Here is a 144179-nt window from a genome sequence, read left to right as displayed (position 1 = left end):
TTACCTGGGTCTATGATGGGAGGGGGATCCCCAGTGGATGGACCGTGCACCTACCGTCTCCTTCGGGGGGCGGGAATCCTTTCCCAACACCTAACCCGCCTGTGCCTCCCTGGGGAGAGCCTTACCATCTTGACCTAGAAACCCAAAATTAAAGGGAGAAAGAAAGGAAAAAGGAGGAAGGAAAGGAGGTGAAAGGAGGATAGACGACGGATAGGAAGAGAGGGAAAGGACAAGGAATAGAGAAATGGGTACAGAAAAAATGCAAGGCCACTTAAAATTTTGCCATAGAGCCCAAAGAGGGATGGCAGGGAGCCCAAAATGCGTGCCCCAATAATTATGTCCGGCAGCCCAAGATGCGTGCTAGCCAAAAATGGACCAAGCCCAAATTCGGAGTATTTGTGACCTTGTAAAGTATGGACCCTACCTCTAAATCCAAATCCGACTCTCTGGCCCTAATCCTAAACCTAATCCTAACCCTAACCTCATTCCCAACCCTAAATCCAGAATAGAACCCTAAGTTGGCCTAATCCTAAACCTAGGGACTTTGGAACCCTAAAGCGGACGTATAACAGTAATTTAAAAATCCAAAATGTGATTAATTAAATCTTTAACATGATCAAAAAATTATAATGGGCCATCAATAATTTATCCTAAACCTAAGGACTCTAAAAACATAATATAACCTAATTTAAGGAATTGAAAGGAAGAAAACACATCACAGATTAAGAATATCCTTTATTTCATATATATATAATAATAACAATCAGTTGGAGGGGTACCAATTGTCAAAAGCAGGTATACAAGAAGGAGAGCTCCACTGGCTCCGCCCCCCTGGAGTATAAAAGGATGAAGCTCAGAGCAAGAGCTCATTCAGACATGGGACCTGCCAAGGGGAAACAGCCCACAGGGAAACCATGCAAAATAGAGTGTGCAGTCCTGATGAAGGCCGAAAAGAGCCGAAACGTCGACACAGGCATACTCTAAAAATCCAAAATGATCATAAATAATTTTTTGAAGAGGACGAAAGTCCTCTAAAAATACCAAACCTCAACAAAGGTAATAAACCTAAATCCAGGGACACAAAACCCAAACAAGGGCACCAATCCAAATTCGGAAACTATACATATGTGAAATAAAGGGAAATAAAACAAAGGAAAAATACTTACCTGGGTCTATGATGGGAGGGGGATCCCCAGTGGATGGACCGTGCACCTACCGTCTCCTTCGGGGGGCGGGAATCCTTTCCCAACACCTAACCCGCCTGTGCCTCCCTGGGGAGAGCCTTACCATCTTGACCTAGAAACCCAAAATTAAAGGGAGAAAGAAAGGAAAAAGGAGGAAGGAAAGGAGGTGAAAGGAGGATAGACGACGGATAGGAAGAGAGGGAAAGGACAAGGAATAGAGAAATGGGTACAGAAAAAATGCAAGGCCACTTAAAATTTTGCCATAGAGCCCAAAGAGGGATGGCAGGGAGCCCAAAATGCGTGCCCCAATAATTATGTCCGGCAGCCCAAGATGCGTGCTAGCCAAAAATGGACCAAGCCCAAATTCGGAGTATTTGTGACCTTGTAAAGTATGGACCCTACCTCTAAATCCAAATCCGACTCTCTGGCCCTAATCCTAAACCTAATCCTAACCCTAACCTCATTCCCAACCCTAAATCCAGAATAGAACCCTAAGTTGGCCTAATCCTAAACCTAGGGACTTTGGAACCCTAAAGCGGACGTATAACAGTAATTTAAAAATCCAAAATGTGATTAATTAAATCTTTAACATGATCAAAAAATTATAATGGGCCATCAATAATTTATCCTAAACCTAAGGACTCTAAAAACATAATATAACCTAATTTAAGGAATTGAAAGGAAGAAAACACATCACAGATTAAGAATATCCTTTATTTCATATATATATAATAATAACAATCAGTTGGAGGGGTACCAATTGTCAAAAGCAGGTATACAAGAAGGAGAGCTCCACTGGCTCCGCCCCCCTGGAGTATAAAAGGATGAAGCTCAGAGCAAGAGCTCATTCAGACATGGGACCTGCCAAGGGGAAACAGCCCACAGGGAAACCATGCAAAATAGAGTGTGCAGTCCTGATGAAGGCCGAAAAGAGCCGAAACGTCGACACAGGCATACTCTAAAAATCCAAAATGATCATAAATAATTTTTTGAAGAGGACGAAAGTCCTCTAAAAATACCAAACCTCAACAAAGGTAATAAACCTAAATCCAGGGACACAAAACCCAAACAAGGGCACCAATCCAAATTCGGAAACTATACATATGTGAAATAAAGGGAAATAAAACAAAGGAAAAATACTTACCTGGGTCTATGATGGGAGGGGGATCCCCAGTGGATGGACCGTGCACCTACCGTCTCCTTCGGGGGGCGGGAATCCTTTCCCAACACCTAACCCGCCTGTGCCTCCCTGGGGAGAGCCTTACCATCTTGACCTAGAAACCCAAAATTAAAGGGAGAAAGAAAGGAAAAAGGAGGAAGGAAAGGAGGTGAAAGGAGGATAGACGACGGATAGGAAGAGAGGGAAAGGACAAGGAATAGAGAAATGGGTACAGAAAAAATGCAAGGCCACTTAAAATTTTGCCATAGAGCCCAAAGAGGGATGGCAGGGAGCCCAAAATGCGTGCCCCAATAATTATGTCCGGCAGCCCAAGATGCGTGCTAGCCAAAAATGGACCAAGCCCAAATTCGGAGTATTTGTGACCTTGTAAAGTATGGACCCTACCTCTAAATCCAAATCCGACTCTCTGGCCCTAATCCTAAACCTAATCCTAACCCTAACCTCATTCCCAACCCTAAATCCAGAATAGAACCCTAAGTTGGCCTAATCCTAAACCTAGGGACTTTGGAACCCTAAAGCGGACGTATAACAGTAATTTAAAAATCCAAAATGTGATTAATTAAATCTTTAACATGATCAAAAAATTATAATGGGCCATCAATAATTTATCCTAAACCTAAGGACTCTAAAAACATAATATAACCTAATTTAAGGAATTGAAAGGAAGAAAACACATCACAGATTAAGAATATCCTTTATTTCATATATATATAATAATAACAATCAGTTGGAGGGGTACCAATTGTCAAAAGCAGGTATACAAGAAGGAGAGCTCCACTGGCTCCGCCCCCCTGGAGTATAAAAGGATGAAGCTCAGAGCAAGAGCTCATTCAGACATGGGACCTGCCAAGGGGAAACAGCCCACAGGGAAACCATGCAAAATAGAGTGTGCAGTCCTGATGAAGGCCGAAAAGAGCCGAAACGTCGACACAGGCATACTCTAAAAATCCAAAATGATCATAAATAATTTTTTGAAGAGGACGAAAGTCCTCTAAAAATACCAAACCTCAACAAAGGTAATAAACCTAAATCCAGGGACACAAAACCCAAACAAGGGCACCAATCCAAATTCGGAAACTATACATATGTGAAATAAAGGGAAATAAAACAAAGGAAAAATACTTACCTGGGTCTATGATGGGAGGGGGATCCCCAGTGGATGGACCGTGCACCTACCGTCTCCTTCGGGGGGCGGGAATCCTTTCCCAACACCTAACCCGCCTGTGCCTCCCTGGGGAGAGCCTTACCATCTTGACCTAGAAACCCAAAATTAAAGGGAGAAAGAAAGGAAAAAGGAGGAAGGAAAGGAGGTGAAAGGAGGATAGACGACGGATAGGAAGAGAGGGAAAGGACAAGGAATAGAGAAATGGGTACAGAAAAAATGCAAGGCCACTTAAAATTTTGCCATAGAGCCCAAAGAGGGATGGCAGGGAGCCCAAAATGCGTGCCCCAATAATTATGTCCGGCAGCCCAAGATGCGTGCTAGCCAAAAATGGACCAAGCCCAAATTCGGAGTATTTGTGACCTTGTAAAGTATGGACCCTACCTCTAAATCCAAATCCGACTCTCTGGCCCTAATCCTAAACCTAATCCTAACCCTAACCTCATTCCCAACCCTAAATCCAGAATAGAACCCTAAGTTGGCCTAATCCTAAACCTAGGGACTTTGGAACCCTAAAGCGGACGTATAACAGTAATTTAAAAATCCAAAATGTGATTAATTAAATCTTTAACATGATCAAAAAATTATAATGGGCCATCAATAATTTATCCTAAACCTAAGGACTCTAAAAACATAATATAACCTAATTTAAGGAATTGAAAGGAAGAAAACACATCACAGATTAAGAATATCCTTTATTTCATATATATATAATAATAACAATCAGTTGGAGGGGTACCAATTGTCAAAAGCAGGTATACAAGAAGGAGAGCTCCACTGGCTCCGCCCCCCTGGAGTATAAAAGGATGAAGCTCAGAGCAAGAGCTCATTCAGACATGGGACCTGCCAAGGGGAAACAGCCCACAGGGAAACCATGCAAAATAGAGTGTGCAGTCCTGATGAAGGCCGAAAAGAGCCGAAACGTCGACACAGGCATACTCTAAAAATCCAAAATGATCATAAATAATTTTTTGAAGAGGACGAAAGTCCTCTAAAAATACCAAACCTCAACAAAGGTAATAAACCTAAATCCAGGGACACAAAACCCAAACAAGGGCACCAATCCAAATTCGGAAACTATACATATGTGAAATAAAGGGAAATAAAACAAAGGAAAAATACTTACCTGGGTCTATGATGGGAGGGGGATCCCCAGTGGATGGACCGTGCACCTACCGTCTCCTTCGGGGGGCGGGAATCCTTTCCCAACACCTAACCCGCCTGTGCCTCCCTGGGGAGAGCCTTACCATCTTGACCTAGAAACCCAAAATTAAAGGGAGAAAGAAAGGAAAAAGGAGGAAGGAAAGGAGGTGAAAGGAGGATAGACGACGGATAGGAAGAGAGGGAAAGGACAAGGAATAGAGAAATGGGTACAGAAAAAATGCAAGGCCACTTAAAATTTTGCCATAGAGCCCAAAGAGGGATGGCAGGGAGCCCAAAATGCGTGCCCCAATAATTATGTCCGGCAGCCCAAGATGCGTGCTAGCCAAAAATGGACCAAGCCCAAATTCGGAGTATTTGTGACCTTGTAAAGTATGGACCCTACCTCTAAATCCAAATCCGACTCTCTGGCCCTAATCCTAAACCTAATCCTAACCCTAACCTCATTCCCAACCCTAAATCCAGAATAGAACCCTAAGTTGGCCTAATCCTAAACCTAGGGACTTTGGAACCCTAAAGCGGACGTATAACAGTAATTTAAAAATCCAAAATGTGATTAATTAAATCTTTAACATGATCAAAAAATTATAATGGGCCATCAATAATTTATCCTAAACCTAAGGACTCTAAAAACATAATATAACCTAATTTAAGGAATTGAAAGGAAGAAAACACATCACAGATTAAGAATATCCTTTATTTCATATATATATAATAATAACAATCAGTTGGAGGGGTACCAATTGTCAAAAGCAGGTATACAAGAAGGAGAGCTCCACTGGCTCCGCCCCCCTGGAGTATAAAAGGATGAAGCTCAGAGCAAGAGCTCATTCAGACATGGGACCTGCCAAGGGGAAACAGCCCACAGGGAAACCATGCAAAATAGAGTGTGCAGTCCTGATGAAGGCCGAAAAGAGCCGAAACGTCGACACAGGCATACTCTAAAAATCCAAAATGATCATAAATAATTTTTTGAAGAGGACGAAAGTCCTCTAAAAATACCAAACCTCAACAAAGGTAATAAACCTAAATCCAGGGACACAAAACCCAAACAAGGGCACCAATCCAAATTCGGAAACTATACATATGTGAAATAAAGGGAAATAAAACAAAGGAAAAATACTTACCTGGGTCTATGATGGGAGGGGGATCCCCAGTGGATGGACCGTGCACCTACCGTCTCCTTCGGGGGGCGGGAATCCTTTCCCAACACCTAACCCGCCTGTGCCTCCCTGGGGAGAGCCTTACCATCTTGACCTAGAAACCCAAAATTAAAGGGAGAAAGAAAGGAAAAAGGAGGAAGGAAAGGAGGTGAAAGGAGGATAGACGACGGATAGGAAGAGAGGGAAAGGACAAGGAATAGAGAAATGGGTACAGAAAAAATGCAAGGCCACTTAAAATTTTGCCATAGAGCCCAAAGAGGGATGGCAGGGAGCCCAAAATGCGTGCCCCAATAATTATGTCCGGCAGCCCAAGATGCGTGCTAGCCAAAAATGGACCAAGCCCAAATTCGGAGTATTTGTGACCTTGTAAAGTATGGACCCTACCTCTAAATCCAAATCCGACTCTCTGGCCCTAATCCTAAACCTAATCCTAACCCTAACCTCATTCCCAACCCTAAATCCAGAATAGAACCCTAAGTTGGCCTAATCCTAAACCTAGGGACTTTGGAACCCTAAAGCGGACGTATAACAGTAATTTAAAAATCCAAAATGTGATTAATTAAATCTTTAACATGATCAAAAAATTATAATGGGCCATCAATAATTTATCCTAAACCTAAGGACTCTAAAAACATAATATAACCTAATTTAAGGAATTGAAAGGAAGAAAACACATCACAGATTAAGAATATCCTTTATTTCATATATATATAATAATAACAATCAGTTGGAGGGGTACCAATTGTCAAAAGCAGGTATACAAGAAGGAGAGCTCCACTGGCTCCGCCCCCCTGGAGTATAAAAGGATGAAGCTCAGAGCAAGAGCTCATTCAGACATGGGACCTGCCAAGGGGAAACAGCCCACAGGGAAACCATGCAAAATAGAGTGTGCAGTCCTGATGAAGGCCGAAAAGAGCCGAAACGTCGACACAGGCATACTCTAAAAATCCAAAATGATCATAAATAATTTTTTGAAGAGGACGAAAGTCCTCTAAAAATACCAAACCTCAACAAAGGTAATAAACCTAAATCCAGGGACACAAAACCCAAACAAGGGCACCAATCCAAATTCGGAAACTATACATATGTGAAATAAAGGGAAATAAAACAAAGGAAAAATACTTACCTGGGTCTATGATGGGAGGGGGATCCCCAGTGGATGGACCGTGCACCTACCGTCTCCTTCGGGGGGCGGGAATCCTTTCCCAACACCTAACCCGCCTGTGCCTCCCTGGGGAGAGCCTTACCATCTTGACCTAGAAACCCAAAATTAAAGGGAGAAAGAAAGGAAAAAGGAGGAAGGAAAGGAGGTGAAAGGAGGATAGACGACGGATAGGAAGAGAGGGAAAGGACAAGGAATAGAGAAATGGGTACAGAAAAAATGCAAGGCCACTTAAAATTTTGCCATAGAGCCCAAAGAGGGATGGCAGGGAGCCCAAAATGCGTGCCCCAATAATTATGTCCGGCAGCCCAAGATGCGTGCTAGCCAAAAATGGACCAAGCCCAAATTCGGAGTATTTGTGACCTTGTAAAGTATGGACCCTACCTCTAAATCCAAATCCGACTCTCTGGCCCTAATCCTAAACCTAATCCTAACCCTAACCTCATTCCCAACCCTAAATCCAGAATAGAACCCTAAGTTGGCCTAATCCTAAACCTAGGGACTTTGGAACCCTAAAGCGGACGTATAACAGTAATTTAAAAATCCAAAATGTGATTAATTAAATCTTTAACATGATCAAAAAATTATAATGGGCCATCAATAATTTATCCTAAACCTAAGGACTCTAAAAACATAATATAACCTAATTTAAGGAATTGAAAGGAAGAAAACACATCACAGATTAAGAATATCCTTTATTTCATATATATATAATAATAACAATCAGTTGGAGGGGTACCAATTGTCAAAAGCAGGTATACAAGAAGGAGAGCTCCACTGGCTCCGCCCCCCTGGAGTATAAAAGGATGAAGCTCAGAGCAAGAGCTCATTCAGACATGGGACCTGCCAAGGGGAAACAGCCCACAGGGAAACCATGCAAAATAGAGTGTGCAGTCCTGATGAAGGCCGAAAAGAGCCGAAACGTCGACACAGGCATACTCTAAAAATCCAAAATGATCATAAATAATTTTTTGAAGAGGACGAAAGTCCTCTAAAAATACCAAACCTCAACAAAGGTAATAAACCTAAATCCAGGGACACAAAACCCAAACAAGGGCACCAATCCAAATTCGGAAACTATACATATGTGAAATAAAGGGAAATAAAACAAAGGAAAAATACTTACCTGGGTCTATGATGGGAGGGGGATCCCCAGTGGATGGACCGTGCACCTACCGTCTCCTTCGGGGGGCGGGAATCCTTTCCCAACACCTAACCCGCCTGTGCCTCCCTGGGGAGAGCCTTACCATCTTGACCTAGAAACCCAAAATTAAAGGGAGAAAGAAAGGAAAAAGGAGGAAGGAAAGGAGGTGAAAGGAGGATAGACGACGGATAGGAAGAGAGGGAAAGGACAAGGAATAGAGAAATGGGTACAGAAAAAATGCAAGGCCACTTAAAATTTTGCCATAGAGCCCAAAGAGGGATGGCAGGGAGCCCAAAATGCGTGCCCCAATAATTATGTCCGGCAGCCCAAGATGCGTGCTAGCCAAAAATGGACCAAGCCCAAATTCGGAGTATTTGTGACCTTGTAAAGTATGGACCCTACCTCTAAATCCAAATCCGACTCTCTGGCCCTAATCCTAAACCTAATCCTAACCCTAACCTCATTCCCAACCCTAAATCCAGAATAGAACCCTAAGTTGGCCTAATCCTAAACCTAGGGACTTTGGAACCCTAAAGCGGACGTATAACAGTAATTTAAAAATCCAAAATGTGATTAATTAAATCTTTAACATGATCAAAAAATTATAATGGGCCATCAATAATTTATCCTAAACCTAAGGACTCTAAAAACATAATATAACCTAATTTAAGGAATTGAAAGGAAGAAAACACATCACAGATTAAGAATATCCTTTATTTCATATATATATAATAATAACAATCAGTTGGAGGGGTACCAATTGTCAAAAGCAGGTATACAAGAAGGAGAGCTCCACTGGCTCCGCCCCCCTGGAGTATAAAAGGATGAAGCTCAGAGCAAGAGCTCATTCAGACATGGGACCTGCCAAGGGGAAACAGCCCACAGGGAAACCATGCAAAATAGAGTGTGCAGTCCTGATGAAGGCCGAAAAGAGCCGAAACGTCGACACAGGCATACTCTAAAAATCCAAAATGATCATAAATAATTTTTTGAAGAGGACGAAAGTCCTCTAAAAATACCAAACCTCAACAAAGGTAATAAACCTAAATCCAGGGACACAAAACCCAAACAAGGGCACCAATCCAAATTCGGAAACTATACATATGTGAAATAAAGGGAAATAAAACAAAGGAAAAATACTTACCTGGGTCTATGATGGGAGGGGGATCCCCAGTGGATGGACCGTGCACCTACCGTCTCCTTCGGGGGGCGGGAATCCTTTCCCAACACCTAACCCGCCTGTGCCTCCCTGGGGAGAGCCTTACCATCTTGACCTAGAAACCCAAAATTAAAGGGAGAAAGAAAGGAAAAAGGAGGAAGGAAAGGAGGTGAAAGGAGGATAGACGACGGATAGGAAGAGAGGGAAAGGACAAGGAATAGAGAAATGGGTACAGAAAAAATGCAAGGCCACTTAAAATTTTGCCATAGAGCCCAAAGAGGGATGGCAGGGAGCCCAAAATGCGTGCCCCAATAATTATGTCCGGCAGCCCAAGATGCGTGCTAGCCAAAAATGGACCAAGCCCAAATTCGGAGTATTTGTGACCTTGTAAAGTATGGACCCTACCTCTAAATCCAAATCCGACTCTCTGGCCCTAATCCTAAACCTAATCCTAACCCTAACCTCATTCCCAACCCTAAATCCAGAATAGAACCCTAAGTTGGCCTAATCCTAAACCTAGGGACTTTGGAACCCTAAAGCGGACGTATAACAGTAATTTAAAAATCCAAAATGTGATTAATTAAATCTTTAACATGATCAAAAAATTATAATGGGCCATCAATAATTTATCCTAAACCTAAGGACTCTAAAAACATAATATAACCTAATTTAAGGAATTGAAAGGAAGAAAACACATCACAGATTAAGAATATCCTTTATTTCATATATATATAATAATAACAATCAGTTGGAGGGGTACCAATTGTCAAAAGCAGGTATACAAGAAGGAGAGCTCCACTGGCTCCGCCCCCCTGGAGTATAAAAGGATGAAGCTCAGAGCAAGAGCTCATTCAGACATGGGACCTGCCAAGGGGAAACAGCCCACAGGGAAACCATGCAAAATAGAGTGTGCAGTCCTGATGAAGGCCGAAAAGAGCCGAAACGTCGACACAGGCATACTCTAAAAATCCAAAATGATCATAAATAATTTTTTGAAGAGGACGAAAGTCCTCTAAAAATACCAAACCTCAACAAAGGTAATAAACCTAAATCCAGGGACACAAAACCCAAACAAGGGCACCAATCCAAATTCGGAAACTATACATATGTGAAATAAAGGGAAATAAAACAAAGGAAAAATACTTACCTGGGTCTATGATGGGAGGGGGATCCCCAGTGGATGGACCGTGCACCTACCGTCTCCTTCGGGGGGCGGGAATCCTTTCCCAACACCTAACCCGCCTGTGCCTCCCTGGGGAGAGCCTTACCATCTTGACCTAGAAACCCAAAATTAAAGGGAGAAAGAAAGGAAAAAGGAGGAAGGAAAGGAGGTGAAAGGAGGATAGACGACGGATAGGAAGAGAGGGAAAGGACAAGGAATAGAGAAATGGGTACAGAAAAAATGCAAGGCCACTTAAAATTTTGCCATAGAGCCCAAAGAGGGATGGCAGGGAGCCCAAAATGCGTGCCCCAATAATTATGTCCGGCAGCCCAAGATGCGTGCTAGCCAAAAATGGACCAAGCCCAAATTCGGAGTATTTGTGACCTTGTAAAGTATGGACCCTACCTCTAAATCCAAATCCGACTCTCTGGCCCTAATCCTAAACCTAATCCTAACCCTAACCTCATTCCCAACCCTAAATCCAGAATAGAACCCTAAGTTGGCCTAATCCTAAACCTAGGGACTTTGGAACCCTAAAGCGGACGTATAACAGTAATTTAAAAATCCAAAATGTGATTAATTAAATCTTTAACATGATCAAAAAATTATAATGGGCCATCAATAATTTATCCTAAACCTAAGGACTCTAAAAACATAATATAACCTAATTTAAGGAATTGAAAGGAAGAAAACACATCACAGATTAAGAATATCCTTTATTTCATATATATATAATAATAACAATCAGTTGGAGGGGTACCAATTGTCAAAAGCAGGTATACAAGAAGGAGAGCTCCACTGGCTCCGCCCCCCTGGAGTATAAAAGGATGAAGCTCAGAGCAAGAGCTCATTCAGACATGGGACCTGCCAAGGGGAAACAGCCCACAGGGAAACCATGCAAAATAGAGTGTGCAGTCCTGATGAAGGCCGAAAAGAGCCGAAACGTCGACACAGGCATACTCTAAAAATCCAAAATGATCATAAATAATTTTTTGAAGAGGACGAAAGTCCTCTAAAAATACCAAACCTCAACAAAGGTAATAAACCTAAATCCAGGGACACAAAACCCAAACAAGGGCACCAATCCAAATTCGGAAACTATACATATGTGAAATAAAGGGAAATAAAACAAAGGAAAAATACTTACCTGGGTCTATGATGGGAGGGGGATCCCCAGTGGATGGACCGTGCACCTACCGTCTCCTTCGGGGGGCGGGAATCCTTTCCCAACACCTAACCCGCCTGTGCCTCCCTGGGGAGAGCCTTACCATCTTGACCTAGAAACCCAAAATTAAAGGGAGAAAGAAAGGAAAAAGGAGGAAGGAAAGGAGGTGAAAGGAGGATAGACGACGGATAGGAAGAGAGGGAAAGGACAAGGAATAGAGAAATGGGTACAGAAAAAATGCAAGGCCACTTAAAATTTTGCCATAGAGCCCAAAGAGGGATGGCAGGGAGCCCAAAATGCGTGCCCCAATAATTATGTCCGGCAGCCCAAGATGCGTGCTAGCCAAAAATGGACCAAGCCCAAATTCGGAGTATTTGTGACCTTGTAAAGTATGGACCCTACCTCTAAATCCAAATCCGACTCTCTGGCCCTAATCCTAAACCTAATCCTAACCCTAACCTCATTCCCAACCCTAAATCCAGAATAGAACCCTAAGTTGGCCTAATCCTAAACCTAGGGACTTTGGAACCCTAAAGCGGACGTATAACAGTAATTTAAAAATCCAAAATGTGATTAATTAAATCTTTAACATGATCAAAAAATTATAATGGGCCATCAATAATTTATCCTAAACCTAAGGACTCTAAAAACATAATATAACCTAATTTAAGGAATTGAAAGGAAGAAAACACATCACAGATTAAGAATATCCTTTATTTCATATATATATAATAATAACAATCAGTTGGAGGGGTACCAATTGTCAAAAGCAGGTATACAAGAAGGAGAGCTCCACTGGCTCCGCCCCCCTGGAGTATAAAAGGATGAAGCTCAGAGCAAGAGCTCATTCAGACATGGGACCTGCCAAGGGGAAACAGCCCACAGGGAAACCATGCAAAATAGAGTGTGCAGTCCTGATGAAGGCCGAAAAGAGCCGAAACGTCGACACAGGCATACTCTAAAAATCCAAAATGATCATAAATAATTTTTTGAAGAGGACGAAAGTCCTCTAAAAATACCAAACCTCAACAAAGGTAATAAACCTAAATCCAGGGACACAAAACCCAAACAAGGGCACCAATCCAAATTCGGAAACTATACATATGTGAAATAAAGGGAAATAAAACAAAGGAAAAATACTTACCTGGGTCTATGATGGGAGGGGGATCCCCAGTGGATGGACCGTGCACCTACCGTCTCCTTCGGGGGGCGGGAATCCTTTCCCAACACCTAACCCGCCTGTGCCTCCCTGGGGAGAGCCTTACCATCTTGACCTAGAAACCCAAAATTAAAGGGAGAAAGAAAGGAAAAAGGAGGAAGGAAAGGAGGTGAAAGGAGGATAGACGACGGATAGGAAGAGAGGGAAAGGACAAGGAATAGAGAAATGGGTACAGAAAAAATGCAAGGCCACTTAAAATTTTGCCATAGAGCCCAAAGAGGGATGGCAGGGAGCCCAAAATGCGTGCCCCAATAATTATGTCCGGCAGCCCAAGATGCGTGCTAGCCAAAAATGGACCAAGCCCAAATTCGGAGTATTTGTGACCTTGTAAAGTATGGACCCTACCTCTAAATCCAAATCCGACTCTCTGGCCCTAATCCTAAACCTAATCCTAACCCTAACCTCATTCCCAACCCTAAATCCAGAATAGAACCCTAAGTTGGCCTAATCCTAAACCTAGGGACTTTGGAACCCTAAAGCGGACGTATAACAGTAATTTAAAAATCCAAAATGTGATTAATTAAATCTTTAACATGATCAAAAAATTATAATGGGCCATCAATAATTTATCCTAAACCTAAGGACTCTAAAAACATAATATAACCTAATTTAAGGAATTGAAAGGAAGAAAACACATCACAGATTAAGAATATCCTTTATTTCATATATATATAATAATAACAATCAGTTGGAGGGGTACCAATTGTCAAAAGCAGGTATACAAGAAGGAGAGCTCCACTGGCTCCGCCCCCCTGGAGTATAAAAGGATGAAGCTCAGAGCAAGAGCTCATTCAGACATGGGACCTGCCAAGGGGAAACAGCCCACAGGGAAACCATGCAAAATAGAGTGTGCAGTCCTGATGAAGGCCGAAAAGAGCCGAAACGTCGACACAGGCATACTCTAAAAATCCAAAATGATCATAAATAATTTTTTGAAGAGGACGAAAGTCCTCTAAAAATACCAAACCTCAACAAAGGTAATAAACCTAAATCCAGGGACACAAAACCCAAACAAGGGCACCAATCCAAATTCGGAAACTATACATATGTGAAATAAAGGGAAATAAAACAAAGGAAAAATACTTACCTGGGTCTATGATGGGAGGGGGATCCCCAGTGGATGGACCGTGCACCTACCGTCTCCTTCGGGGGGCGGGAATCCTTTCCCAACACCTAACCCGCCTGTGCCTCCCTGGGGAGAGCCTTACCATCTTGACCTAGAAACCCAAAATTAAAGGGAGAAAGAAAGGAAAAAGGAGGAAGGAAAGGAGGTGAAAGGAGGATAGACGACGGATAGGAAGAGAGGGAAAGGACAAGGAATAGAGAAATGGGTACAGAAAAAATGCAAGGCCACTTAAAATTTTGCCATAGAGCCCAAAGAGGGATGGCAGGGAGCCCAAAATGCGTGCCCCAATAATTATGTCCGGCAGCCCAAGATGCGTGCTAGCCAAAAATGGACCAAGCCCAAATTCGGAGTATTTGTGACCTTGTAAAGTATGGACCCTACCTCTAAATCCAAATCCGACTCTCTGGCCCTAATCCTAAACCTAATCCTAACCCTAACCTCATTCCCAACCCTAAATCCAGAATAGAACCCTAAGTTGGCCTAATCCTAAACCTAGGGACTTTGGAACCCTAAAGCGGACGTATAACAGTAATTTAAAAATCCAAAATGTGATTAATTAAATCTTTAACATGATCAAAAAATTATAATGGGCCATCAATAATTTATCCTAAACCTAAGGACTCTAAAAACATAATATAACCTAATTTAAGGAATTGAAAGGAAGAAAACACATCACAGATTAAGAATATCCTTTATTTCATATATATATAATAATAACAATCAGTTGGAGGGGTACCAATTGTCAAAAGCAGGTATACAAGAAGGAGAGCTCCACTGGCTCCGCCCCCCTGGAGTATAAAAGGATGAAGCTCAGAGCAAGAGCTCATTCAGACATGGGACCTGCCAAGGGGAAACAGCCCACAGGGAAACCATGCAAAATAGAGTGTGCAGTCCTGATGAAGGCCGAAAAGAGCCGAAACGTCGACACAGGCATACTCTAAAAATCCAAAATGATCATAAATAATTTTTTGAAGAGGACGAAAGTCCTCTAAAAATACCAAACCTCAACAAAGGTAATAAACCTAAATCCAGGGACACAAAACCCAAACAAGGGCACCAATCCAAATTCGGAAACTATACATATGTGAAATAAAGGGAAATAAAACAAAGGAAAAATACTTACCTGGGTCTATGATGGGAGGGGGATCCCCAGTGGATGGACCGTGCACCTACCGTCTCCTTCGGGGGGCGGGAATCCTTTCCCAACACCTAACCCGCCTGTGCCTCCCTGGGGAGAGCCTTACCATCTTGACCTAGAAACCCAAAATTAAAGGGAGAAAGAAAGGAAAAAGGAGGAAGGAAAGGAGGTGAAAGGAGGATAGACGACGGATAGGAAGAGAGGGAAAGGACAAGGAATAGAGAAATGGGTACAGAAAAAATGCAAGGCCACTTAAAATTTTGCCATAGAGCCCAAAGAGGGATGGCAGGGAGCCCAAAATGCGTGCCCCAATAATTATGTCCGGCAGCCCAAGATGCGTGCTAGCCAAAAATGGACCAAGCCCAAATTCGGAGTATTTGTGACCTTGTAAAGTATGGACCCTACCTCTAAATCCAAATCCGACTCTCTGGCCCTAATCCTAAACCTAATCCTAACCCTAACCTCATTCCCAACCCTAAATCCAGAATAGAACCCTAAGTTGGCCTAATCCTAAACCTAGGGACTTTGGAACCCTAAAGCGGACGTATAACAGTAATTTAAAAATCCAAAATGTGATTAATTAAATCTTTAACATGATCAAAAAATTATAATGGGCCATCAATAATTTATCCTAAACCTAAGGACTCTAAAAACATAATATAACCTAATTTAAGGAATTGAAAGGAAGAAAACACATCACAGATTAAGAATATCCTTTATTTCATATATATATAATAATAACAATCAGTTGGAGGGGTACCAATTGTCAAAAGCAGGTATACAAGAAGGAGAGCTCCACTGGCTCCGCCCCCCTGGAGTATAAAAGGATGAAGCTCAGAGCAAGAGCTCATTCAGACATGGGACCTGCCAAGGGGAAACAGCCCACAGGGAAACCATGCAAAATAGAGTGTGCAGTCCTGATGAAGGCCGAAAAGAGCCGAAACGTCGACACAGGCATACTCTAAAAATCCAAAATGATCATAAATAATTTTTTGAAGAGGACGAAAGTCCTCTAAAAATACCAAACCTCAACAAAGGTAATAAACCTAAATCCAGGGACACAAAACCCAAACAAGGGCACCAATCCAAATTCGGAAACTATACATATGTGAAATAAAGGGAAATAAAACAAAGGAAAAATACTTACCTGGGTCTATGATGGGAGGGGGATCCCCAGTGGATGGACCGTGCACCTACCGTCTCCTTCGGGGGGCGGGAATCCTTTCCCAACACCTAACCCGCCTGTGCCTCCCTGGGGAGAGCCTTACCATCTTGACCTAGAAACCCAAAATTAAAGGGAGAAAGAAAGGAAAAAGGAGGAAGGAAAGGAGGTGAAAGGAGGATAGACGACGGATAGGAAGAGAGGGAAAGGACAAGGAATAGAGAAATGGGTACAGAAAAAATGCAAGGCCACTTAAAATTTTGCCATAGAGCCCAAAGAGGGATGGCAGGGAGCCCAAAATGCGTGCCCCAATAATTATGTCCGGCAGCCCAAGATGCGTGCTAGCCAAAAATGGACCAAGCCCAAATTCGGAGTATTTGTGACCTTGTAAAGTATGGACCCTACCTCTAAATCCAAATCCGACTCTCTGGCCCTAATCCTAAACCTAATCCTAACCCTAACCTCATTCCCAACCCTAAATCCAGAATAGAACCCTAAGTTGGCCTAATCCTAAACCTAGGGACTTTGGAACCCTAAAGCGGACGTATAACAGTAATTTAAAAATCCAAAATGTGATTAATTAAATCTTTAACATGATCAAAAAATTATAATGGGCCATCAATAATTTATCCTAAACCTAAGGACTCTAAAAACATAATATAACCTAATTTAAGGAATTGAAAGGAAGAAAACACATCACAGATTAAGAATATCCTTTATTTCATATATATATAATAATAACAATCAGTTGGAGGGGTACCAATTGTCAAAAGCAGGTATACAAGAAGGAGAGCTCCACTGGCTCCGCCCCCCTGGAGTATAAAAGGATGAAGCTCAGAGCAAGAGCTCATTCAGACATGGGACCTGCCAAGGGGAAACAGCCCACAGGGAAACCATGCAAAATAGAGTGTGCAGTCCTGATGAAGGCCGAAAAGAGCCGAAACGTCGACACAGGCATACTCTAAAAATCCAAAATGATCATAAATAATTTTTTGAAGAGGACGAAAGTCCTCTAAAAATACCAAACCTCAACAAAGGTAATAAACCTAAATCCAGGGACACAAAACCCAAACAAGGGCACCAATCCAAATTCGGAAACTATACATATGTGAAATAAAGGGAAATAAAACAAAGGAAAAATACTTACCTGGGTCTATGATGGGAGGGGGATCCCCAGTGGATGGACCGTGCACCTACCGTCTCCTTCGGGGGGCGGGAATCCTTTCCCAACACCTAACCCGCCTGTGCCTCCCTGGGGAGAGCCTTACCATCTTGACCTAGAAACCCAAAATTAAAGGGAGAAAGAAAGGAAAAAGGAGGAAGGAAAGGAGGTGAAAGGAGGATAGACGACGGATAGGAAGAGAGGGAAAGGACAAGGAATAGAGAAATGGGTACAGAAAAAATGCAAGGCCACTTAAAATTTTGCCATAGAGCCCAAAGAGGGATGGCAGGGAGCCCAAAATGCGTGCCCCAATAATTATGTCCGGCAGCCCAAGATGCGTGCTAGCCAAAAATGGACCAAGCCCAAATTCGGAGTATTTGTGACCTTGTAAAGTATGGACCCTACCTCTAAATCCAAATCCGACTCTCTGGCCCTAATCCTAAACCTAATCCTAACCCTAACCTCATTCCCAACCCTAAATCCAGAATAGAACCCTAAGTTGGCCTAATCCTAAACCTAGGGACTTTGGAACCCTAAAGCGGACGTATAACAGTAATTTAAAAATCCAAAATGTGATTAATTAAATCTTTAACATGATCAAAAAATTATAATGGGCCATCAATAATTTATCCTAAACCTAAGGACTCTAAAAACATAATATAACCTAATTTAAGGAATTGAAAGGAAGAAAACACATCACAGATTAAGAATATCCTTTATTTCATATATATATAATAATAACAATCAGTTGGAGGGGTACCAATTGTCAAAAGCAGGTATACAAGAAGGAGAGCTCCACTGGCTCCGCCCCCCTGGAGTATAAAAGGATGAAGCTCAGAGCAAGAGCTCATTCAGACATGGGACCTGCCAAGGGGAAACAGCCCACAGGGAAACCATGCAAAATAGAGTGTGCAGTCCTGATGAAGGCCGAAAAGAGCCGAAACGTCGACACAGGCATACTCTAAAAATCCAAAATGATCATAAATAATTTTTTGAAGAGGACGAAAGTCCTCTAAAAATACCAAACCTCAACAAAGGTAATAAACCTAAATCCAGGGACACAAAACCCAAACAAGGGCACCAATCCAAATTCGGAAACTATACATATGTGAAATAAAGGGAAATAAAACAAAGGAAAAATACTTACCTGGGTCTATGATGGGAGGGGGATCCCCAGTGGATGGACCGTGCACCTACCGTCTCCTTCGGGGGGCGGGAATCCTTTCCCAACACCTAACCCTAACCCTAACCCTAACCCTAACCCTAACCCTAACCCTAACCCTAACCCTAACCCTAACCCTAACCCTAACCCTAACCTAACCCTAACCCTAACCCTAACCTAACCCTAACCCTAACCCTAACCCTAACCCTAACCCTAACCCTAACCCTAACCCTAACCCTAACCCTAACCCTAACCCTAACCCTAACCCTAACCCTAGCTCGAACAAAGGCACCAGAATATTATGAAAATATTAAATACATAAGAAATCACACCAATAAAACAATATATACGGTCCCACAGAGACTAAACGCACAAACCAAAAATTGTATATATATAATATTCTGTGCGAGGTGTGATAAACAATATATAGGAGAAACTAGTAATACTATAGCCACAAGGATGTGGCAACATATATATAATATAAAGCATAAGAAGGAGACACACACACCATTAATAGAACATTTTATTTTACACGGTTTAAAATCTGTACGGGCTTGTGGACTACAAAGCAGTGTGGCATGGACGGACAAGGAGAGGAAGGCCATGGAGAGGAGGTGGATTTATTTATTAAAAACAATTGAGCCAAAGGGATTAAATAAGAAATATAATTAGAGGAAGTAGGGAATTAATTAGGAGGGAGGGGAATTTATTAATAAATAACGGGGCTATACAAAAATCAGCAAACTTCAACATTAATTCCAATTGCAATAAATAATTAAAAAATGTATAAATCTAACCCCGATCCAGAACCTTTTCTAACCCTAACCCCTTAACCCCAGACCTAATTTGAACCCTACGCCTAAACCTAACCTCTTAACCCTACGCCTAAACCTAACCTCTTAACCCTACGCCTAAACCTAACCTCTTAACCCTACGCCTAAACCTAACCTCTTAAACCTACGCCTAAACCTAACCTCTTAACCCTAGGCCTAACCCCAAACCTAATCCTAACCCTAACCCCTTAATCCCATGCCTAAACCTAACCCTATACCTAATCCTAACCCTAAACCTAATCCTAACCCTAACCTCTTAATCCTAACCCTAATCCCTTCACCATTCAGGGACATTGGAATTAATACCTAAACCTAAGGATTTTAAAGTAAATATGACTATAACAATTGGAAAGCATAAATTAATCCCTAAATTTAAACACTAAAAATATATAATTGACACTTTTGGATTCATAAAAAAATGCTTTAAATTTTAGGACACTTAAGGGATAACAACACAGGGTAAATATTATAAAATAGGGGTTTATTCATAGAAAAATATAGTTAAATAGGGTTTCAAAAAACATCCAGCATTTACAGGGTTAAATTTCCCTCCTCCCCTACACGCTCACACTCGCTCGGAGGAGCAGCCCCTCCCCTACCCATGCAGTCCCTTTAACTATCGTCACGTGTAGCAGCAAAACATTGCGACTCAGACGGACAGAGAGACCACTGCTGCTTGAGCCAGAGCCTTCATTTTAGAGTTGTTTTCACCTTTTTTCACCTTTTTCTTTTAAAAAAAACGTGCTAATCGTGCCTGAAGAAGACCCAGGAGGTCGAAACGTTGCACGGGGCACGTTTATTTGTTTTTTTTGCGACAACCCGAGTTGGGGAGCTTTTTCTTTTTTTCTTTTTTATTTTCATTTGCTTTGAAATAACCTAGTGGTTTAACGAACGCATAATTATATCAGACCAAGCACGGTTTTTATTTCTATACTATAACTAGACCTTTTTATAATATTGTGTATATACACACAATTCATAATTTTTTTTCTTTTCATTCATTTTCAAAAAAATATAATACAAAACAAAACGATTATTCCTTGTTTGTGAGGAGCTGTAAAAAATACAGTTTCCTCTCAAAATGGGAGACTATGGGGAGTGGACGACGGTCCGTTATGGGAGACGTAAAAACAGGGACCCTGGATGGAGGGACAATCGGGGCCCTGGTCCACAATATGGGCGGAGAAAGGATGGGTACCGAGGGAGGGATGGTACATACCCCCGGAGGATGGACAGAGCACCCCCTGACACCCGTGGATACGGGGGTCGGGGTTCATTCAGAAATCCTAACCGGCCAGCGCCTCCTCGGGGATATAAATCCTTCCCACGGCCCTATTTCCAGAGGCAGCCCCCACAGAGGTCATATGCTGCGGTGGCTCGAGCAGGGCAACAGAACCAAAGGCGGCAGTATAGCCCGGTCAGGCAGGCCCAACCCACCGACCCAAAGTTTTCTGCTCTGGCCAGGAAATTTCACATTATAATAAAAATGGTGCACCACCTTCAAAATGTGAACCCCAAACCAGGAAAACCAGAGCCCAAAATGATCACCAATATGGTGGACATACTGGCCACCATGATTAAACCGGCAGGCCCAACTCCAGAAACAGAGGATTTGATCATGGGGAATGCCAAAAATTGGGGATATAACACCCTGACCATCCTCCAGGACCATTATAAAAATGGACTGGAAAATTTACTGGAGAACCTGTCGGTAGATCTACCAGTAGATTGGATGGGGGCATTTGAGGTGGCCAAAAAATGGGCCCGGAGAAACCTGCCCCACATTAAGCAGGAGATCCTGGACCATGCAGAGGCCATGGTCACTGCTTGTCAGCGGGCCCCAGAGGGAAACAGGGCGGCAGCGAGGGAGCCAGACAACAATGTGGCTCCAGACCCACCAGGTCCAGATCCGCCAGCTCCAGAACCGCCAGGTCCAGCCCCCCCTCAGAAGAAAAAGAAAAAGAGGGACCCTACTCCTCCTCCCCCTCCTAAAAGGAATGCGGTGTCTACTATGACAGAGCCCATTAGATACCGTGTTCTTACTACAGAGGATTTAGAGGGAAATGGAGATTGGCCAGCAGCAAAACCGGTCCAGGCAGCGCGGCCTAAAGAGAGGAGGGAACCACGGGTGCGTCAGCCAGAGGCACTCCCGGAGGTGAATTTCATTCTGGGATGGGAGGAAGAACCGGAACAGGTGGAAAAGAGGGGGGAGGAAGATGAGGATGAGGAAGATCAGAGTGAGGATGGGGAGGATCAGAGTGAGGATGAGGAAGAAGAGGAGGAAAGGTCAAGGGTCAGGGCCTCCCTTATTGACTCATTGGTGGAATCAGAGGGGCCTCCAGATGGGACAGTCCCAATTATACTCACCCCACAGAGACTGGACAGTTCATGTTCCCTGGAATACCCCCCATCCACCCCTCCCAGTACTCAGAGAAGTACTCACCAGTCAGCCGGTCCATCTAGGAGTGTACAATTGAATACTCACCTGAATACAAACCTTAGTCCACTTCATCCACCAGAGGGCAGCAGAGGCTTGAATACTTACCAGTCGACTCCAATGCAATCAGCAGAGGGACACAGGGCACCTGAAAAGGAAAAAAGAACATACGGCATTAAAACACACATAAGAACAGCACAAAAAATAAGAGACTGGGGACTGTCAGTGTGGAAAAAATGGCTCTTTTTGGGAGATTCGAACTTGGCGAGGTTTCCCCCACACACATTGCCAGACCTACAGGTGGACAGTTACCCGGGAGCGACGTTCCGACACGCTGAATCAGTGATAACAAGGGCACTGATTCATGCAGATGTCGTTGAGCAGGTCGTTCTCTCATTTGGCATTAATAGCAGAGGCCAGAAGGCCAGGGAAACTGCTATTAAACAGATGTGTGGTGCTGTGAGGGTGGCAAAGAGACGGTTTCCTAATGCCGAGATCTGGGTCCCCCTTATTAATCATAATCTCGACCTGCCAGAACCAGAACTGGAAACATTGGACACTCTAAACGAATACATACGTAAAAACATAAAACACATCCCGTGGCTGACACACACAGAGTTCGACACAGAGGGGGATCTGATCCACTGGACACCAGAGACAGCGGCTCAGATGTTCCAGCACTGGGTGCAACATTTAAACTTAAATGCCCCTTAAGTCCGGATGAGGTAGGGGGTCAGGTAGCTGCCCATTTAAAAACCTCCAGGAATGTTATGATCCTGACCAAAAACTTTATTCCCTCACCTGAACAATTAGAACTGCTGGAAAAGGGAATGACATTCATTCCGACCTTTGACCTGGCAAAGGATCAAAAGATACAATTACAATTGGACATACAAAATTATCATCGAAAAATTAAATTAGCAACCTTCTTTAAGGAAAAGAACCGTAAACCACCACCTTTCACCCCGGCATCTCTCTGGACTCCACCGGATGAGAAAGTCCCGGAAGAAATTCATCTGTTAATAGAGAAAGACAATATAGATTTCAAAAAACATTTTCAAATTCACCAGGAAAAATCAAACATAACTTATGATCAAATAATAGAGCTTAAACAATTAATCAAGAATAAACATATTGTAATAAAACCAGCAGACAAAGGAAGTGTGGTGGTGATTATGGGACGGGATCAATACCTGAAAGAAGCATATAGACAATTAAATAACACAACATATTATAAAAAATTAGACGGGCCAATATATTTAGACACAATACCTATGATACAACAAATTATAAACACAATGTGTACACAAAAATTTATTAATAAAAAACAAGGGAAATATTTGATGGGGGACATGCAGCCGAGGGAAAGGCGATTTTACATCCTGCCAAAAATTCATAAAAAGCCAGAATTATGGACCATACCACATCAAATTCCCCCAGGTCGACCTATTGTATCTGACTGCAATAGTGAGACCTATCGGACTGCAGAATTCATTGATTATCATATAAACCCCCTATCAAAAAAACACCCGTCATATATTAAAGACACATATCATTTCATTGAGTGTATAAAGAAAATAAAAATCCCCCCAAATGCATTATTCTTTACAATAGACATAGATAGTTTATACACAAACATTGACACTAAATCAGGACTGAGCGCAGTGGCAAATATCTTTAAGAAGTACCCGGATCAAAAAAGGCCCGATAAGGAGCTTCTACAATTATTAGAAATAAACCTAATTAGGAATGATTTTGAATTTAATTCGGAGACATATTTACAAATAAAGGGTACGGCGATGGGAAAGAAATTTGCCCCGGCATATGCCAATATTTTTATGGCCAATTGGGAGAAGGAAGCCCTAGACAAATGCCCAATAAAACCACAACATTATTATAGATATCTGGATGATATATTTGGCATTTGGATAAACTCACATGAAGCATTTGGGGAATTTATTACTATATTAAACAATCATGACCCGTCCATAAAAGTAAAACATATAATAAATAATCAATCCATAGATTTTCTGGACACTACAGTATACAAGGGAGCCAATTTTCATCAGGACCAGAAATTAAGCATAAAAGTATTTTTCAAAGAAACAGATACACATGCATTATTGTATAAAACGAGCTTTCATCCAAAACATACATTTAAAGGACTAATTAAATCACAATTGTTGAGATTTAACAGAATCTGCACTAGAGAAGAGGACTTTAAGGAAGCAGTGGAAATTCTGTTTAAATCATTACGTAAGAGGGGATATGGGAGGACATTTCTTAGAAATTGTTTAAAAACATTTAAACAACAAAAAGAAGAAAATCAGAAAGAAATGATCCCGTTAATAACCCAGTTCTCGACGACCAGTGGGGTCATTAATAACAAAATAAAAACAAATTATAGGACAATGATTGGAAACTGGGATCCCCTAAAAAATCACCAGGTAATATCAGCTTACAGAAAAAACAGAAATCTGGGGGATTTTCTGGTCAGAGCCAAATTAAAACCTTTGAATGAGATGGCTCGAACAAAGGCACCAGAATATTATGAAAATATTAAATACATAAGAAATCACACCAATAAAACAATATATACGGTCCCACAGAGACTAAACGCACAAACCAAAAATTGTATATATATAATATTCTGTGCGAGGTGTGATAAACAATATATAGGAGAAACTAGTAATACTATAGCCACAAGGATGTGGCAACATATATATAATATAAAGCATAAGAAGGAGACACACACACCATTAATAGAACATTTTATTTTACACGGTTTAAAATCTGTACGGGCTTGTGGACTACAAAGCAGTGTGGCATGGACGGACAAGGAGAGGAAGGCCATGGAGAGGAGGTGGATTTATTTATTAAAAACAATTGAGCCAAAGGGATTAAATAAGAAATATAATTAGAGGAAGTAGGGAATTAATTAGGAGGGAGGGGAATTTATTAATAAATAACGGGGCTATACAAAAATCAGCAAACTTCAACATTAATTCCAATTGCAATAAATAATTAAAAAATGTATAAATCTAACCCCGATCCAGAACCTTTTCTAACCCTAACCCCTTAACCCCAGACCTAATTTGAACCCTACGCCTAAACCTAACCTCTTAACCCTACGCCTAAACCTAACCTCTTAACCCTACGCCTAAACCTAACCTCTTAACCCTACGCCTAAACCTAACCTCTTAAACCTACGCCTAAACCTAACCTCTTAACCCTAGGCCTAACCCCAAACCTAATCCTAACCCTAACCCCTTAATCCCATGCCTAAACCTAACCCTATACCTAATCCTAACCCTAAACCTAATCCTAACCCTAACCTCTTAATCCTAACCCTAATCCCTTCACCATTCAGGGACATTGGAATTAATACCTAAACCTAAGGATTTTAAAGTAAATATGACTATAACAATTGGAAAGCATAAATTAATCCCTAAATTTAAACACTAAAAATATATAATTGACACTTTTGGATTCATAAAAAAATGCTTTAAATTTTAGGACACTTAAGGGATAACAACACAGGGTAAATATTATAAAATAGGGGTTTATTCATAGAAAAATATAGTTAAATAGGGTTTCAAAAAACATCCAGCATTTACAGGGTTAAATTTCCCTCCTCCCCTACACGCTCACACTCGCTCGGAGGAGCAGCCCCTCCCCTACCCATGCAGTCCCTTTAACTATCGTCACGTGTAGCAGCAAAACATTGCGACTCAGACGGACAGAGAGACCACTGCTGCTTGAGCCAGAGCCTTCATTTTAGAGTTGTTTTCACCTTTTTTCACCTTTTTCTTTTAAAAAAAACGTGCTAATCGTGCCTGAAGAAGACCCAGGAGGTCGAAACGTTGCACGGGGCACGTTTATTTGTTTTTTTTGCGACAACCCGAGTTGGGGAGCTTTTTCTTTTTTTCTTTTTTATTTTCATTTGCTTTGAAATAACCTAGTGGTTTAACGAACGCATAATTATATCAGACCAAGCACGGTTTTTATTTCTATACTATAACTAGACCTTTTTATAATATTGTGTATATACACACAATTCATAATTTTTTTTCTTTTCATTCATTTTCAAAAAAATATAATACAAAACAAAACGATTATTCCTTGTTTGTGAGGAGCTGTAAAAAATACAGTTTCCTCTCAAAATGGGAGACTATGGGGAGTGGACGACGGTCCGTTATGGGAGACGTAAAAACAGGGACCCTGGATGGAGGGACAATCGGGGCCCTGGTCCACAATATGGGCGGAGAAAGGATGGGTACCGAGGGAGGGATGGTACATACCCCCGGAGGATGGACAGAGCACCCCCTGACACCCGTGGATACGGGGGTCGGGGTTCATTCAGAAATCCTAACCGGCCAGCGCCTCCTCGGGGATATAAATCCTTCCCACGGCCCTATTTCCAGAGGCAGCCCCCACAGAGGTCATATGCTGCGGTGGCTCGAGCAGGGCAACAGAACCAAAGGCGGCAGTATAGCCCGGTCAGGCAGGCCCAACCCACCGACCCAAAGTTTTCTGCTCTGGCCAGGAAATTTCACATTATAATAAAAATGGTGCACCACCTTCAAAATGTGAACCCCAAACCAGGAAAACCAGAGCCCAAAATGATCACCAATATGGTGGACATACTGGCCACCATGATTAAACCGGCAGGCCCAACTCCAGAAACAGAGGATTTGATCATGGGGAATGCCAAAAATTGGGGATATAACACCCTGACCATCCTCCAGGACCATTATAAAAATGGACTGGAAAATTTACTGGAGAACCTGTCGGTAGATCTACCAGTAGATTGGATGGGGGCATTTGAGGTGGCCAAAAAATGGGCCCGGAGAAACCTGCCCCACATTAAGCAGGAGATCCTGGACCATGCAGAGGCCATGGTCACTGCTTGTCAGCGGGCCCCAGAGGGAAACAGGGCGGCAGCGAGGGAGCCAGACAACAATGTGGCTCCAGACCCACCAGGTCCAGATCCGCCAGCTCCAGAACCGCCAGGTCCAGCCCCCCCTCAGAAGAAAAAGAAAAAGAGGGACCCTACTCCTCCTCCCCCTCCTAAAAGGAATGCGGTGTCTACTATGACAGAGCCCATTAGATACCGTGTTCTTACTACAGAGGATTTAGAGGGAAATGGAGATTGGCCAGCAGCAAAACCGGTCCAGGCAGCGCGGCCTAAAGAGAGGAGGGAACCACGGGTGCGTCAGCCAGAGGCACTCCCGGAGGTGAATTTCATTCTGGGATGGGAGGAAGAACCGGAACAGGTGGAAAAGAGGGGGGAGGAAGATGAGGATGAGGAAGATCAGAGTGAGGATGGGGAGGATCAGAGTGAGGATGAGGAAGAAGAGGAGGAAAGGTCAAGGGTCAGGGCCTCCCTTATTGACTCATTGGTGGAATCAGAGGGGCCTCCAGATGGGACAGTCCCAATTATACTCACCCCACAGAGACTGGACAGTTCATGTTCCCTGGAATACCCCCCATCCACCCCTCCCAGTACTCAGAGAAGTACTCACCAGTCAGCCGGTCCATCTAGGAGTGTACAATTGAATACTCACCTGAATACAAACCTTAGTCCACTTCATCCACCAGAGGGCAGCAGAGGCTTGAATACTTACCAGTCGACTCCAATGCAATCAGCAGAGGGACACAGGGCACCTGAAAAGGAAAAAAGAACATACGGCATTAAAACACACATAAGAACAGCACAAAAAATAAGAGACTGGGGACTGTCAGTGTGGAAAAAATGGCTCTTTTTGGGAGATTCGAACTTGGCGAGGTTTCCCCCACACACATTGCCAGACCTACAGGTGGACAGTTACCCGGGAGCGACGTTCCGACACGCTGAATCAGTGATAACAAGGGCACTGATTCATGCAGATGTCGTTGAGCAGGTCGTTCTCTCATTTGGCATTAATAGCAGAGGCCAGAAGGCCAGGGAAACTGCTATTAAACAGATGTGTGGTGCTGTGAGGGTGGCAAAGAGACGGTTTCCTAATGCCGAGATCTGGGTCCCCCTTATTAATCATAATCTCGACCTGCCAGAACCAGAACTGGAAACATTGGACACTCTAAACGAATACATACGTAAAAACATAAAACACATCCCGTGGCTGACACACACAGAGTTCGACACAGAGGGGGATCTGATCCACTGGACACCAGAGACAGCGGCTCAGATGTTCCAGCACTGGGTGCAACATTTAAACTTAAATGCCCCTTAAGTCCGGATGAGGTAGGGGGTCAGGTAGCTGCCCATTTAAAAACCTCCAGGAATGTTATGATCCTGACCAAAAACTTTATTCCCTCACCTGAACAATTAGAACTGCTGGAAAAGGGAATGACATTCATTCCGACCTTTGACCTGGCAAAGGATCAAAAGATACAATTACAATTGGACATACAAAATTATCATCGAAAAATTAAATTAGCAACCTTCTTTAAGGAAAAGAACCGTAAACCACCACCTTTCACCCCGGCATCTCTCTGGACTCCACCGGATGAGAAAGTCCCGGAAGAAATTCATCTGTTAATAGAGAAAGACAATATAGATTTCAAAAAACATTTTCAAATTCACCAGGAAAAATCAAACATAACTTATGATCAAATAATAGAGCTTAAACAATTAATCAAGAATAAACATATTGTAATAAAACCAGCAGACAAAGGAAGTGTGGTGGTGATTATGGGACGGGATCAATACCTGAAAGAAGCATATAGACAATTAAATAACACAACATATTATAAAAAATTAGACGGGCCAATATATTTAGACACAATACCTATGATACAACAAATTATAAACACAATGTGTACACAAAAATTTATTAATAAAAAACAAGGGAAATATTTGATGGGGGACATGCAGCCGAGGGAAAGGCGATTTTACATCCTGCCAAAAATTCATAAAAAGCCAGAATTATGGACCATACCACATCAAATTCCCCCAGGTCGACCTATTGTATCTGACTGCAATAGTGAGACCTATCGGACTGCAGAATTCATTGATTATCATATAAACCCCCTATCAAAAAAACACCCGTCATATATTAAAGACACATATCATTTCATTGAGTGTATAAAGAAAATAAAAATCCCCCCAAATGCATTATTCTTTACAATAGACATAGATAGTTTATACACAAACATTGACACTAAATCAGGACTGAGCGCAGTGGCAAATATCTTTAAGAAGTACCCGGATCAAAAAAGGCCCGATAAGGAGCTTCTACAATTATTAGAAATAAACCTAATTAGGAATGATTTTGAATTTAATTCGGAGACATATTTACAAATAAAGGGTACGGCGATGGGAAAGAAATTTGCCCCGGCATATGCCAATATTTTTATGGCCAATTGGGAGAAGGAAGCCCTAGACAAATGCCCAATAAAACCACAACATTATTATAGATATCTGGATGATATATTTGGCATTTGGATAAACTCACATGAAGCATTTGGGGAATTTATTACTATATTAAACAATCATGACCCGTCCATAAAAGTAAAACATATAATAAATAATCAATCCATAGATTTTCTGGACACTACAGTATACAAGGGAGCCAATTTTCATCAGGACCAGAAATTAAGCATAAAAGTATTTTTCAAAGAAACAGATACACATGCATTATTGTATAAAACGAGCTTTCATCCAAAACATACATTTAAAGGACTAATTAAATCACAATTGTTGAGATTTAACAGAATCTGCACTAGAGAAGAGGACTTTAAGGAAGCAGTGGAAATTCTGTTTAAATCATTACGTAAGAGGGGATATGGGAGGACATTTCTTAGAAATTGTTTAAAAACATTTAAACAACAAAAAGAAGAAAATCAGAAAGAAATGATCCCGTTAATAACCCAGTTCTCGACGACCAGTGGGGTCATTAATAACAAAATAAAAACAAATTATAGGACAATGATTGGAAACTGGGATCCCCTAAAAAATCACCAGGTAATATCAGCTTACAGAAAAAACAGAAATCTGGGGGATTTTCTGGTCAGAGCCAAATTAAAACCTTTGAATGAGATGGCTCGAACAAAGGCACCAGAATATTATGAAAATATTAAATACATAAGAAATCACACCAATAAAACAATATATACGGTCCCACAGAGACTAAACGCACAAACCAAAAATTGTATATATATAATATTCTGTGCGAGGTGTGATAAACAATATATAGGAGAAACTAGTAATACTATAGCCACAAGGATGTGGCAACATATATATAATATAAAGCATAAGAAGGAGACACACACACCATTAATAGAACATTTTATTTTACACGGTTTAAAATCTGTACGGGCTTGTGGACTACAAAGCAGTGTGGCATGGACGGACAAGGAGAGGAAGGCCATGGAGAGGAGGTGGATTTATTTATTAAAAACAATTGAGCCAAAGGGATTAAATAAGAAATATAATTAGAGGAAGTAGGGAATTAATTAGGAGGGAGGGGAATTTATTAATAAATAACGGGGCTATACAAAAATCAGCAAACTTCAACATTAATTCCAATTGCAATAAATAATTAAAAAATGTATAAATCTAACCCCGATCCAGAACCTTTTCTAACCCTAACCCCTTAACCCCAGACCTAATTTGAACCCTACGCCTAAACCTAACCTCTTAACCCTACGCCTAAACCTAACCTCTTAACCCTACGCCTAAACCTAACCTCTTAACCCTACGCCTAAACCTAACCTCTTAAACCTACGCCTAAACCTAACCTCTTAACCCTAGGCCTAACCCCAAACCTAATCCTAACCCTAACCCCTTAATCCCATGCCTAAACCTAACCCTATACCTAATCCTAACCCTAAACCTAATCCTAACCCTAACCTCTTAATCCTAACCCTAATCCCTTCACCATTCAGGGACATTGGAATTAATACCTAAACCTAAGGATTTTAAAGTAAATATGACTATAACAATTGGAAAGCATAAATTAATCCCTAAATTTAAACACTAAAAATATATAATTGACACTTTTGGATTCATAAAAAAATGCTTTAAATTTTAGGACACTTAAGGGATAACAACACAGGGTAAATATTATAAAATAGGGGTTTATTCATAGAAAAATATAGTTAAATAGGGTTTCAAAAAACATCCAGCATTTACAGGGTTAAATTTCCCTCCTCCCCTACACGCTCACACTCGCTCGGAGGAGCAGCCCCTCCCCTACCCATGCAGTCCCTTTAACTATCGTCACGTGTAGCAGCAAAACATTGCGACTCAGACGGACAGAGAGACCACTGCTGCTTGAGCCAGAGCCTTCATTTTAGAGTTGTTTTCACCTTTTTTCACCTTTTTCTTTTAAAAAAAACGTGCTAATCGTGCCTGAAGAAGACCCAGGAGGTCGAAACGTTGCACGGGGCACGTTTATTTGTTTTTTTTGCGACAACCCGAGTTGGGGAGCTTTTTCTTTTTTTCTTTTTTATTTTCATTTGCTTTGAAATAACCTAGTGGTTTAACGAACGCATAATTATATCAGACCAAGCACGGTTTTTATTTCTATACTATAACTAGACCTTTTTATAATATTGTGTATATACACACAATTCATAATTTTTTTTCTTTTCATTCATTTTCAAAAAAATATAATACAAAACAAAACGATTATTCCTTGTTTGTGAGGAGCTGTAAAAAATACAGTTTCCTCTCAAAATGGGAGACTATGGGGAGTGGACGACGGTCCGTTATGGGAGACGTAAAAACAGGGACCCTGGATGGAGGGACAATCGGGGCCCTGGTCCACAATATGGGCGGAGAAAGGATGGGTACCGAGGGAGGGATGGTACATACCCCCGGAGGATGGACAGAGCACCCCCTGACACCCGTGGATACGGGGGTCGGGGTTCATTCAGAAATCCTAACCGGCCAGCGCCTCCTCGGGGATATAAATCCTTCCCACGGCCCTATTTCCAGAGGCAGCCCCCACAGAGGTCATATGCTGCGGTGGCTCGAGCAGGGCAACAGAACCAAAGGCGGCAGTATAGCCCGGTCAGGCAGGCCCAACCCACCGACCCAAAGTTTTCTGCTCTGGCCAGGAAATTTCACATTATAATAAAAATGGTGCACCACCTTCAAAATGTGAACCCCAAACCAGGAAAACCAGAGCCCAAAATGATCACCAATATGGTGGACATACTGGCCACCATGATTAAACCGGCAGGCCCAACTCCAGAAACAGAGGATTTGATCATGGGGAATGCCAAAAATTGGGGATATAACACCCTGACCATCCTCCAGGACCATTATAAAAATGGACTGGAAAATTTACTGGAGAACCTGTCGGTAGATCTACCAGTAGATTGGATGGGGGCATTTGAGGTGGCCAAAAAATGGGCCCGGAGAAACCTGCCCCACATTAAGCAGGAGATCCTGGACCATGCAGAGGCCATGGTCACTGCTTGTCAGCGGGCCCCAGAGGGAAACAGGGCGGCAGCGAGGGAGCCAGACAACAATGTGGCTCCAGACCCACCAGGTCCAGATCCGCCAGCTCCAGAACCGCCAGGTCCAGCCCCCCCTCAGAAGAAAAAGAAAAAGAGGGACCCTACTCCTCCTCCCCCTCCTAAAAGGAATGCGGTGTCTACTATGACAGAGCCCATTAGATACCGTGTTCTTACTACAGAGGATTTAGAGGGAAATGGAGATTGGCCAGCAGCAAAACCGGTCCAGGCAGCGCGGCCTAAAGAGAGGAGGGAACCACGGGTGCGTCAGCCAGAGGCACTCCCGGAGGTGAATTTCATTCTGGGATGGGAGGAAGAACCGGAACAGGTGGAAAAGAGGGGGGAGGAAGATGAGGATGAGGAAGATCAGAGTGAGGATGGGGAGGATCAGAGTGAGGATGAGGAAGAAGAGGAGGAAAGGTCAAGGGTCAGGGCCTCCCTTATTGACTCATTGGTGGAATCAGAGGGGCCTCCAGATGGGACAGTCCCAATTATACTCACCCCACAGAGACTGGACAGTTCATGTTCCCTGGAATACCCCCCATCCACCCCTCCCAGTACTCAGAGAAGTACTCACCAGTCAGCCGGTCCATCTAGGAGTGTACAATTGAATACTCACCTGAATACAAACCTTAGTCCACTTCATCCACCAGAGGGCAGCAGAGGCTTGAATACTTACCAGTCGACTCCAATGCAATCAGCAGAGGGACACAGGGCACCTGAAAAGGAAAAAAGAACATACGGCATTAAAACACACATAAGAACAGCACAAAAAATAAGAGACTGGGGACTGTCAGTGTGGAAAAAATGGCTCTTTTTGGGAGATTCGAACTTGGCGAGGTTTCCCCCACACACATTGCCAGACCTACAGGTGGACAGTTACCCGGGAGCGACGTTCCGACACGCTGAATCAGTGATAACAAGGGCACTGATTCATGCAGATGTCGTTGAGCAGGTCGTTCTCTCATTTGGCATTAATAGCAGAGGCCAGAAGGCCAGGGAAACTGCTATTAAACAGATGTGTGGTGCTGTGAGGGTGGCAAAGAGACGGTTTCCTAATGCCGAGATCTGGGTCCCCCTTATTAATCATAATCTCGACCTGCCAGAACCAGAACTGGAAACATTGGACACTCTAAACGAATACATACGTAAAAACATAAAACACATCCCGTGGCTGACACACACAGAGTTCGACACAGAGGGGGATCTGATCCACTGGACACCAGAGACAGCGGCTCAGATGTTCCAGCACTGGGTGCAACATTTAAACTTAAATGCCCCTTAAGTCCGGATGAGGTAGGGGGTCAGGTAGCTGCCCATTTAAAAACCTCCAGGAATGTTATGATCCTGACCAAAAACTTTATTCCCTCACCTGAACAATTAGAACTGCTGGAAAAGGGAATGACATTCATTCCGACCTTTGACCTGGCAAAGGATCAAAAGATACAATTACAATTGGACATACAAAATTATCATCGAAAAATTAAATTAGCAACCTTCTTTAAGGAAAAGAACCGTAAACCACCACCTTTCACCCCGGCATCTCTCTGGACTCCACCGGATGAGAAAGTCCCGGAAGAAATTCATCTGTTAATAGAGAAAGACAATATAGATTTCAAAAAACATTTTCAAATTCACCAGGAAAAATCAAACATAACTTATGATCAAATAATAGAGCTTAAACAATTAATCAAGAATAAACATATTGTAATAAAACCAGCAGACAAAGGAAGTGTGGTGGTGATTATGGGACGGGATCAATACCTGAAAGAAGCATATAGACAATTAAATAACACAACATATTATAAAAAATTAGACGGGCCAATATATTTAGACACAATACCTATGATACAACAAATTATAAACACAATGTGTACACAAAAATTTATTAATAAAAAACAAGGGAAATATTTGATGGGGGACATGCAGCCGAGGGAAAGGCGATTTTACATCCTGCCAAAAATTCATAAAAAGCCAGAATTATGGACCATACCACATCAAATTCCCCCAGGTCGACCTATTGTATCTGACTGCAATAGTGAGACCTATCGGACTGCAGAATTCATTGATTATCATATAAACCCCCTATCAAAAAAACACCCGTCATATATTAAAGACACATATCATTTCATTGAGTGTATAAAGAAAATAAAAATCCCCCCAAATGCATTATTCTTTACAATAGACATAGATAGTTTATACACAAACATTGACACTAAATCAGGACTGAGCGCAGTGGCAAATATCTTTAAGAAGTACCCGGATCAAAAAAGGCCCGATAAGGAGCTTCTACAATTATTAGAAATAAACCTAATTAGGAATGATTTTGAATTTAATTCGGAGACATATTTACAAATAAAGGGTACGGCGATGGGAAAGAAATTTGCCCCGGCATATGCCAATATTTTTATGGCCAATTGGGAGAAGGAAGCCCTAGACAAATGCCCAATAAAACCACAACATTATTATAGATATCTGGATGATATATTTGGCATTTGGATAAACTCACATGAAGCATTTGGGGAATTTATTACTATATTAAACAATCATGACCCGTCCATAAAAGTAAAACATATAATAAATAATCAATCCATAGATTTTCTGGACACTACAGTATACAAGGGAGCCAATTTTCATCAGGACCAGAAATTAAGCATAAAAGTATTTTTCAAAGAAACAGATACACATGCATTATTGTATAAAACGAGCTTTCATCCAAAACATACATTTAAAGGACTAATTAAATCACAATTGTTGAGATTTAACAGAATCTGCACTAGAGAAGAGGACTTTAAGGAAGCAGTGGAAATTCTGTTTAAATCATTACGTAAGAGGGGATATGGGAGGACATTTCTTAGAAATTGTTTAAAAACATTTAAACAACAAAAAGAAGAAAATCAGAAAGAAATGATCCCGTTAATAACCCAGTTCTCGACGACCAGTGGGGTCATTAATAACAAAATAAAAACAAATTATAGGACAATGATTGGAAACTGGGATCCCCTAAAAAATCACCAGGTAATATCAGCTTACAGAAAAAACAGAAATCTGGGGGATTTTCTGGTCAGAGCCAAATTAAAACCTTTGAATGAGATGGCTCGAACAAAGGCACCAGAATATTATGAAAATATTAAATACATAAGAAATCACACCAATAAAACAATATATACGGTCCCACAGAGACTAAACGCACAAACCAAAAATTGTATATATATAATATTCTGTGCGAGGTGTGATAAACAATATATAGGAGAAACTAGTAATACTATAGCCACAAGGATGTGGCAACATATATATAATATAAAGCATAAGAAGGAGACACACACACCATTAATAGAACATTTTATTTTACACGGTTTAAAATCTGTACGGGCTTGTGGACTACAAAGCAGTGTGGCATGGACGGACAAGGAGAGGAAGGCCATGGAGAGGAGGTGGATTTATTTATTAAAAACAATTGAGCCAAAGGGATTAAATAAGAAATATAATTAGAGGAAGTAGGGAATTAATTAGGAGGGAGGGGAATTTATTAATAAATAACGGGGCTATACAAAAATCAGCAAACTTCAACATTAATTCCAATTGCAATAAATAATTAAAAAATGTATAAATCTAACCCCGATCCAGAACCTTTTCTAACCCTAACCCCTTAACCCCAGACCTAATTTGAACCCTACGCCTAAACCTAACCTCTTAACCCTACGCCTAAACCTAACCTCTTAACCCTACGCCTAAACCTAACCTCTTAACCCTACGCCTAAACCTAACCTCTTAAACCTACGCCTAAACCTAACCTCTTAACCCTAGGCCTAACCCCAAACCTAATCCTAACCCTAACCCCTTAATCCCATGCCTAAACCTAACCCTATACCTAATCCTAACCCTAAACCTAATCCTAACCCTAACCTCTTAATCCTAACCCTAATCCCTTCACCATTCAGGGACATTGGAATTAATACCTAAACCTAAGGATTTTAAAGTAAATATGACTATAACAATTGGAAAGCATAAATTAATCCCTAAATTTAAACACTAAAAATATATAATTGACACTTTTGGATTCATAAAAAAATGCTTTAAATTTTAGGACACTTAAGGGATAACAACACAGGGTAAATATTATAAAATAGGGGTTTATTCATAGAAAAATATAGTTAAATAGGGTTTCAAAAAACATCCAGCATTTACAGGGTTAAATTTCCCTCCTCCCCTACACGCTCACACTCGCTCGGAGGAGCAGCCCCTCCCCTACCCATGCAGTCCCTTTAACTATCGTCACGTGTAGCAGCAAAACATTGCGACTCAGACGGACAGAGAGACCACTGCTGCTTGAGCCAGAGCCTTCATTTTAGAGTTGTTTTCACCTTTTTTCACCTTTTTCTTTTAAAAAAAACGTGCTAATCGTGCCTGAAGAAGACCCAGGAGGTCGAAACGTTGCACGGGGCACGTTTATTTGTTTTTTTTGCGACAACCCGAGTTGGGGAGCTTTTTCTTTTTTTCTTTTTTATTTTCATTTGCTTTGAAATAACCTAGTGGTTTAACGAACGCATAATTATATCAGACCAAGCACGGTTTTTATTTCTATACTATAACTAGACCTTTTTATAATATTGTGTATATACACACAATTCATAATTTTTTTTCTTTTCATTCATTTTCAAAAAAATATAATACAAAACAAAACGATTATTCCTTGTTTGTGAGGAGCTGTAAAAAATACAGTTTCCTCTCAAAATGGGAGACTATGGGGAGTGGACGACGGTCCGTTATGGGAGACGTAAAAACAGGGACCCTGGATGGAGGGACAATCGGGGCCCTGGTCCACAATATGGGCGGAGAAAGGATGGGTACCGAGGGAGGGATGGTACATACCCCCGGAGGATGGACAGAGCACCCCCTGACACCCGTGGATACGGGGGTCGGGGTTCATTCAGAAATCCTAACCGGCCAGCGCCTCCTCGGGGATATAAATCCTTCCCACGGCCCTATTTCCAGAGGCAGCCCCCACAGAGGTCATATGCTGCGGTGGCTCGAGCAGGGCAACAGAACCAAAGGCGGCAGTATAGCCCGGTCAGGCAGGCCCAACCCACCGACCCAAAGTTTTCTGCTCTGGCCAGGAAATTTCACATTATAATAAAAATGGTGCACCACCTTCAAAATGTGAACCCCAAACCAGGAAAACCAGAGCCCAAAATGATCACCAATATGGTGGACATACTGGCCACCATGATTAAACCGGCAGGCCCAACTCCAGAAACAGAGGATTTGATCATGGGGAATGCCAAAAATTGGGGATATAACACCCTGACCATCCTCCAGGACCATTATAAAAATGGACTGGAAAATTTACTGGAGAACCTGTCGGTAGATCTACCAGTAGATTGGATGGGGGCATTTGAGGTGGCCAAAAAATGGGCCCGGAGAAACCTGCCCCACATTAAGCAGGAGATCCTGGACCATGCAGAGGCCATGGTCACTGCTTGTCAGCGGGCCCCAGAGGGAAACAGGGCGGCAGCGAGGGAGCCAGACAACAATGTGGCTCCAGACCCACCAGGTCCAGATCCGCCAGCTCCAGAACCGCCAGGTCCAGCCCCCCCTCAGAAGAAAAAGAAAAAGAGGGACCCTACTCCTCCTCCCCCTCCTAAAAGGAATGCGGTGTCTACTATGACAGAGCCCATTAGATACCGTGTTCTTACTACAGAGGATTTAGAGGGAAATGGAGATTGGCCAGCAGCAAAACCGGTCCAGGCAGCGCGGCCTAAAGAGAGGAGGGAACCACGGGTGCGTCAGCCAGAGGCACTCCCGGAGGTGAATTTCATTCTGGGATGGGAGGAAGAACCGGAACAGGTGGAAAAGAGGGGGGAGGAAGATGAGGATGAGGAAGATCAGAGTGAGGATGGGGAGGATCAGAGTGAGGATGAGGAAGAAGAGGAGGAAAGGTCAAGGGTCAGGGCCTCCCTTATTGACTCATTGGTGGAATCAGAGGGGCCTCCAGATGGGACAGTCCCAATTATACTCACCCCACAGAGACTGGACAGTTCATGTTCCCTGGAATACCCCCCATCCACCCCTCCCAGTACTCAGAGAAGTACTCACCAGTCAGCCGGTCCATCTAGGAGTGTACAATTGAATACTCACCTGAATACAAACCTTAGTCCACTTCATCCACCAGAGGGCAGCAGAGGCTTGAATACTTACCAGTCGACTCCAATGCAATCAGCAGAGGGACACAGGGCACCTGAAAAGGAAAAAAGAACATACGGCATTAAAACACACATAAGAACAGCACAAAAAATAAGAGACTGGGGACTGTCAGTGTGGAAAAAATGGCTCTTTTTGGGAGATTCGAACTTGGCGAGGTTTCCCCCACACACATTGCCAGACCTACAGGTGGACAGTTACCCGGGAGCGACGTTCCGACACGCTGAATCAGTGATAACAAGGGCACTGATTCATGCAGATGTCGTTGAGCAGGTCGTTCTCTCATTTGGCATTAATAGCAGAGGCCAGAAGGCCAGGGAAACTGCTATTAAACAGATGTGTGGTGCTGTGAGGGTGGCAAAGAGACGGTTTCCTAATGCCGAGATCTGGGTCCCCCTTATTAATCATAATCTCGACCTGCCAGAACCAGAACTGGAAACATTGGACACTCTAAACGAATACATACGTAAAAACATAAAACACATCCCGTGGCTGACACACACAGAGTTCGACACAGAGGGGGATCTGATCCACTGGACACCAGAGACAGCGGCTCAGATGTTCCAGCACTGGGTGCAACATTTAAACTTAAATGCCCCTTAAGTCCGGATGAGGTAGGGGGTCAGGTAGCTGCCCATTTAAAAACCTCCAGGAATGTTATGATCCTGACCAAAAACTTTATTCCCTCACCTGAACAATTAGAACTGCTGGAAAAGGGAATGACATTCATTCCGACCTTTGACCTGGCAAAGGATCAAAAGATACAATTACAATTGGACATACAAAATTATCATCGAAAAATTAAATTAGCAACCTTCTTTAAGGAAAAGAACCGTAAACCACCACCTTTCACCCCGGCATCTCTCTGGACTCCACCGGATGAGAAAGTCCCGGAAGAAATTCATCTGTTAATAGAGAAAGACAATATAGATTTCAAAAAACATTTTCAAATTCACCAGGAAAAATCAAACATAACTTATGATCAAATAATAGAGCTTAAACAATTAATCAAGAATAAACATATTGTAATAAAACCAGCAGACAAAGGAAGTGTGGTGGTGATTATGGGACGGGATCAATACCTGAAAGAAGCATATAGACAATTAAATAACACAACATATTATAAAAAATTAGACGGGCCAATATATTTAGACACAATACCTATGATACAACAAATTATAAACACAATGTGTACACAAAAATTTATTAATAAAAAACAAGGGAAATATTTGATGGGGGACATGCAGCCGAGGGAAAGGCGATTTTACATCCTGCCAAAAATTCATAAAAAGCCAGAATTATGGACCATACCACATCAAATTCCCCCAGGTCGACCTATTGTATCTGACTGCAATAGTGAGACCTATCGGACTGCAGAATTCATTGATTATCATATAAACCCCCTATCAAAAAAACACCCGTCATATATTAAAGACACATATCATTTCATTGAGTGTATAAAGAAAATAAAAATCCCCCCAAATGCATTATTCTTTACAATAGACATAGATAGTTTATACACAAACATTGACACTAAATCAGGACTGAGCGCAGTGGCAAATATCTTTAAGAAGTACCCGGATCAAAAAAGGCCCGATAAGGAGCTTCTACAATTATTAGAAATAAACCTAATTAGGAATGATTTTGAATTTAATTCGGAGACATATTTACAAATAAAGGGTACGGCGATGGGAAAGAAATTTGCCCCGGCATATGCCAATATTTTTATGGCCAATTGGGAGAAGGAAGCCCTAGACAAATGCCCAATAAAACCACAACATTATTATAGATATCTGGATGATATATTTGGCATTTGGATAAACTCACATGAAGCATTTGGGGAATTTATTACTATATTAAACAATCATGACCCGTCCATAAAAGTAAAACATATAATAAATAATCAATCCATAGATTTTCTGGACACTACAGTATACAAGGGAGCCAATTTTCATCAGGACCAGAAATTAAGCATAAAAGTATTTTTCAAAGAAACAGATACACATGCATTATTGTATAAAACGAGCTTTCATCCAAAACATACATTTAAAGGACTAATTAAATCACAATTGTTGAGATTTAACAGAATCTGCACTAGAGAAGAGGACTTTAAGGAAGCAGTGGAAATTCTGTTTAAATCATTACGTAAGAGGGGATATGGGAGGACATTTCTTAGAAATTGTTTAAAAACATTTAAACAACAAAAAGAAGAAAATCAGAAAGAAATGATCCCGTTAATAACCCAGTTCTCGACGACCAGTGGGGTCATTAATAACAAAATAAAAACAAATTATAGGACAATGATTGGAAACTGGGATCCCCTAAAAAATCACCAGGTAATATCAGCTTACAGAAAAAACAGAAATCTGGGGGATTTTCTGGTCAGAGCCAAATTAAAACCTTTGAATGAGATGGCTCGAACAAAGGCACCAGAATATTATGAAAATATTAAATACATAAGAAATCACACCAATAAAACAATATATACGGTCCCACAGAGACTAAACGCACAAACCAAAAATTGTATATATATAATATTCTGTGCGAGGTGTGATAAACAATATATAGGAGAAACTAGTAATACTATAGCCACAAGGATGTGGCAACATATATATAATATAAAGCATAAGAAGGAGACACACACACCATTAATAGAACATTTTATTTTACACGGTTTAAAATCTGTACGGGCTTGTGGACTACAAAGCAGTGTGGCATGGACGGACAAGGAGAGGAAGGCCATGGAGAGGAGGTGGATTTATTTATTAAAAACAATTGAGCCAAAGGGATTAAATAAGAAATATAATTAGAGGAAGTAGGGAATTAATTAGGAGGGAGGGGAATTTATTAATAAATAACGGGGCTATACAAAAATCAGCAAACTTCAACATTAATTCCAATTGCAATAAATAATTAAAAAATGTATAAATCTAACCCCGATCCAGAACCTTTTCTAACCCTAACCCCTTAACCCCAGACCTAATTTGAACCCTACGCCTAAACCTAACCTCTTAACCCTACGCCTAAACCTAACCTCTTAACCCTACGCCTAAACCTAACCTCTTAACCCTACGCCTAAACCTAACCTCTTAAACCTACGCCTAAACCTAACCTCTTAACCCTAGGCCTAACCCCAAACCTAATCCTAACCCTAACCCCTTAATCCCATGCCTAAACCTAACCCTATACCTAATCCTAACCCTAAACCTAATCCTAACCCTAACCTCTTAATCCTAACCCTAATCCCTTCACCATTCAGGGACATTGGAATTAATACCTAAACCTAAGGATTTTAAAGTAAATATGACTATAACAATTGGAAAGCATAAATTAATCCCTAAATTTAAACACTAAAAATATATAATTGACACTTTTGGATTCATAAAAAAATGCTTTAAATTTTAGGACACTTAAGGGATAACAACACAGGGTAAATATTATAAAATAGGGGTTTATTCATAGAAAAATATAGTTAAATAGGGTTTCAAAAAACATCCAGCATTTACAGGGTTAAATTTCCCTCCTCCCCTACACGCTCACACTCGCTCGGAGGAGCAGCCCCTCCCCTACCCATGCAGTCCCTTTAACTATCGTCACGTGTAGCAGCAAAACATTGCGACTCAGACGGACAGAGAGACCACTGCTGCTTGAGCCAGAGCCTTCATTTTAGAGTTGTTTTCACCTTTTTTCACCTTTTTCTTTTAAAAAAAACGTGCTAATCGTGCCTGAAGAAGACCCAGGAGGTCGAAACGTTGCACGGGGCACGTTTATTTGTTTTTTTTGCGACAACCCGAGTTGGGGAGCTTTTTCTTTTTTTCTTTTTTATTTTCATTTGCTTTGAAATAACCTAGTGGTTTAACGAACGCATAATTATATCAGACCAAGCACGGTTTTTATTTCTATACTATAACTAGACCTTTTTATAATATTGTGTATATACACACAATTCATAATTTTTTTTCTTTTCATTCATTTTCAAAAAAATATAATACAAAACAAAACGATTATTCCTTGTTTGTGAGGAGCTGTAAAAAATACAGTTTCCTCTCAAAATGGGAGACTATGGGGAGTGGACGACGGTCCGTTATGGGAGACGTAAAAACAGGGACCCTGGATGGAGGGACAATCGGGGCCCTGGTCCACAATATGGGCGGAGAAAGGATGGGTACCGAGGGAGGGATGGTACATACCCCCGGAGGATGGACAGAGCACCCCCTGACACCCGTGGATACGGGGGTCGGGGTTCATTCAGAAATCCTAACCCTAACCCTAACCCTAACCCTAACCCTAGGACTTAACCCTAACCCTAACCCTAGGACTTAACCCTAACCCTAACCCTAGGACTTAACCCTAACCCTAACCCTAGGACTTAACCCTAACCCTAACCCTAGGACTTAACCCTAACCCTAACCCTAGGACTTAACCCTAACCCTAACCCTAGGACTTAACCCTAACCCTAACCCTAGGACTTAACCCTAACCCTAACCCTAGGACTTAACCCTAACCCTAACCCTAGGACTTAACCCTAACCCTAACCCTAGGACTTAACCCTAACCCTAACCCTAGGACTTAACCCTAACCCTAACCCTAGGACTTAACCCTAACCCTAACCCTAGGACTTAACCCTAACCCTAACCCTAGGACTTAACCCTAACCCTAACCCTAGGACTTAACCCTAACCCTAACCCTAGGACTTAACCCTAACCCTAACCCTAGGACTTAACCCTAACCCTAACCCTAGGACTTAACCCTAACCCTAACCCTAGGACTTAACCCTAACCCTAACCCTAGGACTTAACCCTAACCCTAACCCTAGGACTTAACCCTAACCCTAACCCTAGGACTTAACCCTAACCCTAACCCTAGGACTTAACCCTAACCCTAACCCTAGGACTTAACCCTAACCCTAACCCTAGGACTTAACCCTAACCCTAACCCTAGGACTTAACCCTAACCCTAACCCTAGGACTTAACCCTAACCCTAACCCTAGGACTTAACCCTAACCCTAACCCTAGGACTTAACCCTAACCCTAACCCTAGGACTTAACCCTAACCCTAACCCTAGGACTTAACCCTAACCCTAACCCTAGGACTTAACCCTAACCCTAACCCTAGGACTTAACCCTAACCCTAACCCTAGGACTTAACCCTAACCCTAACCCTAGGACTTAACCCTAACCCTAACCCTAGGACTTAACCCTAACCCTAACCCTAGGACTTAACCCTAACCCTAACCCTAGGACTTAACCCTAACCCTAACCCTAGGACTTAACCCTAACCCTAACCCTAGGACTTAACCCTAACCCTAACCCTAGGACTTAACCCTAACCCTAACCCTAGGACTTAACCCTAACCCTAACCCTAGGACTTAACCCTAACCCTAACCCTAGGACTTAACCCTAACCCTAACCCTAGGACTTAACCCTAACCCTAACCCTAGGACTTAACCCTAACCCTAACCCTAGGACTTAACCCTAACCCTAACCCTAGGACTTAACCCTAACCCTAACCCTAGGACTTAACCCTAACCCTAACCCTAGGACTTAACCCTAACCCTAACCCTAGGACTTAACCCTAACCCTAACCCTAGGACTTAACCCTAACCCTAACCCTAGGACTTAACCCTAACCCTAACCCTAGGACTTAACCCTAACCCTAACCCTAGGACTTAACCCTAACCCTAACCCTAGGACTTAACCCTAACCCTAACCCTAGGACTTAACCCTAACCCTAACCCTAGGACTTAACCCTAACCCTAACCCTAGGACTTAACCCTAACCCTAACCCTAGGACTTAACCCTAACCCTAACCCTAGGACTTAACCCTAACCCTAACCCTAGGACTTAACCCTAACCCTAACCCTAGGACTTAACCCTAACCCTAACCCTAGGACTTAACCCTAACCCTAACCCTAGGACTTAACCCTAACCCTAACCCTAGGACTTAACCCTAACCCTAACCCTAGGACTTAACCCTAACCCTAACCCTAGGACTTAACCCTAACCCTAACCCTAGGACTTAACCCTAACCCTAACCCTAGGACTTAACCCTAACCCTAACCCTAGGACTTAACCCTAACCCTAACCCTAGGACTTAACCCTAACCCTAACCCGCAAATATTTGTAATTTCAGAAGTTTGTGTTGATGCACCATCCAAGTAGCAACAACTTTTTGTTTCAAGAGTTTGTGTTCATGCACCGTCCAAGTAGCAACAATTTTTTGTTTCAAGAGTTTGTGTAAATGTCCCGGCAAGTCTGTGTCATTTCAGGAGTTTGTGTTGATGGAGAAATACTTGCCGGGCCATCAACACAAACTCCTGAAATGATAAAGACTTGCCGAGCCATTAAAACAAACTCCTGAAACCACAAATTGTTGCTACTTGGATGGTCCATCAACACAAACTCCTGAAATAAAAAATTGTTGCTACTTGGATGGTGCATCAACGCAAACTCCTGAAATCACAAATACTTGCCGGTCCATCAACACAAACTCCTGAAATTACTAATTGTTGCCACTTGGACGGTCCATCAACACCAACTTCTGAAATTGCAAATACTTGCCGGTCCATCAACACAAACTCCTGAAATAAAAAAATAGTTGCTACTTGGACTGTCCATCACCACAAACTTCTGAAATTACAAATACTTGCTGGTCCATCAACACAAACTCCTGAAATAAAAAATTGTTGTTGCTTGGATGGTGCATCAACACCAACTCCTGAAATCACAAAGACTTGCGGGGCCATCAACACAAACTCCTGAAATAAAAAATGGTTGCTACTTGGATGGTGCATCAACACAAACTCCTGAAATAAAAAAATTGTTGCTACTTGGATGGTGCATCAACACAAACTCCTGAAATAAAAAATTGTTGCTACTTGGACGGTCCCGCAACACAAACTCCTGAAATTACAAATACTTGACGGTTCATCAACCCTAGCTCCTGAAAGGACAAAGACTTGCCGGGCCATCAACACAAGCTCCTGAAAAGAGCTGTGGGAAGAGGGAGACAGTTTCTTTTGACAAAATGGGGGAACATGGAGAGTGGACAATGGTGCATTATGGAAGGCGCAAAAACAGGGACCCCGGATGGAGGGTCAACAGGGGCCCTGGTCAACAATATGGGTAAAAAATGATGGGTACCGAGAGAGGGATGGTACATATACCCGATGGATGGACTTACACCACCACCCCCCCCCTACCCCCTCAGAGAAAACAAAAAAAACAGAAATAATAAAACCCATTCAAACAATAAAACTGTTCAACCACCATGCATTTGAGCCCTATGTCAACCAACAGGTCAAAAGATTAGGGGATGGCATGTGAGATTGTCTAAACCCAACAGCGTGAAATGTACAGACAAGAAACACTTTGCAAAAACCTAAGTTATGTTTATTCTGCAAAAGTTTTTACCCTTTACTGACTACATTTCCCCCAACATGTTTGTACAGAGTTGTACCACAGATTTGACTAAACATGGGCGGCCGATCGTAGTTGAAAGCCCAGGCAGCATAAATTGCAGGCTTCAAGTGGGACACAAGACCTATTGGCACACAACACAGATGGAACATACATTAACACTACAAGAAACAATTCAACCACCATGCATTGGACATTTGTTCCCCATGTCAACCAACGAGTCAACATTAGGGGATGGAGTCTGAGATTGTCTAAACCCAACAGCATGCAATGTACAGACAAAAAACACTTTGCAATACCCTCATGTTTATTGTTCTGCCAAACGTTTTTACCCTTTACTGACTCTACATTTCCCCCCAACATGTTTGCACAGAGTTGTACCACAGATTTGACTAAACATGGGCGGCCGATCGTAGTTGAAAGCCCAGGCAGCATAAATTGCAGGCTTCAAGTGGGACACAAGACCTATTGGCACACAACACAGATGGAACATACATTAACACTACAAGAAACAATTCAACCACCATGCATTGGACATTTGTTCCCCATGTCAACCAACGAGTCAACATTAGGGGATGGAGTCTGAGATTGTCTAAACCCAACAGCATGCAATGTACAGACAAAAAACACTTTGCAATACCCTCATGTTTATTGTTCCGCCAAACGTTTTTACCCTTTACTGACTCTACATTTCCCCCCCCAACATGTTTGCACAGAGTTGTACCACAGATTTGACTAAACATGGGCGGCCGATCGTAGTTGAAAGCCCAGGCAGCAAAAATTGCAGGCTTCAAGTGGGACACAAGACCTATTGGCACACAACACAGATGGAACATACATTAACACTACAAGAAACAATTCAACCACCATGCGTTGGACATTTGTTCCCCATGTCAACCAACGAGTCAACATTAGGGGATGGAGTCTGAGATTGTCTAAACCCAACAGCATGCAATGTACAGACAAAAAACACTTTGCAATACCCTCATGTTTATTGTTCTGCCAAACGTTTTTACCCTTTACTGACTCTACATTTCCCCCCAACATGTTTGCACAGAGTTGTACCACAGATTTGACTAAACATGGGCGGCCGATCGTAGTTGAAAGCCCAGGCAGCATAAATTGCAGGCTTCAAGTGGGACACAAGACCTATTGGCACACAACACAGATGGAACATACATTAACACTACAAGAAACAATTCAACCACCATGCGTTGGACATTTGTTCCCCATGTCAACCAACGAGTCAACATTAGGGGATGGAGTCTGAGATTGTCTAAACCCAACAGCATGCAATGTACAGACAAAAAACACTTTGCAATACCCTCATGTTTATTGTTCTGCCAAACGTTTTTACCCTTTACTGACTCTACATTTCCCCCCAACATGTTTGCACAGAGTTGTACCACAGATTTGACTAAACATGGGCGGCCGATCGTAGTTGAAAGCCCAGGCAGCAAAAATTGCAGGCTTCAAGTGGGACACAAGACCTATTGGCACACAACACAGATGGAACATACATTAACACTACAAGAAACAATTCAACCACCATGCGTTGGACATTTGTTCCCCATGTCAACCAACGAGTCAACATTAGGGGATGGAGTCTGAGATTGTCTAAACCCAACAGCATGCAATGTACAGACAAAAAACACTTTGCAATACCCTCATGTTTATTGTTCTGCCAAACGTTTTTACCCTTTACTGACTCTACATTTCCCCCCAACATGTTTGCACAGAGTTGTACCACAGATTTGACTAAACATGGGCGGCCGATCGTAGTTGAAAGCCCAGGCAGCATAAATTGCAGGCTTCAAGTGGGACACAAGACCTATTGGCACACAACACAGATGGAACATACATTAACACTACAAGAAACAATTCAACCACCATGCGTTGGACATTTGTTCCCCATGTCAACCAACGAGTCAACATTAGGGGATGGAGTCTGAGATTGTCTAAACCCAACAGCATGCAATGTACAGACAAAAAACACTTTGCAATACCCTCATGTTTATTGTTCTGCCAAACGTTTTTACCCTTTACTGACTCTACATTTCCCCCCAACATGTTTGCACAGAGTTGTACCACAGATTTGACTAAACATGGGCGGCCGATCGTAGTTGAAAGCCCAGGCAGCATAAATTGCAGGCTTCAAGTGGGACACAAGACCTATTGGCACACAACACAGATGGAACATACATTAACACTACAAGAAACAATTCAACCACCATGCATTGGACATTTGTTCCCCATGTCAACCAACGAGTCAACATTAGGGGATGGAGTCTGAGATTGTCTCAACCCAACAGCATGCAATGTACAGACAAAAAAACACTTTGCAATATCCTCAAGTTATGTTTATCGTTCTGCAAAGGGTTTTACCCATTACTGTCTGTACATTTCCCACAACATATTTGCACAGAGTTGTACCACAGATTTAACTAAACATAGGTGACCGATCGTAGTTGAAAGCCCAGGCAGCATAAATTGCAGGCTTCAAGTGGGACACAAGTCCTACTTGGCACACAACACAGATGGAACATACATTAACACTACAAGAAACAATTCAACCCACTTTGTTCAACCACCATGCATTTAACATCTGTTCCCCATGTCAACCAACGAGTCAACAGATTAGGGGATGAGTCTGAGATTGTCTAAACCCAACAGCCTGCAAACCGATGCAAGGAACAAAAGATCTTAAAACTTCTTGGAATTTTCTAAAACAGTGTTTATTCAGCTCAAGTACATTTGAAGTCATTAAACTGACAGTGAAAAGTGACTGTCATCCTCAATTGTACCACAGATGTAACCAACATTTAAACATGGGTGGCCCAGCTTAGTTTAAAGCCCACTCACCACGGCAAGGTGTAGGCCTCGAGTGGGGACACAAGACAAGACATTTGACGCACACGACAAACTCAGAGGACAACACATCAAGACTACAAAGCAATCCCAATTCAAACAACTTTATATTTGTCATTTTCACAGTTTTTCAAAAAAAATGGATCAATCATTAACTTTTTAACCAACAACATACATGGAGACCACAAAACCAGTCACACAACCGTTTTTGTGGCTTTATGTTATGTATAACAATGGAACAATTAACATGAAATGCCTTAATTAGGAGAACCCGCGATGTTCAGAATTTTCCAATAGATCCAGATATTTCCACCAAGAGTCAGATGTTTCCATTGAGTCAAGGCTTTTCCATGAGATCCAGGGCTTTGTTTTAATTAAGTTGAGGTGCTGGATTTTACACATTCTCCATTTATTTGCCAGCATTGGAAAAACCATTATGTGCATCACCTTCAATGTTTGAAACCCATGGTTGCACCTCAGAAATGAATTCCTTGTTGACCATCATTGTTGCATTGAAACAAGTTTCAGGTTTCTTTTTAACCAGGTGACATGAAACCCAACCAACTCTCATGCATGCATTTGGCATCATTGCACACCTCGATGTCCATGTATTTCCACAGTGGAGTTGCTTTTGAGGTTCGAACAGATACCGTTTTACTTTTCCCCAAATAAGAGCTCATTGATTTTGAAGAGGATTGGGAAGAATGTCCAGCATCTGTGGCATTTCACGGATTTTGCAGTTTCAGGACATTTTGCTTCCAAGTCAAGAGGCCCTTCCTCAATTACTCTTCCAGATCCTCCAAAGCATGCTTTTCCTTTAAGACTCCAAGACAAGCAATGGATCCAGCCTTTTCTGCTTCGGCTCTTAATCCAACAAAAGATTGTGGATTTTATACTTTTACCCATTGATCATTTTCCAAAAACATTTCAAACACCATAATTGTCATGTGCGTCACCATTGTTTGAAACTCAGTTGCACTTCAAACACATTTTTTGTTGAACACCTTTTATTAAACAACTTTCAGGTTTATTCTTTATCAGGCAACATGAAACCCAGCAAACTTTCATGTAGGCATTCATCATTGCACAGCCAACCCAGCTCACACCACTTTTTTACAATTAATTTGTTGTTTGACATGAAACCTTGGATACTGGCTCTGAGGTTCAGCTTAGTTTGACAGTTCTCACCCTTTCACATTGAGCTACAAACCCCTCAGCAGTCAGTTGAATTGTTTTTTCAGTGTTTATTCCCAACCCATCGCAGTCAGCAGCGGATGCACCAGAGTCAATGGTAATGCCAGACATAGTGCAGCGTGTCTCCATGGTAACCAGTAAAGTTCAGTGTCAAAGTCAGCACAGTCAGTCAAAATAGTTCATTTGTGACTCACTACACCAACCAATGCACTGGGTTAGCAACTATAATTCAAAATACATGTGCACATGATTTTTATTTGGTCATCTATTGTGTGACGCGACACGCAATCCTACCTCCTTGCATTGGATGTGGTGCGTGCAGTGATTCTCAGGTCCAACCCTGCTCCAAGAATGGTCCAATACTGCTTCAACATGGCTCCACAAACCAGTCCTGTGTCATGTGGGAAGTAAGAGTTAAAATGACACTGCCACCATTGAAATGCACATTCAATAGAAACACTTACCTGGTTCCAAAACATTGGCTAAAAGGCTGATGTCATCTGTAGAACTGCAAACAATTCTAACAATCACCAAGTAGACAGACTCACCTGACTAAACAGTTTGGCCTCCACAGAGTAGAATCAGTCATCTGGCTCCAAACTGTTGGGCTGATGACATCTAGAGAACAGAGGAGGAAAAGTAAACATATTTTACCATTGAAATATAAATCCAGTAGAAACACTGACCTGGCTGCAAACTGTTGGCCAAAAGTCTGATGACACCTGGAGAAAAGAGGAACAGTTTTAAAACATGTTTTCACCATTGAAATATATATCCAGGAGATACTCACCACAACTGATGACTTCCCAAGGTTCACATTTCTTAGGTGTCTCTGTATCACTCAGATCAACCACTCCCTTGATGTGTGGGATTTGGATGTTTGATATATTGTAAGAAGCTTTAATTATTCACAAGACATTGATATAAACTTTTTCAAGGGTGTCCTGGTAGAAGTGCATACAATAAATTTACAGTGTCAGTAATACTAAAATGTTCAAAATAGCAAGACAATTACATGAAACATGAAAGTACAGCACAGAGTACATGAAAGATAAGGGTAAAAAAAACAAACTAAAATAAGTTGGGTAAAACAGTGACTTGTTTCCAACTGGTGTAAAGGGCCCCAAACTCTCCCTGTGAGACCAGCCCTGAGTTTAAAATCATTCTGTAAAGTATTCCATGAATATGGAGAACACATGAAGGCTTTTATGCCCAGTTCCATATGAATTGTTGGAATTGTGAGGACAAATAAGTCTTTATACCACAGACTGTAGTTATTTTAGTTTTTGCGTCATAACTGCAACGGTACAGAGGCAGCAAACCAAGAAGTGCTTTAGACAAAACCAAGCCAGTGAATGTGTCTGCATAGAGATCGAGCTGTTGTAGCAACTGCCCCCCCTCCTGGGGTTTCAGCAGATCAATGGTACCACAGATTTCACAAAACATTTGAACACAAGTGTCCCATCTTAGTTGAACGCAGCTCACCACAATAAGGTGCAGGCCTCAACTGGGGACAAGACATAATTTATGCACATGACAAACTCAGACAGAATATAAGACTACAAAAAATGATTCAAACAACTTTTTGTATTTGTTTCTTGGGGTTTCCGTAGTTTGTAAAAAAAAAAAAAAACATGACATTCCTTAATCAGGAGAATCAGAGGCAGGCTTTTCCTGAGACCCAGTTTTTTTTTAAACCACAACAGAAGAGGCATTAGATTTAATACTCATTTGCTCACAACATTGAAAACGCCACCATAATGTTCATCATGTGCTTCAACATCATTCGTTGATCCCAACTGACCCATCATTGGTTTCACAAATGCATTTCAACTGAACACAATTTCTGCTTTGAACCAAGCTTCAGGTTTTTCTTTATCAGCTGACATGAAACCCAACAAACTTTCATGTACACTTTTGCTGTCATTGCACACCCAAATCAGCCCATTTTGTACCCTTCATTGGTTGTTTGCCATGAAACCTTGGATGCGATCCCTTACACCTGCTGCTAGGTCAAGCTTAGCCTTCGAGTTTGTAGCCCCCACAACCATGACAAGGTGCCGGCCTCAAGTAAGGACAAGACATACTTTGCACACAAGACAAACCCAGACAGGACGATATACAGGAACAAGACTAACAAATGGTATTGCAGCTGTGAAATCTTGACAATTAAAATGTCAACCAATATGAAATAACTTAGGAGAATCTACTAAATCCAGGCTTTTCCATTGAATCAAGGTTTTTTTTCTTTACTACAATAAAAAGGTGCTGGATTTAACTCGTTTTCCCATTGATTTTCCAACAACATTGTAAACGCCACCATCATTTTCATAATGTGCATCACCATTGTTTGAAACTCAAAGTTGCATCTCAGAAATGCATTTCTTTTTGAACACCATTTTTACCTTGAAACAAGTTTCAGCCCTTTGTTTAATCAGCTGACATGAAACCCAACAAACTTTCATGTATGCATATGGCATCATTGCACACCTGAACCAGGTCTGTCAAACCATTTTGTACCACTGATTTGTTGTTCGGCATGAAACTTTGGATGTGATCTTATGGTGGCTGTAGGTCCAGCTTTGCATTTATGATCCTGGGATGAAAAACAGTTTGCCTGCTTTCCTTTTCCTCCTTGTGGTCTTGACTGGTTGGTTGAGAAAGATTCACTCCATTGGATATTTTCCTTCAGTCTCACATCCTCCTGTTCATTATGCGATGGTTTGAGTCCTCCATGTCCAGGCATTTCCAAGGTTGAGTTGCTGGATTTAAGGTTCCGACAGATGTCATTTTACTTTTCACAATAAGAGCTCATTGCTTTTTAAGAGGCTTGGGAACATCCAGTTTCTCTGGCATTTGACTGGTTGTTTTGCAGATGTTGCAGCAAGGTTTGCTTCCAGGTCAAGCAGCTCTTCCTCCGTTATTCTTTCTGCTCCTCCAAAGCATATCTTTCCTTTACAAATGCAGCCTTTTCAGCATCTGCTCTTACTGCAGTAGGAGAGGGGCTGGATTTTATACTTTTATCTATTGATTTGTCAACATTTGATCCACCACCATAATTATGTGCATCACCATTGTTTGCAACCCAGTTGCACCTCAGAAATACATTTCATGTTGAACACCATTTCTTTCAACAACTTTCAGGTTCCGTTTTTAAATCAGGGGAACTTTAAACCAAAGAAACCTTCATGTATGCATGTGACATTGCACAACCGAGCCAGCTCCGTCACCATTTTCTTTTTAACAATTTGTTGTTTGACATGAAACCTTGGATGCCATCCCCTATGCTGGCTGCTAGGTTAGGGTTAGCCTTTGACAGTTTTCAGCCCTTCACATTTAGCCACAAACCCCTCAGCAGTCAGTTGAATCATTTGTTTTGTTATTGTTTATTCCCACACCATCACTGCCATCAGCGGCAGACACCAGAGTCAATGGGGACATCAATCATAGCGCTGCATGCCTCCATGGTAACCGGGAAGTAAAAGTTCAGTGTCAAAAAGTCCTGCAACTTGCTACAGCAACCAATGCATTGGATTAACAACTATTCTTTAAAATACAAGTGCATATGATTTTTATTGAGACATGTATTGTGTGACGCTACATGGAAATCTACCTCCTTGCGTTGGGCGCCATGCATGCAGTGATTTTCAAGTCCAACGTGGCTCCAAGAACACTCCAACAGCTCCACACCAACTACAAAGCCCAGCATAGGATGAGAAGTAAAATATGTAAGCCAACATGCTGTCACCATTGAAATACTGATCTAGTAGAAACACTCACATGGCTCCAAACTGTTTGGCCTTGATGTCCATGAGAAACATCCATGTGGCTCTAAATCATTGGTCGTGGGGCTGATGTCACATAGAGAACAGAATAAATGTTTAGTTAATCATTGAAACAAACATCCAATAGAAACACTCACCTGACTCCAAAGCATTTAAGCTCGACATCAAGAACACCAACTTGAAATTGTAGGCCATTCGGTGACGACACCTGGAGAACAGAAGCAATCAAGTCAAAATATCACCATTGAAATAAACATCCAGTACAAACACTCACCTGGCTCCAGACCTCGATTTCTAAGAGAAACACCCACATGGCCATTAGGTTGAGGATCTAAAGACTTAGGAGAAACATTTTTTAAAACATTGTCACTGAAGTTCAAGTTATGACAATATGGATATGAATATCTGATACAATACGTTCAAAAATATGCAACCCCAATTCCCCTCCCTTCTCTACCACATAGGATAAAATAAAACATTCCAGTCAAGCCACAAGTGACATTGGCAAAAAGGCATTGCAGGATAGAGTTCCTACAGTCATCAAAATACACATCCAGGAGATGCACTCACACCTGATGACCTAAGGTTCCAATGCCTTAGGCATCTCTGCACCACTCAGCAGGACAACACCTGCCTTGATACATGGGATTTGAATCTTGGATATATTTGGCCATTTTGCCAGCCCATCTGGCGTCACCATGCTTTCAATGATAACCTGCATATTCTCCCGTTTCAGAACCTCTTGGACAGGACAGAAGTTCTTGCTGCCCAAACCAGCCATCTCCAAACCAGTTGAGCAGCCTGGAACGACTGCCTCCTACCCCATGGTTAAAAGGAAGATTTCACTCCAGTGATGTTCACCTTCTGCATTTGATGACCAGAGCAAAATGTGGACAAGCTTCCCGAGTCAGAGAAGGCAAAAGTTCCCATCATGACACTTCCAAGTTGTTTTCACTCTCATGGAAGAATGGATGGGATACACCAGTCCTCCAACTCCTTTATGTCCACATGCCTGGGGTGAAAATTGTTGGCCTGCTTTCATTTTCCGCCATGTGGTCATGAGATTCACTCCATTGGATATTTTCCTTCATTCTCACATCCTCCTGTGTGTGATAGTAGAGGCCTCCATGTCCAGGAACTTCCAAGGTTGAGTTGCTGGATTTAACGCTCTGACAGATGTCATTTTACTTGTTCAAGTTATAGCTCGTTACTTTTTAAGAGGCTTGGGAACATCCAGTATCTCGCATTTGACGGATAATTTTGCAGTAATGTTTGCTTCCAAGTCAAGCAGCTCATCCACCCTAGTTATTCTTCCTGCTCTTCCAAAGCAGACCTTTATTCAAAAATGCAGCACAAGAAATGCATGCAGCAGTGCTGCAGTTTACACTTTTGCCCATTGGTTGTCAACATTTGAAACACCATAATGTGCATCACCTTCATTGTTTGAAACCCAGTTGCACCTCAAATGCATTTCTCGTTGAACACTTTTGCTTTCAAACAATTTTCAGGGTTTTTTTTGTTTTAAATCGGGGGAAATGAAACCCAACAAACTTTCACATACGCATGCAGCATCATTGCACAAACAAACCAGCTCCGTCACCATTTTCTTTTTAATCATTTGTTGTTTGACATGAAACCTTGGCTGCTAGGTTCAGCTGAGCCTTTCACATTTAACCACAGACCTCAGCAGTCAGTTGACTTTTTTCAGTGTTTATTCCCACACCATCAGCGATGGACACACCAGAGTCAATAGGGACATTAGACATAGCGCTGCATGTCTCCATGATAACCAGGAAGTAAAAGTTCAGTGTCAGTCAGTCAAAAAGTCCTGCAACTTGCTACAGCAACCAATGCATTGGATTAACAACTACCCTTCAAAATACAAGTGCATATGATTTTTTATTTGTATTGTGTGATGCTACATGCAATTATACCTCCTTGCTTTGGACGCCATGCATGCATTGATTTTCCAGTCCAACACTACTCCAACATGACTCCACACTCCAACTCCAAAGCCCAGCATAGGAGGAGAAGTGAAAGATGTAAATCAAAATGCTATGACCATTTAAATACATATCTAGTAGATCAATTCACCTGGCTCCAAAGCATTTGGCCTCCACCACCAGTAGAACCATTCACCTGACTCCAAATCATTGGCCATTAGGCTGATGTCCCCTGAAGAACAAAAAGTAAAATTATTAACCATTTAAATGTATATCCAGTAGAACCATTCACCTGTCTCCAAACCATTGGCCATTAGACTGATGTCCCCTGAAGAACAAAAAGTAAAATTATTAACCATTTAAATGTATATCCAGTAGAACCATTCACCTGTCTCCAAACCATTGGCCATTAGACTGATGTCCCCTGAAGAACAAAAGGAAGTAAGTCAAATTCTTAACCATTTAAATGTATATCCAGTAGAAACACTCACCTGGCTCCAAACGGTTGGCCATTGGTCTGGTGACACCTGAAGAACAGAAAATAATGCAAGTTAAAATATCACCATTGAAATACACATCCAGGAGAAACACTCACCTGGCTCCGAAGTATTTGGCCGTGACATGCAGTATAAAAACACACCTGGAGCCTTTCAGCTGATGTCACCTGGAGAAAAGAAATTAAGTCAAATATCATTGAAACACCTCCAGTAGAAACACTCACCTGGCTCCAAACTGTTAGCCATTAGACTGATGTCACCTAGAGAACAGAATAAATGTTTAGTCAATCATTGAAATACACATCCAGTAGAAACACTCACCTGACTCCAAAGCATTTAAGCTCCATGTTTTAAACACCAACTCGAAATTGTTTTCCATTAGCATGACGACAAAAGGAATTGAGTCATAATATCACCATTGAAATGCATATCCAGTAGAAACCCTCACCTGGCTCAAAATCATTGGCTGACGACACCTGAAGAAAAGACTTGAGAGAGTTTTTACAACATTGTCACTGTCGCGACTTCTAACCAAAAAAAAAAAGCCACAGAGGCTGAAGTTGGAATTATGCACCGCTGACTCGTTCCACAGAACACCCCACTTGTGTTCTTTACAGTGTACAGGTTTATTTGGATTGTCAGGCAGAGAAGGAACAACATCTTTCTCACTAAAGTTTAAGTTATGGACAATATGGATATTTGAGTATACAATGATGCTGTATGGAGATACAATGATACATTCAACAAAAATACCCAATCCCAAGTCACCCTCCTCTACCTCTGCCACACAGGACAATATAAACCTTCCAATCAACCCACATCAGCAACACCCATGTGACATCAGCAGTAAAAAAAATATTGCATGATACAGTTCCTACAGTCACCATCAAAATACACATCGAGATACGGAACTGATGACCTCCCAAGATTCCAATTCCTTAGGTTTCACTGCACCACTCAGGAGGTCAACACCTGCCTTGATGCATGGAATTTGAATCTTTGATACATTTGACCATTTTGCTGGCTCCTCTGATGTCGCTATGCTTTCAGTATTGACCTGCATATTTCTCCTGTTTCAGAACCTCTTGAACAGGACAGAAGTTCTTGCTGCCCAAACCAGCCATCTCCAAACCAGTTGAGCAGCATGGAACGACTGCCTCCCACCCCATGGTTAAAATGAAGATTTGACTCCAGTGATGTTCCCCTTCTGCATTAGATGACCAGAGCAAAAGGTGAACTAAATTCCTTGGTCTGAGAAGGCAAAAGTTCCCATGATGTCACTTCCAAGTTGCCTTCACTCTCATGGAAGAATGGATGGGATACACCAGTCCTCTCCAACTCCTTTGTGTCCACATTCTTGGGGTGAAAATTGTTTGCTTGCTTTCCTTTTCCTCCATGTGGTTATGAGATTCATTCGATTGGATATTTTCCTTCATTCTCACATCCTCCCGTTTATGTGATAGTTTGAGTCCTCCATGTCCATGAATTTCCAAGGTTGAGTTATTGGATTTAAGGTTCCGACAGATGTCAGTTTACTTTTCAAAATAAGAGCTCATTGCTTTTTAAGAGGCTTAGGAACATCCAGTTTCTGTAGCATTTGACTGATGGTTTTGCAGTTGTTGCAGTAAGGTTTGCTTCCAAGTCAAGCAGCTCTTCCTCAGTTATTCCTCCTGCTCCTCCAAAGCAGACCTTTCATTTAAAAATGCAGCACAAGCAATGCATGCAGCCTTTTCAGCATCTGCCCTTACTGCAGTAGAAGAGGAGCTGGATTTTACACTTTTATCCATTGATTGGTCAACAACATTTGAACCACCACCATAATTATGTGCCTCACCTTCATTGTTTGCAACCCAGTTGCACCTCAGAAATACATTTGTTGAACACAGTTGTTACTTTCAAACATCTTTCAGGTTGTCTTTTTTAAATAAGGTAAAATTAAACCCAACAAACTTTCATGTATGCATGTAGCATCATCGCACAACCCAAGCAGCTCTGTCACCATTTTTGTTTTAACAAATCGTTCAACACAAAACCTTGGATGCCATCCCCCATGCTGGCTGCTAGGTTCAGTTTAGCCGTTGCTGAGGGGTTTGTGGCTAAATGTGAAAGGCTGACAACTGTCAGTGGAATAATTTGTTTATTCAGTGTTTGTTCCCACACCACAACTGCCATCAGCGGCAGACACACCAGAGTCAATGGGAACATCAATCATAGCGCTGCATGTCTCCATGGTACCCGGGAAGTAAAAGTACAGTGTCAAAAAGGTCTGCAACTTGCTGCAGCAACCAATGCATTGGATTAACAACTATCCTTCAAAATATAAGTGCATATGATTTTTATTTCGACGTATTGTGTGACGCTAAATGGAAATCTATCTCCTTTTGTTGGGCGCCGTGCATGCAGTGATTTTCAAGTCCAACGTGGCTCCAAGAACACTCCAACACGACGCCACACTCCAACGCCAAAGCCCAGCATAGGAAGAGAAGTGAAAAATGCAAAACATGGTGTGACCATTTAAATACATATCTAGTAGATCGACTCACCTGGATCCAAAGCATTTGGCCTCTACCGCCAGTAGAACCATTCACCTGACTCCAAATCATTGGCCATTAGACTGATGTCACCTGGAAAACAGAAAGGGAATTGGGTCAAATTGTTAACCATTGAAATGCATATCCAGTAGAAACGATCACCTGGCTCTGAAGCGTTTAGCCTCCACCTCCAGTAGAAGCACTCACCTGGCTCCAAACGGTCGGCCATTGTCTGGTGACACCTGGAGAACAGAAAATAATGCAAGTTAAAATACACCTCCGGGAGAAACACTCCCCTGGCTGCGAACTGTTGGCCATTAGGCTGATGTCACCTGGAGAACAGAAGAAGAGAAAAACATTTTTACAAAGATACCACCAGCATTGAAATGCACATCCAATTGAAACACTCACCTGGCTCCAAACGGTCGGCCATTGGTCTAGTGACACCTGGAGAACAGAAAACAATGCACGTTAAAATACACCTCCAGGAGAAACACACCTGGCTCCAAACGGTCGGCCATTGGTCTAGTGACACCTGGAGAACAGAAAACAATGCACGTTAAAATACACCTCCAGGAGAAACACTCACCTGGCTCCAAACTGTTGGCCATTAGGCTGATGTCACCTGGAGGACAGAGGAAGAGAAAAACATTTTTACAAAGATATCACCATTGAAATGCACATCTAATTGAGACACTCACCTGGCTCCAAACAGTTTGGCCTTGATGTCCAAGAGAATCACTTATGTGGTGCCAAATCATTGGCCATTAGGCTGATTTCACAGAAAAGACTTGAGAAACATTTTTCAAACAATCAAAATACACATCCAGGAGATGCACTCACAACTGATGACCTCCCAAGGTTCTAATTCCTTAGGCGTCTCTGCACCATTCAGCAGGTCAACACCTGCCTTATGTGTGGGATTTGAATCTTGGCTATATTTAATTGGCTCCTCTGTCACCATGCCTTCAGTGATAACCTGCATATTCTCCCGTTTCAGAACCTCCTGAACAGGACAGAAATGATTGTTGCCAAAACCAGCTAAGGAGCAGCCTGGACATGGTTCCTAAAAGGAAGCCAGCCACTCCAGTAATGTTCACCTTCTACACAAGATGGCAAGAGCAGAATGAGGGTGAGCTTCCCAGGTCCGAGAAGGCACAAGTTCCCATGACATTTCCCAAAGCTGCCTTCACTCACAGGAAGAATGGATGGGATACACCAGTCCTCTTGTTCCTGTAGGTCCACAAGCCTTCGGTGAAACCAGTTGGCCCGCTTTCATTTTCCTCCTGGTGGTCATGATTAGACAGTGGATCAGATTAAGGTTCAATCCATTCGACTCGCATCCGCCTGTTTGTTGTGTGAAAGATGCGAATCTTCCATGTCCACAGACTTTCAAGCTGAAGGTTCCAACAGGTGCCATTCTACTTTTCCAAATAGGAGCGCGTTGCATTTGAGGTGGATTGTGAGGAACGTCCAGCATTTGAGGCAAACAGATCATTTTGCAGTTTTTGCAGGAACTTTGTTTCCAAGTCAAGCTGCTTTTTCTTCTCAGTTCCTCCAAAGCATGCCTTTCCTTTAAGAAACGTATGACGCTTTTTCCGCTTTGTTGGAATCCTTTTCAGGTGCTTCATTGTTTGAAACCCACACTTTCCCCCTCAGAAATGTATTTCTTGTTTAACCAAGTTTCAGGTTTTGTTTTAATCAGGCAACATGAAACCTAACAATTTCTTGTACGCATTTGGCTTCACTGCACACGCAAATCATCTTTGTCAGAGCATTTTGTGCCATTGATTGATTGTTTGACATGAAACCTTTGATGTGTCCCTTATACTGGCTGCTCAGTCTTTCTGAAGTTGAGGTTTTTGCCTTTTGCCGCAAAACCCGAGTCAGTTGAATCACCCTTTTTTTTCCCTCCATCATTTATTCTGACACCATCACTGCTGTCAGCAGTGGACACATCAGAATCAGTGGCAGTGTCACACATGGCGCTGCATGCCTCCATGGTAACCAGGAAGTAAAAGTTCAGCGTCGAAAAGTCAGTGCAGTCAGTCAAATAGGTCAGTTTGGAACTCACTATAGCAACCAATGCATTGACTTTACAACCATCCTTCAAAACATATATGCACATTCTTTTTATTTGGCCATGTATTGTGTGACAATACTACTTCCTTTCATTGGGTGCTGTACATTCACAGGAGGAAAAGTAAAAACATTTTAAACATACAATCACCATTTAAATGCACATCCAGGAGAAACTCACCTGGCTTTACAGCATTTGGCTTTGACATCCAGTATCAAAACTCATGCTATGCAACCCCTGGTTAGCGTTGGCCTTTAAGCTGATGTCACCTGGAGAACAGAAAAAATGTTTAGTCAACATATTGCCATTGAAATATACATCCAGTAGAAACACTCACCGGAATTTAAAGTGTTTAAAGTCGTCGTCCAGAACACTGTTCTCCAGGTGGCATCAGTCTAATTGTCAGCAATTTGAGTCTGAGGAAGAGCAGAAACCATATTTAAACATACTTTCACCATTGAAATGCACATCCAGTAGAAACACTCACCTGGATCCAAACCATTTAGCCTCCAGGTCCAGGATAAACACCCCACTGAGCACGCTATGTCCATAGACGTCCAAGACACGTCTGTCCAGGCGTGATCTGGACATCAATTTTACAGCTAGAACTAGTTGAGAAATGATACAGAAATATGTATATTTAAGATACTCAGAATCGGTTGAAAGACTCCTCACAAGCTGTTAAGTTCAACTACTTGTATAATTATTGATTTGTCATTAAAATGAGGGAAGCTCATCATCATGACAGGCAAGAGGGGACAACATGTGAAGTTTAATGCAAGACGGCACAATGTCAGAGTTATGACCATTTTTTGCTTTGGTTGCAAGGCATTGAACTTTTAAGTCTCCACAGAGAAACTTGCCACTTTGATAATCTTTCATCTTGTGAACACAACTTTAACTATGCGAGTTCAAATCCAGTTGAGGTGTTTGAGGACTTTGCTTGTGTGTGCATGGGTTTAATCTAGGTACTCTGGATTCCTCCCACATTCCAAAAACACGCTTTTTAATTGGCAATTCTATGTGCAAGTCCATGTGTGTGTTCTGTGATAGATTGATGACCTGTCTTCATTCTTTTAAAACATGTTTTCATTGACATCCAAAGGGTTAATTGTGGGCCCTCTGAGGACGCCTTCAGGATGTATAGAGATGATGTCTTTAGGACCACTTTTTGTTCAATGGGATTCACCTGGCTCCAAACCGTTGGCCACTAGGTTGACGACACCTGGAGAGCAGACATAGGACTAACATTTTTATATCAATGTGTTGCCATTGTGTGACCTGGTAATACTAAACGCATGAAACCCAGAATAAACCCAAACCAGAGACTGCTGTAGAATAAGATATTTTATTAAAAGACTGAGAACAGCTTGCCTCCAATAAGCAAATTGCAATGAGTCAATAAAAATCTGATGAAACACATCAGGCAAGGAGTGCAATTAATCAATTGACTGGAACATAAAGGAACAATTAAAGGGAATAATGAATGTGGGGCTAGAATACTCGGGGTGCAATTAGAGAGATACCAATAAATGTGGTCTTGGTAAGCCTAAGCAACAATAACTAAAACACCACTTCACACATTAATTAAAACACTGAAGTTCTCCTATTCACAATAATCTACTGTGAATAATTAAAAAAAACCCAGGATATCCACTCTACATCACCCTCAAGTAAAACAGAAGTCAAAATAAATCAAATGGCCCATCTCAATCAATTAGGAGTTTGAGAAAAACAGCAATTGGCTACTCTAATACAGTCTTTACTTGTAAACTAAAAGAGAGCACATGAATATACAAAATAAAGCTTTGCAAAAAGAACATTTTACAAACACCATGTAAAGTAATGCATCAAAAATATACCTTGCCAGACTGAAAGCATCCTTCCCCCATTTGGAGACATGCAGGTGTTTGGGATTTGAATCAAGTCTAACATATTATACATTTTATAGATTTATCAAATCTAAAACCGAGCTGAAACACTTTACATCATACATTTTAAAATCATGCTTGGAACTATTTGAAAACGTTTTGTAAGTGAACTCACCTATTAAGCCACCAAACAATTGCTGGCCTCAGCTGCTCTCACTCAGGTGTCTCATTGCAGGAAGAATGGCTCAGGTGAGCTGCCCATCCCTTTTTATAGACTCCGCCCTCTTCCTGCTGACTTCCTTTCACCACCCTTTCACATCTGACTTCCTGTTACCACCCTGTCACACACAATTGCAGTAGAAACAATCAACTCATTCATCTCATGTTTACTTCTGCCTCCACCAGTGACTCAATTCTGATTATCCAATAGCTTAGTAAAAATTGATCCTGGACAAGCCCCATTTCTCTAGAGTGTCCCAGAGTGGAGAATTGACTAAGGAGACAACAACCAATTAATTAGATGAGTTAGAACAGGTGTGGCAAAGAAAAAGGTTTATTTAATAACAATTGAACAAGACTGGCGGAGGTTGAGACTTTGGGTTTGTGACAAACAAAACCATAAATACAATAAAACCAGAGTCACTGTTGCTTAACTGAAGAACCAAACTATATCACTTTCATCTGGAGATCAAGATTCTATGGAGTGCATTCGTGTTGAAATTATTCTTGAAGACTATAAAAATATTATTGTCACTGTCTATAGAACAGCTGGTTCCTGTCTGGTTACATTTAATTATGAAATGGGAAGGCTTTTAGACAATTTAAACAAGGTGCAGATAGTCAATGATAATTTCAACATAGATCTCCTGAATCCTCATGATAATATTAAACCATCAGATACAATCTCCTCCCTCTTATCCTCAAACTGAGCCCAATTATAATTAATACAGCGACAATAATAGATAATATAATCACTAATGAAATTGGAAGTCAAATAAGAGTTGGATTACTTATTAATGATATAATCATTATTACCTCCCTGTATTCTGCACCTTTCATCAAATCCTACAAAAAACCCAAACCCCAGAAAGTCTCTCAGCAGATGGGTTAGGGTGATGGGACACACCTGAAGTCTCTGCTACTGATGACCCGGACCAGGCTTATAATGCCTTTTTGTCCATCTTTGTTAAACTTTATGACAAGCACTGCTCACATAAAAGACTTAATGTTCAAAATTAAAATTCAGTGAATAAGCCATGGATTACAAGCGGCATAGCGAATGCATGCAAGAAGAAAAAAAAGTCATCTTTATAGATTATATACAAAACATAGAACTAAAATGGCAGAGCAGAGATATAAAACCTATAAAAACAAGTTAATAAGCATCATGAGAGTAAATTAAATAAAAATATTATCACAAATGATTGGAACAGCTTAAAAATAACATCCAAGGAACAAGGAAAATACGAAGTGGTATAATTAGAAATACAAATGAATTTCCAAATCATTTCATCAATTATAATCAGGAATTAACAAACACCAAGGAAATAGCAAACACCTTTAATGATTACTTTATAAAAGTAGAACCGGCACTAGTAAATGAAATTGTAGAATCCAAGGATGCAGACTTTGTAGCTTCACAAATCATCAACCAAAATTCCAACTCTCTTTTTCTAACTGGTGTGGAAGAAAATTAAATAATCACTGGACAGCAGATCAACAACTCGCTGGACATTTGCTATCACTCAGGCTGCAGTTTCAGCTCAAAATGACTTGAAATGATTCTTCCTGATGCCACAGGGACTTGAACTCTGCAGGACAATGTGCTAAGAAAAGCTCTGCTGAAGAGGCTGGAGAAAATACAGGACGTTATTGAATTAGTGATTCAACAGCTTTTTAGATGCAGGCAACATTTAACAAAACAAGTGACATGTTTTTGTCAAACTGTCACAAAGAAAGAAATGATCAAGAAAAGAACTTTAAAACAGCTTGTATGCGTGTTTGATTTATAAATGAGACATCAGCTCCAATACGTCTGACTGAACAGCCTCATAAAGCCGCTGCTTCCTTGCTTTTGTCCTGGATATTTCACAGCATGTCAGCAACAACTCAATCAAATCACAAGTGCTGATCCCATGAGACTTGTGTACTGCAGCGCCACTGAAAAGGTTGATCATCTACTGGGAGGTGGGCGGCCAAATAAATTAACATTTTCTAATTCATTTTTGTAAAAACCATCTCCTCCACCTGGAATTGAACCAGGATTTACCAATACACCTGCAGCACATTTAACCACTACATCAGTGTCTATATGTAGTGAAAGGAGTCACACAACATGTTTGACATGGAGACAATGTGAAAACTTCCACGAAGCTTTTGGCCTGAATTAAATGTTCCCTCCATTGAAGTACACCAGCCAAAAGTGTCAATCATGGCCAAGAAGTTAAATGTTGTGCTTTCTAGTGTCTTTAAACTAAGTCTTCATTCCTCTTCAGCTACACCTTTTTTCCAACGTTTCCGCTTGACAAGGACTGAATGTATGGGTGTGGCTTCTGAATTGACATGATTAAGCTTTAAACCTCCATCAGTAAACCTCCATCAGTCTGAACCTCCATCAATCTAAACCTCCATCAGTAACCTTCCATCAGTTAAACGTTTATTTGTGATCAAGTTAAAATGGCTCTTCTGGTCATCAGGCTGTCCCACACACACTCTCTTACATATGATGGTTTTACAGTCTGCTGTTCTCGTTGCTCTGGTGACAACCGATCCCACCTGACAGGTGACTTCACTCCAGGTCTGGTCTCATGCTGCTCATGTTCTCCTGCCAGCTCTGGTTACCTCCTCTCACCCGTCACACACACACACACACACACACACACACACACACACACACACACACACACACACACACACACACACACACACACACACACACACACACACACACACACACACACACACACACACACACACACACACACACACACACACACACACACACACACAGCACTTGCCTGCTGAAGCTCCTGTGTTGTGTGTGTTGGTCTGTGCAGGTGAGGATGGGCAGCGGAGCATCCGTCAGTGAGGACCCCCGGCCGGAGAGGCTGGAGGCCGGTGGAGAGCCAAGCAGAGCTTCTTCCCCTCCAGGGTGGAGCCATGCCACCCTGCAGGTGAGCTGCCGTCTTTCTCAGGACACGGACTAACCCTAACCCTATGTATTGGAGTACAGAAGTGACAATGTCTACAGAAAGGGAAGCAAAGATGTACAAAGTGTTTTGGGCAGCATTGGTGGCTTTCAAACATGTTTTGAATCTGATTAAGCTTCTTTGTTGAATTTGCAGTTTTTCAACAGTGGCAGGTCACAGCTGTCTCAGATTGATTTCCGTCCAGACTGATTACTTTTACACATGTCCAACCTAAACTTGGGCTTACCACAAGCTCTATTTCCCAGGATACCGTAGCAATCTTCACATTCCTAATTCTCCTTTTATTATGCTCAGTGCCTCCAGGACCAGGGGCAGCCATGCAGCCCTGTTCTACCTCTACCATGTCTCATTGTTTGTTCTCGCTTTGTTTTGGAGTCTTAAAAAGCTCATTCATGTGTCTCCAGAAAATTATTGAGGTTTATACATCCATGGCACACATGAAACCTAAAAAACAAAGATTGATGAATTGCTGACACTTGCTGCCTCCTTGCTTTCTTTCTAACATTTTACCATATTCACAAAGGCCTCATTTATATGCCAATGCTTCAAGTTGAAAACACAGTTTTTCTTTTAGAAAAGTTTCATGTTTGCACAGCAACATTATGAAAATGATGTCTATTCCCACCAAAACTACAGAAACCCTGAAAATGATGTGGTTTTCATGTTGGGCCACTAGTTGGTGCTGTTGTAAGTTTTTATAATGAATCTACACACATGAATCGGAGAACAATCCACTATAACCATTAAGACTGACAACACAGACATTCTAGTGGACAGACCAAGTTGGGTTGTTATTACGGCGACTGTCACAATAAAAGTACCAAGTCGTATTGTTATTATGGTGACTGTCAAAATATAAGTACCAAGTCCAGGAGAATTTGGACTTGGAGTCACGACACCATGGAGGAAACTTTGTTCTGATTGGCTCTACTGAGCATGTGCAGAAGAATTTAGTACAGTTGTGGTACTCGTGAGCAGGAGCACCATTTTGAGAAAGTGACGTGTTTCGATTTTTGATTTGATTTGAAATATGTGTGTCATCAGCAAATAATACACATTTCACCATTTCAGAAACTTTATAGATGTGGTTGATCTACAGTATAAACAGTTTTTACTCCATACTTCTCCAGTTTATTAATTAATATTTCATGATTTATGGTATCAAATGCTTTTTTTAAATCGATGAAAAGTCCAGCTGTGAGTTTTTTATTGTATATAGTAGTTGTAATCTTCTCAATGACTTCGGTTAGAGTGAGTGTTGTCATTTTCACCCACATGAAGAAAGAGTCTGACCAATTTTCAAAGTGTTCCAACTTGGAAAAGTTTGTGTTTTCAGTGACTCTGAGCACCATTGTTGTATAAACAGACCCACAAAACACAACAAAAGTTTTCTGTTTTCACTTGTAAATGTAAATGGGGCTTCCATTGGATGACTTTCCAAATCCATTTACTGACTTTATATTTGTCAAAAACCAAAAGAAATCCGTCTTTTTCTGGCTTTGTTTGATCCTTTATAGGTTTTCTGTAGAATCTGATGTGAAGCCATGCGTTGTGCCTCCTCCTCTGCCCCATCCATCCAGACTTCAAACTATTTGTGACTGAGCTAATCTGCCAGTCCCAGGCTGGGATAAAGGAGGATTCCATATAGATCAAATTTCACCGTACACACCAGTATTAGATTTGATAACAATACAGGAGAAAATGGGTATATGTGTTTCTTTTTGTGTGTGTTTGTTTTGCAGGATTGTGTAAGACAATGATTAACAATGTTACTGGTTGATTTGCATTTTTATTTTTGGTGTCAAAGTGAAGATTTAAAGTCACAGCTTTCAAACAAAAGCCATCAGAAGATGTTTATTTTAATGGATGATGAATTAATAATAACAAATTTAATGGGTGTGAGTGAAGATGTTGATCTGTTAATTGTCTATGTTTAGTCACATAGCAGTTTTTTCAATTGCTTTCCAGAGATAAATCAAATAATTCAGGCATCATTTTGTGTCTCCAGGCAGATGTGAAGTCAGTGGATCCCGACAGTCACACTGTGGACATTCAGTCTTTAAAGAGCCAAGAGATCAACATACAGAACCAAGAGAAGAAAGAAGAGACAGCAAACCAGCCCAGCTCAAACCAGAACCCCCCAAACCAGCCCAGCTCAAACCAGAACCCCCTAAACCAGCCAAGCTCAAACCAGAACCCCCCAAACCAGCCTCTCTCAAACCAGAATCCCCCAAACCAGCCCAGCTCAAACCAGAACCCCCCAAACCAGCCCAGCTCAAACCAGAACCCCCCAAACCAGCCCAGCTCAAACCAGAACCCCCCAAACCAGCCCCGCTCAAACCAGAACCCCCCAAACCAGCCCAGCTCAAACCCAACTGTCACTGTAAGCAGCTCATAAACACGTCACACCACCAATAATGGCCAATCATGTGATAATGACTGATGATGTAAGTGTTAGGGTGAACGATCAGGCTGTAATGAAATTAAGGATTTTAAACAGATTTGGTGGTCTGTGTTTCCCTCTAGCGGGCGCAGACTGCAACTGCATCATATTAAGCTGATCGTGTGACGACTGTATAGACAATTAGTTGTAACAAGGGCATGCGGCACGTATGGAGACCAAACTACACATAACATCAAAACAGACCTCAAGCACTCAGGAAAGACATAAAAAAAGGGTTTCCGCTTGCACATTAACTGATGACACTGTCACATGATCCTCATTCGCTTATGAACGATTCTCAAAAGTGCTCAAACTTGGAAATAAACACCAGATGGGCAAGGGGGGTTTAACTAAAACAATGCCGGGCAGTTATGAAGCACATTTACACATTTACACAGACCGTCACTTACTTTGGCTCAAGCACGCACACCTATGGCATCCATTCTGTACAAGGCATTCAGAGTACTGAAGAGACGCTGAGAAAGGAAGTGACATTGTACCTTAAATATTTTCATAATAAAATAACCAGCATAAAATACTTTCTGACAGTAATAATAAATAAATAGGGCTACTTTTCTTTAAAACAGAAGCTTTGTTTGGAGATTTTGTGCAGTTTGCTTATGAAAAACAGGTAAACGTATGGGAAGTATTATTGAGGATACACTTGCTTGCTCAATCACAGTTATAAGAAACCTTTACATTATTGGCAAGTTTTTACTTATATTACATTCAGAATGGCCAAAATTATTAGGTTATTGGTTATGACTACTGTAATCATGGAATAAGTTATTATATTATTGGCAAAATGCTGTTAATATTACAATGGATCCAGTTACTTTATTACGGCAAAGGCCAATATATCCCATTATTGTGTGGTATTCCATTATTGGTTATTACACACATACGTGTTGTATTATTCATGTGGAAAACAGTCTGTGCTGAGCCGTCCTTGTCCTTTGTGTCTTGAACTGTGTCAGGAAGAAGCAACAGAGGCTGAAGAAGTGTCTCTGGACTTTGAGAGTTTCCTGCACAACAATGGCATTCTTTACAGCTGCTTCAGCCATCACGGGAACCGAGTTTATGTTGACGAGTCACAGGTACAAACAACTGACTCCAAGCCAAAAAAATGTTTTTACAAACAGGGATCATATCATTTTACCGTTTGTACACATTGCACATGTTGAATATCAGCTGTGATCCATCACAGCATCACCGTGAAGGAGATGAGTTGGCTGCGATTAGGACACACTGATATTGATCCAGTATCAGGTAGTACAGCAGACACTGCACGGAGTACTCATACTCAGGAAGGATTCCCGATACCAGCCAGGGAGTACTACGTGATGTCGTCCGTCAGCAACATCAGCAGCAGGTTGAGCAGAGGACGAGCGACGTCTGGAGATTCTTTAATATTAATGAGAACAACAGTAAAACAGACTAGAAATTCTATTCTAACAAAATATAAAAAGGAGGAAGATAGTTTGTACAACACCAGCAACTTCAGAGTTAGCCTGATGTCTGTCAATAGTTTAACTGCTCAATGGATCAGGAGGATTTTTCTCCTTTCAGATCACACACCAGCAATGCTACATGCTACATGCTTAACAGATTAAAGTCTGAAGGATACACTCATTAACATCAAGTTGGGACCCTTAGTCTCCAGTCTACACCAACAGCACAGTGTAAAGACAGATACTACATACTGTGATATACATAGTGTAGGCACAGTCATATACTTTAGCCTTTAAAGCAGTTAGAGGCTTGCTCTAACCTTTACTTGAATCTACCATCAACCCAATGAATCCCATCCACACTGACCTGAGCTCAGATAGCTACTGTGGATTACCTGGTGTCCTACAAATATGTATAATCCTAATTTCTTCCAGAACCTGCAGCCATTTCCAAAAGAGTGGTACAACCAGGGCCACTTCCTCGCCACCATCAACCAGGTCTGTCTCATCCATTTCATCCCAAAGTAAATAAAGCTGTTGCCAAATCGGATACTGTAGTTTTATAGCATTCACCACAATTTGGGCTGGCCGTACATTCATTTTCACAATTAATTGAAAGACTTTACACATTTCCCCCCATGGATTAGTTTGTTAAAATCTCTAATTATTGCTCAAGTCATTTTCAAGTCCATTTGTCTATCCAACATGTATACACGCTGGTTTCACCATGAAGGACCAGCAGGAAGCTGGAGTCTATCCAATCACAATCGGAAGCTGCATTACTAACAGTTTAGCAGAAAGACACACAGAGAGATGGCGGACAGGAATAGTTAGTCTCGGGACCAGATGGACTCGGTGTAGAAGCACCATCAGGGCATCTTGTGGGGAGGCTGGGGTGTGAAGAGTGTTTGTCTCTGCTGTGTGAGGATGTTTTCCTTCTGGTCCAGACAAATGATGAAGGAGAACTGAGCCAGGATAAAGGTACAAGACATTCAGAACTGGCCTTTGAGGATCGACATCAGTTCGATATCTTTGTCTTCATTACACTGGAAATCACACAACTTAATAACGACATATTTTGTGCTGCCAGACATCTGACCAGCTGCAGACTCCAGGCAGCAACCAGTCAACTGTGGCGGAGGATGACCGAACTGGCAGCCTCTACATTCAGGGCAAAGGAACAGTCATGACCTACATGTTTGAGGTGAGTCATGACAGACTAACATTTATTTCTATGGTACTGTTCAGATACAAGGTAATCCATACTGCTTTACAGGGATATTAAGGAAATAAAATAGAGAAAGAAGATTGAAAAATACAAGGAAAGCAAAATAACGTTAAAACTGTATTTATATAAATGTCATATAATAGATAAAACATTGTTTAATGGAAAGCCTGAACATATTTTTTTTAAATCCATATTTAAAAGAAAAGTGAGCTTGTCAGCAGGAAGTCTTTTACTGAAATCTAGAAAATCATGTTACTGTCTAGATAGTGTTGCTCATGTTGGTTTAATCTAGAAAATCATGCTACTGTCTAGATAGAGCTGCTCATGTTGGTTTAATCTAGAAAATCATGTTACTGTCTAGAAAGAGCTGCTTAGGCTGGTTTAATCTAACAACAGGTAGAAAATATTTAGATCAGTGTGATAACTGTAAATAATATATGTAGCACTAACCAGAGTATTTTATGTTGTCCCCCATCCATCCCCCAACCCCCCACTCTCTCTCTCTCTCTCTCTCTCTTTGAGCACTCCCACCCGGTCGTGTACGGCAGCCACGCAAACTGCTAATAAAGCAGCTACATGGGGAGCCTCTTAGTCTTCTCCTGTTGCAAAAACAAAAACTGTTCTGACATTGGAAGACTCGCAATCTTAACATATTATTTATATGAGCTGTCAAAAAGGGCAAGGGGGAGAACCAAAGTAAAGGATATCAGCAAAGTTGTAGGAGTTAATTTCATGTTGTAAATATAATTGTATTCTATGCATTTCATTTCAAAGAGCCCTGATTGTTAGGGTAGATTTTCAGTCTGAGATTCTTAAGTTGTTGTATTTGGGTTTAGTTGATGGTACTTTCTCGAGAAACATGTCCAGTTTGTTTCTTATGTCCCATTCTGTTTTCCAGGAAAGACTGAATACTTGCAGGTTCTGGGATCCTCAGTCGGGAGTCTGGTTGCTGCTGCCACTGCAGTGGGAGATGAACGTGGAGTTCGTTGAAGCTCAAGTCCAACGAGTCATGGTGAGGATTAATCTAATACTGCTCTGTGACGTCAAACCTGAACACAATGAACTGATAGTTCTGTTTGGAGAGTAGCAACAGTAGCTCTCTGTCTCTTCTCGTCTTTCCCTTCTCTCACTTCATGTCCCTCTCAACCCCCACAACATCAGCTGAAAGTCTCCAAAATGTTTGGTGCTGCCAAACAATGTTTCTACCTGTTTAAATCAAGGTTTAGTTTTTCTTGGTAAGGGTAGGTTTACACTATGTTCTAAGCCACGGCAGTCCTGTTTGCCCAAAACGTAGTGCACCGTGGGATTTTGGGGAATTCTGCAGAAGGTCTGGCAGGTTTATCAGGTTCTGTCAAGGCTTTCTAAAAATGAAATGTGGATGTTTGAAGCACGTTTATGCCCCAAATTGCCACCAAAATCAAGCTGCCTCCTCCCAGAAAGTGTGCTCAGTGGCAGACTGGAGTAGACCGTCACACGTCGAGTCCACAAACTGTCACACACCAGACACTCACTGAGGTGAATTTAATGAACTGCATGAATGTCACTTCACCTTGTATTCCAGAGTGCTTTACCAGGCTTGGTGGACCAGAAGGAGATCACTGCAGCACTCAGACAATGCAACTATGATCCTGAAGAGGTCATCTCTGTCTACCTGGCCATGTTTGGAGAGATCCTCCTGCAGGCTCCTCCCAGTGGAGATCACAGCTACACTGACCTCAACTCCTTTAGGTCAACACACACCCTCTTTCATATACTTGAGTTTTACAAAAGCATGAGTGATTAAACGTTCGTCCATAATGTTGTTTTTTAATATGAATTCCAACAAACACAATAAGAATTGACTCATAGTTTGTGTCTAATCATGAAGGAAAATCATATTTATTTCACATTCAACTAGAAAACTATCATAATGATAGGCTGAGGGAGCGATGCAGGCAGTGGTGACTGGTCATTATGGGCAGGTGGGGCTGAGCGCCACCTAGTGTCATCAGAAAGGACTTCATGCAAAATATGCTATTAATTCGTTAAGATTACTTACTATATTTTATTGTCTGAATAAAACTTCCTCTTACATAGCACATAATTGCTGTGTGAGGACAGTACTCCCAGGTTGTTGTTCTACTCTTGCTGCTTCAGGCTGTTTTCTCCTAATCGACACCAATAGTGCATTAGTGGGGCTCATCCACGCTAGCCCTTCTCTCACCATGCAGTGCGTATTGCGTGCAGTAAAGCGTAAGTGCTTAGGCTGTGGCTCCGTTCATTGAGATCAAGTGATTTTGATGCCGAGTGGGGCTTGAAGCCATAAACCCCACTAAAATGTCATTTAGATGCTTAGAGCTGATTGGTTGGCACTAATTTAGGCACTGCTTCACAGAACCAGAGTGAGTCGTCACAAACATCTGCTTGCTAGCAGTTGAGAATCAACATTAATTAGGTCAATTATATGCGAGTATGAGTTTCAAACTCTTATTTTAGCTGAGAAACTGAAGGTAACTAGTGGTAAACTAGGGTTATGGTCGGAGTGGTTGGAGTTCAGTGGTATAACTTTCATTTGTGAAACGTCTTGACTTGGTTCAGTTCCCAATAATGAGGATTTTTTTACTTTACTTTTTTTGGGATCAGCTATTTTCAGGCTTCAATATTTTTTACTATGTGGCTGTTATAATTTGGCTAAAAGGTGGTGCAACCACTTTACTTTGAAAGTCAGTGCTGTTACTAGACCTGAAATTAAATCTTTCCCCACCAAGTATTTACTTATAATAATGCCATTGGATGCTGGGGATGGCAGAAAATGCTTTCCATGACTTTGTTTGGCCATTGCCATGGTTACGTGTCATAGTTCTGTGTTCCAGTTGGTGTGTTAGTTTGTTTTTGTTCATTTTTATTTCTTTGTTGGTTTATTTTGAATGGAGTTGTATTGCACGGTGCGTGGAGGGGATACACATCACTCTGTGCTCGTGTGTCAAATATAACAAACTTCTGTGCAACAAAGTTGACATTATTCTTTTTGTTTGAACATTGTCAGCGCCACACTATATTTGAGAATCCTTCATGACTCGAGTTTTAGTTTTTTGCACCATCAATAGGGCTTAATAATTTAGTGGCACAAATAGATGATGTAGGCTGTTCATTGGGAAGTGAATCAAATAAAACATGAACAAAATTGCTGTGAATCTGCTTTCAATGAATTGTGATCAATCATACAATCAATCAAAATGTAAATAACTCACAAAATCAACAATTCAAAGCACAGAAATTGTGTTCATTGTGAGTCATTTGACTTAAGTGAGTACCGAATGCCATAAATTCACACTTTACAACATGGAGGTCCTCTCAGGTGATTTGACCAATAACCACTAAATTCTTCATCACATTTCGTGGTGTTTTTGTCTTCCTGATGTTCGCTAGTTTGATTATGCAGTCGGTGGCTATGAAGGAGAAAAATCAATCATTTTTTGAAGAGATGTACCCAAACTAATTTTTTTTCAAAAGTATAATTATGAGTACTAAACTGTAGCTACTTGTCCATACAAGTACTTATTAATGCCATTAAGTCTAATATTTACTCTATACTCAAACAATATGTGAAAGCTATGTGTTGCCTTGAACTACCTCCATGTTACACACACCTCCATCAGCTTTGAAGCTCCAGTGTACTACTATACTAATGTTAAAGTATACTAATATTGAAGAATCTCCAAACCATTGACATCTCTAGTCCTCTCTTGTCTGCCTGCTGATGATGCCGTTGATCCATGACATCACATAGTACTCACAGGGTTGCATTGGTGATTTTTAACAAGTATGAGTATGCTGTGCAATATCAGACCGCTGGTACCAGTGTCGGTGCATGGCAATTTTTTTATTTTTTTATTATTAATGTGTTAACATGAAGACTAACTCTGAGCGAGGGCTGGAAGCACCTTGGGGTAAACACAAAGAGACAAACAACCACAGACACAGGCATTTTTAGGGTCACCAATTAAACTCCTGTGCATCTTGTTGAGCTGTGGGAGGAAGCCAGAGTACCGAGGGAAGAACATGCAAACTTCACGCAGAAAGACCAGTGTGTGTTCAAACCAACACATAATTCGGTGTTTGGTGTTGCTGCTTGTGTCTGCCTCTATGTTGCACCTGAACATCTTGCTTCCACCCAGCAGGGCGCTGTTGGAGAGGGACCGTGCCATCGGGGATCTGATGAATAAGCTCCAGATTAAAGAGAAAGAGGCAGACAGTCTCCTCCAGAAGAACAGCTACCTGGTGGGAGAGGTGCGCTACCTCACTGACGTTGTCCAGCACCTCAATCAGAGAATGGCTGAGCTGGAAGCTGACCGGCAGCAAGCAAGAGAGAAGATCAGATCCCTCCTGAACAGCCGAGCTCCTGCTGTCTCTCCAGCCAAAGCGGTCTCCCAGCCCACCCTGGACCCTGCCCAGCTCCTCCAGGTGGGCCACCTGACCCGTACACTGAATGTCTCCAACAAGAAGCTCAAGGCCACTGTCCATCAAGCTCTGGCTGACATGAGGAACCAGCTGGAGCAGCTGAAGGGCTCCATAGGGAGGTTGACCAAAGTGGAGCTGGAGGCAGCAGCTGAGGTGGAGGAGCTGCGATCGCTCTACAGGAGGGAGGCAGCAGAGAGGAAGAGCCTGTACAACAAGGTACTGGAGCTGCAGGGAAACATCCGGGTGTTCTGTCGCTGCAGGAAGAGCGACAGAACCTCCAGCTGTCTCGAGACCACCCACGACCAGGAAGTGGTGCTTGTTCAGAAAGGAAGTAAAAAAAAGTTCCAGTTTGACAAAGTCTACGCTTCCAGCAGCACACAGGTAACGGCTGGTTTCCATGGATTGAATTACTATTCCATAGATTTAAATGAATGTATCAGCCATAATTTAATCATGTGTAGCATGTAGCATCACTGGTGTGTGAGCCTGAAACTATTTAGCATGTAGCACAGCTTGGAGTAAAATCCTACTGAGCTACTGAGCAGTTAAACTAATGAACAAAGTTGGTCTAACTCAGCTGCTCCAAATGTGGTATATTTTCTGCCTTCACAATACGAGATGCAACTGCCAAGAGCTGGTTAGAGTCTTCTTGTTATGGCTTGCGGTGTGTGTAGGATCCAAAAGCTGACAGGAGTCGGACTGCAGAGAGTAGAATAGTTCTTAATTGGAATCTATGGATCTCCAGGAGCGATTTGAGTCCAAGTGGGAGTCAGGCAGCTGGAGTCGAGAACTGGAGATCTGAAACTCGGGCAGCACACACCGTGTCTGAACAGGGGAGGAAAAAACCCAAGTTAGCACCAATGAGGTCCAAAAGGGCACAAAGGCTTCCTTTCCAAAAGCTGAGCTGGCTGAGCAGAGTACCACTTTGATAAACCGACGATCTGGCAATGAGGGAAGAGCGATCTAGAGGCTTTATGGAGGAGGCGATGATGAAGCTTTCAGGTGCTCCACCCAGCTCCAGTGCATGACATGTCGACTCCGCCCACCATAGACACACAAGGGGAGGGAAACACAGGAAAAAGAAAACAGAAAAACACACAGCATATTTATGAAGCATCTGCAATTTTATTGAGTTTTAGTGAAGTGGCGTAGTTTGTGGTGTAGACTGATGCGTAAAAATCTATTAAACCAACTTCCCACAGCCCTTTGTCTGAACAAATTCTGACTCCTAAACATCAAGCAGTCTGTCCTTGTGTTCTTGCTCTGATTATCAGACAGTGTTCTTCCCTCTGCTGACAGGAGGAGGTGTTTTCAGGAATGCTCCCAGTGATAACCTCCTGTGTAGACGGATACAACGTCTGCATACTGGCTTATGGACAAACTGGCTCGGGGAAGACGTACACCATGATGGGCAGCAAGGAAAACCCCGGAGTCAACATCAGGTCAGTCCCACATCTTAACTAACCCTATGATGATGATGATGGCCTGGATTTATATAGTGCTTTTTTTCAGGCTGACTCAAAGCTCATACAGAAAGCATTATTCCTTCACGCCAGTCCCACCAGTGGTGGGAAGCTACGCTGCAGTCACAGCTGCCCTGGGGCATGCTGACAGAGGCGTGGCTGCCATTTTGCACCATTCATACCCATGCATACGAGGCAACGTGGGTAAAGTGCCTTGCCCATGAAGACAACGACACTGACTTGGATAGAGTGGGATTTGAACCGCCAATCATCCGGTTATTGGACTTCCTATAGCTTTTCCAAAGCTATTTGTATTGTTTTATATTTAATGATGTTTGAAGTGACAAAGTGGCTCATAAATAAAAAGGTAGTTGAGCAGTTTCTGATATTAAACGTGTATCACATACTACCAAACAAAGGAAATGGTTAAATGGCTAAAACTGTTAATACAATCATAAAACGTCAGCAGCTCTTCATTGATAAAGTACAGTTTTCTTAAATATAGTTAAACATTCATTATTTGAAATTCTGAAGCCTTGTTATCTTGATTTGAAAAGTTAAACGTATTTTGAGACTCAAGACAAGCTTTATTTGTTGTAAAGTCATAAATGGTTCTTTGGCCACAAAGGTCGCATATCTCTGACGTAGTATCAAACATTAGGCTCATGGGCCAAAACTGGTCCTCAAGACGCTCCAATCAGGACAAACCATCCAGCAAATGGTCAACATTTCAAAGAAAACATTGATTTTTGGACTTTGGATTGAGGGTTTTTGATTTAATTTTTTTACATTTCAATGTATTTTGCACCAGAAGGTTTCTTTAAATTGGCTTTATGTAGATATTGTCGCCATTTTTACTAGTAGTTGTATTTTGTTTTATTAAAATAGACATTTTCATCAAGTATACTCTGCATCACAACAAAGAGAAACTTCAGAGTTTAAATTCAAAGGTTATTATGGCTCTATTCTACTGACCCGGCCCAGTCAAGATGAAACCGGGGTGTGTATGTGGCCCCTGAACTAAAATGTGCTTGACACCCCTGACGTGCAGGATAGAGAAAAAAAACTGTGAGAAAAATAGACTGAAAGCCAATCATGCTGTGAAAACTAACCCCCAACCCACAGATGTCTTTGCTGTTGTTTATTATTTAGTATTTTCTCGTGAAAAGTTAGTTTGGTCCTATGCGGGGCCAAACGACAAAGACTGCCTCTGATTCCTTAACATGTCACCTGAAATCGCTTCATAAATATGTTACGAGAAGAAGCAAAGGCTAAACACCAACGGAGGAAGATCCATTTCACAGAGAGTTCAGGTTTCTTGTTTGAGAGGCGCCAAACAACAGTAACACAACACCGGATCAGAAGAATCTCCCGATACCTGAGACATTTCAGAGGCTGTAACACGTGTGTGTTTCCAGGTCTGTACGGGAACTCCTCCACATCTGTGCAGAGAAGGAGAAGGTGTCCTACACTCTGAAGGTAAAATCACATTCAACTTCTAAAGCTGCCAAACATCAGGCCCGTGGGCCATATCCAGCTCGCAAGAGGCTCCAATCCAGCCAAACCACATCATATAATGTCATGGAAACATTCGTTTTCAAACAAACGTCTTGAGAAGCAGACAAAACACAAGCTGAGATATCACGATGCTGCTGTGAAAGATAACTAACTAGCATTAGCTTCAAAGCCATGCTATCAAGTGGAGCTTGTAAAAATACCCAGAAGGCAACAGTTAAAGAAGAAATTATCTGAACATTTCATTGTATTTTGTACCAGAAAGCGTTGTTAGAATTGGCTTTAAGTTGAGATTCTTGTCATCTTCAGTAGTAATTGTTTGGTTTTGTGAAAATATCAATAATTTCATCATATATACTCTGCGGCATAACAAAAACCTTCTTTAAAGTTTAATTTCTAAGGTTATTGTGACACTATTTTAACAGTCAGCCCACTCGAGGTGAAATTGGAATTTTTCTGGCCCCTGAGCTAAAATGTGTTTGACTCCCCTGGATTAGAGGATATTTGAGGTTTTAAGTTATCCTGTGTTCTCTTTGACTATGTATGGAATGCATGTGGTCTGATGAAGTAATTCACTGGACATGTGTTGGAGTTCACAGCACCATACATTACCTGTGACGTGTGTCAGCCTCCTCTCCCTCCAAGTTTGTTATGTTTGTTGCTCTTCCCTGCTTCTCTGGTATTCTTTGTTTTTCACCATCGTCGAAGGCCTTCAAGTCTATTCCCGGAAAGATTTTCAATTGTTGGGTTTTCCTCAGTTAAAGTGCCATGAGCCCACTTTGCTCCAATTGTTGCAATACTGTACAAATCAAACTGAACTGAACTGGACACCTCCAAACAAATGTTTGTGCACATGTCTGTTTGCAGATGTCCATGCTGGAGGTTTACAATGAGACCTTGAAGGATCTTCTCACCAAAAGTCCCAATGCTTCACTGGATGTCCGAGTCCAGGGCAAGTCAGTGGTAGTCCCAGGACTGACCCAAGTCCAGGTCCAGACCGAGGCTGAGATCCTGGCCGTTATGGAGATGGGTGAAAGGAACAGAAAAATCGCTTCCACTAAGATGAACACGCAGAGGTTTTGTGAATTCACTGCAGATCTATAAACCTGCATAAATGTTTCTATTGATTGTGTAGCAATCAATAAAACAAACATGTTTGTTTGTGTTTGAACAAACTTAAAGTTGCAAGCAGCCTTGAACGGGTCTTCGCTACTTGCAAGTCTCTGACTGAGACTGTCAGTCAGTGAATGTCTGTCATTTAATGAAGCAAGTGAAATTTGGGTTCATTCAGAGCATTGGCAGGTTATGTAGACAGTACTTCCTGTTTCCAGCAGGCAGCGCTATGTGTCATGGTCGTAATGATCAAATGGCTGTGATCAGATCTGGACTCTTATTCAACATGTAAAGTTTGAGGGCAAGATGACTATGTTGGGGGTATTAAATGATCATGTTCAAATTAGGCCTTATGAACCACTGTCTTTAATTTCTGAAGCCTCTAGATTACAGGTGGGCTATCCTGGTCCTGGAGGGCCGCAGCCCTGCAGGTTTTAGATGTCTCCTCACATCCATACAGCAATGAGTGGCTCCTTGTCCAGCTTTCTGCAGAGCCTCATCATGATAACAGGTGTGTTTGAGCAGGGAAACATCTAAAACGTGCAGGACTGCGGCCCTCCAGGACCAGGATGCCCCCCCCCCCCCCCCCCCCCCCCGCACTAGATGGTGCTGTCTGCTCAACAAATGTTTGAAAGCACACCTCATTGCCAGTCTTCAGCCTCTATCTTAAAACCAAGAGCGCCATCTGGTGGAGTCAGCAAATAAAGAAAGTTGTATGGAACATATTTTGACCGGTTTTTGGATTTAGTAGGAAACGGTTCGTTGTTAACGTCCCAAAATGTAGTGGCTTGATCCTTGGAAGATGACAAATAATCCCTGAAGACCTCATGCAATTCAAGTGAACATTTTTTGCAAAAAGTTGGTCAAAACCATCCATCCATCCATCCATTCATCCATCCATCCATCCATCCATCCATCCATCCATCGCTCTTCGGCCAACAATGTATGTATGCATTTTACCAACTTTTCGCAAAAACTATTTACCTGAATTGCATAAAATTCTCAGGGATGATTTGTCTTTATCCAAAGATAGTTTCATTAATTTTGGTGCAATTGGGTCAAAGGTCAAGGTCATGAAGGGGTAAAAAACTATTTTCATCATAATGTGATTAGTTTTAATCCGATTGATGTCAAACCAACGGCGAAGCGTACTGTCTCCTCTGACATGACACAGTGACATCATTACCCTGGTTAGTAGTTGGGGATCAATGGTTGGGGGGTCACAGGGAAATGTTTTAAATGTGTGTACATCAGTGTACATCAGTGTACATCAGTGTACATCAGTGTCAACCTGTGGAGGAGTGGTACAAGTTTCAATGACCTTGTAATCCATTGTTTTCCATGGTCTGTGCTCCACTGGTCTAGTTTACTTTAGCAATGAAAGCACACACACACATGCAGCAGAGAACTAGTCTCTGTAAACATCAACAATGGGGGAAACGCAGATATTAAGGGTTTTCTTTTTTTAAAACTCTGTCCACAACATCCAACAGATGTAAAGAAGACTGAGTGATCAAAATAAAAACCAAAAGCCTCCAGTCATTTGTCAATACTTCAGTGTTGATGCTGATTCAGACTTGTGTTGTGAGAAGAATTCAGAATCCCAATGTCTTATTTACTCTGGCAGCTCTCGCTCTCACCTGCTGGTGGCGCTGGAGGTGGAGATCAGCGACAAAGTGTCTGGGCTGACGTCCCGTGGCACGCTGACCTTGTGCGACCTTGCTGGATCAGAGCGGCTCTCAAAGACAGAAGCAGAAGGACAGAGGCTGGTGGAGGCCGCCGCCATCAACAAGTCACTCACAGCACTGGGTCAGGTACCCATCAACTCTCCTTTATTCTTTATTCATCCGTGTTGAGCCCAACCCATGGAGCAATACTCCCAACATTTACTTTTCTGCACAGACTTTGGTTCATTGCACAGATTGCAAGTTTCTGATCCCATTCATTGTCAATAGAGACAATGTGAGGCACAGCACGTTGAGTTTTATTGAGTTTTAGAGATTATTTTGTCGTGAGAAGTGAATTTTTCAATCGATACAGAAGACACATAGCTTAAAAATATTTTTAAAAAGAGCATTTCTGGAGGCTGGTATTAGACAGTTGCTGCTGCAGAGTGTGAAGTGGTTACGTAGTGGGATTATAGTCTCAGTGTATTTAACCCTGTACATGTGATCGTCTCCAGATCTGTGTCAGACTGACAAATAGCGACGATGGAATCACAGCTGTGGAAGCTGAAAGATGTTATTGTGGTGTTTCAGGTGTTTGGAGCTCTGAAGTGCAACGCACTCCACATCCCCTTCAGGAACTCTAAACTCACTCAGCTCCTGCAGCCCTGCCTCAGCGGAGACGCCAGAGTACGACTCTTCACCTCCTCCTTTGCTTTTACAGCAGACCTGACAAATAATACATTGTAGTTTAACTTGATCTGGTACAGAGATCATAAGCCAGAGTTTCATTATTAAACTACATCAGCAGGAGGAAGATGCTCTATAACAGGGGTGTCGAACTCAGATCCTCAGAGGGCCGAAGCTCTGCACAGTTTCCACGTTTCCCTCCCTGAATGTCCTGATGCTTCATCACCACCTTCAGCACAATGCCAGAGAACCAGCTGCTCGTTGCAATCAGCTGTGTGGAAGCAGGGAGACATGGAGAACCTGCAGGGCTGCGGCCCTCCAGGACCAGAGTTTGACACGTGTGCGCTATAATCTGATGTTAGAGGAGGAAGACGCTGTATAATCTGGTGTTAGAGGAGGAAGATGCTCCATAATCTGGTGTTAGAGGAGGAAGATGCGCTATAATCTGATATTCGAGGAAGATGCTCTATATTCTGGATTAGAGGAGGAAGATGCTCTATAATCTGTATTGGAGGAAGATGCTCTATAATCTGGATTAGAGGAGGACGATGCTCTATAATCTGATGTTGGAGGGGGAAGATGCTCTATAATCTGGATTAGAGGAAGATGCTCTATAATCTGATGTGAGAGGAGGAAGATGCTCTATAATCTGATGTTAGAGGAGGAAGACGCTGTATAATCTGGTGTTAGAGGAGGAAGATGCTCCATAATCTGGTGTTAGAGGAGGAAGATGCTCTATAATCTGATATTCGAGGAAGATGCTCTATATTCTGGATTAGAGGAGGAAGATGCTCTATAATCTGGATTAGAGGAGGAAGATGCTCTATAATCTGATGTTGGATGAGGAAGATGCTCTATAATCTGGATTAGAGGAGGAAGATGCTGTATAATCTGATGTGAGAGGAGGAAGATGCTCTATAATCTGATGTTAGAGGAGGAAGATGCTCTATAATATGTTAGAGGAGGAAGATGCTCTATAATCTGATGTTAGAGGAGGAAGATGCTGTATAATCTGGATTAGAGGAGGAAGATGCTGTATAATCTGTTAGAGGAGGAAGATGCTCTATAATCTGATGTTGGAGGAGGAAGATGCTGTATAATCTGGATTAGAGGAGGAAGACGCTGTATAATCTGATGTGAGAGGAGGAAGATGCTCTATAATCTGATGTTAGAGGAGGAAGATGCTCTATAATATGTTAGAGGAGGAAGATGCTCTATAATCTGATGTGAGAGGAGGAAGATGCTCTATAATCTGGATTAGAGGAGGAAGATGCTGTATAATCTGTTAGAGGAGGAAGACGCTCTATAATCTGATGTTCGAGGCAGATGCTCTATAATCTGATGTTCGAGGAAGATGCTCTATAATCTGATGTTCGAGGAAGATGCTCAATAATCTGGATTAGAGGAGGAAGATGCTCAATAATCTGGATTAGAGGAGGAAGATGCTCTATAATCTGGATTAGAGGAGGAAGATGCTCTATAATCTAATGTTAGAGGAGTAAGATGCTCAATAATATGTTAGAGGAGGAAGATGCTCTATAATCTGATGTTAGAGGAGGAAAATGCTCTATAATCTGGATTAGAGGAGGAAGATGCTGTATAATCTGTTAGAGGAGGAATATGCTGTATAATCTGGTATTAGAGGAAGATGCTCTATAATCTGATGTTCGAGGAAGATGCTCTATAATCTGGATTAGAGGAGGAAGATGCTCTATAATCTGATGTTCGAGGAAGATGCTGTATAATCTGGATTAGAGGAGGAAGATGCTCTCTGACCCCTCCCCTCTCTAACACCTCGTCCTCTCTGACTCCTCCCCTCTCTAACACCTCGTCCTCTCTGACCCCTCCTCCTCATGACCCCTCCCCTCTCTAACACCTCGTCCTCTCTGACTCCTCCCCTCTCTAACACCTCGTCCTCTCTGACCCCTCCTCCTCATGACCCCTCCCCTCTCTAACACCTCGTCCTCTATGACTCCTCCCCTCTCTAACACCTCCACTCTCTGACCCTTCCTCCTCTCTGACTCCTCCCCTCTCCCCTCTCTGACCCCTCCTCCTCATGACCCCTCCCCTCTGACTCCTCGTCCTCTATGACCCCTCCCCTCTCTGACTCCTCGTCCTCTATGACCCCTCCCCTCTATGACCCCTCCCCTCTCTAACACCTCATCCTCTATGACCCCTCCCCTCTCTGACCTCTCCCCTCTCTGACCCCTCCCCTCTCTGACTCCTCCCCCTCTGCAGTGTTGCGTGTTCATCAATGTGAGCCCGGACGCAGCCGACGTGGTAGAAACTGTGAGCTCGCTGCAGTTCGGTTCCACCATCCGACAGGTTGCTCTGGGCAGAGCAGCTCAGAACATCGGACCAGCCAGAGGCAGCAAGACGGCCAAATGAAAGGCGAGCTTCGTCATCATCATCATCGTCATCTGGATTATTTCGCAGCTCGGGGGCCTGCAAGGGGTTTCTCTTTCGAGCAGTTCATCTAAGACCTAAACTAGCTGCGTCTGGACAGAACAGAGTAGAGGTGTGAATCATTGAACACAGATTTATAATTTGACAGTTGTGAGGGCCCTGGTGGGAGGATTCAAACATTTCAGCATTTATGTATGAATATTACAAATGTGTACAATCATCTTAGAGCCAGACAGCAGAAGAGATGGAGAATTGTGAGGAAAGTTACTGGAATGTGCAGCTATTAGAAGATGTTTTTTAAAGATACGACCGTCAGGACTGTCTTCATCTGTGTGTTTCTGTACTTCTTGTTTTATTTTGTATTCGAATGTGATCTTCATCTCCTCTCACTTGTTCGGCCTGTGATGCATCTGTTTCAGTCCCAGTGTATCTTCCTCTCCCTTCACACGTGTCCTGTTTCTGTCTGTTTCACTCCCAGTGTATCTTCCTCTCCCTTCACACGTGTCCTGTTTCTGTCTGTTTCACTCCCAGTGTATCTTCCTCTCCCTTCACACGTGTCCTGTTTCTGTCTGTTTCACTCCCAGTGTATCTTCCTCTCCCTTCACACGTGTCCTGTTTCTGTCTGTTTCACTCCCAGTGTATCTTCCTCTCCCTTCACACGTGTCCTGTTTCTGTCTGTTTCACTCCCAGTGTATCTTCCTCTCCCTTCACACGTGTCCTGTTTCTGTCTGTTTCACTCCCAGTGTATCTTCCTCTCCCTTCACACGTGTCCTGTTTCGGTCTGTTTCACTCCCAGTGTATCTTCCTCTCCCTTCACACGTGTCCTGTTTCTGTCTGTTTCACTCCCAGTGTATCTTCCTCTCCCTTCACACGTGTCCTGTTTCTGTCTGTTTCACTCCCAGTGTATCTTCCTCTCCCTTCACACGCGTCCTGTTTCTGTCTGTTTCACTCCCAGTGTATCTTCCTCTCCCTTCACACGTGTCCTGTTTCTGTCTGTTTCACTCCCAGTGTATCTTCCTCTCCCTTCACACGTGTCCTGTTTCTGTCTGTTTCACTCCCAGTGTATCTTCCTCTCCCTTCACACGCGTCCTGTTTCTGTCTGTTTCACTCCCAGTGTATCTTCCTCTCCCTTCACACGTGTCCTGTTTCTGTCTGTTTCACTCCCAGTGTATCTTCCTCTCCCTTCACACGCGTCCTGTTTCTGTCTGTTTCACTCCCAGTGTATCTTCCTCTCCCTTCACACGCGTCCTGTTTCTGTCTGTTTCACTCCCAGTGTATCTTCCTCTCCCTTCACACGTGTCCTGTTTCTGTCTGTTTCACTCCCAGTGTATCTTCCTCTCCCTTCACACGTGTCCTGTTTCTGTCTGTTTCACTCCCAGTGTATCTTCCTCTCCCTTCACACGTATCCTGTTTCTGTCTGTTTCACTCCCAGTGTCTCTTCCTCTCCCTTCACACGTATCTGGTTCTGTCTGTTTCACTCCCAGTGTATCTTCCTCTCCCTTCACACGTATCTGGTTCTGTCTGTTTCACTCCCAGTGTATCTTCCTCTCCCTTCACACGTATCTGGTTCTGTCTGTTTCACTCCCAGTGTATCTTCCTCTCCCTTCACACGTATCTGGTTCTGTCTGTTTCACTCCCAGTGTATCTTCCTCTCCCTTCACACGTATCCTGTTTCTGTCTGTTTCACTCCCAGTGTATCTTCCTCTCCCTTCACACGTGTCCTGTTTCTGTCTGTTTCACTCCCAGTGTATCTTCCTCTCCCTTCACACGTGTCCTGTTTCTGTCTGTTTCATGCAACCAGTGAGGAATTTAGTTTTGTGACTTCACCTCCTTTCATGGAGACTAAATTGATTTATTTTGGCTGATATTGTGTTCTTTGGCTGAAAACCTCTGGTTCAGGTGAACCAGGTTCCTGGTGTGGCCGACAGACCAGAAACATCTGGTTCAGGTGAAGCAGGTTCCTGGTGTGGCCGACAGACCAGAAACATCTGGTTCAGGTGAACCAGGTTCCTCGTGTGGAAGACAGACCAGAAACATCTGGTTCAGGTGAAGCAGGTTCCTGGTGTGGCCGACAGACCAGAAACATCTGGTTCAGGTGAAGCAGGTTCCTGGTGTGGCCGACAGACCAGAAACATCTGGTTCAGGTGAACCAGGTTCCTCGTGTGGAAGACAGACCAGAAACATCTGGTTCAGGTGAACCAGGTTCCTGGTGTGGCCGACAGACCAGAAACATCTGGTTCAGGTGAACCAGGTTCCTGGTGTGGAAGACAGACCAGAAACATCTGGTTCAGGTGAACCAGGTTCCTGGTGTGGAAGACAGACCAGAAACATATGGTTCAGGTGAACCAGGTTCCTGGTGTGGAAGACAGACCAGAAACATATGGTTCAGGTGAACCAGGTTCCTGGTGTGGTCCACAGACCAGAAACATCTGGTTCAGGAGAACCAGGTTCCTGGTGTGGTCCACAGACCAGAAACATCTGGTTCAGGAGAACCAGGTTCCTGGTGTGGAAGACAGACCAGAAACATCTGGTTCAGGTGAACCAGGTTCCTGGTGTGGAAGACAGACCAGAAACATCTGGTTCAGCTGAACCAGGTTCCTGGTGTGGTCCACAGACCAGAAACATATGGTTCAGGTGAACCAGGTTCCTGGTGTGGAAGACAGACCAGAAACATATGGTTCAGGTGAACCAGGTTCCTGGTGTGGTCCACAGACCAGAAACATCTGGTTCAGGAGAACCAGGTTCCTGGTGTGGAAGACAGACCAGAAACATCTGGTTCAGGAGAACCAGGTTCCTGATGTGGAAGACAGACCAGAAACATCTGGTTCAGGTGAACCAGGTTCCTGGTGTAGACGCCCCTGAGTGTACTTAAAATTGTGGGTGGTGCAAAGTGGGGTGGGGCCAGACTGCAGTTGAGAATCCTGAAACCCCACCTTCGGCACTGCCCACTGGTCCATGTTGTTGAGTGAGGTAAGGTGAGGTAAGGTAGGGGGGACACAGCCTCCTATGATCCAATATTCTAATGGAGGGAGATCAAAGAGGACCGGGAACCTTTGATATTGACACACAGTGACTGAAACTACTTCCTGCAGGATTTAGAAATAAAGGAAGGTTGGATGTTGGTCTGTATTTTACTAAGACCCCTGGGTCAAGGTGTGTTTTTAACAAGAGGTTTAACACCAGCAACCTTAAAGGCTTGTGGTCCATAACCTGTTATTAGAGATAAGTTGATCTGATCTAGTAATGATGTACTAATCACAGGGAAAATATCTTTAAACAGTTTAGTGGGTATTGGGTCCAGTAAGCAAGTTGCTGGTTTAGATGAATCCACGATTGAGTAGAACTCTAGGACTTATAGAGTGAAGCTGGATCACTGGAAGTCAGGCTCCTCTTATGAATCTAAAGATGTGGTTGTTTGATCTGCGACTGCACTGGGCAGTGGGTCGCTAATTTGATCCCTCATAGTTAGAATCTTGTCATTAAAAAATGTACAAAGTCATTACTGCTCAGAGTTAAAGGGATATGAGGCTCGACAGAACTGTGACTTTTTGTTAGTCTGCCTATAGTATTGAAGAGAAATCTAGGATTGTTCTTGTTTTCTTCTATTAAGGAGGAATAGTAGGCATTTCCTGTTTTGCGTAGGTTTTTTTTAATAGATGAACAAACTTTCTCTCCAGGCTGTTAGACATACTTCTGAGTAAAGAACCATTTCTTCTCTAATGGTTCTTCTGCTGGATCCATGATGGTGTTGAAGTCAACACTGGTGGGAGAACTTCCATGAACTTGGTTACAGCATTGTCTGATAAATATATTGTGTATTTTCAGGGGCTATACAGCCAGTTTATGTACATTTGAATGATATCAGGAAGTGACCTGACAACAGAGGGTTGTGGGGAAAAACTGTTAATTGATCAATGTACATACTGTAAGTGAGAACAAGATCAAGTGTGTGATTAAGATAAGTGTGTGTCCAGTAATGTGCTAAATGCTGTTAAATGTTCAGGCTGTCATTGTCAACATCGACATGAATATGCATTTAAGACCCATTTTTAAATATATGTCAAACAAATTTCACCATTTTAAATAAATATCTAGAGACCAAAATCATCAGTGGACAATGTGTTGAGTGATGTGTGTCTGCGTGGTGAATAATAAGAATAATGATGGTGTTGTGTGTATCCTGTCCACGGAGTACTGTAGGGTCAAACTGCACTGGAAAGGTTGTGTGTATCCTGTCCACGGAGTACTGTAGGGTCAAACTGCACTGGAAAGGTTGTGTGTATCCTGTCCACGGAGTACTGTAGGGTCAAACTGCACTGGAAAGGTTGTGTGTATCCTGTCCACGGAGTACTGTAGGGTCAAACTGCACTGGAAAGGTTATGTGTATCCTGTCCACGGAGTACTGTAGGGTCAAACTGCACTGGAAAGGTTGTGTGTATCCTGTCCACGGAGTACTGCAGGGTCAAACTGCACTGGAAAGGTTGTGTGTATCCTGTCCACGGAGTACTGCAGGGTCAAACTGCACTGGAAAGGTTGTGTGTATCCTGTCCACGGAGTACTGTAGGGTCAAACTGCACTGGAAAGGTTGTGTGTATCCTGTCCACGGAGTACTGCAGGGTCAAACTGCACTGGAAAGGTTGTGTGTATCCTGTCCACGGAGTACTGCAGGGTCAAACTGCACTGGAAAGGTTGTGTGTATCCTGTCCACGGAGTACTGCAGGGTCAAACTGCACTGGAAAGGTTGTGTGTATCCTGTCCACGGAGTACTGTAGGGTCAAACTGCACTGGAAAGGTTGTGTGTATCCTGTCCACGGAGTACTGTAGGGTCAAACTGCACTGGAAAGGTTGTGTGTATCCTGTCCACGGAGTACTGTAGGGTCAAACTGCACTGGAAAGGTTGTGTGTATCCTGTCCACGGAGTACTGTAGGGTCAAACTGCACTGGAAAGGTTGTGTGTATCCTGTCCACGGAGTACTGTAGGGTCAAACTGCACTGGAAAGGTTGTGTGTATCCTGTCCACGGAGTACTGTAGGGTCAAACTGCACTGGAAAGGTTGTGTGTATCCTGTCCACGGAGTACTGTAGGGTCAAACTGCACTGGAAAGGTTGTGTGTATCCTGTCCACGGAGTACTGCAGGGTCAAACTGCACTGGAAAGGTTGTCTGTATCCTGTCCACGGAGTACTGCAGGGTCAAACTGCACTGGAAAGGTTGTGTGTATCCTGTCCACGGAGTACTGTAGGGTCAAACTGCACTGGAAAGGTTGTGTGTATCCTGTCCACGGAGTACTGCAGGGTCAAACTGCACTGGAAAGGTGTTTTTGGAAGAAGGCAGTGGACGTGTGCTCCTCACCTGCAAACACAAGCATCACACATGAAGACTTCAGGACTTTAATGAAACGCTGCCCCCTTCTGGGCTGAACAAGGCAAGGCGGAGCAAGTCCTCCTGAAGAAACATGGGGGAGGAAAGTAGCAGCAAGACACAGAGCAAAGGTAGGACATACAAAGTAAGGCATCAGGAGGAACAGTCTTCAAATGAGCATCATCCTCCTGTGGAACCCTGAAGGTCCAGCTGAAGGTCCAGTGGTCTAGCTGAAGGTCTGAAGGTCCAGTGGTCTAGCTGAAGGTCTGAAGGTCCAGTGGTCTAGCTGAAGGTCCAGCTGAAGGTCTGAGGGTCCAGTGGTCTAGCTGAAGGTCCAGCTGAAGGTCTGAAGGTCCAGTGGTCTAGCTGAAGGTCCAGTGGTCCAGCTGAAGGTCCAGGTGAAGGTCTGACGGTCCAGTGGTCCAGCTGAAGGTCCGGTGGTCTAGCTGAAGGTCCAGGTGAAGGTCTATCTGAAGTCCTGCTCCACCTGCTTCATCCTCAGTGGTCTCTCTGGTCTGCAGCAGTACCACACTGAGCTGGTCTCCACTTGGCCCCCATGTCCAAGACCCTTCAGGGGTCCAGGTCCTGGTGCTAAAGGGTGGCCAGGATTCTGAGGAAGGAGATGAGGAGGACGCAGAAGGACTGTCCAACTCCGTAGACCAGGGCCTCCAAGGAGATCATGGTCTTCCCTGCTGCTTTGTACACCCCGGCTATGGCTGCACCTGCAAGACATCAGCATTAACACTGAGGGAGCAGCAATAACACTGAGGGAGCAGCATTACCACAGAGAGACAGCAGCATTAACACAGAGACAGCAGCACTACCACAGAGAGACAGCAGCATTAACACACAGAAAGACAGCAGCACTACCACAGAGAGACAGCAGCATTAACACAGAGAGACAGCAGCATTAACACAGAGACAGCAGCACTACCACAGAGACAGCAGCATTAACACACAGAGAGACAGCAGCATTAACACAGAGACAGCAGCACTACCACAGAGAGACAGCAGCATTAACACAGAGAGACAGCAGCATTAACACAGAGACAGCAGCATTAACACAGAGAGACATCAGCATTAACACACAGAAAGACAGCAGCACTACCACAGAGAGACAGCAGCATTAACACAGAGAGACAGCAGCATTAACACAGAGACAGCAGCACTACCACAGAGACAGCAGCATTAACACACAGAGAGACAGCAGCATTAACACAGAGACAGCAGCAATAACACTGAGGGAGCAGCATTACCACAGAGAGACAGCAGCATTAACACACAGAAAGACAGCAGCACTACCACAGAGAGACAGCAGCATTAACACAGAGAGAGAGCAGCATTAACACAGAGACAGCAGCACTACCACAGAGAGACAGCAGCATTAACACAGAGAGACAGCAGCATTAACACAAAGACAGCAGCATTAACACTGAGGGAGCAGCATTAACACAGAGACAGCAGCACTACCACAGAGAGACAGCAGCATTAACACAGAGAGACATCAGCATTAACACACAGAAAGACAGCAGCACTACCACAGAGAGACAGCAGCATTAACACAGAGAGACAGCAGCATTAACACTGAGGGAGCAGCATTAACACAGAGAGACAGCAGCAATACCACATAGAGACAGCAGCACTACCACAGAGAGACAGCAGCATTAACACAGAGAGACAGCAGCATTAACACTGAGGGAGCAGCATTAACACAGAGAGACAGCAGCATTACCACAGAGAGACAGCAGCATTAACACTGAGGGAGCAGCATTAACACACAGAGACAGCAGCACTACCACAGAGAGACAGCAGCATTAACACAGAGAGACAGCAGCATAACCACAGAGAGATAGCAGCACTACCACAGAGAGACAGCAGCATTAACACAGAGAAACACCAGCATTAACACAGAGAGACAGCAGCACTACCACAGAGAGACAGCAGCATTAACACAGAGACAGCAGCACTACCACAGAGACAGCAGCATTAACACACAGAAAGACAGCAGCAATACCACAGAGACAGCAGCATTAACACACAGAAAGACAGCAGCACTACCACAGAGAGACAGCAGCATGAACACAGAGAGGCAGCAGCATTAACACAGAGACAGCAGCATTAACACTGAGGGAGCAGCATTAACACTGAGGGAGCAGCATTAACACAGAGAGACAGCAGCACTACCACAGAGAGACAGCAGCATTAACACAGAGACAGCAGCATTAACAGAGACAGCAGCATTAACACAGAGATAGCAACATTAACACAGAGACAGCAGCATTAACACAGAGAGACAGCAGCACTACCACAGAGAGACAGCAGCATTAACACAGAGACAGCAGCATTAACAGAGACAGCAGCATTATGGTGCAGCGGTACAGTGGTATGGTAGGGCGGTATGGTCGCAGCCTATTACAGAAAACACTGAGCAACGAGCTTCAGACAGTTTAAAATCTTTGTTTGTCAAAATAATCAACATTTGATGCAGTTTGCATGAGCAGAGTTCTCAGAACAAACACGTTCTGCTCGTTCTTCCTAGAGTGACTGTAAACAAAGGCATTGCAGCAACAACAGACTGTAAACAAAGGCATTGCTCCAACTACAGACTGTAAACAAAGGCATTGCAGCAACAACAACAGACTGTAAACAAAGGCATTGCAGCAACAACAACAGACTGTAAACAAAGGCATTGCTCAAACAACAGACTGTAAACAAAGGCATTGCTCCAACAACAACAGACTGTAAACAAAGGCATTGCAGCAACAACAATAGACTGTAAACAAAGGCATTGCAGCAACAACAACAGACTGTAAACAAAGGCATTGCAGCAACAACAACAGACTGTAAACAAAGGCATTGCAGCAACAACAACAGACAGTAAACAAAGGCATTGCTCAAACAACAGACTGTAAACAAAGGCATTGCAGCAACAACAATAGACTGTAAACAAAGGCATTGCTCCAACAACAACAGACAGTAAACAAAGGCATTGCTCCAACAACAGACTGTAAACAAAGGCATTGCTCCAACTACAGACTGTAAACAAAGGCATTGCAGCAACAACAACAGACTGTAAACAAAGGCATTGCAGTAACAACAACAGACTGTAAACAAAGGCATTGCAGCAACAACAACAGACTGTAAACAAAGGCATTGCTCAAACAACAGACTGTAAACAAAGGCATTGCTCCAACAACAATAGACTGTAAACAAAGGCATTGCAGCAACAACAACAGACTGTAAACAAAGGCATTGCAGCAACAACAACAGACTGTAAACAAAGGCATTGCAGCAACAACAACAGACTGTAAACAAAGGCATTGCAGCAACAACAACAGACTGTAAACAAAGGCATTGCAGCAACAACAACAGACAGTAAACAAAGGCATTGCTCAAACAACAGACAGTAAACAAAGGCATTGCTCAAACAACAGACTGTAAACAAAGGCATTGCAGCAACAACAATAGACTGTAAACAAAGGCATTGCAGCAACAACAATAGACTGTAAACAAAGGCATTGCTCCAACAACAACAGACAGTAAACAAAGGCATTGCTCCAACAACAGACTGTAAACAAAGGCATTGCAGCAACAACAACAGACTGTAAACAAAGGCATTGCTCCAACTACAGACTGTAAACAAAGGCATTGCAGCAACAACAACAGACTGTAAACAAAGGCATTGCAGCAACAACAACAGACAGTAAACAAAGGCATTGCAGCAACAACAACAGACTGTAAACAAAGGCATTGCAGCAACAACAACAGACAGTAAACAAAGGCATTGCAGCAACAACGACAGACAGTAAACAAAGGCATTGCAGCAACAACGACAGACAGTAAACAAAGGCATTGCAGCAACAGCGACAGACAGTAAACAAAGGCATTGCAGCAACAACGACAGACAGTAAACAAAGGCATTGCAGCAACAACAACAGACAGTAAACAAAGGCATTGCAGCAACAACAACAGACAGTAAACAAAGGCATTGCAGCAACAACGACAGACAGTAAACAAAGGCATTGCAGCAACAATGACAGACAGTAAACAAAGGCATTGTAGCAACAACAACAGACAGTAAACAAAGGCATTGCAGCAACAACAACATACAGTAAACAAAGGCATTGCAGCAACAACAACAGACAGTAAACAAAGGCATTGCAGCAACAACAACAGACAGTAAACAAAGGCATTGCAGCAACAACAACAGACAGTAAACTCAGGCATTGCAGCAACAACAGACAGTAAACAAAGGCATTGCAGCAACAACGACAGACAGTAAACAAAGGCATTGCAGCAACAACAACAGACAGTAAACAAAGGCATTGCAGCAACAACAACAGACAGTAAACAAAGGCATTGCAGAAACAACAACAGACAGTAAACAAAGGCATTGCAGCAACAACGACAGACAGTAAACAAAGGCATTGCAGCAACAATGACAGACAGTAAACAAAGGCATTGCAGCAACAACAACAGACAGTAAACAAAGGCATTGCAGCAACAACAACAGACAGTAAACAAAGGCATTGCAGCAACAACAACAGACAGTAAACAAAGGCATTGCAGCAACAACAGCAGTCTGGTCCATTCATCATCCACCCGTTCAGACTTACTGGTGAGGACTCCGCCCAGCAGGGGTCCCACGAAGCCCATGAGCAGGACGGCGATGGGCAGGAAGCGAGCCACTTTGTGGCGGCGCAGCGTGGCAAGGCAGAGCAAGGCAGCCGGCAGGTGGAACACCAGCGACGACACAGTGGCCCACAGGAACACTCCGTACCACATCTCTGTCCACACACACACACACACACACACACACACACACACACACACACACACACACACACACACACACACACACACACACACACACACACACACACACACACACACACACACACACACACACACACACACACACACACACACACACACACACACACACACACAGCAGCGTCAGGCCACCTGCCTCACCTGGACCACCTGCCTCACCTGGACCACCAGCCTCACCTGGACCACCTGGACCACCCGCCTCACCTGGACCACCTGCCTCACCTGGACCACCTGCCTCACCAGCCTCACCTGGACCACCTGCCTCACCTGGACCACCTGCCTCACCAGCCTCACCTGGACCACCCGCCTCACCTGGACCACCTGGACCACCTGCCTCACCTGGACCACCTGCCTCACCTGGACCACCAGCCTCACCTGGACCACCTGGACCACCCCTCCACTGCTGCAGGTCTGTTGTCCTCATCAGAAGCTTCACTTGATTTTCAGCACAAAAGGACGATTCTTCTCCAAAAGAACAAGGAAGTTCTGCTCAACTAAATGACGTCATTTCCTTCGTCCAGCTCTTCTGGAAGAACTCATTCGTTTGGGCTGAGCCCTGTAGGAGCTGCTCTGCTGAGCCCTGTAGGAGCTGCTCTGCTGAACGCTGTAGGAGCTGCTCTGCTGAGCCCTGTAGGAGCTGCTCTGCTGAACCCTGTAGGAGCTGCTCTGCTGAGCCCTGTAGGAGCTGCTCTGCTGAACCCTGTAGAAGCTGCTCTGCTGAGCCCTGTAGAAGCTGCTCTGCTGAACCCTGTAGGAGCTGCTCTGCTGAGCCCTGTAGGAGCTGCTCTGCTGAACCCTGTAGGAGCTGCTCTGCTGAACCCTGTAGAAGCTGCTCTGCTGAGCCCTGTAGAAGCTGCTCTGCTGAACCCTGTAGGAGCTGCTCTGCTGAACCCTGTAGGAGCTGCTCTGCTGAACCCTGTAGTAGCTGCTCTGCTGAGCCCTGTAGGAGCTGCTCTGCTGAACCCTGTAGGAGCTGCTCTGCTGAACCCTGTAGGAGCTGCTCTGCTGAGCCCTGTAGGAGCTGCTCTGCTGAGCCCTGTAGGAGCTGCTTGCTGAACCCTGTAGGAGCTGCTCTGCTGAGCCCTGTAGGAGCTGCTCCACAGGGACCCTTGGACCTGTGAACAACTTATCTTTCACGAAAATTAAATCTATTCAGATTTGAATTCTTGATATTTGGTCTGAGGTGAAATTGATGAAAATTAACTGAATCAGTCCAACTAGTAATTTCTGGTTGAATGTTGAACTGGCTGATGTTTCTCTCATGAGAGGAAGAAAGGAACTGTTCATAATGATCTTCTTACATGATAAAGTCTGTAATCATCACAACTGATAGCTCAAGCGCATTAAATTGTCATTAATCTAAAACCATGTTATTTTCATCAAATAATTCAGACTCAACCCCTGAAGGAAGCAGTCTCGGTCCAGCTGCACACATGGAAACTGTTTTCTTACAGCACTGCTGGAAAGGCACAGAAAAGAAATCTGAAATGATGAAATAAGGTTCAACATTACGCTGAAAAGCGGAACTGATAAAGTGTCCAGGTGAAGCAAAATGCTAACTAGCTTAGCACATTACAAAGGAAATACGTTTAAACAAGCTTCATATTGTAACTGTACCAAACTGTTCACACACGAAGCCTTTTAACTCACAACAGCAGTAAAAACAAACGTTTATTTAGCCTAAAAAACAATATTAAAGACATTATCGTCACCTGAGAAGTCGCTAAGAGACGTGTTGTTTCCTCGGTTCGTGTCGTTTCTCCTCGGCACAAAGTTCAAATCTGGAATCTGCTGGAAAAAGCCAGTCTCCTGATATTTGTCCTGCATGTCTGAAACTGTTTCCACAACAGAAGAGAGATATGAAACCATTAATCTGCGTCTTTCTTCGACCTGAAGCGGAACAGCATCGACCCAACTGAGCTAGCTGTAAACACGGTGACGTCAGGACGCTGGATCCCGGTGACCGCCATCTTGGATGGGTCTACAATAGACAATATACGGAGAAGCTTCATCGACTCACGCCGCCGATCGTAGCTGACGTAACAGAACGACGCCATCTTGGATAGGTCACGCTGCGCCTCCAGTACATTGGTTTTCTACTGCGGAAGGGGTCGTCCAACTATAATCACCACTCGCCGAATTTTCACACACAAGTATGTGCTTTTACGCTGAAATAATTTGTTTTATCCTTCTTCACAAAGACTGACATGTCATTAATAAATGTGTAAATTAAGAAACTGATCATTTGGAGTAGTTTCTCGCTCATACACGTGGAAACACCAATAACACATATATTCACATATTTGTTTTTGTGAGCAAAATATATGGCCAAATCCACTGTAACCAAATATACTCAATGCTGATTTGCAAAGAAAATAAATGTCCAGATCATGACGTGTGTGGCTTCTTTCCTGAGTGCTTGAAACGATCTTAAAGTCTGCTCCACACACACCTTTAACACCCAACCTAACGGTATTCAACACTGGAGTTCCGGTTGCAAAGTATTTGCATTTAATCTGCTTTAATTAAATCATGACATGACAAGAGCTGGTGACTGATCACTTCCGATAACAAGTAGTAAAACTTCCTATCATGTACTTACCAGTGGCACCAGAGGGGTGAGGTTTCAGGCCTGGCACCAGCCACTCCGTTTGCCAAACCTTACCAAGGTGATTGGTAGATGTTGCCCACATGTTGGAAACGCTTCACTGCAAAGACCTGGTCCAAAGTGTCACCATGACTTTATGCAGTGGCTGCAGATTGGTCACTTCACCAAAGGTCTCTGCTGGATGGAGTCCAGAGAACTTGTCATGCTCCAGAACCCTGACATCTCCATCAGATGTTCCACTGTGGAGGGTGAACCTGCTCAAACCTTCTAGGGTCCAGGTCTGAGGGTCAGCAACAGCCTGGTCGTCTGCTGTGGTGGAGCTTCAAGGTCCAGATGTTATTGATGGTGAGCGGTGGTCCAGTTGAACAGAGACACACTCCAAACGCCAGTTGAACTCCAAAACCCTGATGTAACGTGATTTGACTAGCTGTTCAGACCGATTCAGAGCAAATGCAGAAAGGTTTCATTGACCCACAGGACAGAAAGAAAAAAATAAGTACTTCAGAAAGGATCCTGGAGTTTGTGAAGGAAGAGCAGCACCGAAGCCGAGTGAAAGGATCCCCGCTGGCGCCACAGTAGAAACACTAATGCAGCCTCTGCTGCTGCATTTCTTCATGGAGAAGTGTTCTGACCCGATGGACAAACGTGTCAAACAACTGGACGCCTGCTAGCTGTGGCTTCATATGACCTGAAGTCGACCCGCCCATCAGGTCTTTAGTTCCACTTCAGTGAAAATTACAATCAATTCTGTTCCCAGTGGAAGAGACGTTCATATAAGCTTTTCAGAAAGAGAGTGAAGAGGACTGTGGTTCTGAACAAGTTTAGTTGGGGCCAAAAACAAAAGCTCAAAATGCATTTACATCTCCCAGCCACAAGGTGGCATCCAGTCAGTGTGAGTGCAATCTTCCAGGGAGGGCAGTGTGTGTTGCCACGGTAACAAAACATCTGATTTCGATAATGAATTAAAAAAAAAATATATCTCAATGCATCATACACATGAGAAAGAAAAAAATACAAATAGCTGCAGCAAAATAAAACTTAAGTGTGTTTTTAAAATGCATTTGAATGGAGGTGCAGCATTGCTCGGAGGGGAGGGGGGGGGCTGTCGGAGTTAAACATATCCAGCTGGTCACAACAGCTTAGTGGTGCTTCATCTTGTGGTTCTGTATACATTTCTTTTTATAAAATATTTTATTCATACAATCATTTAACTATAGCAACATTACTATTTAGTTTCGAGTGTCAACATATCAGTCGCACACCACCTCATAAGAACAACAGTATATAAACAAATGCAGAAAAATTATTCTGGATCCTTTCGAGTTCGTCTGTTGCGTTGCTCGAGTCCATCCTGTGTCTGTACACCGGTCTGTGATGAACTGGGGAGTATTGCTGGTCCTGGTGGTGCAAGTGAGCAGCGCCCCCTGCTGGCTGTCCAGGAGAACGGGCCCTGCGTGGCAGAAGATTCTGTCGGTCAGCACGGTGAAGGAGCCTCACGCCGGCCCGTTCACCACCGGCTCCGAGGGCGCTGCACTGCGGTCCGGCCTGCACACACGACAGCAGGAGTCAGAGGGCGAGTCACTACTCCAACAACTGAACTGTCTTGTTGATCAAGCAGACGGTAAAAAGCTGCAAACTAAAGCAACCCCTCACACTTACTTGGCCTCTTGGTCCCCAGACATCTCCTCCAGAGGACCGTTGGGAAGTTCCACAGTGGGCCGACATTTCTCACCAACACCAGGACAAAGACTAGCAGAAGACAAACACGTTATATGAGGGGTGGCATCCCACTGGGGGTAAAACCTGGTCTTTATTTGGTCTGCAGGACACGAGGTGAACACAGGAGGCAGTGTTGAGCACAACGCTAGCGATGTGAGCTCAAACACTTGTGTCGAGGACGTTCGTGTATCACCAAGTGGCTCATGTTCATTCCACCTGGAGCAGCTCGTTACTGGTTTAGTGCTTTGCTTTCTGCCACGTCGGCTCCAGGCTGGAGGGAATGTGGAGCCAACAAAACCATGGTCCGGTGGGTTGAACACTTAAGGTCACGATGACGTTCAAAGGTAATTCTGGTTTAATCAATAGCAAGTCTGTAGGACGTGTGTGTGTGTGTGTGTTAGTGTCTGACCCTGTCTTGGGGCAGCAGACTGCAGCTGAGCTGTTGATGCCCGTTATCTCAGAGTTCCCACACTCTTCTACCGAGTATATCTCTGAAGCAGCCGCAATCTTCTCTTCATCACTGGAAGACAGAAATATACACAAACACAGACACACACACACACACACACACATTAACAGATGGAGTGTGTGCGGTTGATACCACAGAGACACAGAACAGAGATGTGAACAGTGAAGCATGCTGAACTGACAGAACACGGTAAAACAAAGGATGGTTTGTTTTGAAATGGGAGAAGTGTGTGAGCTCTACGTCAGAGGAGCATCACGATGTACAGCAAATGGAGAAAGTTCACTGTTTGGATTGTTTAGCTAAGACACGCTTCACCTTTTAACTACGAGCAAGCCAATCGTAGGCGGACCTATGCACTGATTAGACCCAAATTGATTGTACCAGCCGTCAGTCTTGCTTTGTCTCAGAGAACCACCAATAATCTTGATGAGGCCTCAATCAAAGCAAAACACCACAGACATTCAGATCCACCAGGCTTCTTAACATCCAGCACTGGCCAGCCACTCTTCTCATGCTTGGCTCAGCTTTTTTGAGCCGTCAACTAGAAATAAACAGAACTTTAAAGTTCATGGCGCTAAAGATGTAATGAAAGGATTTGTAGTAAAATGTCTTTTCCATTGTTGCTGTTGTAGTGAAATGTGGACTAATAAAGGAAACCTGTGGATAAGCCCCAATGTTTCATCCCACTGAAGTGATGTCCAGTGGGAACCTGATGAGCCGTCTCTGGAGACACGTCCTGACGTCACAAATTATGACGCCAGGATGTGATTAACCGGGCCAGTGCCACAGCCATCAAATCAAATACAACGTAAAGAAATGCCGGTAGAAACTGGCCTCTAACTAATTCACTTCAACGAGCTCGCAGTGCGAAGAAACCGGAGCCCAACCTGAGTAAAGCAACAATCTGCACTTGGACAACACCTTTGGTAGAAAGACATGCAGAATGGAAAGAATGAACTCAAGAAACAAGGAGTAGAAACCAAAGAAGAAGATCAAAATTGGAAAAGAAAAGTTGGTGGTTGACGTGACAACAAGACTACATCACGGCTGCAGGCTGATCTCTGATTGGCTGTACATACCGATAAGATTTCAACACTCTGAAGAAGACCACACCCACAACGCAGAGCAAAGGAGAGAGGGGAAGCTCAGATTGTAAGTGTCGCTCACTTCGTTCAATTGTTATTTCAGACACACACAGACAAAGTAATGCAGCATCGACAAGCGGACGGAGGATGAGGGACAGCCGCACGCTAACGTGGGCCAATGGGCAGAATTCCTGACGGAGCTCGGAATCACAGTCTCAGTGAAACGGCTCGGAATTGTTCTTGTGTTGGCAGAAAACTGGAACGTTAAAAGAAACATTTCAGATGCTCCAGGTCATCCTGGTCAGCACTTTACACTGACATGGGGCCGTAATGGTGGTTGGGAATCAGTGAGTGGACAGCAACAGGAGGAAGTGCAAGGCGTAGTGTGGAGACCCATCAGGAGCATCAATAGAAATACACAGGATTCGCTGGAGCAGTCTCTAAACTTCATGGCCATGTGTTCACAGTGAGAGCAACAAATGTGACAACAATAATGAGACACGTGCCGACGTGGGAGTGACAGCTGAATTCACTGCTCCCCGTTGGGTCCGACCACAGCCTCAGAACTGAAGCGGTCCTTGGGCCCAGGTGAGATCCAGTGTGAGCGGGACCGACGTACCTCTTGAAGACGGCAGTCTCCGTCTTGGCGTCCACGGTAAGGCTGACCGTTTCTTTCATGGAGCCGTTGATAACGGTTTCTGTGATGCTGCGCTGCTCAGTACATGCGCTCTCCTCTTCAGGCTTGGATTTCCCAGAATCCTTTGGTGCAGTGGACAAGGTAGAAGCCACACTCGTACCAAGCCAGCCATCAAAGTCTGAGGGAGACACAGAGGCAGTTGGTGTGAGGTCTGGTAAGAACAATCATTCCAGCTGTGGTTTCATCCAAACATGGCTAACAGCACTCGATGCTAGAATTTAATGTAGCTCGATTTCATTCCGCTACTCAAACGACTTATAAACGGAACCAATTCTAAACAGCAGAAGTTCCGGCGCTGCACAAATCAAAGGTCTAACATGTAGAACCTTGTTACAGAACTACAATTATCAGCTCGAACAGCTAAAATTGACCTCAAGAGCAAACTGAAGACTCCTACCTTCACTCTGGATGGGTGCATTGACCCCAAGTGGGTCCATTGTCTCAGTGCTGGTTTCCATAGCAACAGGCGAGTTGCACCTCAAGGGGTCTTTGGGGCTGAAAGAGAGAAAACGGAATCAAAGAATGAGATTTAGTTGAAAGGAGAAAACAGCAGAGAGTGCGACGTTGCACCTGACGGGGGTGAAGTTGGAGAAATCGGCCCAGCCTTCAGAGTTGGCGGAGGCAGCACGAGAGGCGCTCCAGGTGGCCTCGGGGACGGCCTCGGTGGGGGGCGGAGAGGAGGACGAGGGGGGTGACGTGGCGGGATTGTTGGGACTGGAGCCGGCAGCCGTGGATGTACCTGTGTCCATGGGGATGTCATCAAAGTTGGCTGTCCACACCGGCCCTGAACCATGAAGTATTCACCACAACGCGTCAGGGACTGGACTCACACAAGTCGAACACAACTAGTGGAAGTGAACAGATTGTAGCTGGACAAAATCAGGTGCGTACCCGTGTCAACTTCCATCCTGTCATCAGTGCCCAGGTTGGAAACCTCAAACGGATCTCGTTTGACGTCCTCTTCCTCTGAATCTGTGCTCTCCTCACTGTCCGTGCTGCCTGAACTCCTGGACAGAACACATTCCACAGCTGAACAACACGGACTCAAGCATTCACTACAAGTGAGAAGGGAAATGTTTATGGCGAGATCAAGCTCACATGCAGAAATTCTGACAGAGCAAAATAACTTAATTACATAAAAGTTGACACAAAAACAGCCCGAGCTGTTTGCAAGTCTGCAGCTTTCATTGGTTTATTTTACTTCATGGTTTACAAGCAAGGACAAGAGAAAATCAAGATTCTAAAGACACTAATTCATGTTCAAAAAGGAGTGTGAGACATAGAAAGTTATTCATCCTTTCACCCTGCATCCTTTACTTATCATTTCACAGCTATCTCAAAAAATTAATGTGTCGATAAAAATGTATCCTTTTTCATTTTCTTATACGGGAGAAAATGTTGTAAAGATATTTTTTCTTATTTCATTAAACTGCTAAAAATTGTTAAAAAGGTAAAATGGTTAAAAATGGCAAATAAAAGTCTTTAGATTTTAATGGGAGCACATTCCAGAAGTGGAACCTTGCTACGACGCACTGTATGGAGACTATTATTATTATTATAAACTGTCATTCTATTTGACTATTATTTTAGCAGTTAAGTTCATTCAGAATCACTGTTAATCCCTGGGGGGAATTCATTCAATCTGGCTCTCATTTACAACCAAACAAGGTACAAATACAGCAGCTCAAAACAAACAACACAAAGGCTTGTAAACACAGATAGGCTAAAACATTTTTTTAAAAAGGCACAGTGGTCCTGAAGTGTTCAATGTGTGGGAGGTTTCTGTCGAAGGCTTTGCTCGTGCTCAGTGTCAGTTCCAAAGTGTTGTCTGGCGTGCTGAGCTCACCTCGGGCGTCTCTGTGCCTCTGGTGCGAAGGTGACGTCTTTTTCATCCCAGATATCTTCCTCATCTGAACCAGCGTCTTCAAACTGCTGGATTTTCTCCTTACAGCGCGCTTCAAACAGAGCTATATTCGCCTGTTAAAAGACAGTCACTTGAAAACCTGCTTGTACAGGCATGATATACAAAGGTTGATCCAACAGAGCAGATGCATGCTGGGAAGCACAGATTAACGTCAACACCTACAGCATCTCAACAGAACCTCAAGAAAAATTAGCTGCAGCGAGATTATCAGAAGAACTTGATCTCATCCTGCACAACATGAAGATTGTTAAGAGGGGCGTGGCCTAGATATAAAGAAGCTGCTTCTTTTGGCTCAAATTTACTACTTTCAATGAATGATAATTATAGATCAATAATCAAAGTACTTACACTTTCATTTGTATTCAGTGAAAAATTGATGTCTGATATTCTATCAAAGGGAATACTGCAATGTTAAAGAGAACAGAGTTAGGCTTGGTTATAGTCGTTAGGCATTCATCATGTACAGCAACAAACAGGCAACACTGCATGTACAACTATATCCAATCAGGACCAGGGATGTAACGATGCATCACCACACAGTTACAACTCCCCACACACACCATCAAGTAATCAGTGGAGTTAAAAATAGAATGCAGTGCAATGCCAACAGCAGAGGGCGCAAACGAGTTTTGCCAATTGTTTGTGAGCATAAAGCCTTTCTCTCCATAGCAGCCAGCTTCAGCATCTTTCCCACAGAGGGGGTATGGTCACTGTTCAGAGCTGCTGCCTGGCAGTGTGGACACACTCAGACTCCTTGAAAACAACATGTGAATTCCAAACTGGGGCCTTTGACGAAAGTCTCTTCAATGAACAATCACCGTTTATTCTATGAGATTTGATTTAGAACCCAGTCAATTTATTTGATCATTGCTTGGACTGAAGCCATTTTAAGTTATTAATTTACAAAAAAAGAAGAAGTAAATAAGCCTTAGTTCCCTTAGTCAGTTACAGTACCTACCTTGGTAATAAAATGTAAGTTTAATATGATAATGTACTGAAAAAGAAATTGAAAAAAAACTATTGAGTTAAACAGAAATACAAATATTTCAGTTGCAACTTGTCTGGGAATTTTATGTTTAAAAAATGTAACAATGAAAAAATAGTCTCTTGAATGGCGTGGAATCATGAGCTCAGTGAATCGTTACATCCCTAATCGGGACACGTGCCACGTTCACTACCACATGAAGACAGCGAAAATATCGCGTTCATCCGTCCGTTCTACACTAAAGCACACACAGGAAACAAAAGCAGTGATCTCTGTGTTCTCAGAATCAAAATCAAACATTTGGGCCAATTTTCTGCGTTAAATGCTGAATGTAATAGAGCTGAACATGTCAGACACACCGACTAACAAGACGACGAATTAGTCTGCTTTTAATGCAGGATACCAATTTGTTTAGCAAATACTGCATGATACCAACAGGAAACATCCAGTAAATGTTTAAAGTGATACCCAACAACCTCACTTTTATAGTTTAGGACACAAAGCATGCAAAGTGTACATTTCTAGAATTTCCAGACGTACAAGAGCTGATAAACCTGACACCCAACCGACGGTTCCAACATCTGCGGTGTGTACAAGCTGAGGTTTACCTCAAGGCAAGCTGAGCTGCATGAATTCAATCGTTTGGACCTTTGAACCTTTCCAAACAGCCAGGATTTTAGCCAAGTGGAAATCCCAGGCATGCCCACATATACCTCATAAGCTATGAACTAGAATTTCCCCGCAATTGGTAGAGTACGAACAGGAGTGCTGTGATTTCACCTTCCTACATGTGCATTCATCATAGCTGGTCAGTGTCGACCTCTCAGTCAATAAATAAAACACATTTGCTGGGGAATTGGTGGAATCAACCCTTGGTGATCATCCAACCCCGACATGCACGGTCCAGAAAGAGTGAAAGCACAGGTAGGAAACCAGCACCACTGACAGGTACACAGTGCAGGGCAGTGATTAAGTCAGTCATTGATGTTTTCCAATAGAGGCATTAATTAAGAGCATCAACACCCGAATTTCATTTGATCCAAGTCCCCCAAAATGTTAATTTTTAAATTCATGTTGCTTCCATGTTATCTGAAACCAAACTGAACTCCAGTGTTCATGTATTTCGACATAATCCAGCTCATTTTTCTGTGGTTACTTCCACACATCAGAAACATTACAATCTGCATGAAGTAGTCGTGAGAAAAAGTCAAGGTTTCTTATAAGAGGAAGACAACTTGAACACAAACTGCCGATTTGAGCACACCTGACGTTTGTGAAACAGTTTAAATTTGAACCTACTTTTCTCATCACTGAGCAACTGACACTTTCCCAAAACTCTATAACCACCATAAACCAACCCCAAACCAGCTCGCCCTTCAGAAGGTAGAAAGAAACAGCACACCACATCGTGAGAGGTGCACCTGGTTTCCACAATTGATAGTTTATTATAGCAGCCACAAATGGCAGGGAACGGGGTCTTCAGAGCAATCATCAGAAGAATATTTCCGATGAGCATCATGACTGTCAGAATCTAATTGTTTGATGTATAGATACATGGAATACATTCACAAATGTAGAAACCTGGCACAGCAGCTCTCGGATGTGTTCAGTGTCCTGTCCCTTCACGGTTGTACAGTAATAATTAGACAAGTCTCGTTATGCAGGATGAGTACTCACTCCACAACATCGTCTTGATCAGCAAACTCTTCGTCATTGAAGCCGAACTGCTCAATAAAATTGGACGTCATTTGTTGCATCTGATAATCAGAAAAGGCCTGGCAAAACCCAGGACCAACGATAATGATATAGTCTTGGCTCTACACAGAACTGGTCAGTAGCACTTGCAGTACAAAAATTAGCAAATAGATACAGATACTGTATTGTCAAAACAAAGACTGTACCATGTGATGGCTAGATTGGTTAAAACCACAAAACATGCATTTGCAAACAAAAGCCAAAATGCCTAAATCATTTCATTAAGAAGTACAATTTAATACATGTTACATGAACAAACCAAACAAAACATGGTAGAAATGTGTGTGCAGGACCCATAGTCACAGAATAACTCCAACTGAAGTCTCTTAAAAATACTTTAAAAGAAAGACATTTTGCCCTTCCTTTTTAGGGAGAAACAAAAACGCTGAAGATGTGGACATGGCACATGGTCAGCGCTTGTGGCTATGGGTTTTTGTGTGTTGGCATGTTCTCGTGTGTGTTTGGGTCTTACTTGTTGAAGAGAAGAATCCTGGTGAAAGCTGCTGTCTTTGAAGTCCACCTCGTCGTCACTGGAGGAATGGATGTGGTGTGTATTGACCTGGACAAACACTCACTTTAGCCTTGAGAATGGGCTCTGTAGCATTGGCCACAGCACCATCCTGACGGTGGAGACTCACCAGGTCCACAGTGTTTCTTTTGTTGGTGTCAGCCAGCTGCCCAGAAATAAACACCTCCCATTTCTCTCTGTCTTCAGTGGGGAGCTCTGTAGCACACACATTATGGAAACAAGGGTGAGCGATGCCATGTGAACATTAACGGCGCGCAAATGAAGAGAAGGCGAAGCCTTGCCTGAGATGAGCTGTTGTATCTGTGGTCCATTTGGGCCTTTGTCACAGTTATGAACTATAGAGTTGGCTATTCTGGTGAGGTGACCCATGTAGCCCCGTCGCCGACCACCTTCAGCTCTAAAACACAAACCACAACAGTCAGGCTGCTGCAAGACCAGTGCTCAGCTTTACCACTGAAGACACACCAAGCACACTCACTGTTCTTTCTCATTGGAGTTCCAGGCATCAACGATTCTCTGAATGAACTGGCACTTTTGAAAGAGCTGGATGGAAGAAAAATACACATTTAACCCAAAAAATAGTATCCACACTACTATAGTTACAACAAGGGATGGGGCTGATCCGATCCAGTATCGGTATCAGGTTCCGATATGAACGTAATTCACGGATCGCATTCCGATCCAACCTGCGGAGGTTTCTGATCCGTGAAGCTTCATCTGTGCTTCTGCTGAAAGTGTTTTTGTTCCGGCTGCTCTGCTCGGCTCACTGCAAAATGTGGAATGGATTTCGTGAACGGAGGTGGGTCTCAATGAGACAGTAGTGAGTCAGAAAATCTATTCCCACAGTTTGCAGTCAGCTTTGCATATTATGGAACTAGCGCCGTTGTACTATCAGACTTTTCATGATAATATGTTGCCGTTTGATCAGATTTTACACTCAAAACATCGTAAAGTATTGACGTGAATGGTTGTAAAGACGTTGTACAGCGAGGCAGACACTCTGCAGCCAGGCATCAGCATTTTAAACTGCCAGTTCGCCGAGGAGAACGGCTCGTTCCTTCGCAGTAACAGGCGATTCACGCCTCTGTGAAGCTGCATCCTACTCCACACTGTAATCCCTGAAAATAGTCCCAATGGTTGGAGCTGTGTTAGAGCTGTACAAATTGCATTTTGTGCTGCGTTGCTAAAGAATTTCTCCAGGGATTAATAAATCGATTGTGAGGTTTTAAAGATGGAACTAGTTTCTTATGAGATGATGACGTCACTCAGACCCCACATTGTCCACATGGAACTAAAATAGTTTGTACTGCTTCCTTTTCTCACCTTCTACTGACCTCAAGTTGTCTTTTGTGAGAAAACATGCAAACATTCCAATAATTCATACTTTACTGTAGAGAGGAGTTTATTACTGCATCATATAAAATCAACTGTAACAATAATATTAAAATAAACAGCTTTGGTATCGGAATAATATTGGTATCAGCAGATATTCAAATTTGGGTATGTGGATCGGATTGGAAGTCAAAAAAACTGCATCGGTGCTTCCCAAGTTACCACAGTAAGTTTCCAAAGAACACACACGACATTATGTAGATTTCTCTACATGGCTTAGTTCTACTCATCAGGAAGGGAATAATTAGAAACAGAGTGCAGAGAGAAGGAAGTGGGTCAATGAGTCACTGTGCTACATAATGTATTGAAGTCGTACATGTCTGATGAGGACGCTCTCCCTCTGATGTTCCTGCTCCATGTCTGGCTGGATATCTGTGGGGGCGGGAGGCATCGCCAGAATCATGGCTGTGCAGATTTCCACCTGAATGTGGAGGAAGTTGTTCCAGATGTATCTGAAATACATATCCTATCGACACAAAACGGAGAAAAACAGCCATGAATATAATAAATGAATCACATCCTCTCCAATACAGCCTGATGGACAGTGGACAGAGCGACCATCAGGCCAATGCTGGTTGGGTTCATCAAGTGGCTTATTCAGACATTTCTGATGCGCAATCACAACTAGCGACACAAAAAGACAAGATACCTTCATCTTGCGCTAAAAGTCTTTACATTGGATGCACAATACCCGCAAAGTGAAGACGCTAGGTTATGATCAATGGTGGCCACACCGTGGGGCAGTGGTTAATCTCGCCTCACAGGTCATGGGTACAAATCCCACCTGGGGCCTTTCTATGTGGAGTCTGCATGTTCTCCCTGTGTGCGCGTGGGTTTCCTCCCACAGTCCAAAAACACGCCTGTGAGGATAACTTGTGTACTTAAATTGCCCCTCGGTGTAGATGTGCGTTTGAGTGTTTGTCCTGTGACATACTGGCTACCCGTCCAGGTGAATCCTGCCGTCACCCACAGGGGGCTGGGAGCAGCTCCAGCCTCCCGCCACCATGAACAGGCCAAGTGGTATAGAAGATGGATGGATGTTGCAAAGTGAGAGAGACGGGGCGCTGTACTCACGAGTATGACTCCCAGTGTGTTGAGGTTAATGAGCTCTGTGTTGATGCTGTGCGTGTTGCTCTGCAGCAGACTGGCCACCAGTCTCACTACATTCAGTCTGGTGTTTCCCACTGGGGGGTCCAGCACGCCCCATGTTGTCTTCATCACATTCTTCTGAAAGTGGGAGAGTCGACACCAGTCAGAACATGTATGAACATTGTGAAATACAGAAAAGGTACTAAAGTAAAATGAATGGATGAATATTTCTTTGTGAAAAACTTGACTTTTATTTTACTTTTGGGGGTTCCAGTAGCAGCTGGTGAAAGTCTTTGAGTCGAGGTCTCACGGCCTCCAGGATGCTGTGGTTGACTGAGAATGAAGGGTGGGACATCCCAGGAGGGCACTCCATGTGACCTTCAAACCTGCAGCATCCAAGGACAAGTGATGAGATAAGCCCTCCAAACCACTTTCACACACTCAGCATCATGTTTAAGGACACTTTGAGCACAAAAAGAAGAATCAAACCCTCAACTTGTGGACCTGCGCTAAAGTCTGTCACTGCCACCCTCATTTGAAACTCTCTTTATTGTCAAGCGCCTGACAGCTTTCAGAGACACTTAAAGCGGAAACGTGGACAGAAAGCACATACGCTGGTCTCCGTGTCTCAAACAAAGTGAGGAGGATCTGGATGACGCTGACGATGGCAGAGTCATTCTTCTCCTTGTCAAAGATATTGGAGAGCAGCTGCTCCACCGTCTCCTGCCTGAGGGGACATGAAGATGAAGCTGGTATTAATATCCATCACATGAACGCAGACACTGTTGTAAATGAGGAAACAAACGTACTTCTCAAGTGTAGCTAGCAGGGGGTCAGGCTCGGAGCAGCCTTGGACCTGGAATATCTGGTCTCTGCTTAGTCTGATGATCTCACACAGTGACTGGGAGGCATTCGAGTGTCTCTGTGCCCGAAACAAAGAGTGACTTTAAAACCTTCAGACTGTAATCAAACTCGCCTGTTAAAATAATAAATGATCCCCAAAATGCAGAAATGCATTCCTCAGTTTAGGAAGAACCCACATCAACATGAACCATGAACAATGAAAGAAACGCACATCTTCATCCTGAGAAGACTGTACCATGTCCACCAGTCTCTGGATCACCTTCTCCTCATTCAGCCACTGGAAAGAGGAAGAACGGAGCATATTAGGAAGTCAAATTCAAACATTCGGTCATCACGCCCTCCTTGCCGACTGGATTTGGACAAGAAGCTGTTCTCGATGGAAACCCAATCAAAGCCATTAATCACTCCAGAAAAACAACAGTTCCTTTTTCAAACGGTGTACATACTTCAAGTGATTTAGTTCAGTCCTTTTATTCCAGGAAATGGATGTGAAACGCATTAAGTTAGTTGCTGTGAATAATCATTTGCCTGTTTTTGAACAGTCACTATAGCGCATTACCACTTTTGGAGGATTGAGAAAAGCTGGCAGACTTTGCCGGACGGGTTCTCGTACAACATGATTCCATCAAATAAAAGAAAAGAGCTTTTGTAGAGCAACTCAAAGCCACACACTCTAAAAGTTTAATGGAAACTTATAAGCTTGGGTAATGTATGAATTCGACCAACATAACCTTTTACATAAAAACACTTGTAGTTTCTTTAATAATCAAGATATCTCAATGAGACTTTCAGGGAAGGTGCATCTCTTTATCATTATCATGAGAGCTTGCACCAACAGACTGAAGAATAGCTTCTTCCCCATGACTGAAGTTACTGCTGCAAGGATCGTTTGCAAAAAAATGTCAACATATGGCCAAAATACCACCAGCCCGTTGGGGCAAGGTGGGTAGATGATTCAGTTGCCCGAGCAAAGCTTTTACTAGCCCCGGACATTCGGACAAGCCTTAATGTGTCTTCAGGTTAAGATGCATTGAGAGAACTCTTTGTTAATGTTTTTGAAAATGATGCAATGAAATGAATCTGAATGTGAACAATTCAGTCTCACTTCAAACTGTACAATCTTTTTTTTTTTAATTTACAAAAGAACCACTGACACTTTGATTCCAGGAGGTAAATAGGAGTTCATTCCATCAAGTTTGATTAAATAAAATCCAAACGTGTTTTAAGACATCTGTGTCATTTGTACTTTTTGTTTTCTTTTAAGCATAGGGGGAAAAAAAACCTGAAAAATAAAATAAAATGGTAAATTACATTTTTTGTGAGAAAATCTGAGATTTTATTTTGAGGCCATATCTCCCAGCCCTAATATGCAGTTTAGCTTGTGGAGAGAAAAGCTGTGTTCCTCACAGAGAGAACGTCCTGCCGCAGCTGCTGTGGCTCGATGCAGGTCAGCATTCTGAGCAACAGGTCCATGATGGCAGACGTCCCAATGTGTTTGATCATCAGATCAACAAAGTCCTCCCGCTTCCTCAGAAAATCCACTATCTGTAAAGACAGTCAATGATCGCACATCACAAAGTGTTGACAGAAACGCTTTGATTCATGGGGTCATTTGTGGAAGGCTCACCTGTTCAGGTTTGCGACCTATGAGAATAGAAAGGACCTTGGAGAAGAAGCTGGCGAGCAGCGGGTTGAGAGGGTGCTCATTCTGGAGGAAACCATAGAGTTTCATCAGCAGCTTTTCATCTTCTCCTAGTCTGTCGTTGATCTGGCTCACATCTGAAGTGAGCAGCTCACACGATATGTTGGGATACCTGCAGGGGGCAAAGAAAACCTGCCCTGAAATTTGCAACTCAGAGAAAGTGATAATCCAGGCCTAAATGTTCAATACATGAAATCAAGACTTGCAGTGCAGTAAAAACGAATAATGGTATTTTAAATATTGAAATCTAAAATTGAAAACAGCAGATTTATGTATGCCCGCAAATTCATCCCATTGATGTGGGTTTAAAGTTAATGACGAGTAAGTGAACACCCAGCTTGGTGCTATGAATGGAAATCTTCACCAACTTATTAATATAACTGAAGCTCTGGCTTTTCAACAGTGGTATGTGGAATGTCGGACTTTTAAAAGTCCGACATTCCGACATAGTTTGACAAACTAAAAGATATCCAATATAGGTAGAATACAAAGCTGCAATATACTGGAAATGATATTAAAGCATAAGTATTTTCCTAAAAATGAACATGGCATTGTGTGAATTATCTTGTGCCACTTGTAGAGTGCAGAGCTGCCGTACCACTCATGTCACCTGTTCCAGCTGCACTGCTTCACACATGCACATTCACACTTCAGGCAAATGCCCCCAATTTAGATTTTCTACTCACAAGTGGCTCATATCTGATCTGTTTTGTGATCGTGTGAAAGTTAGTGGTACAGTAAGGTTCAAGGTAGGGATGCACCGATACCTATACCAGTATCGGGTATTGGTTTGATACCAGGCATGGGTGCCCAAACTCATAAAAATTGCCAGTGATACCACGATACCGATACCACTTGACGGCAGTGCACAGTTTATGGCACTTCACTGCAAGGTGGGGGCGGGCAGTGAGGAGTGCACAGCTTGCTCAAAGCTGTTCCACTGACTCCTCCCATAATTGGGTAGCTCTGCTCTGGCACATGGCACCACAAGAGGAAGTACTTCCTCCTCTTCCCATAGATGAGCATGTATGGGCGGAGCCAGTCCAGCTCAGACAGACACAGCAGATTCTGAATGCAGCTCCTAGGATCTGATATTCTAATGGAGGAAAATCAAGGAGGAGCTGGAAACTTTGAATACAAGGTTTCTGGACCGACCAGGCCAGGAGGAGTGAACAGCTGGAGAAGATGATTTCTTTAAGGAAATGGAAGTTCAAGACACACCTGGGAATAATTGCAGTAATAATCGTGGTGCTCCTGAGCCAAGGCTTTTATTTGCAGACTGTAAACTTCAAACCTTTGAAACGGGAACTTTCATTCACAGAACTTTAGTGTGAAGCCAAGTCTTCATACGCCCTAATGTGAAAGGCTCCAGCCTCTGTTGTGTGAATCTGGATAAAGTATATCTGAAATGTGGATGAATAAAAGCCACGTTTAAGTCCGTCAGAAATATGACACATAACACTTTCAATTGAAACCCCTGGAGCTCACCTACAGCAAGCTCAATTCTGGCCGACATTACAACACACTGCAGGGATTCACATGATAGTTCTGAATTTCTGAAATCCAGAAAAGCTATTCCCATTTTTTTTGTCAATGTAGAAAAATCCTGGACATTCTAGCACAAATCAGTGGATCTAAGAGGTGGATACCTGTGTGATATTTCTCTTACTTGTATTTGACCTTCTCCTCAACATCAGTGCTGGGTTCCTGTGTGATGAAGGTCACCAGGTCCTCCATGCACTGTGGCCTCAGCAGGAAATCCACCAGCTTGTGATTCTGGGCCTTGCACTCCTGCAGGACATCGTCCTCATCCATGACCTCTGTGAGGGTCACATCCTCCTTCTCCAGCAGCGTGTCGATATGGGATGTTGTGTGGAGGTCGAATTTCCAAAACATGTTGGCTCTTCACAGGAAAGGCCAGATGAGCGTACCGTGGATTGATGTGCATACAGAACAGACTGCTGCTCCTACCTGTGAGTGTGCGGAGTCCAGGCAGCGGAGCTCAGGTTAAAAGGAGATCTGTTCTAGTCTTTGGGAATTGTGGCCCATTCCAGGCGAGCCAGTCGGATGGGCAATCAGGCAGACGGCGTTGATGAACAGAGACGAAGCACACATAAAGTAGTTCAACAGCACACACCTGTGAGGCACACAGAAACACTGGTGTTACAGTTCTAATCACACACAGCTTTTAGTCATTGATCTCAGACAAGGCTCACTTCTCAGAGTGTCGCATGCACCACATCCTGAGTCAATCTAAACGACAACGAAGGGCAGCTGAATGGTGGTTGAATGTTTAGATTCACTACACGTGTGATAGAAGGCAATCAAAATTCCTGATATAACAATTTGAGGAACTCTGTTTTAAAAAAAAAAACTTGGAATTTGCCAGTTTTCTGATTTTTTAGATACCCCCCCCCCCATCAAGACGAGTTAGCACAGCATAGCAACTTTATTGATAACAATTTAAAACATCACAGTTGACAAGTATTCATTAACACAGTCATCAGGACTGTCCCCAGGATCGGTTATGGAAACAATATGTTATTATATTTCTTCTCCTGAACTCGGATAAAACTGAAAGTATTATATTTGGCCCAAAACACCTGAGAGACAAATTATCTAAAGATATAGCCACCCTGAATGGTATCACTTTGACCTCCAGTACCACTGTGAGGAACCTGGGAGTTATTTTTGACCAGGATTTATCTTTTAAATCACACATTAAACAAATCTGCAGGACTGCCATTTTTCACCTAAGCAATATTTCCAAAATTAGAAACATGCTGACTCAGAGTGATACTGAAACTAATCCATCATTAATTACTTGGAGAGTAGACTATTGTAACTCTCTATTATCCTTTTTTCCAAATAACTGCTTAAAAAGTCTTCAATTGATTCAAACTGCTGCAGCGAGAGTCCTGACAAGGACCAGCATAAGAGATCACATCACTCCAATACTAACCTCTCTTCATTGGCTCCTGTTAAATCTAGAATAGAATTTAAAATCCTGCTTCTAACTTATAAAGCTCTTAACAACCAGGCCCCATCTTATCTGAAAGAACTGTTAGTCCCATATCTCCCAAGAACACCTGGTTCTCAGAGTGCTGCCCCCTGGAGGTAAGAAATCCCAGTTTCAGTTAGGGAGGCTGAAACAGTCTCTACTTTTAAGACCAGACTCAAGACTTTTCCATTTAGTAAAGCTTACATTTAGGGCTCCTTCAAAACACTCTCTCTCTCTCTCTCTGTCTGTCTGTCTCTCTCGACTAGGGTCCGTTTCTCGCCAATTACCCGAATCAAGGTTTGTATCTTCCCACCCAATCCATTTCTGTCTTCCCTATCCTTTCCTCTCCTCTTTCCCCTCACCCCAACCGGTCAGCAGAATGCCGCCACCACTGAGTCTGGTTTCTGCAAAGGTATCTTCCTGTTAAGAGTTTTTTCTTTCCACAGTCGCAAATAAACTTGCTTGCTCGTATGGATCCATTGTGTTTTTCTCTTTTCTCTGTTAAAAGCACCAAGAGATGACTGTGTTGTATTTGGTGCTATATAAATAGTTGAATTGAAAACATAAATCCATAGTGCTAGCGAGAAACTACATGATGTGGCAATCTATCCGAGCAGAATTTATGTTTGTCTGATTAATTTTGACTTCAGAGTAAGCTGCACAAAGCAGGAAAATTACTCAATGTGTGGTGTTCTGCAGTTCGGACCAATACTGTGACGAGAACGGCCAGAACAGAAGACCAGATCAAAACTTCGTACTTGGTAAGAAAAGCATTTGGAGTGTTAAGGATCCATGCATACTGGAGGTTACAGCAGACTAGTAGCTGGTATCCTGCAGTACTCCAATGCTCGCTTTCTTTTGTTTTTAACCATCTGCATTTAATAGTCACATGAAAATCCAAAGCACAAAGTTAAAGCTGTTCCTCTATAACTGATCTGTGAGCAACACTCAATAAAATGTGTGTTTTCTCACAGTGTTTTAATCACAGTTGAACAAAAGTTATGTTCACAAGTGCCTTAATACATCAACTAAAACATCCTCAGCTTAGAAGCATGAGAACGAGCTCTGCATACTCGGCTTACAGCACGGACCTTACAATCTAATACAAGGGGGTCAAACGTACGTCCTTTTGACCTAAACTGAGCTGCTCCAGGGTCCAATCGGGCCCACAGGATATTACATAGTGCACAAGCTACAAAACAGACAAGCAAAGTAACTGTTAGGTACGGTGTTATTGAGTTCGCATTAACTTCTTCCGCCTAAGCAAAGTTTCACTTTACAACACCTAATCTGTTAAAAAAAGGAGTGCGTTTCCACTGTGGCAGCAGACAGAGAGAAAACGATGTAGTTAGTCTGCTGGGCCACGGGGGGGGCTGTTGCTTTATTTTATAATGAAACCACACAGACATGCGTGCAGAAAACAATACACTATCACGGTGAAGAAAATAGAGCGAACCCGACATCCATATAGACTGATGATGCATCGGAACTTATCAGGGGAGAGTCTCAACTATAAAACTACTGATATGGACGATAAAACTAGAATACTGACCGCGAGTCAAGCTACTATGGGTCCGCTATGTTTGTTTTCAGGGGCAGGACTTGTTTTCGAATGGGGAGGAAGGAGAAGAGATGTGCATGTGCAGCAAGAGGCGCCATATCCTCTACCAGTCTCGGCAGGAGGGAATAGCGATTGAAAGAATCTTTCCACCTTGGGAGTCGAGCCAGTTTAAAAACTTTACGGATAGTGGATCCTACTGGTGTTGTGTAAATGGACCCCCCTAAAAGTGAACAAGGTTTTGTGGATACACTCGTATTTGTTGCCGTGTAAACTGGCCCTGGGAGTGAGTCGGATAAAGTTAGTTGTAAGCGGACAAGGGCTGCAACAACAACAAATCAATACAATTGATTAAATACAATTATTAAAAGTGTTGGCAACAAATTTCATTACCGATTTGTTATGTCATGCGATTTATGCGTCACTCGGCCGCCATTCGCCCTCTCAGAAAAATCAAAGTTGCGGTGCAGCACTCAAGCTAACCGGCTAGCCGCCGGAGGGCGCTCCGATGCTAGGAAGACATCACTAGAGCCGACTGGCATTTGCTCTCAGAAACACACAAGTTGCGGCGCGGCAGTCAAGCTAACTGGCTAGCCGCAGGAGGGTGCTCCGATGCTAGGAAGACGTCACTAGAGCCGACTGGAATTTACTCTCAGAAACAACACAAGTTGCGGCGCAGCACACAAGCTAACTGGCTAGCCGCAGGAGGGCGCTCCGATGCCAGGGACACATCACCAGAGCCGATTGGCGTTTGCTCTCAGAAACAACACAAGTTGCGGCGCAGCACTCGAGCCAAGCGGCGAGCTGCCAGAGCACGCTCAGGTGCGGGGAGACGAAGCAAAACAACCAGTGCAAAATGAAGGATGTAAACAACAGAGGATTCAAAAGGTCTCCCGCCTCGGCTAAGATTACCGTTGCAATATCACATATCTGTGGAGCTCTAAGCCCCGCCTACTTTTTAAACTACTTTCTGGAGGAATCGCACCAGATTTGGCTCTGATTTACTTTACTGCTCTGTATCGCTCCATACTGCTGTTTGATCTCGTAAAAATATAGACAATTTCATTATGTACAATGTGACCACAACAAAGAAAATCTTTGAAGTGTAAATTTAAAGGTTATTATAGCAATATTTTACCAGTCTGGTCCACTGAGGATGAAACTGGACTGTGTGTCGTCCCTGACATACATTAAATCTGATTTAATCATCATCTTATATACATGTGTATATATGTATTTATATTGCGTACATCTTTGTATTGGTTCAGTTATGTGCTTTTAAATAATCAAATAATCGACCGACTAAGCGATTATTGAAATAATCATTAGTTGAAGCCCTAAAGCGCACCCTCAACTAAAATGAGCCTTGGATCTGATAAGCGACAATACAGACATCAATAACCTCCTGGTATATTGAATAGTGTAAGAAAATAATCAAATAGATTGTAGTACACTGCATGAAGTTCACTTCCATAATACAGTTATCTCAGGTCAAATGTCAGCAGTGGCCAACTTCCATCATTAGAGCCACAAACATAAACATCATCCACTCAGCCCAACGGCCAAATTATCACGCTATTATTTTATTGACTTTTATCTATACACGTAAACATGCAGAGACAACTTCTAATCTTCCAAGAAATGCCTGATAAACAGAAAATTACATAACATGAAATAATTAAATAAAAGTATGAGGGCATTTCATGGGAATTACATTTTAATGTAAACTGTACTAACTAAGCTCACTGGATTTAAATATCCATTTAAATGGATCTACACTTGATCATCCAACCAGAACAAAACATTTATTTTCCAAATATTTAGAAAAAACTTGCAATTAGGCTTCACAATTAATTAGCTTTCTTCACATCATAATCTGGAGGGCCACAGAGAAAGCCGGAGAAAGCTGATGTGGCCTGACACCAGGTACACCCAGGTCAGGTAGCCACTCAACCACAGGGCAAACACTAAAAGATAGTCACACCCAGGAGCAATTTCAAATCATTTCTGGTGGATATTCATCTTATTATCACCACGCTCATCCTTCATATTATGGAAAGTGTACGTGTTGAGGTGTTTGCCAATATTTACCTAAAAGGTAATATTTCTGATGTCTTTGGCAAATTGCCGGCCAAATGATAAATTTGACTCATTTGCTGAAAACACTATTGCAAATAGATGATTAAAAAAAAAAATTTACATTCTACTACTCCATTCACCACCAAAGTTTTTGTATATGTCCTCTTTTCCAGGTTTTGCAAAGATTTTATTATAATTGACTCCTCCACTTTTATAGATGACTATAGATTGTCTCACTCAAGATCAACTCAAGATCTGGGATGTTTGCAGCCAATAGATGAAGATTTTAGATAATTCTACTGATCACAGTTTGACTGCAATTAATAATCTCAGTTTACATGGACATAATATTTCCATTAAACAGTACCAATGTGGTTTGAAGTATGACCACTTTACATGACAGCCACACGAACTTTTCCACCCTGGCACCAGAGGAATAAGGAAACAAGACTAGTTATCTCACACCTTCAACTAACCTGTCACGCACAAAGTATGTGGCTCTTTTATTCCTAGTTACCAGTCGGACAAGCTGAGTAAATAATATTCCTTGTTAAACTGGCAAACAGGGATTTTACCATTCCTCAGCGTCCACAAGAAAATCGACATGTTACAATCAACAAGGTTTCCCTGGAAGATGCAAACAAATGGACTTCAAGAATGATCAACTCACTGCTCTGACGACAGAGAATCAGCTCATTCAGATGGCTCTTTTACATAAAGCCACACCGACAACCTGGCAACAAACCTGGGCCCACAACACAGCGAACTGGACCGCACCGGCGGGTCACAGCACTGTTAACTGGACCGCACCGGCGGGTCACAGCACTGTTAACTGGACCGCACCGGCGGGGCAAAACACTGCGAACTGGACCGCACCGGCGGGGCAAAACACTGCGAACTGGACCGCACCGGCGGGTCACAGCACTGCGAACTGGACCGCACCGGCGGGTCAAAACACTGCGAACTGGACCGCACCGGCGGGTCAAAACACTGCGAACTGGACCGCACCGGCGGGTCACAGCACTGCGAACTGGACCGCACCGGCGGGTCAAAACACAGCAATCGGGACCGCACCGGCGGGTCAAAACACAGCAATCGGGACCGCGCCGGGTCCAAAACACAGCAAACGGGACCGCGCCGGGTCCAACACACAGCAAACGGGACCGCGCCGGGTCCAACACACAGCAAACGGGACCGCGCCGGGTCCAACACACAGCAAACGGGACCGCGCCGGGTCCAACACACAGCTAACGGGACCGCGCCGGGTCCAACACACAGCTAGCGGGACCGCACCGGGTCCAACACGCAGCTAACGAGACCGCGCCGGGTCCAACACACAGCTAGCGGGACCGCACCGGGTCCAACACGCAGCTAACGGGACCGCGCCGGGTCCAACACACAGCTAGCGGGACCGCACCGGGTCCAACACACAGCTAACGGGACCGCGCCGGGTCCAACACACAGCTAACGGGACCGCGCCGGGTCCAACACACAGCTAACGGGACCGCGCCGGGTCCAACACACAGCTAACGGGACCGCGCCGGGTCCAACACACAGCTAACGGGACCGCGCCGGGTCCAACACACAGTTAGCGGGACCGCGCCGGGTCCAACACACAGCTAGCGGGACCGCGCCGGGTCCAACACACAGCTAGCGGGACCGCGCCGGGTCCAACACACAGCTAGCGGGACCGCGCCGGGTCCAACACACAGCTAACGGGACCGCACCGGGTCCAACACACAGTTAGCGGGACCGCGCCGGGTCCAAAACACAGCAAACGGGACCGCAGCGGGCCCAAAACACAGCTAACGGGACCTCAGCGGGCCTAAGACACTGCTAACGGGACCGCACCGGGCCCAAAATACAGCTAATGGAACCACACCGTGTCAAAACACTGCGAGAGAGGCCGCAGCGGGCCTAAAACGCTGCTAATGAAATCACAGTGTCAAAATACTGCCAACAGACCGCACAGGGTAAAAACACAGCGAACGGGATCGCACCGGGCCCAAAACAATGCTAACGGGGACTGTAACCGGCCAGAATAGGGGACGGTACCGGGCCCAAAATACAGCTAATGGGACCACACCGGGTAAAAACACTGCTAACGGGGATCGTACCGGCTCGTTGCTTACTCGGCAAGCTGCTGCGAACTACAGACCACATGCAATCAACACAAACGAACGCTACAATATGCAGTAAACTGACGCAGTATGAACGCGCAGTGAACAGATCGCGGTCCCGGCTCTCACCGCGGGGATCCGGTAACGTTGAGGCCGTGTTTAACTGTCTGACAGCGCCATGCTAACATGCTAAGAGGCCTGGTCAACCGAACACCAGGATACGTACCGACAGACAGCGGTACGCGGCGAGTCTCCAGCCTCTCTGAGCCCGGGGCCTCTACAAAACAAACAGAGGTTCCTGCACTACGCAGAATAGAGCATTTAAAAGGATTCTTCACTCGTCAAACGGAAGACCATCCGAGGACACTTTTCAAGATGGCGTTTCCGTCCACTCCACCGACCCCCTCCCCCACCACGCAGACAACAAATGCCAATCAAACCAGTGCTGCCCAGCTATTGGCTGAAATCCTGTCGCTCTCACTCAATCAGGACTTCTCATTGGAATGAGCGTGCATCTTTTTATGACGTCATGACACTACAGACGAATCCTTCTGTCGTCCGGAAGATCGGAGTTTAAAGGGTTATAAAGACTTACTCAGACTGTCTAAGTCGTACAGTGTCTCTCACAGCGGTAAATATGTGTAGATACCCCTTATGTTACGAATAATGAGATTCAAAGAGAATTTCATGATGTGAACCATCAACCCCGCCCGCGCGTTTGCTCGGTGCTATAAAACGAACACACTTTGCACTGCGAAGGGACGCCCATCACCTATAAAGCGCGGCATCGTTACAGTTACAGTTTGTTGCATCATGAAGTAACGTGCTGAGGCGATTCCAAGATTTCACGCTTCGTCTTATAATAATAATAATAATAATAATAATAATAATAATAATAATAACAACAACAACACCCATTCATCTTCTATATGCTGTATATGCAATATATTGTTATTGTGTCAGTCTTGACTCTCTGGTGGCATCAAGCCATTTTCTATGGGGGGTGAGCTGGGGAAGCTGCATCTCCACCGTGGACAGAACAAGAGTTAATGGAAATCTCATCGGTTGTAACTTATTATCGGTTTGTTTCCTTTTTACTTTTTTTTACCTACTGCACTAATGTCCTCACTTTCTCATTCATCTGGGGGTGTGTGAGCGGGTCTGTGTGAGAGCTGAATGTGGGTGTGAATGTTTAGGTTATTCTGTATATATGGTGTGTTTGCTGAGATGAATGCAATGCTGAATGTGAGAATAGCTGCCTGTGTTCCATTGTATGTCTGTGTGTCTATTGTAGCGACACCGCAATTTCGTTGTACCATGTACAATGACAATAAAGCATCTAATCTAATCTAATCACGGAAAACTTGTGCAGCGAATAGATGGACTAATACAATTAGAGTAAATAACTCAGAATGTGGAAGTCATATTCTTCAAACAAGCCATGATAAAATGAATTCACAATGCTCATTTTTACCTTAACAGTGCATCATGTCCTGTCAGATAACAGCATATTTAAATATTACAATGAAGTAAAAAAATCAATTTAATAATAGCTACTATTAGTATCAATTATATACATTTTTAAAATTTACCTCGTAGTTCTAAAAACATTTAACCACACAAAATGTTTTTCTTTGAAAAAGACATCAAATCAAATCCCTGTAAACTTCATTCTTCATATTTTTAAATTTATATTATCGCCAGAATGTGTCAGGAATACATTATTATTACTGTTGTTGTTTTTGTTGTTGTTGTTACAATAATGTTGTTGTTGTTGTTATAATAATTGACAAAAACTATGAGATAATAGATTTTAAAAAATGGAACACAACACAAATCTTACAGCATGCAAACAAACACACACACAAACAAATAGTTTGAAAATTACTTAACATTAAAAGATATGCTATTTATAAAATTGTAAAAGAAGGTAGTAGTTTTAAATATCATTCTGCATTGTTTCCTATTGTTAGTGTAAACATGTATCTTGGTTTTCTGTCCTGTCTTTTTCAGATTAAAAAACCTTATTGCGACATCAGACTGCGTTTCTTTCTTTCTGATTCCAATTTGTCGCCTCACACCCGTCAGAATCCTTCAATGATTGTCCAATGAGAGCAGCAGGAGAGTCTGTTTCTTCCGGTAAAGCAGCAGAGCTCCTAATCCCTGTTAATCTGCATTAAGACATCATGTGGTCACCTTTGGAGGGTGACACAGCAGCTCCAACAGATTGAGGAGATCTTCGGATACCTTCAGAGAAGCAGCAGCTCTACGGAGAGATGGATTTACAGAGCATCATCGAGCAGCTGGAGACCGGAGAGCAGGATGCTGCACTGGCTGCTCTGCAGAGCTACAACCAGGAGGTAAACCAGCTCTGATCCACACTTACAGGAAGTAAACCAGCTCTGATCCACACTAACAGGAAGTAAACCAGCTCTGATCCACACTAACAGGAAGTAAACCAGCTCTGAGCCACACTAACAGGAAGTAAACCAGCTCTGAGCCACACTAACAGGAAGTAAACCAGCTCTGATCCACACTAACAGGAAGTAAACCAGCTCTGAGCCACACTAACAGGACGTAAACCAGCTCTGATCCACACTAACAGGAAGTAAACCAGCTCTGATCCACACTAACAGGAAGTAAACCAGCTCTGAGCCACACTAACAGGAAGTAAACCAGCTCTGATCCACACTAACAGGAAGTAAACCAGCTCTGATCCACACTAACAGGAAGTAAACCAGCTCTGATCCACACTAACAGGAAGTAAACCAGCTTTGATCCACACTAACAGGAAGTAAACCAGCTCTGATCCACACTAACAGGAAGTAAACCAGCTCTGATCCACACTAACAGGAAGTAAACCAGCTCTGATCCACACTAACAGGAAGTAAACCAGCTCTGATCCACACTAACAGGAAGTAAACCAGCTCTGAGCCACACTAACAGGAAGTAAACCAGCTCTGGTCCACACTAACAGGAAGTAAACCAGCTCTGATCCACACTAACAGGAAGTAAACCAGCTCTGAGCCACACTAACAGGAAGTAAACCAGCTCTGAGCCACACTAACAGGAAGTAAACCAGCTCTGATCCACACTAACAGGAAGTAAACCAGCTCTGATCCACACTAACAGGAAGTAAACCAGCTCTGATCCACACTAACAGGAAGTAAACCAGCTTTGATCCACACTAACAGGAAGTAAACCAGCTCTGATCCACACTAACAGGAAGTAAACCAGCTCTGATCCACACTAACAGGAAGTAAACCAGGGGTGCTTCCTAATAGTCTCTCATATCTTCTTTTCTATCCACCTTTCCTTAACCCCCTGGATGACATCACAGTGTTAAGGAAAGGTATTAGGAGGCTTCCTAAATGAGTTAAGGAAAGGTGTTAGGAGACTTCCTAAAGGAGTTAGTGAAAGGCAATCACGTTGTTGTGACAGTCAGACTGCACTTGTTAAGACGGCAACAACTACAAGTTACAAGTTGGGAAAATGTAATTCTCCAGTTGGGAACATTCTCATGACAAAAAACTTACATACCACATCCTGTTTGATGGCTTTTAAAACACATCCATACGACAGAATAGTCTCCTGAAATGAAAGTGAGAGCTGGAAACCCCACGAGAAGTGAAAAGGATGGGTCCCAACTCAGTACCCTGTGGAACGCCATCATTCTCTTCAGTACGAATTGAACCCTTTAGAGAGCAGCCTTAAGATGAACAAGTTAAGATGTACAAATTCTGCTTTAACAAATTTGCATAGAAATATCATATGAAGCAGGGAAGCAAAATTCTTTACTACAATTCCTAAAGCTAGAGGGTTGACAACAACACTAACAGCTTAATATGCAGACCAGAAATATGTGGTCCTGCTGTTGTTTGGCCGGACGAATGTGCCGCCCCTGAAACAATAACATGTGGTTTGACTCACTGGTCAGGAAGGAGTTAAGCATAATCTGCTCTGCTTTCTGCAAAGGTTTAAAAGCAGGAGTGCTTCATTTACTAATTGCAGCTTGAGCTTTGCGTCTGCTTGTCCAGGTGACCCTCCCTGGATGCTTCTCCAAGCAGTGTGGCAGTTGATCTGGAAAGCAATAGGATTAGATCCTGTGATACACAAATAGAGTCGCCTATAGCCTGGTCCAGTCGCACCGGAGAACGAAAGCTTACCACCGGAGAATCTGCCATATAAGGAGAAGAAGAAGGTGTGACATTGATTTAATCTAAAGTGGAAGAACCTTTAATATAAAGTCAAGCTGTTCTTCACACATGCCAAAAAAAAGAACATAGAAACAAAAATATACCAACTCATGAGGCAGATTCATTAAAAAGCTGAACATGATAAAGATGATAAGGATGGGATTTGAAGACAAGCGTAGTCACAGTTGGGACTGTAGCGAATATTATTCATTTCTTCATGTAAACATGACAAGAACCTGTGGTACTTCCTTCTGGCCATCAGTAGGAAGACGTCATCACTTTTCTAAGTGGTGTGGATCTGATCAAACAGTTGTGAGAGATTTATGGCAACAGCTTTTGTTCTTCCTCTTTGAGAAGTGAAAGGTGAAGAGACCTGTGGCTCTTCTCACATGGTTTCAACTCTGTGTGACACTGTTCTGTTGATATGTGAGGAAGCGCTTGTTTGAGATGGCTGCAGTAAGGATCTAGCCAGCTAAAGTCCAATGGCTGAAGCAGATGTGATCCAGGAGAACGACAGCTCTGAGACGTCTCTGTGGACGAGCTGGAATTCATCTCAACCTGTGGTCAGGGTCCGGATCCAGTGATCCACCAGAGGAATCAACAGCTCTGCCAGGGTGGGATAAAAGAAAACCTTTCAGCAACCAATAAAAAAAAAAGACAGAGAACATAAGGGTTCTTGGTATTTCATATAATAAAGCCAATATCTTAATATTTTCCATATCTTTTATGTTCAGTACATTATGGGATGTTATAAAATGACCCCCAGCCCAGAGAGCCACACCCCCAGTCAAAGAGCCACACCCCCAGCCCAGAGAGCCACCCCCCCAGTCAGAGAGCCACACCCCCAGCCCAGAGAGCCACACCCCCAGTCAGAGAGAGCCACACCCCCAGTCAGAGAGCGCCACACCCCCAGTCAGAGAGCCACCCCCCCAGTCAGAGAGAGCCACACCCCCAGTGAGAGAGCCACACCCCCAGTCAGAGAGAGCCACACCCCCAGTCAGAGAGCCACACCCCCAGTCAGAGAGAGCCACACCCCCAGTCAGAGAGCCACACCTCCAGTCAGAGAGAGCCACACCCCCAGTCAGAGAGCCACACCCCCAGTGAGAGAGCCACACCCTCAGTCAGAGAGCCACACCCTCAGTCAGAGAGCCACACCTCCAGTCAGAGAGCCACACCCCCAGTCAGAGAGCCACCCCCCCAGTCAGAGAGCCACACCCCCAGTCAGAGAGAGCCACACCCCCAGTCAGAGAGCCACAGCCCCAGTGAGAGAGCCACACCCCCAGTCAGAGAGCCACACCCCCAGTCAGAGAGCCACACCTCCAGTCAGAGAGAGCCACACCCCCAGTCAGAGAGCCACACCCCCAGTGAGAGAGCCACACCCCCAGTCAGAGAGCCACACCTCCAGTCAGAGAGCCACACTCCCAGTCAGAGAGCCACACCCCCAGTCAGAGAGAGCCACACCCCCAGTCAGAGAGCCACACCCCCAGTCAGAGAGAGCCACACCCCCAGTCAGAGAGCCACACCCCCAGTCAGAGAGAGCCACACCCCCAGTCAGAGAGCCACACCCCCAGTGAGAGAGCCACACCCCCAGTCAGAGAGCCACACCTCCAGTCAGAGAGCCACACTCCCAGTCAGAGAGCCACACCCCCAGTCAGAGAGAGCCACACCCCCAGTCAGAGAGCCACACCCCCAGTGAGAGAGCCACACCCCCAGTCAGAGAGCCACACCCCCAGTCAGAGAGAGCCACACCCCCAGTCAGAGAGCCACACCCTCAGTCAGAGAGCCACACCCCCAGTCAGAGAGCCACACCCTCAGTCAGAGAGCCACACCCCCAGTCAGAGAGCCACACCCCCAGTCAGAGAGCCACACCCCCAGTCAGAGAGAGCCACACCCCCAGTCAGAGAGCCACACCAGGATATCTGAAAAAACAGTGATATTTCTCTACATTTGGGTTCATTTACACATAAACCAGCTACGAGTCACCACAAATGATGATTCTTGAAAACTCCGTCCACAGTGGAGAGGGAAATAGCTGTTGTGGTTTTTTTTAATCTGGGTACGTGTAAACGTGGCCTGAGGCTCTCAAGGACCAGAATTTCCCACCCCTGGTCTAGGCTATAGATTTCAGGACATTTTGGTGTGCTTTATAGCCCTACACATCCCTACCTTTGGGGTCATGGTATGTGAAAATGCAATGATTTAAAGTGGTCATGACACAAAAAAAGTTTGAAGAAAGCAACAGACCGTGTAGATTTAAGTCACGTCTCAATGATCTGAAGAAAAATGGCCGGATGGTTCAGGCGATGTAAATATGTAGATATTACTATTCCAAAACTTATGAATGCGGTCGTCTTCAGACTGGGGCTGGTGTCCACCATGTGAAGTTTGGGATCATGTGCAGCTGAGATATATACACTTCAATTTTCACAAGGAAATGTCCAAATTCCCACACTGCCACAGATTGATGACGTCACCATTTTCTGCATGACTCATCATCAACGTGTCAATGTTTAGGTCACTACATTTAAGGTTAATATGGGTAGTGAGCTAACAAAAATACATCAACGTGTCAAAAAGTTGGCACTATGACTGCACAGATGAGCACATTTAGGGCTTCAAAACTGCCGCAGTCCTGGCCGAAAAAGAACGTTTTTAACTTTAACAACAACAACAACAACAACAATAATAATAAATTGCATTCTAATAAGGGTTCTCACAATGTTTTATGCTTAGACCCTAACAAGTAAAATCTATTGTTTACATCCTGTACATGTGGTGAACGAGAGAATGAGAGTTCAGGTGCACTATCCCACACACAAGTTTTGAAACATGTGAGGTGTACTTGTTTTAAAGAAAAGGGTAGTGCTAAAGTAATCTTTAGTGTATGTAAGCGTATTGTTCTCTCTGAAATCTGTATCCTATAAAATGATTGTATGCGTCAATCTGTCTGAGTGCTTGACACTGGCATTAGGTCCAACATGTTCTCTGGCTGATCTTCTGTTTGTTTGATTCCTGCAGATGAACCAGTGCTTCACATTCAGACAACAAGAGGAGCAGGACAGGAAGGTCTGTCAACTCAAGACTTAAAATACCCCGGGTCTCCAACGGTTGTGGTATGAATCATTGGAGACACTGTAAGATGTGTATGTTGTTTTAATAGTGTGTCTCATGTACATGCACAAACACATATTCAGCCAGTGTTTTACTTGAACATTTCAGAACAGTCCTATTACATTTGACACAAAGTACCAAGAAGAAATATCTGAAACTTCTTTCGTACTTGACACTATTTTAAATTGCAGGATGAGCTCAAACCTTTTAAAGAGCCTGTACTCTGTTATTGTGGAGTCACACAGCTACCTGCAGCACAAACAAAGGTGGAAAAGTAGAGTTACTTCAAGTCTAAGAATGTTTGCGCTGTTCTTTGCTTCACATGCTTCACTTTCATCGTCTCACCTGGATGCAGTTTAGTGACTTTCAATAAGATCCCGTCTCTGAACTGAGAGGTGAAAACCCTGTCACATCTGTAAAGACGGTATAGCATTGATTTCTGACTCACTGTAACTGTAACTGGTCTGGTCCAGGAACCAGGAACCAGGAGACGGACTGTAACAGTGGTTTGGTTCAGGAACCAGGAGACGGACTGTAACATAGGCCTGGTCCAGGAAACAGGAGATGGACTGTTACGGTGGTCTGGTCCAGGAACCAGGAGACAGACTGTTACGGTGGTCTGGTCCAGGAACCAGGAGACGGACTGTAACAGTGGTCTGGTCCAGGAACCAGGAGATAGACTGTAATGGTGGTTTGATCTTGGAACCAGGAGACGGACTGTAACATAGGCCTGGTCCAGGAACCAGGAGACGGACTGTAACGGTGGTATGATCCAGGAACCAGGAGACGGACTGTAACATAGGCCTGGTCCAGGAACCAGGAGACAGACTGTAACAGTGGTCTGGTCCAGGAACCAGGACACGGACTGTAACGGTGGTCTGGTCCAGGAACCAGGACACGGACTGTAACGGTGGTTTGGTCCAGGAACCAGGAGACAGACTGTAACAGTGGTCTGGTCCAGGAACCAGGACACGGACTGTAACGGTGGTCTGGTCCAGGAACCAGGACACGGACTGTAACGGTGGTTTGGTCCAGGAACCAGGAGACGGACTGTAACATAGGCCTGGTCCAGGAACCAGGAGACAGACTGTAACAGTGGTCTGGTCCAGGAACCAGGAGACAGACTGTAACGGTGGTCTGGTCCAGGAACCAGGAGACAGACTGTAACAGTGGTCTGGTCCAGGAACCAGGACACGGACTGTAACAGTGGTCTGGTCCAGGAACCAGGACACGGACTGTAACGGTGGTTTGGTCCAGGAACCAGGAGACAGACTGTAACAGTGGTCTGGTCCAGGAACCAGGAGACGGACTGTAACGGTGGTTTGGTCCAGGAACCAGGAGACAGACTGTAACGGTGGTAGAACGTAGCTCAACAGCCGTTTCCCTGGCAACCTATATAAACACACGCTGATTAAAGTTGTCTTTCACATGAAGCCATTAAAAGGCTCATTTTATTAAAAAATCCAGCTTTCATTTCCAGTAGTTTGTAGTTTGTTTAGTAGTTGCTGTTGAACCAAAAGTCTGGCTTCATTATAAAGAAGTTCTGTGGTAGAAACTAGTGGAGCGTCTCACAGCGGAGCGCCCCCTGCTGCTTCATGCAGACCTCAGTCTGTGGTCATAACGCCATACAAGACCTGGAAGTGAACTTAGTTACAATCATGTTACCATGAAAAGACTGAAAAAACCACAATGGAAAACTTCTTCTAAGTGATACAGTATATCTGACGCAGCTGCCAGTGCCGCAGCTCTGGACCTCCAGCGCCACAGCCCTGCGATCGTGATTAAATTATCTTCTTCCCTTTTATTATGACTTCAGGGAACGACTTATTATATGGTTCCCACGTGTTATTTTTTTCTCTATAAACACTGTGGGGCTCCATGTTGGCTGTAGATTTCAGAAAGCCGGTTCAGAGTCTCTTCCACCTTGTCGGTAGTGATAACTCCAGAGATAACTCCGCTCCCAGCTGATGATGCGTCTGTTCCCCCCCCCCCCCCCCAATAACAGGGGCTGACACACATCTACAACTATCCCTAACTAACCCTAACCCTAACCAGTTACCAAACCATACCAAGTGACTGAGTAGTGGGAAGACTCCAAACTCCCTTGAGCACAGGGAGAACATGGAAACTCTCATCTACAACTCATTATTAAGAAATATTTACATTCTATTTGTGCTTCCAGGAATATACATGTAACACAATCCATTGTTTTGTGTTATACAGCGATTGGGAGAGTTGGTGATCAATTTCCTGAATAGAGACTTGCAGCCATCCTGTTTGCTCGCCTGTCTGGAAACTGTCCGCATCCTGACCAGAGACCAACAATGCTTGGAACCATTTATTAACCACCAGGCCTTGTCCACTCTCGCTTCCTACGCTGGCATTTCTGTGTCCAGTTCTCCAACAGCTCCTCACAGCCAGTCATTGGAGGGCCAAGGTAAGTCCTGTAAACAACCCAGAGTCCACCGAATCTCCCAACATTCCAAATCCAAACAGCCATGCTGTAATCCTTCCAAATCAACCTCCACACCCAAACAAGCTTGCAGAGAGCATGAATATATATCCATCCATCCATCTATCCATTTTCTTTTTCATTTAGTCCACATGTGATTGCAAGGGCACCATGGAGAGCAGAACAGGCCAATCATCCCTGTGGGCATGCTGAGTGGACTAATGATGGGAGCCTGGGTGGACCCAGCATGGGAGCACACCAGGTGGCACCTTAACAAGATACCAACTCAAACTGGATCTTCTCAATTTGAAGGGATATCAGATCAACTTTATGTGTGGATGTGTTGAGCTTGTCAGTCAGTCTGTCGATATTTCACAAAAAACATTTTCAACCATCCCGGTCATGACAGAGAGGTGTGGATCAACCGGTCAACAGAGAACTCAGATCCTTCCTCACAGCAGTCTGGTACCATGTCCACTGTGAACGACTGTCCAGAACGACTGTCAGTCTGAATGTGCAGTCCAATGGGGGAGTAGTGCATTGCTCGTGCAGTGCCGGAGAACTGAAGCAGAAACTGGCTCTTGGAACATTAAAGGTCATCTCACTGGGGGTAGGAGCTGGAGTGGGAGCAGGAGGTTGAGAGGTACCAACTCAATGTTGTCGGGCTCCACTCCTCGATAAGGGCTGGACTCTTTCCTACTTGGGCGGCGCACAGGGTGAGAGGCTCCGGGTGGGGGTGGAGAGCCTCACAACCCCCCAGCTGGCAGCCACACAGGTGGAGTGTCCCGGTGGACAAGAAGGTTGCCTCCTTGTGGCTTAAGATGGCAGGAAGGAAAACTCTGACTGTTGTTTGTGCCTATGCACCAAACAGGAGTTCAGAGTCTTCGGCCTTCCTGGAGCAAGTGGGTCGGGACCAGCAAAGAAGACCACGAACTAACTCTAGGTCCAACTGGAAGGAGGTTCTCCTGGAGAGCTGGACAAAGTTTTCAGGGACAGAGATGCCTGGGCTTCTCTCCTCTCTGTGCTGCCACTGAGGCCCCAGATGGACTGAACAGGAAAGAAGATGGATGGGTGGATGGACCAGATTTGGTCAGAACTGGTTGTGACTATAACCAGTTGTGACTATAACCCTGAAACCCTCATTCATGGACGGATGAATGAATGGATATGTCTGCAGTTTTGAACGAGCAGCACACATTCAATATAGAATCATTCCATTAAAAAAAGGATAATAAAAATCCTCAAAAGAATAAAGTATCAGGTTATTTAGGAGGGGGATGTCGAGCAAGCTGCTTTTTTTCTTATTTGTCTTCATATTTGAAGAGGACAGAGGAGAGGCTGGGCGGGCAGCAGAGGAATGGAGTGAAATTGCGAAGGAATCGATGCCTCCTTCAGAAAACACTGACCAAGAAGTGATTGTTGAGGCTCTTAAGTCCATCAGTAATATTCTGCTTCACAGTGAGACCGGACAGGTTAGGCTTCCTTTTCTTTGACTTAGAATGTTGTTTGTTGATCCTCCATGAAATGTGACTAATGGATGGATGGATGGATGGATGGATGGATGGATGGATGGATGGATGGCAGGTGGTGGCAGCAGATCTCCAGCTGATTGAAGGCGTGGCAAAGAGACTGAAGCAATGCCACGATTCCACTTGGAACCACGAGGTATGAACACAAATTCAGTAGATGATTAAATGTAATCCCATTACTGTTGTACATATGCAGTTTGGTCATGGTCCCTGGAAAACAAATATGTTGCAGGCTGTTGGTAGAGGCTTTGAAGGCCTTCCAAAGACTGCTGCTGTGTCCACCACGATCCTCAGTGGAAGCAGCAGGTCCTCAACATGACAACCAGTAACACATTCTTTAGCAGTTCTTATGACTTAGTGATTTCGAGTTATTTTGGCATCCCGTCCTTTTATACAGTAGATTGACATGCTCTCAGTAGAGAAGTGACAGAGAGCCTTATTTACTGCAGCTCATCAGACAGGCTGGGTTTCTTTGAATATTTGACCATGATTGTTGTGTCACTGTAAAAGCAGAAATGTGTCCTAGAAGAATGATGATGAGGATGAACCAATTGTTCAGTCCTTGCATTAGACAACTGAGGGTTAAATGAACATGGAGGTTTGATATTCAACAACGTTCCATGCTTCCATGCTCTATCTGCCCAGGTCCGTTTCTTTGACCTGCGTGTGACCTTCTTGCTGACAGCGTTGAGAGTGGACGTCAGAGAGCAGCTGGCTCGAGAGCTTCATGGCATCACTCTCTTAGGTATCTCCTTGTATTAGGTGTGATCCTCCAGGACTGGTTGAGAACATCTTTTGTCCTTGTGAGATCTTATTGGCCTGTGACTGGACTTCTTGTCGGACAGTGTGTTGTTCCTGGTGTTGAATCCATTTCCAGGTCAACAGTCTTCAACTGATGTAGTGTCCAACACACATCCATTTCCATTCATCTTTTATTCCGAGTGAGGTCTTGAATAAGACTACACCACGCACAAGTCACTAGTCCATTACAACACTAAAGGTTCCCACAAACTGTGCAATTCTCGGCCATCTGACACCGTCCAGAAAAGCATTGGGTACATGCTCAGACACCCCCTCTCTTTCCAAGCCACAATGGAATCCATGTTCTCCTCTTCCTCTTTTTGGAATGTGTCTCCAATAATAAAAAAGACCTCCAGGGTGGACTCTCTGCCTATGTTTAGCGCCTTTATTTTTCCTGAACGGATGGTGCACACTTATGATGTTTCATTGTTGCATTGCTGCGTTGACGTGATAGTCATGATGAGTCAGCACAGATTCTGCTCATCCAGTCTGCAGAAATGATCGTCTGGTACAGCTGTGGCCAGTGTGACGGCTGTGATGAGCCTGACGGCCGACAATCCAGCAATTTGTGGAGCCTTTACAGGGAGAAACACAATTACCTGCAAGCACATTCTAAGGCCACATTTACACATTCCCAGATATTTGAAAGAACAATGATATTTGTCCGCGTTTGGGTGCATTTACACATAAACAGCGATGATTCCTGAAAACTCTGTCTCCGGTTGCCTCTAAAGGAGGGTAGGCAGATATTTCCGTCATAATTAGTGACGTGATGTTTTTTTCCAGGATTCTGATTGCAATCATGGCTTCATGCTTCTTGCTACACTGCCCCCTATAGGTTTGGCTGCTTATCGCAGCTCTGAACCAGGTGGATATGCAGGTCCATGTAAATAAAGAGTTCTTTTATAAATGTAAAGGAGAAATATCTTTTCTTTTTAAAAACTCTGGGTACATGTAAACTTGGCCTCAGCCAGAGCCAGTATATAGTCATTGTGGGAATGCGTGAAGAAGTCCCCAGAGAAAACCCTCTGGCCTATCAGAAATAGGTCTGATCACAATTAAGCTTTGTAAAGTTGCACAAGGACAAGAACAAAAGACACTGAAGCCGAGGACATTAAGGAGTAGACCAGGTGAATAGGCCTTCCTTTCTGTGTAGGTAATCAGCTGGATGCCACTCTGGGTCTGTGTTGGCCCGGGACGCTGGAGACCGCCAGGGCAAAGTTTGAAGACCTCCCCCCAGAGGATCTGCCCCCCCTGAGCCGGCAGCAGACTGAACTCGCCATGGAGACACTCAAAATACTCTTTAATATCACCTTTGACACAAAGAGACGCAAGGTGGACGAGGTGAGAACACTGTCATTCATTCCACACATGTTCAGTCACGCTTTCATTCATCGTGTGTGTGTGTGTGTGTGTGTATGTGTGTGTGTGTGTGTGTGTGTGTGTGTGTGTGTGTGTGTGTGTGTGTGTGTGTGTGTGTGTGTGTGTGTGTGTGTGTGTGTGTGTGTGTGTGTGTGTGTGTGTGTGTGTGGGTGTGTGTGTGTGTGTGGGTGTGTGTGTGTGTGTGTGTGTGTGGGTGTGTGTGTGTGGGTGTGGGTGTGGGTGTGTGTGTGTGTGTGTAGGAAGACGCAGCAGATTACAGACACTTGGGAGCCATACTGCGACACTGTCTAATGAGCAGTGCAGGTGGAGAAGAAGAAACTTCAGATTTCCACAGGTAGCACCCCGCCACTTCCTCCATTACCTCCACAACTCAAAGCTCATAGCAAAGACATTTTCTCTGATTAGATAAATTGTCTCACGATCAAAAAAACCCATGAAAATACACAAACTAGTTCTCACTGGAAAAGCCTTTCTTGATGTCTGTTTCATCTTGTCTAATCTTCACCCTCCTCTTCCTCAGCCACACGGTGAATTTACTGGGCAACCTGCCTCTGCCGTGTCTGGATGTCCTGCTGATTCCCAAAGTGCAGCACGGATCCATTGAACACATGGGGGTCAACATGGACGCTGTCAACATGCTGCTGAACCTCATGGAGAAAAGGCTTGACCGGGTGAGATGGACAGTGAGCGTAGAGCCCTGGTGTTTGTGTTTCAGCATATCACCCACAAAGGACGACAATGAACTCAGGAAAATGAACTGCTGAACTGCCTCATTGACCTGTTGGTCCCACAGCAAGAGCCAGAAGTAAAAGGTTGGTTCAGTGTGTGTGTGTGTGTGTGTGTCTCAGGGCCAGAGGTTGAAGGAGACTCTTCTCCCGCCAATCAACCTGCTGACTGAAAGCGCTCGCATCCACAGGGAGACCAGGAAGTTCCTCAGGTCAAAGGTCAGTGCCTGGAGCATGTTGGTTGGTAACATTGGTTGATTTTGAGTGATTATACACTAAAAAATGTGGGTAGATTTTATGGTGACAAACTGTCAAACCATGACAGTGAAAATGTCTAAACTCTAAAATGGTTCTAAATCAGCCATTCAGGAAAAAAAACCTGGATTTTTCACCTTTTTTCTCTCCAAAAAATTTACATTTGAATTCTTGTAAACACTTTTTTGAGCAGAATGATGCTTTAAAATGTAAACACATTTTTGCATTTATTTCTTGAAAACAATACAATTTTTCACAGTTAAATGTTCATACTGATGTACTGATAACAAATCAAATTTATATCAAGTGCCATGGTGATTTTTGCATTTATTAATTAGCACTTATCATTGACTGTGGAAATTGATTGACAGTCATTTTTATGGGAAATTTCTTCATGGAGCTCGATATTTACTGGAATTTCTGGGATTCTTCACAGAATAAATAAGTAGTTTTAAATTTATACTGTCAATTTTGAAGCAAAATTATTTTTATGGGTCAAACCTTTCAATTACATTATTTTAATATAAAATCAACAATATCAATCCTTTTGTTTACAGTAAATGAAGAAAATGATGTACCATGACTTTGCGGTAGAGCCACAGCTGCTGCCATTCAGCAAATAGTGGTGTCCAGTGTATTTGTGTGTCTCCAGGTCCTACCTCCACTGCGGGATGTGAAAACCCGGCCCGAGGCGGGCGAAGCTCTGAGGAACAAGCTGGTGCGGCTGATGACGCACGTCGACACCGACGTGAAGGACGGCGCCGCCGAGTTCCTCTTCGTGCTTTGCAAAGAAAGTGGTGAGAAACAGGAAAACAACTGGAGAAACTAATGTTGGACAGCTGAACTCCAGTGGGAGTGATTTTTACCTTCACCAACAGAATTTGAGGTGTTTGTACTTATTTATTAGTTTCTATGTATGTATGTATGTATTTTACCAAGTTCAGGGATGATTCGTCATCATGTGGGGGCGATCGGCTCCTGGGGAGAGAAGATATGTCCTCTGTTAGTGGGTGGGAGGGTGAGAGAGAGAGTGGCTGGTGGTGGTGAGAGGGTGGGAGGGTGAGAGAGAGTGGCTGGTGGTGGTCAGAGGGTGGGAGGGTGAGAGAGAGAGTGGCTGGTGGTGGTCAGAGGGTGGGAGGGTGAGAGAGAGTGGCTGGTGGTGGTCAGAGGGTGGGAGGGTGAGAGAGAGTGGCTGGTGGTGGTCAGAGGGTGGGAGGGTGAGAGAGAGAGTGGCTGGTGGTGGTCAGAGGGTGGGAGGGTGAGAGAGAGTGGCTGGTGGTGGTCAGAGGGTGGGAGGGTGAGAGAGAGTGGCTGGTGGTGGCCAGAGGGCGGGAGGGTGAGAGAGTGAGTGGTTGGTGGTGGTCAGAGGGTGAGAGAGTGAGAGAGTGAGTGGTTGGTGGTGGTGAGAGGGTGGGAGGGTGAGAGAGAGTGGCTGGTGGTGGTGAGAGGGTGGGAGGGTGAGAGAGAGTGGCTGGTGGTGGTCAGAGGGTGGGAGGGTGAGAGAGAGTGGCTGGTGGTGGCCAGAGGGTGAGAGAGTGAGTGGTTGGTGGTGGTGAGAGGGTGGGAGGGTGAGAGAGAGTGGCTGGTGGTGGTCAGAGGGTGGGAGGGTGAGAGAGAGTGGCTGGTGGTGGCCAGAGGGCGGGAGGGTGAGAGAGTGAGTGGTTGGTGGTGGTCAGAGGGTGAGAGAGTGAGAGAGTGAGTGGTTGGTGGTGGTCAGAGGGTGAGAGAGTGAGAGAGAGAGTGGCTGGTGGTGGTCAGAGGGTGAGAGAGTGAGAGAGAGAGTGGTTGGTGGTGGTCAGAGGTTAAGAGAGTGAGAGAGTGAGTGGTTGGTGGTGGTCAGAGGGTGGGAGGGTGAGAGAGTGAGTGGTTGGTGGTGGTCAGAGGGTGAGAGAGAGAGTGGCTGGTGGTGGTCAGAGGGTGGGAGGGTGAGAGAGAGTGGCTAGTGGTGGTCAGAGGGTGAGAGAGAGTGGCTGGTGGTGGTCAGAGGGTGGGAGGGTGAGAGAGTGAGTGGTTGGTGGTGGTCAGAGGGTGAGAGAGTAAGAGAGAGAGTGGCTGGTGGTGGTCAGAGGGTGGGAGGGTGAGAGAGAGTGGCTGGTGGTGGTCAGAGGGTGAGAGAGAGAGTGGCTGGTGGTGGTCAGAGGGTGGGAGGGTGAGAGAGAGTGGCTGGTGGTGGTGAGAGGGCGGGAGGGTGAGAGAGTGAGTGGTTGGTGGTGGTCAGAGGGTGAGAGAGTGAGAGAGTGAGTGGTTGGTGGTGGTCAGAGGGTGAGAGAGTGAGAGAGTGAGTGGTTGGTGGTGGTCAGAGGGTGGGAGGGTGAGAGAGTGAGTGGTTGGTGGTGGTCAGAGGGTGAGAGAGTGAGAGAGTGAGTGGTTGGTGGTGGTCAGAGGGTGGGAGGGTGAGAGAGAGTGGCTGGTGGTGGCCAGAGGGTGGGAGGGTGAGAGAGAGTGGCTAGTGGTGGTCAGAGGGTGAGAGAGAGAGTGGCTGGTGGTGGTCAGAGGGTGGGAGGGTGAGAGAGAGAGTGGTTGGTGGTGGTCAGAGGGTGGGAGGGTGAGAGAGAGTGGCTAGTGGTGATCAGAGGGTGAGAGAGAGAGTGGCTGGTGGTGGTCAGAGGGTGGGAGGGTGAGAGAGTGAGTGGTTGGTGGTGGTCAGAGGGTGGGAGGGTGAGAGAGAGTGGCTGGTGGTGGTCAGAGGGTGGGAGGGTGAGAGAGAGTGGCTGGTGGTGGTCAGAGGGTGGGAGGGTGAGAGAGAGTGGCTGGTGGTGGTCAGAGGGTGGGAGGGTGAGAGAGAGTGGCTGGTAGTGGTCAGAGGGTGGGAGGGTGAGAGAGAGAGTGGCTGGTGGTGGTCAGAGGGTGGGAGGGTGAGAGAGAGAGTGGCTGGTGGTGGTCAGAGGGTGAGAGAGAGAGTGGCTGGTGGTGGTCAGAGGGTGGGAGGGTGAGAGAGTGAGTGGTTGGTGGTGGTCAGAGGGTGAGAGAGTGAGAGAGAGAGTGGTTGGTGGTGGTCAGAGGGTGAGAGAGTGAGAGAGAGAGTGGTTGGTGGTGGTCAGAGGGTGAGAGAGTGAGAGAGTGAGTGGTTGGTGGTGGTCAGAGGGTGAGAGAGTGAGAGAGAGAGTGGCTGGTGGTGGTCAGAGGGTGAGAGAGTGAGAGAGAGAGTGGTTGGTGGTGGTCAGAGGTTAAGAGAGTGAGAGAGTGAGTGGTTGGTGGTGGTCAGAGGGTGAGAGAGTGAGTGGCTGGTGGTGGTCAGAGGGTGGGAGGGTGAGAGAGTGAGTGGCTGGTGGTGGTCAGAGGGTGGGAGGGTGAGAGAGAGAGTGGCTGGTGGTGGTCAGAGGGTGAGAGAGAGAGTGGCTGGTGGTGGTCAGAGGGTGGGAGGGTGAGAGAGAGAGTGGCTGGTGGTGGTCAGAGGGTGAGAGAGTGAGAGAGAGAGTGGTTGGTGGTGGTCAGCGGGTGAGAGAGTGAGAGAGAGAGTGGTTGGTGGTGGTCAGAGGGTGAGAGAGTGAGAGAGAGAGTGGTTGGTGGTGGTCAGAGGGTGAGAGAGTGAGAGAGAGAGTGGCTGGTGGTGGTCAGAGGGTGAGAGAGTGAGACAGTGAGTGGCTGGTGGTGGTCAGAGGGTGGGAGGGTGAGAGAGTGAGTGGTTGGTGGTGGTCAGAGGGTGAGAGAGTGAGAGAGTGAGTGGCTGGTGGTGGTCAGAGGGTGGGAGGGTGAGAGAGTGAGTGGTTGGTGGTGGTCAGAGGGTGGGAGGGTGAGAGAGTGAGTGGTTGGTGGTGGTCAGAGGGTGAGAGAGTGAGAGAGAGAGTGGCTGGTGGTGGTCAGAGGGTGAGAGAGTGAGACAGTGAGTGGTTGGTGGTGGTCAGAGGGTGAGAGAGTGAGAGAGTGAGTGGTTGGTGGTGGTCACAGGACCTGATGGCACAAAATGGCCGCCTCTCATCTGTTGGCCACAGTTCAGCACCATCCAGTATGGAATGAATGAATAATCCAATGTTAAAGCGCTATATCAAAAAATTATTATTATTTACTCTGCTCCCCACCCCCTTCTCTACTCTCAGCCAATCACAGACCAACTCACTCTCACAAATGTTACTTGACACAGTGTTCAAGTAAAACAATGGAAGAGGAACCTAGCAATGCTAATAGATAGCATCGACTGCTGATGGACATGTGAGTTAGTACCCTGCTTCGTGGGGGGTCAAAGGTCGGGGGGGGGGGTCACAGAACTTGTCGAATGTGTGTACATCAGTGTCAAGCAGTGAAAACATGGAGCAATTCAAACAACTATGACAGATGATGAAAGGAGTGGAGTGCTGGATCAGAACCTTGTAATCTGTTGGTTTCCATGGTGACAGATGTGGCATTGGCGAAGGTCTTCGCTCTGCTTTAATCCTGTTTTCATTTAAATCCTGTCGATTGGTTGCCTGGGTGGAGAGTATTGAAGTCGTTGTCTCCATCAAGTTTCTAGGTTCATCAAGTACACGGGGTATGGAAACGCCGCCGGCCTGCTGGCGGCCCGGGGGCTGCTGAGGGGGGGGCGCCAGTCCGGGATGTACTCTGAGGACGAAGACTCGGAGACAGAAGAGTACCGAGAAGCCAAGGCCCAGTCAGTACTGCTCCCGTCACCACACTCCTCCGGAAGGCCCCGGTCCAGTCCCTCATGCTCTGTGGGTTCTGTCTCCAGCATCAACCCCGTCACCGGAGTGGTGCAGGAGGACCAGCCAGACCCCATGGAGGGCATGACGGAGGAGCAGAAGGAGTACGAGGCCATGAAGCTGGTCAGCATGTTCGACAAGCTGTCAAGGTCAGTGCTCCTTCTTCTCTGGATCGGACCTTTCAACATGGAGGTCCAGAGTGTGTGTTCTGTCTGGAACCCTGGAAATGGTTCTTCTGTCGTCTTGTGAAGGAACGTTGAAGGAACTAGATGAAGCCCACCTCATTGACACCAACAGGTCTTTCAGACATCCAGAGCCGCTTTCCTCACTTTCCACCACATGAAAATTAACTGCAGCTGCAAAACAATTAAGCTTTCAAATGAGGTGAACGCAGGATTTGACTTCCAGAAATAGTTTGGATGAAGATAAACATTGTGTTTTATTCATGAAGTTTCAATTAGGATGGGAAGTATTTGATAGTTTAGCCATTCTTACCTCTTAGACTCTTTTTTCCCCACAGTTTTCTGTTTCTCCATAGTTTAAAGTATTTTCTCTTGTAGAAGTCCTCGTCATTTCAGGGTTGGTTTTTTTTGTTAAGCTGTTTAGTAGTATTTTCTTGTTTTTCTTCCCTTTTTAGTTCAGTCTTTTTTAATGATGACTTTGTCTGCGTAAATAAAATGAAAACAAGCTGAAATGTTTATTCAGGTATAATTGATTGAAGGCTTCAGGGAGCCGCTACAGAAAGGCTGAAGAGCCACAGGTCGCTGACCTCTGGATGACACAGTTCCAATGTAAGGACTTTATTTGTCCCCGAGAGGACGATGGACACCATCAGGACGGTTTCCTCCTGCTGACGGATGACGCCACAGTGTAGATCCTCCAGCCCTGAGGCCCCTGAGCCCCGAGAGCCCCCTGAGCTCCGAGAGCCCCCTGAGTCCCCGATCCCCGAGAGCCCCCTGAGCTCCGAGAGCCCCCTGAGCCCCCAAAGCCCCCCGATCCCCGAGAGCCCGCTGAGCCCCGAGAGCCCCCTGAGCTCCGAGAGCCCCCTAAGCCCCCCGATCCCCGAGAGCCCCCTGAGCTTCGAGAGCCCCCTGATCCCCCTAAGCCCCCTAAGCCGCCTGACTTGTAGACATGTAGACTTGTAGACTCGTAGACTTGTAGACTCATAGACTCTTAGACTTGTAGACTCGTAGATTCGTAGACTCATAGACTTGTAGACATGTAGACTTGTAGACTTGTAGACTCGTAGACTCATAGACTCATAGACTTGTACACTTGTAGACTTGAATACACGGTGTTGAGCCCAGATGATGTTGGAGACTCCGATCATTATGTTACAGGTGAAAAATGGTCAAATGTGTGAAATTTAATCTTAAGAAAAAAGTTAAACATGACTAACCTGATGAGATGATTTCCTACTAATGAACTCCTCCTCCTCCTCCTCCTCCTCCTCTTCTCTGTAGGACCAACGTGATCCAGCCCATGCAGCTTGGTATGGACGGGAAGATGAAAGAGATGACTCCTGATGATTTACACAAACTTACCCACAATCCCTTGTTCCAGTCTGAAGAGCCCGGTCGCTCAGACAGCGAGGAAGAAGCATGAAAGCACAATCATCCCAGCCTCCAAAACAAAAGTGTGGATTAATGTTCCAACACAGGGCTGCTCTATGGGAAGGAGATTTCAATCTATTCAAAGAGAAACGGTTTAAAAAAAATTAAAATAAAAACTTGTTCTTCAATCAACTCAAATTACAAGCTTCAGGAAGTCAATGTCAAAGAGCTGTTGGTAGGTTGTGATGGTAGAGCCAGGTGGCTTTAGGCAAAATAAGGTCATGCTTTATAGATGTCTGCGTTTTTATATATATATATATATATATATATATATATATATATGCTTTATTTTTTAGAAGATAAACATGAAACAACAGATTGTTATGTACAGTCTAGTCTTCTGTATGAAATTAATGCTCCTTTGTATTGTCCTTGAATAGATTAACCGGTATGATGAAATTAACCATAAATGTGTTTAAATGAGAGATTTGTCTCATTATTGGATGGAAACCTCTGCTGGATGCTCCGGTCACAGCACCAGATGTCATTTCAGTTCACCACAACCTGGTTGAGGATCAGGATCAGGAGTTGAGTGCCGAGGAGGTGATGAGGAACGTCAACAGGCAGGATGGACATCAGGATGAGATGAAGCGCAACACACATACAGCAGGAAGTAGAGAGACAACAAGTCAAAGGTGGATGCAAGCATGGTGAAGAAGGTTCAAGCTCCATCCATCCATCCATCCATCCATCCATCCAGTATGACTCGCCCCAAGCAGGAGTTCAACAGGAGATTTTCAGAGTAAAGGCCAACTGGCTGACTTCCTGTTGCATTATGAGTGTCATGACATTATTTTGTGTCCTGATGTGCTTCATATCCAGACCAATCTGAAGAATGACATCACAAGTGTTCGGCCACGATATGTGAAAATTCAGGTGAGGGCAAAATCTACAGTCTTTCATGTAAAACCCATGTTTTTGCAGTCGGACGTCCACCAAACCTCTCCATGTGTGCTAATGTCTCTGAACATTTGCATATTCGTCAGAAATGGAGAAAATGTTGATATTTTATGGTCATTGTGCATGTGTCTGGAAAAATGGCTCCATGGCGCCACCTACTGGAACCCCAACAGGCAGTCCACCATTTTTTATGTGTGAAACAAAGTCGCCCTGGGCGTTACGTCTTGGAGACCTCAAATCTGTCCAGAATGTACAACTGGCCTTCTTGATGAAAATGTGCTGAACTGTTCCATAAAGTGCGTGGCCATGGTGGCCCCCCTTCAAATCTGATGGTTCGCCATGAAACAGGAAGTGATGTGTAACCCTGTTCTCCATGCTGCCTGAAGCTTCCTGGGAGTCATCAGAGTCCTGCCCTGAACACGGCCATATGCTAATGTACGTGTAGTCATAGCGCCACCTTCTGGGAGCATGAATTTCAATTTTCTTGACAGTTTCATGCACTTTTCTTACCCTGTTGCCCATATTGAGCTCAAACGAGGTGATATCGATGTCGACGCGTTCATGATGAGTCTTGAAGAAAATGGCGACTTCAACAGACGTGTCTGCGGCGGCACGGTGATTTTCTGCCTCTTGGCAGGAGAGTTGGTGTTTTCCTATCTCTGCTGCACATCTGAGGCCGAGGGAGTGTTTTTAAACTCGTCCACCGGGATACGACTGTTGACGACGAGACTGTACGAAGCGTCTCTGTGCTGCTGCCCCGACCCCACCCACAAGCAGGACGGAGCACGAGTGTGACAAACTTCAATCCAGTGTTTAATACTTATTAACAAGTATAGGTATGGATTTACACTCTGTTCATAGATTTGTTTTCTTTCTCATTGTACTTTTGTACATATTTTATACGTGCAAGGCAAAGATAAACGTGACGTAGAAAATAAACTCTTGTCCAGCAGAACGAAGAGGCAGTGGTCCCTCACAGCACACAGAGCCAACTGAGACCCACACCTCAGGCCGCACGCCTCAGGCCGCACGCCTCAGGCTTCCGCCCGGCCGCACGCCTCAGGTCGCACGCCTCAGCCCGGCCGCACGCCTCAGCCCGGCCGCACGCCTCAGGCTTCCGCCCGGCCGCACGCCTCAGGTCGCACGCCTCAGGTCGCACGCCTCAGGCCGCACGCCTCAGGCTTCCGCCCGGCCGCACGCCTCAGGCTTCCGCCCGGCTGCACGCCTCAGGCTTCCACCCGGCCGCACGCCTCAGCCCGGCCGCACGCCTCAGGCTTCCGCCCGGCCGCACGCCTCAGCCCGGACGCACGCCTCAGGCTTCCGCCCGGCCGCACGCCTCAGGCCGCACGCCTCAGGCTTCCGCCCGGCCGCACGCCTCAGGCCGAGTTTAAGCAGCTGAAAGCCAGCAGACACGTTGTGAAAACAAAAGCAAACAAACTCCAGTCTTTTTTCCTGAACATGAAGTAGAATTTACACGACAAACTGGGACGAGACATTAAGAGGTTGAACTCTGCTCAGCGGACGCTGGGATGTGTCTGTTCTCCTGATTGGTGGAGCAGAACGAAACGTGTGAAGAGGTTGAAGATGTTCTCTGTGCTCAGCAAGACTCTCGTCTTCAGCTGCAGGACCAGCACACATGCTTGTTTGTATAGAAACTGGAACAAAGGTTTGCATATTGCAGTGCAGTTTGATCTCACCTGCATAGATAAAAGCTGCTGGACCAGCCCACCGGATTCCAAACAGCCCAGTGGCCGAATGTTGGATATTTATTCAAATAGAAACTGTGGATATAGAATGGATAATCTATGAGCGATGCATTAAATGTGTTGACAGTTACGAGTTAGCATTTAATTGGATTTAATTTGTGGACCGTAATCTGCGCAGGGGGAAACCTGCTTCGACCTTTGGATGTGAACATTTCACTGGATGTGTGTCAGACCAGAGATCAATGAACTGAGGGTGACGGCAGTAGATGTTGAAGATCTGTGGCGGAGCTTTACAGTGTCTGTCAGAGGGAGCCGTCATTGTTCTAGAAGAAAACCAGCTCTGCGTCTGGAACGGCCCCCTTCAAGGGATCAGCAGAGTCCCACATCCACAGCAGTTCTCAGGTCCACTTCGCCCGGATTGCTGGTTCCTCAAACCCCCTGTGGACCCCTGTGGATCCCTGTGGGCCCCCTGTGGATCCCTGTGGATCCCTGTGGATCCCTGTGGGCCCCCAGTGGCGGGGTCAGTCAGACAGCAGTGGCTCAGGTCTTTGGAGTGCTGGTTCTGCCGTGGCGGGGTTCTGGGTGGAGCTGGTCACGGCTCCCTGCTGTGTGCTGGTTCTCAGGTCCACTTCGCCCGGATTGCTCTTCTTGTGGGACGGAGGTTTGACTTGGAGAACCTCAGAGGACTGTGGTCCAGCAGGACTGGTGCTGGGGGTCTTCGTTAGGGATGGAGGTGAGACTTGGGGG

At 43.9% G+C, this 144179-nt stretch overlaps 4 protein-coding genes across 6 annotated transcripts in view; 1 reads left to right on the top strand and 3 right to left on the bottom strand.

Moving 5' to 3' along the window:
* Window positions 1-89765: 89765 nt before the first annotated feature.
* Window positions 89766-96627, bottom strand: LOC308148734 (transmembrane protein 170A-like). The gene is made up of 3 exons (XM_080522238.1): window positions 96264-96627; window positions 94335-94505; window positions 89766-90440 (listed from the first exon to the last, which is right to left on the bottom strand). The coding sequence occupies exons 1-3, from the start codon at window positions 96418-96420 to the stop codon at window positions 90310-90312; spliced, it is 459 nt and encodes a 152-aa protein (XP_080378364.1). The 5' UTR covers window positions 96421-96627; the 3' UTR covers window positions 89766-90309.
* Window positions 96628-97963: 1336 nt separating this feature from the next.
* ppp6r3 (protein phosphatase 6, regulatory subunit 3) lies at window positions 97964-120513 on the bottom strand. 3 transcript variants are annotated; one of them, XM_080522259.1, is made up of 25 exons: window positions 120354-120513; window positions 113341-113506; window positions 113039-113272; window positions 111295-111481; window positions 111075-111212; window positions 109879-109944; window positions 109613-109725; window positions 109417-109530; window positions 109063-109189; window positions 108789-108941; window positions 108031-108180; window positions 106801-106865; window positions 106604-106719; window positions 106432-106517; window positions 106266-106352; window positions 105716-105813; window positions 103402-103456; window positions 102976-103106; window positions 102021-102136; window positions 101700-101913; window positions 101527-101624; window positions 101052-101247; window positions 99288-99398; window positions 98819-98908; window positions 97964-98704 (listed from the first exon to the last, which is right to left on the bottom strand). In XM_080522259.1, the coding sequence occupies exons 3-25, from the start codon at window positions 113263-113265 to the stop codon at window positions 98653-98655; spliced, it is 2790 nt and encodes a 929-aa protein (XP_080378385.1). In that variant the 5' UTR covers window positions 113266-113272; window positions 113341-113506; window positions 120354-120513; the 3' UTR covers window positions 97964-98652. The 3 variants fall into 3 exon arrangements, with proteins under 3 accessions (XP_080378385.1, XP_080378386.1, XP_080378387.1); XM_080522260.1 differs by having other exon boundaries at window positions 105716-105795; XM_080522261.1 differs by having other exon boundaries at window positions 105716-105762.
* A 1890-nt stretch (window positions 120514-122403) lies between these two features.
* On the top strand, window positions 122404-140818 carry ric8a (RIC8 guanine nucleotide exchange factor A; the record flags this gene model as incomplete). The annotated part of the gene is given in 14 exon segments (XM_080522262.1): window positions 122404-122487; window positions 127342-127389; window positions 129658-129871; window positions 131217-131234; window positions 131237-131358; window positions 131471-131551; window positions 132061-132160; window positions 133373-133560; window positions 133839-133933; window positions 134120-134270; window positions 134448-134543; window positions 135232-135376; window positions 139020-139362; window positions 140677-140818. Coding segments are annotated over 14 exon segments (1827 nt in total).
* A 2254-nt stretch (window positions 140819-143072) lies between these two features.
* LOC308148741 (capping protein, Arp2/3 and myosin-I linker protein 2-like) overlaps window positions 143073-144179 on the bottom strand; it is a 43471-nt gene continuing 42364 nt past the window's right edge. Inside the window, 1 exon segment of the mRNA XM_080522243.1 lies at window positions 143073-144179. This exon segment is cut by the window's right edge and continues 643 nt beyond it. Within this exon segment, the coding sequence (XP_080378369.1) occupies window positions 143954-144179 (226 nt within the window). The 3' untranslated portion in view covers window positions 143073-143953.

This window comes from Blennius ocellaris (genome assembly GCF_963422515.1).
Source record: "Blennius ocellaris genome assembly, contig: SCAFFOLD_50, whole genome shotgun sequence".
Taxonomy (NCBI): Eukaryota; Metazoa; Chordata; class Actinopteri; order Blenniiformes; family Blenniidae; genus Blennius; species Blennius ocellaris.
This window is presented reverse-complemented; position numbering and strand designations above follow the sequence as displayed.

Bases quoted from the DNA above. Each gene is read 5' to 3' on its own strand.
- ppp6r3 (XM_080522259.1), bottom strand. From the start codon at position 113,265: ATGTTTTGGAAATTCGACCTCCACACAACATCCCATATCGACACGCTG. The intron at 106,866-108,030 runs GTACGACTTCAA...TCTTCCATCCAG, and splicing joins AGAGCGTCCTCATCAGACAT to CTCTTTCAAAAGTGCCAGTT. The intron at 98,909-99,287 runs GTCAGACACTAA...GTCTTCTGCTAG, and splicing joins GTCTGCTGCCCCAAGACAGG to TCTTTGTCCTGGTGTTGGTG.
- LOC308148734 (XM_080522238.1), bottom strand. From the start codon at position 96,420: ATGGTTTCATATCTCTCTTCTGTTGTGGAAACAGTTTCAGACATGCAG. The intron at 94,506-96,263 runs GTGACGATAATG...GTGTGTGGACAG, and splicing joins GTCTCTTAGCGACTTCTCAG to AGATGTGGTACGGAGTGTTC. The intron at 90,441-94,334 runs GTAAGTCTGAAC...GATGTCTTGCAG, and splicing joins GCTGGGCGGAGTCCTCACCA to GTGCAGCCATAGCCGGGGTG.